This window comes from Panthera uncia, chromosome E3 (genome assembly GCF_023721935.1).
Source record: "Panthera uncia isolate 11264 chromosome E3, Puncia_PCG_1.0, whole genome shotgun sequence".
In the NCBI taxonomy this organism is placed as follows: Eukaryota; Metazoa; Chordata; class Mammalia; order Carnivora; family Felidae; genus Panthera; species Panthera uncia.
In genome coordinates, this window is record NC_064815.1 from 18,492,017 (window position 1) to 18,636,195 (window position 144,179).

At 37.9% G+C, this 144,179-nt stretch overlaps 2 protein-coding genes across 4 annotated transcripts in view; one reads left to right on the forward strand and one right to left on the reverse strand.

The window, feature by feature from the left end:
- Positions 1-16,699: 16,699 nt before the first annotated feature.
- Positions 16,700-112,652, reverse strand: SEPTIN14 (septin 14). 2 transcript variants are annotated; one of them, XM_049638735.1, is made up of 11 exons: positions 112,548-112,652; positions 110,882-110,950; positions 99,488-99,608; positions 98,469-98,664; positions 79,471-79,657; positions 76,667-76,828; positions 43,371-43,467; positions 41,698-41,866; positions 32,677-32,809; positions 23,448-23,616; positions 16,700-16,773 (listed from the first exon to the last, which is right to left on the reverse strand). In XM_049638735.1, the coding sequence occupies exons 2-11, from the start codon at positions 110,933-110,935 to the stop codon at positions 16,700-16,702; spliced, it is 1,362 nt and encodes a 453-aa protein (XP_049494692.1). In that variant the 5' UTR covers positions 110,936-110,950; positions 112,548-112,652. The 2 variants fall into 2 exon arrangements, with proteins under 2 accessions (XP_049494692.1, XP_049494691.1); XM_049638734.1 differs by lacking the exons at positions 16,700-16,773; positions 23,448-23,616 and having other exon boundaries at positions 32,553-32,809; positions 76,685-76,828.
- Positions 112,653-140,624: 27,972 nt separating this feature from the next.
- Positions 140,625-144,179, forward strand: part of ZNF713 (zinc finger protein 713) — a 71,734-nt gene continuing 68,179 nt past the window's right edge. For both annotated transcript variants that reach the window (XM_049638733.1, XM_049638731.1), the window contains exon 1: positions 140,625-140,826. The gene's annotated coding sequence lies outside the window, so the exon portion shown is untranslated. The remainder of the gene's footprint in view (positions 140,827-144,179) is intronic.

Below are 144,179 nucleotides of genomic sequence, written 5' to 3' on the forward strand. Positions count from 1 at the left end.
ACCATATGGTTCTTTTCTTTTATTAATGTGATGTATAACATTGATTGATTTGTGAATGTTGAACCAATCCTGCAGCCCAAGAATGAATCCCACTTGATCATGGTGAATAATTCTTTTTATATGCTGTTGATTTTGATTTGCTAGTATCTTATTGAGAATTTTTGCATCCATATTCATCAGGGACATTGGCCTGTAGTTCTCTTTTTTTGCTGGGTCTCTGTCTGGTTTGGGAATCAAAGTAATGCTGGCTTCATAGAATGAGTCTAGAAGTTTTCCTTCCCTTTATATTTTTTGGAAAAGCTTGAGAAGGATAGGTATTATCTCCGCTTTAAATGTCTGGTAGTGGGGCGCCTGGGTGGCTCAGTCGGTTGAGCGCCGACTTCGGCTCAGGTCACAATCTCGCGGTCCGTGGGTTCGAGCCCCGCATCGGGCCCCTGTGCTGACAGCTCAGAGCCCGGATCCTGTTTCAGATTCTGTGTCTCCCTCTCTCTGACCCTCCCCCATTCATGCTCTGTCTCTCTCTGTCTCAAAAATAAATAAACGTTTAAAAAAAATAAAAATAATAAAATAAAAAATAAATGTCTGGTAGAATTCCCCTGCGAAGCCATCTGGTCCTGGACTCTTATTTGTTGGGAGATGTTTGATAACTGATTCAATTTCTTCACTGGTTATGGGTAGGTTCAAGCTATTTCTTCATGTGAGTTTTGGAAGTGTGTGGGTGTTTAGGAATTTGTCCATTGCTTCCAGGTTGTCCAGTCTGTTGGCATGTAATTTTTCATAGTATTCCCTGATGCTTGTATTTCTGAGGGATTGGTTGTAATAATTCCATTTTCATTCATGATTATATCTATTTGGGTCATCACCCTTTTGTTTTTGAGAAGCCTGGCTAGAGGTTTATCAATTTTGTTTATTTTATCAAAAAACCAATTCTTGGTTTCATTGATCTGCTCTACAGTTTTTTTAGATTCTATATCGTATATTTCTGCTTTGATCTTTATTATTCGTCTTCTTCTGCTGGGTTTGGGGTGTCTTTGCTGTTCTGCTTCTAGTTCCTTTAGGTGGGCTGTTAGATCTTGTATTTGGGAGTTTTCTTGTTTCTTGAGATAGGCCTGGATTGCAATGTATTTTCCTCTCAGGACTGCCTTTGCTACATCCCAAAGCATTTGGATTGTTGTATTTTCATTTTTATTTGTTTCCATGTATTTTTAAATTTCTTCTCTAATTGCCGGTTTGACCCATTCATTCTTTATTATGGTGTTCTTTAACCTGCATGCTTTTGGAGTTTTCCAGACTTTTTCCTGTGGTTGATTTCAAGCTTCATAGCATTGTGGTCTGAAATTATGTATGGTATGATCTCAATTCTCGTATACTTATGAAGGGCTGTTTTGTGACCTAGTATGTGATCTATCTTGGAGAATGTTCCATGTGCACTCGAGAAGAAAGTATATTGTGTTGCTTTGGGATGCAGAGTTCTAAATATATCTGTCAAGTCCATCTGATCCAATGTATCATTCAGGGCCCTTGTTTATTGATCCTGTGTCTAGATGATTGATCCAATATTGTAAGTAGAGTATTAAAGTCCCCTGCAATTACCAGATTCTTATCAATAAGGTTGCTTATGTTTGTGATTGTTTTATATATTTGGGGGCTCCCATATTCGGCACATAGACATTTGTAATTGTTAGCACTTCCTGATGGATAATTATTATATAAAGCCTTTCTTCATCTCTTGTTACAGACTTTATTGGAAGTCTAGTTTGTCTGATATAAGTATGGCTACTCCAGCTTTCTTTAGACTTCCAGTAGCATGATAGTTCTCCATCCCCTCACTTTCAATCTCATGGTGTCCTCATGTCTAAAATAAGTCTCTTGTAGACAGCAACTTGATGGGTCTTGGGTTTTTTTTATCCATTCTGATACCCTATGTCTTTTGTTTGGTGAATTTAGTCCATTTACATTCAGTGTTATTATTGAAAGATATGGGTTTAGAGTCACTATGATGTCTGTAGGTTTCATGCTTGTAGTGATGTCTCTGGGCCTTTGTGGTCCTTGCAAAATTTCACTCACAGAATCCCCCTTAGGATATCTTGTAGGGCTGGTTTAGTGGTGATGAATTCCTTCAGTTTTTGTTTGGGAAGACCTTTATCTCTCCTTCTAGTCTAAATGACAGACTTGCTGGATAAAGGATTTTCGGCTGTATATTTTTCCTGTTCATCACATTGAAGATTTCCTACCATTCCTTTCTGGCCTGCCAAGTTTGAGTAGATAGATCACGAGTTTTATCGGTCTCCCTTTATGTTAGAGCATGTTTATCCCTAGCTGCTTTCAGAAATTTCTCTTTATTCTTTTTTTTTTTTTAATATATGAAATTTACTGTCAAATTGGTTTCCATACAACACCCAGTGCTCATCCCAAAAGGTGCCCTCCTCAATACCCATCACCCACCCTGCCCTCCCTCCCACCCTGCCCTCCCTCCCACCCCCCATCAACCCTCAGTTTGTTCTCAGTTTTTAACAGTCTCTTATGCTTTGGCTCTCTCCCACTCTAACCTCTTTTTTTTTTTTTTCTTTCCTTCCCCTCCCCCATGGGTTTCTGTTATGTTTCTCAGGATCCACATAAGAGTGAAACCATATGGTATCTGTCTTTCTCTGTATGGCTTATTTCACTTAGCATCACACTCTCCAGCTCCATCCATGTTGCTACAAAAGGCCATATTTCATTTTTTCTCATTGCCACGTAGTATTCCATTGTGTATATAAACCACAATTTCTTTATCCATTCATCAGTTGATGGACATTTAGGCTCTTTCCATAATTTGGCTATTGTTGAGAGTGCCGCTATAAACATTGGGGTACAGGTGCCCCTATGCATCAGTACTCCTGTATCCCTTGGATAAATTCCTAGCAGTGCTATTGCTGGGTCATAGGGTAGGTCTATTTTTAATTTTCTGAGGAACCTCCACACTGCTTTCCAGAGCGGCTGCACCAATTTGCATTCCCCCCAACAGTGCAAGAGGGTTCCTGTTTCTCCACATCCTCTCCAGCATCTATAGTCTCCTGATTTCTTCATTTTGGCCACTCTGACTGGCGTGAGGTGGTATCTGAGTGTGGTTTTGATTTGTATTTCCCTGATAAGGAGCGATGTTGAACATCTTTTCATGTGCCTGTTGGCCATCCGGATGTCTTCTTTAGAGAAGTGTCTATTCATGTTTTCTGCCCATTTCTTCACTGGGTTATTTGTTTTTCGGGTGTGGAGTTTGATGAGCTCTTTATAGATTTTGGATACTAGCCCTTTGTCCGATGTGTCATTTGCAAATCTTTTCCCATTCCGTTGGTTGCCTTTTAGTTTTGTTGGTTGTTTCCTTTGCTGTGCAGAAGCTTTTTATCTTCATAAGGTCCCAGTAATTCACTTTTGCTTTTAATTCCCTTGCCTTTGGGGATGTGCCGAGTAAGAGATTGCTACGGCTGAGGTCAGAGAGGTCTTTTCCTGCTTTCTCCTCTAAGGTTTTGATGGTTTCCTGTCTCACATTCAGGTCCTTTATCCATTTTGAGTTTATTTTTGTGAATGGTGTAAGAAAGTGGTCTAGTTTCAACCTTCTGCATGTTGCTGTCCAGTTCTCCCAGCACCATTTGTTAAAGAGACTGTCTTTTTTCCATTGGATGTTCTTTCCTGCTTTGTCAAAGATGAGTTGGCCATACGTTTGTGGGTCTAGTTCTGGGGTTTCTATTCTATTCCATTGGTCTATGTGTCTGTTTTTATGCCAATACCATGCTGTCTTGATGATGACAGCTTTGTAGTAGAGGCTAAAGTCTGGGATTGTGATGCCTCCTGCTTTGGTCTTCTTCTTCAAAATTACTTTGGCTATTCGGGGCCTTTTGTGGTTCCATATGAATTTTAGGATTGCTTGTTCTAGTTTCGAGAAGAATGCTGGTGCAATTTTGATTGGGATTGCATTGAATGTGTAGATAGCTTTGGGTAGTATTGACATTTTGACAATATTTATTCTTCCAATCCATGAGCAGGGAATGTCTTTCCATTTCTTTATATCTTCTTCAATTACCTGCATAAGCTTTCTATAGTTTTCAGCATACAGGTCTTTTACATCTTTGGTTAGATTTATTCCTAGGTATTTTATGCTTCTTGGTGCAATTGTGAATGGGATCAGTTTCTTCATTTGTCTTTCTGTTGCTTCATTGTTAGTGTATAAGAATGCAACTGATTTCTGCACATTGATTTTGTATCCTGCAACTTTGCTGAATTCATGTATCAGTTCTAGCAGACTTTTGGTGGAGTCTATCGGATTTTCCATGTATAATATCATGTCATCTGCAAAAAGCGAAAGCTTGACTTCATCTTTGCCAATTTTGATGCCTTTGATTTCCTTTTGTTGTCTGATTGCTGATGCTAGAACTTCCAGCACTACATTAAACAACAGCAGTGACAGTGGGCATCCCTGTCGTGTTCCTGATCTCAGGGAAAAAGCTCTCAGTTTTTCCCCGTTGAGGATGATGTTAGCTGTGGGCTTTTCATAAATGGCCTTTATGATCTTTAAGTATGTTCCTTCTATCCCGACTTTCTCAAGGGTTTTTATTAAGAAAGGGTGCTGGATTTTGTCAAAGGCCTTTTCTGCATCGATTGACAGGATCATATGGTTCTTCTCTTTTTTTTTTGTTAATGTGATATATCACGTTGATCGATTTGCGAATGTTGAACCAGCCCTGCATCCCAGGAATGAATCCCACTTGATCATGGTGAATAATTCTTTTTATATGATGTTGAATTCGATTTGCTAGTATCTTATTAAGAATTTTTGCATCCATATTCATCAGGGATATTGGCCTGTAGTTCTCTTTTTTTACTGGGTCTCTGTCTGGTTTAGGAATCAAAGTAATACTGGCTTCATAGAATGAGTCTGGAAGTTTTCCTTCCCTTTCTATTTCTTGGAATAGCTTGAGAAGGATAGGTATTATCTCTGCTTTAAATGTCTGGTAGAACTCCCCTGGGAAGCCTGGTCCTGGACTCTTATTTGTTGGGAGATTTTTGATAACCGATTCAATTTCTTCGCTGGTTATGGGTCTGTTCAAGCTTTCTATTTCCTCCTGATTGAGTTTTGGAAGAGTGTGGGTGTTTAGAAATTTGTCCATTTCTTCCAGGTTGTCCAATTTGCTGGCATATAATTTTTCATAGTATTCCCTTATAATTGTTTGTATCTCTGAGGGATTGGTTGTAATCATTCCATTTTCATTCATGATTTTATCTATTTGGGCATCTCCCTTTTCTTTTTGAGAAGTCTGGCTAGAGGTTTGTCAATTTTGTTTATTTTTTCAAAAAACCAACTCTTGGTTTCGTTGATCTGCTTTACAGTTTTTTTAGATTCTATATTGTTTATTTCTGCTCTGATCTTTATTATTTCTCTTCTTCTGCTGGGTTTAGGCTGCCTTTACTGTTCTGCTTCTATTTCCTTTAGGTGTGCTGTTAGGTTTTGTATTTGGGATTTTTCTTGTTTCTTGAGATAGGCCTGGATTGCAATGTATTTTCCTCTCAGGACTGCCTTCGCTGCATCCCAAAGCGTTTGGATTGTTGTATTTTCATTTTCGTTTGTTTCCATATATATTTTAATTTCTTCTCTAATTGCCTGGTTGACCCACTCATTCGTTAGTAGGGTGTTCTTTAACCTCCATGCTTTTGGAGGTTTTCCAGACTTTTTCCTGTGGTTGATTTCAAGCTTCATAGCATTGTGGTCTGAAAGTATGCATGGTATAATTTCAATTCTTGTAAACTTATGAAGGGCTGTTTTGTGACCCAGTATATGATCTATCTTGGAGAATGTTCCATGTGCACTCGAGAAGAAAGTATATTCTGTTGCTTTGGGATGCAGAGGTCTAAATATATCTGTCAAGTCCATCTGATCCAATGTATCATTCAGGGCCCTTGTTTCTTTATTGACTGTGTGTCTAGATGATCTATCCATTTCTGTAAGTGGGGTGTTAAAGTCCCCTGCAATGACCACATTCTTATCAATAAGGTTGCTTATGTTTATGAGTAATTGTTTTATATATCTGGGGGCTCGGGTATTTGGCGCATAGACATTTATAATAGTTAGCTCTTCCTGGTGGATAGACCCTGTGATTATTATATAATGCCCTTCTTCATCTCTTGTTACAGCCTTTAATTTAAAGTCTAGTTTGTCTGATATAAGTATGGCCACTCCAGCTTTCTTTTGGCTTCCAGGAGCATGATAAATAGTTCTCCATCCCCTCACTCTCAATCTAAAGGTGTCCTCAGATCTAAAATGAGTCTCTTGTAGACAGCAAATAGATGGGTCTTGTTTTTTTATCCATTCTGATACCCTATGTCTTTTAGTTGGCGCATTTAATCCATTTACATTCAGTGTTATTATAGAAAGGTACGGGTTTAGAGTCATTGTGATGTCTGTATGTTTTATGCTTGTAGTGATGTCTCTGGTACTTTGTCTCACAGGATCCCCCCTAGGATCTCTTGTAGGGCTGGTTTCGTGGTGACAAATTCCTTCAGTTTTTGTTTGGGAAGACCTTTATCTCTCCTTCTATTCTAAATGACAGACTTGCTGGATAAAGGATTCTCGGCTGCATATTTTTTCTGTTTAGCACACTGTAGATATCGTGCCAAGCCTTTCTGGCCTGCCAAGTTTCAAAGGAGAGATCAGTCACGAGTCTTATAGGTCTCCCTTTATATGTGAGGGCACGTTTATCCCTTGCTGCTTTCAGAATTTTCTCTTTATCCTTGTATTTTGCCAGTTTCACTATGATATGTCGTGCAGAAGATCGATTCAAGTTACGTCTGAAGGGAGTTCTCTGTGCCTCTTGGATTTCAATGTCTTTTTCCTTCCCCAGTTCAGGGAAGTTCTCAGCTATAATTTGTTCAAGTACCCCTTCAGCACCTTTCCCTCTCTCTTCCTCCTCTGGGATACCAATTATGCGTATATTATTTTTTTTTAGTGTATCACTTAGTTCTCTAATTTTCCCCTCATACTCCTGGATTTTTTTTTATCTCTCTTTCTTTCAGCTTCCTCTTTCTCCATAACTTTATCTTCTAGTTCACCTATTCTCTCCTCTGCCTCTTCAAGCCGAGCCATTGTGGTTTCCATTTTGTTTTGCATTTCGTTTAAAGCGTTTTTCAACTCCTCGTGACTGTTCCTTAGTCCCTCGATCTTTATGGCGAGAGATTCTCTGCTGTCCTGTATACTGTTTTCAAGCCCAGCGATTAATTTTATGACTATTATTCTAAATTCACTTTCTGTTATATTATTTAAATCCTTTTTGATCAGTTCATTAGCTGTTGTTATTTCCTGGAGATTCTTCTGAGGGGAATTCTTCCGTTTGGTCATTTTGGAGAGTCCCTGGCGTGGTGAGGACCTGCAGTGCACTTCCCCTGTGCTGTGGTGTATAACTGGAGTTAGTGGGCGGGGCCGCAGTCCGACCCGATGTCTGCCCCCAGCCCACTGTTGGGGCCACAGTCAGACTGGTGTGTGCCTTCTCTTCCCCTCTCCTAGGGTCGGGATTCACTGTGGGGTGGCGTGTCCCGTCTGGGCTACTTGCACACTGCCAGGCTTGTGTTGCTGGGGATCTGGCATATTAGCTGGGGTGGGTAGGCAAGGTGCACGGGGGCTGGAGGGGCAGGCTTAGCTCGCTTCTCCTTAGGTGATCCACTTCAGGAGGAGCCCTGTGGCAGCGGGAGGGAGTCAGATCCGCTGCCGGAGGTTTGGCTCCGCAGAAGCACAGAGTTGGGTGTTTGCGCGGAGCGAGCAAGTTCCCTGGCAGGAACTGGTTCCCTTTGGGATTTTGGCTGGGGGATGGGCGGGGGAGATGGCGCTGGCGCCTTTGTTCCCCGCCAAGCTGAGCTCTGCTGTCCGGGGGCTCAGCAGCTCTCCCTCCCTTTGTCCTCCAGCCTTCCCGCTTTCTGAGCAGAGCTGTTAACTTATGACCTCCCAGACGCTAAGTCGCGCTTGCTGTCGGAACACAGTCTGTCCGGCCCCTCCGCTTTTGCCAGCCAGACTCGGGGGCTCTGCTTGGCCGGCGAGCCGCCCCTCCACCCCGGCTCCCTCCCGCCAGTCCGTGGAGCGCGCACCGCCTCGCCGCCCTTCCTACCCTCTTCCGTGGGCCTCTAGTCTGCGCTTGACTCCTGAGACTCCCTTCTGCTAATCCTCTGGCGGTTTTCTGGGTTCTTTAGGCAGGTGTAGGTGGAATCTAAGTGATCGGCCGGACGTGCTGTGAGCCCCGTGTCCTCCTACGCCGCCATCTTCCAGAACCTCCTAAGAAGAATCTCTCTTTATTCTTATATTTTGTCAGTTTCACTGTGATATGTCACACAGATCGATTCAAATTACTTCTGAAAGGAGTTCTCTGTGCCTCTTGGATTTCAATGCCTGTTTCCTTCCCCAGATCGAGGAAGTTCTCAACTATAATTTGTTCTAGTACATCTTCAGCCCTTTTCTCTTTCTCTTCCTCTTCTGGAATCCCTATTATACGGATATTGTTGTGCTTGATTGCATCACTTAGTTCTCTAATTCTCCCCTCATACTCCTGGATTTTTTTTATCTCTTTTTCTCAGCTTCTTCTTTTTGCTAATTTTATCTTCGAATTCACCTATTCTCTCTTTTGCCTCTTCAATCCGAGCTGCTGTCACCTCCATTTTATTTTGCACCTCATTTATATCATTTTTTAGCTCCTCCTGACTGTTTCTTGGTCCCTTGATCTCTGTAGCAATAGATTCTCTGCTGTCCTCTATACTTTTTTCAAGCCCAGCGATTAATTTGATGACTATTATTCTAAATTCATGGTCCATTATATTGCTTAAATCATTTTTGATCAATTCGTTTGTTGTCACTACTTCCTGGAGTTTCTTTTGAGGAGAATTCTTCCATTTCATCATTTTGGATAGTCCCTGCAGTGGCACCAAACCGCAGGGCACTTCCCCCGTGCTGTCTGGAGTAACTTGTGTTGGTGGGCAGGGCCACAGTCAGACCCGATGTGTGTCCCCAGCCCACCCCTGGGGCCACAGACTGTTGTGTACCTTATCTTCCCCTCTCCCAGGGGCAGGACTCACTGTGGTGTAGTGTGGCCCCTGTCTGGGTTACTTGCACACTGCCAGCTTGTGGTGCTTCTTTGATGGGATCTGGCATATTAGCTGGGGTGGATCCGCCAGGTGCACAGGGGCGGGAGGGACAGGCTTAGCTCACTTTGCCATCGGTGGTTCCCTGTGGGAGGGGCCCTGCAGCATCAGGAGGGAGGCAGACCCGTCAGAGGAATGGAACCACAGAAGTACAGCATTGGGTGTTTGCACGGTGCAAGCAACTTCGATGTCGGGAACTGGTTCCCTTTGGGATTTCGGCTGGGGGATGGGAGAGGGGGATGGCGCTGGCCAGCACTTTTCTTCCCCACCAAGCTGAGCTCTGTCTTCCAGGGCTCAACAACTCTCTCTCCCGGTGTCCTCTTGCCCTCCCACTCTCCGAGCAGAGCCGTTGACTTTTAACATTCCAGATGTTAAGTCCCGCTGGCTGTCAGAACTCACTCCATCTAGCCCTTCCGGTTTTGCAAGTCAGACTCGGTGGCTCTGCCTTGCCAGGCAGGCTGTCCTTCCACCGCCCCAGCTCCCTCCCGCCAATCCATGTAGCACGCACTGCCTCTCTGCCCTTCCTACCCTCTTCCGTGGGCCTCTTGTCTATGCTTGGCTCCAGAGAGTCCATTGTGCTAGTCTTCTGGCAGTTTCATGGGTTATTTAGGCAGATGTCAGTGGAATCTAAGTGATCAGGAGGACGCGGTGAGCCCAGCATCCTCCTACACTGCCATCTTCCTATTCTCAGTTTTTAAGAGTCTCCTATGGTATGGCTCCCTCCTCTTTTTTTTTCCTTCCCCTCTCCCATGATCTTCTGTGAAGTTTCTCAGGATCCACATAGGAGTGAAAACATATGGTATCTTTCTCTATATGACTTATTTCACTTAGCATGACATGCTCCAGTTCCATCCACATTGCTACAAAAGGCCATATTTCATTATTTCTCATTGCCAAGTAGTATTCCATGGTGTATATAAACCACAATTTCTTATCCATTCATCAGTTGATGGATATTTAGGCTCTTTCCGTAATTTAGCTATTGTTGAAAGACATGGCATCCATTCAGGTTTGCATCTCAGTTATAACGTTTTTAATTTTGGCCTGTGTAGTTTTTAGTTCTCTTGTCTCTGCAGTAAGGGATTCTTTAGTGTCTTCTATGCTTTTTTCAAATCCAGTTAGTATCCATGTAATTCTGGTTTTAAATTCAATTGTGACGTATTACTTATATCGGTATTGATTAAATACCTGACATCACTTCTGTTCTTTATGGGTGAATTCTTCTGTCTTGTCAATTAAGAGGTAAAAAATAAAATGAAATAATAAAGAGAGCTCTATCCTAGGTGTGTTTTGTTTTGCTTGTTTAGAAAAGTTTGGTTCAAGAGAGGAGTTAGATGGCAGGAAGAAGGGTGATGCTGGGCTCTCCATCCTCATTTCTCACAGTTGTATTGCAGTCAGTTCACTTGGAACACCCAGGAAATTGATCTGCAGACTGGCAGAAGGATCTCCATTGTTGGAGGGAGACATTGTGGAAAGTTCAAGGTTCATGGAAGTGAATTGGAGAGAAAAAGAGCAATGCCACGGAAGGAAGGGAACCCTTTCTGTGGAAAGGCAAAAGGAGAGTGATAAGCAGGCATTGAAAGAATGTGGTATCGGGTTTTCACAAGAGGAAAACCTCTCTGGACCTCAGGCTGTGGAGCTAGAGGTACTGAGTACAGCAGGGATTTTTTGCAAGCAGCATGTGGAGTTCAAACACTGAGGTTTTGGAAGTGCATGACTTTCTCCAGAGTGGAACTGTGGCATGCACTCCTGTGTAGAAGGAAGGAGTTGGCCCTAGAGTGCAAATGTGTAGTGATCTCTGGAGCACAATGGGAAAGCACTCCCCTTCCTGAAATACTTTGGGCAGAGGGTATATTTCCTCTCCAAGGACAAAAGACCCTGTAGGTGCCAGAAAAGGGCTTTTCTTTGGCAGGTGATAGAGGCACTCATAGAGGGCTTATTGTTGCTTTTAGTGGTGGTACACTTTAAATTCTTCACACTGCACAGGTGTAGAACTGTTTTTCTGATACAAAGTACATCAGACACAGCATGGAGAGGCTCTACTCAAGAGGAGGAGGGCAGTCCATTTAGTTCTGGGTCCTTAAGATCTTGAGTTTTAAATCCCAGCCACACGCTGAAGAAAAAAGCACAAGAGAGCTATGACACAGAGTCAGCTGACTGCCCTCCCTACTTTGTGAGGGCTTCCAGAACAATGGAGGGTGTGAGACCCCTTATCTGGGAATGAGAGATAAGGGTGGCACCATTGTCCCCCAACACCAATATGGTAGGACTTCAGAGGGCAACACAGTGGCCCCCAGTAGAGGCAGGACCCACATACTCCAAACCTGCCCCCCCCCGTGCCTGGTAACTGCTTATTTACTGGGACAAGATTGACTCTGAGCCTCTTCCCCAGAAGACCATCACAGGTAGTGCACCCTATTCACCAAGTGTACTGAAAATAGAGTGCTTCAAGGCATCACTTGATGTTTTGGTGGAAATAGAACGAGGCGTTCTTTCTTTCTTTCTTTCTTTCTTTCTTCTTTCTTTTTCCTTCCTTCCTTCCTTTCTTTCTTCCTTCCTTTTCTTTCTTTCTTCCTTTCCTTTCTTCCTTTCTTCCTTTCTTCTTCTTCTTCCTCTTCCTCTTTGTTTTATTTTTTAATCAGGTTCATAGTTTTTTTGTTTTTTTTTTTAATTTCCTTTTCTCCCTTGTTGCTTTTTCTTTTTTTCTTTTTTCTTTTCTTTTTTTTTTTTTTTTTTTTTTGCTTCTTTCTGTTCTTTTCTTTGGAATCAGGCTTATAGTTTTTTGATTGTATGTTTGGTTTTTTATTCATTTTCCTTTTCTCTTTATTTTTGGATCAGGTTTTTTTTTCCTACTTTTTCCCCTTTTATTCAAATAAATCAAAGAACACCTAGTTAAAGTCCAAACACTCCCAACTACAAGCAAGGAGGAACTCTGCAGTGGACTAACCAGTGAGAAGGAGCAGCCAAAACACAATAGCGGATCACACACTGCATACAGCATTCAGGAAAACTTCCTAAAGTGTCAGGCCTGGACAATGTATGAAGTTTTTTAATATAGCACTGCTCTTTGGTGTAGGAAACCTAAGAAACTTTTAAAACATGTAAAAGAGGCCCCTGTGTGGCTCAGTTAAGCGTCTGACTCTTGATTTTTTCCCCAAGTTATGATCTTGCAGTCATGCAATCGAGCCTCACATTAGCCTCCCCACTGGGTATGGAGCCTCCTTCACATTGTCTCTCTCTTCCTCTGCCCCTTTCTTTTCTCACTCTTTCTCTCTCTCAATATAAATAAAATAAACATTCCAAACATACAGAAGACAGAAACCTAGCCAAAATCACAAGACAGATAATTTCTCCCCAAAAGAATGGTCAAGAATAAATCACAGCCAGATTAAGTAAGGCAACTGTTGGGATGACCACTGGGTGTTATATGTAAGTATATGTTATATGAATTAATAAATTCTACTGAAACCAATACTACACTATATGTTAATTAACCTGAATTGAAATTTTAAAAAAGGAAATTACAGCCAGGGACTTGCTCAAAACAGACATAGGCAAAATATGTGAACAAGAACTTAAAACAACAGTCATAAGACTATGAGATGAACTTGAATAAAAAGCATAGAAGACACCAGAGAAACCCTTGCTACTGAGATCAAAGACCTAAAAACTAGTCAGGCTGCGATAAAGAACGCTATAACTGAGATGTAAAATTGACTAGCAACAGTCACAAGAAGGATTTAAAAATCAGAGAAGAGAATAAATGATAAGATAAAATAATGGAAAACAAGGAAGCTGAAAAGAAAAGGGAAAGGAAACTATTGGATCATCAAAGGGGACTTAGGTAACTCAGTGATTCAATCCAGCAAAACACTATCCATATCACAGGAGTCTGAGAAGAAGAAACTACACTACAGTCCGGAACCTTTTGGGATGCAAGAAAGACAGTCCCAAGAGGAAAGTATATTATGATTCAGGCCTATCTCAAGAAGCAAGAAAGGTCCCCAATACACAATTTAACCTATACTTAAAGGATCTAGAAAAGGAACAGCAAATAAAGCACAAAGTCAGCAGAAGAAAAGGAATATTAAAGATTAGAACAGAAAGTAAGAAAGGGGATAGAAAGGGGATAGAAGTAAGAAAAGGAGATAGAAAGTTTATTGGAACAAATTATAGCTGAGAACTTCCCTAATCTGGGGAAGGAAACAGGCATTCAAGTCCAGGAGGACAGAGAACCCCCCCCCAAATCAACAAAAACAGGTGAACACCATTATATATCACAGTGAAACTTTCAAAATACAAAGATGAGAATTCTGGAAGCAGCTGGGGACAAAAGGCTCTTAACCTACAAGGGTAGACATATAAAGTTAGTAGCAGACCTGTCCACTGAAACTTGGCAGGCCAGAAGGGAGTGACAGGAAATATTCAACATGTTCAGTAGGGGAAAAAATATGCAGCCAATGGTTCTTTATCCAGCAAGGCTTTCATTCAGAATAGGAGAGATAAAGAGTTTCCCAGAAAAACAAAACCAAACAAGTTTATGACCACTAAAGCATCTTTGCAACAAATTTTAAGTGGGACTCTTTGGTTGGAGAAAAATAAAACCCAACATAACAAAGACTACAAAGAACCAGAGAACATTACCAGAAACACCAGCTCTACAATGGCACTATATTCATATCTTTCAATAATTTCTCTGAATGTAAATGGACTAAAGGCTCCATTCAGAAGATAGAGTATCAGAATGGATTACAAAACAAGACCCATCTATATGTTGCCTACAAGAGACTCACCTTAGACCCAAAGACCCCTGCAAATTGAAAGTGAGGGGATGGAGAACCATCTATCAGGCTAATGAATGTCAAAAGAAAAGATGGAGCAAACACATCATACAAGCTAGATTTTAAAACAAAGACTATAACAAGCAAAAAAGAAGGGCATTATATTATAATTAAGGAGTCTATCCACCAAGATCTAACAATTGTAAACAATTATGTCTCCAATTGGAACACCCAAATATATAAATCAATTAATAACAAACATGAGAAAACTCATTGATAATCAATGCAATAATAGTAGAGGACTTTAACACCCCACTTACAATTAACAGATCATCTAAGCAGAAAATCAACAAGGAAACAATGGCTTTGAGTGACACACTGGACTGGATGGACTTAACAGATATATTCAGAACTTTTCATCCTAAAGTAACAGAATGCACATTCTTCTGGAGTGCACATGGAACATTTTCCAGAATAGACTGCACACTTGGTCACAAATCAGCTCTCAATAGGTAGAAAAAATTTGAGATCATACCATGCATATTTTCAAATCACAATGGTATGAAGCTTGAAATCGCCACACACAAAAAATTGGAAAGCCTCAAATACATGGAGGTTAAAAACCATCCTACTAAAAATGAATGGCTCAATCAGGAAATTAAGGAATAAATAAAAAATACATGTAAGTCAATTAAAATGGAAACACTACAGTCCGGAACCATTTGGGATGCAAGAAAGACAGTCCCAAGAGGAAAGTATATTATGATTCAGGCCTATCTCAAGAAGCAAGAAAGGTCTCCAATACACAATTTAACCTATACTTAAAGGATCTAGAAAAGGAACAGCAAATAAAGCACAAAGTCAGCAGAAGAAAAGGAATATTAAAGATTAGAACAGAAATAAATGATCTAGAAACCATAAAATACATTAAGGCATATCAATAAAACCAAGAGCTGGTTCATTGAAAGAATAAACAAAATTGACAATACCCTAACAAGACTTCTCAAAAAGAAAAGAGAAAGGACACAAATAGATAAAATCACAAATGAAAGAGGCAACATCACAACCAACACCACAGAAATACAGAAACTATAAGAGAATACCATGAAAAAGTATATGCCAACATAGTAGGCAATCTGAAAGAAATGTACAAATTCCTAGACACTCACAAAATACCAAAATTGAAACAGGAAGACAATGAAAATTTGAACAGACCCATAAAGAAATTGAATCACCATACAAAAATCTTCCAGCAAACAAAATTCCTGGTCCAGATGGCTTCCCAGGGGACTTATACCAGACGTTTAAGGAAGAGTTAATACCTATTTCTCAAAATGTTCTAAAAGATACAAATGGAAATAAAACTTCCAAGCTCATTCTATGAGGCCAGAATTACCTTGATTCCAAAACCAGACGAAGACCTCACTAAAAAAAGAATTAAAAGCCAATTCCCTGATGACCCTGGATGCAAAAATTCCCAAAAGATACTAGAAAATAGAATCCAACAGTACATTAAATGAATTATTCACGATAATCAAGTGGAACTTATTCCTGGGCTGTAGGGATGGCTCAATATTCACAAATCAATCAACGTGATACACCACATCAATAAAAGAAATGATAAGAACCATATGAGTCTCTCAATAGATGCAAAAACAAATGCATTTGGCAAATTACAGTATCCATTCTTGGTTAAAAAAAAAAAACCTCAACAAAGTAGGGATAGATGGAACATCTTAACATCACAAAGGCCATATACAAAAGACCCACAGCTAATATCATCCTCAATGGGGAGAAAAACTGAGAGCCTTTCCCCTACAATCAGGAACAAGGCAAGGTTATCAACTTTCACCATTACTATTTAACATAGTACTGGAAGTCTTGGCCTCAGCATTCAGAAAACAAAAAGAAATAAAAGGCATCCAAATTGGAAAGGAAGAAGTGAAACTTTCACTATTTGCAGAGGACAGGATAATCTATGTGAAAAACCTGAAAGCCTACCCCGCAAAATTGCGTGAGCTAATAGATAAATTCAGCAAAGTCGCAGTGTAAAAAAATCAACGTGCAGAAATCTGTTGCATTTCTATACACAAATAATGAAGTGACAGAAAAAGAAATCAAGGAATAGACTCCTTACACAATTGTACCATGAATAAGATAACTAGAAATAAACCTAACTAAAGAGGTAAAAGATCTGTACTGATAACTCTAGAAGAATTATGAAAGAAATATAGATGGACACAAAGAAATGGAAAAACATTTCATGTTTATGGATTGGAAGAACAAACACTGTTAAAATGTCTATATCACCCAAAGTAATCTACACATTTAATGCAATACCTATCAAAATACCACCAGCATTTTTTGCTCTAGAACAAACAATCCTAAAATCTGTATGGAAACAAAAAATACCCCAAATAGCCAAAGCAATCCTGCAAGAGAGAAACAAAACTACAGGCATCCTGATTCTTGATATCAAACTATATTACAAAGCTGTAGTCAAGACAATACGGTACTGGTACAAAAACAGACATATAAATCCATGGAACAGAATAGAAAACCCAGAAATGGACCCACAACTAAATGCTCAACTCATCTCTGACAAAGCAGGAAAAAAGATACAGTGGGGAAAAACAGTCTCTTTAACAAATGCTGTTGGGAAAAATGACAGTTACATGCAAAAGAATGAAACTGGACCACTTTCTTACAACATACACACACAAAAATATTCAAACTGGATGAACTACCTAATGTGAGACAAGGAACCATCAAATTCCTGGAGCAGAAAACAGGCAGGAACCTCTTTCACCGCAGCCAGAACAACTCCTTACTAGACATGTCACTGAAGACAAGGGAAGCAAAAGCAAACATGAACAATTAGGACTTAAGATAAAAAGCTTCTGCACAGTGAAGGAAACAATCAACAAAACTAAAAGGCAGCCTACGGAATGGGAGAAGATATTTGCAAATGACATATCTGATAAAGGGTTAGTTTGCAAATCCATAAAGAACTTATCATCAAATTTAAGACCCAAAAAACTAAAATCCCAGTTAAAAAATGGGTAGACCACATGAATAGACACTTTTCCAAAAAAAAATCCAGATGACTAACAGACACATGAAAAGATGCTCATCATCACTCATCATCAGGGAAATACAAATCAAAACCACGAGATACCACCTCACACTTGTCAGAATGGCTAACATTAACAACACAAGAAACAACATTGTTGGTGAGGATGCAGAGAAAGGGGAACCCTCTTGCACTGTTGGTGGGAATGAAACTGGTGTAGCCACTCTGGATAACAGTATGGAGGTTTCTCAAAAAACTAAAAATAGAATTATCCTATGATCCAGAAATTGCACTATTAGGTATTTACCCAAAGCATACAAAAATACAGATTCTAGGGGTGCCTTGGTGGCTCAGTCAGTTAAGCATCCAACTTCAGCTCAGGTCATGATCTCACAGTTCATGAGTCCAAGCCCCTCTTTGGGCTCTGTGCTAACAGGTCAGAGCCTGGACCCTGCTTCGGATTCTGTGTCTCCCTCTCTCTCTGCCCTTCCCCTGCTTGCACTCATGCTCTCTCTCTCTCTCAAAATAAATAAACATTAAAAATTTTAAAATACAGATTCTAAGGGGGGCATGCACCCCAATGTTTATAGCAGCATTATCAATAATAGCCAAACTAGGGAAAGAGTCCAAATATCTATTCTGATGAATGGATTAAGATGTGGCATATTATACACTGGAATACTAACCAGCCATAAAAAAATAAATGAAATCTTGCCCTTTGCAACAACATGGATGGAGCTAGAATGTGCTATACTAAGCTCAATAAGTCAGAGAAAGAAATGCCATATGACTTCACTCATATGTGGAATTTAAGAAACAAAACGGATGAACATATGGGAAGCAGGGAGATGGGAAGAGGAGACAAGGGAAACCACAAGAGAAGGAAACAAATCACTCTATCTTTTAATAATAGAAAGCAAACTGAGGGTTGATGGAAGGAGGTGGATGGAAGATGGGCTAGAGGGTGCTGTATATGTAAGTGATGAATCCCTGAATTCTACTCCTGAAACCAATATTACACTGTATATTTACTAAAATTTCAATTAAAAATAAATATATGAACAATAAAGAGAGAATCTTGATTCAAAAAATAAGTAAAAATTGGGTGCCTGGGTGGCTCAGTCAGTTAAGTGTCCGACTTCGGTTCAGGTCATGATCTTGCAGTTCATGGGTTTGAGCCCCATGTAGGGCTCTGTCTGACACGAATCCGGGAGCTTGCTTCAGATTCTGTGTGTGTTTCTCTGCCCCTCTCCCACTTACACTCTGTCTCTCTCAAAAATAAACATTAAAAAAAATTTTAATAAGTAAAAATAATAAAATGTAAAATAAAGTAAAAAATAAATAATAAAATTTAAAATGAAAATAAATTTCTTCCTCTGTATCCAAAAAAAAAATCCCCAAGGAAAACTATACCTTGTTTCCCCTAGAACTGAAGATTTGCAGCACTCTAGAATCAGTAGAGTTGGTGCATAGGAGGGAATTTGTCCTAGTCGTCTGGGGGAGGGGCCTGCTGCTCTGATTCTCAGGTGGACTTGCCTTAGAGGAGATACACTTGCAGGGTGCTTCCAGTGGTGTTTGGTGAAAGTAGCTCTGGCTTCCACTTTGTGGCACTGTTTTGCTCACTGAACTGGATCAGTGTTGTTGGGGGTGGGGGTAGTGAATGGCTTAGCCTAGCTCTCTTGTCTCTGGAGCAGGGAGCTCTTACCTGCCACTCCTCAGGAAGCCCTCACAGATGAGCAATCATCTTTCCTGTGTCCCCAGCTTCCATCAGATCCCCACCCTCACCCTGTCTGTGTCTGAGCTGTCTGCCTTCCAGGCAGCAAGCACTCCTGTATTTTATCTCAGGCGTGGCTGTGATTCTAAACTCCAAACATCAGAGACACGTGGTGAGGACCTATGCTGATCCTCTGGGGAGGGTCTTGCTGCACTGTGGCCAGGGCAGTCTTGTCCAAAACTATGGCCACACAACCATCCTCCAGTTCAGAGTTTATGGTACATAGCAGCACAAAACTGGTGCCACGGCTGCTGTCCTCAGCCAGCATCTTTGTTATGTTATTGAACGGGGCAGCTCAATGGCATCCACAGGATCTTTTGTGCACAGAAAGGCCAAATCACCTCTGCCAAATGCACTCCAAGCAGGGGAACTTTTTCCTCCCCATGCAACCCTCAGACCATGCTGTCCACTCCTGGGTCTCTGCCCTCCTTCCCCACTCAGCACCGCTGAGCCCACTGGGTGCGACCCTCCTGATGGTGCTGACTGCAGAAACTTCAGACTCTGCACTCTACTGTTTATAAAAAACTTGTAGTATTTAAACCCTCTCCTTTTCCCGGTCAGTGGTTTGGGGGAAGTTTTTTTGTGCAATCCCCTGCATTTGTTTTCACTCTTGTTTTCACTCTTTCTCTCTTTCTCTCTTTCTCCTCTCTCCATGATGACAGGAAATTTCTTAGCTAATCCTATGTTGGTAATTATTTTGCGATATATAAATGTATCAAATCAACACATTGTACACCTTAAATTTACACAATGTTCTATGTTAACTATATCTCAACAAAGATGAAAAAATGATAGAATTTGGTGTCTATTTCCTAATATTAAAGAGGTCAACACTTTTACTGAACATTGTAGTAAAAGTCCTAGTCAACTCAGTAAGGCAAGGAAATAGAAGTAAACTGTTTTGAATCAGAGATGATATGGTCACATACCTAGTAAATCCAAATAAATCTACAAAAAAATGTACTTAAACTTATTAATAAATTTAACAAGTTTTATAAAAGTGACAAAATACAGAATCATTGCATTAAAATTATTGCACTGTATATTACTAGTAGTGATCAAATGGAAACTGAAATTTTTAAAAAGGCAATTTGCATTAACATCAAAATAGTGTAGCAAATAAAAAAAAAACAAGGAAAGCCAAATTATGCTTATAAGTCTTTAATAACTCTGACTTATGAAAACTGTGCTACATAAATTTGGAACTTCTGTTTTACATAAAAATGGATCTGAAAAAGAAAAGTAATTTTAATCATAAAATTAAAGGATATATGTGAAACACACTATTTTACAAAACTGTTATACAAAGAGCAAATGTATGCCTTATATTACTAAATTATAACTTGTTCTATACCATTAGAAAAGAAATTGTTTAAATACACAGTTTATGTAAGGTAAACCTTTATAATCTCTAAAAGAAACTATGGACTGTCACATTATTACCAGAAAGTCCATTCTAATGTGCAATAGAGTGATAGTTTTTACAAAGTTAATGTTATTATTTTTTATACATGTCTCAACTTTGCTGACTCCAGTTTTAATAACATTAGATTGTGTTGAAAGAGTAAGAAGATGAAAGTCCCTTAGCAGTATAACCCAGCATTTGAAAAGCACTAATAAGTTACATTGTCTATCTTCTGAAGATTAATGATCTAGATTAAACTATCCATACCTATAATACAGCTAAAGTATTGTTAACGTATTCATTTATCAAATAAACAGGTGCCAGCCACTGTGTAGTCAGGCAAAGCAAAAGTGAGCAAAATGCAAAAGTGAGCAAAAAAAAAAAAAAAAAGACCCTAGTCCTAGTAGAGTTTCTATCGAAAGTTCATATAGAAGATTTCTTTCCTCCCCCAAATTATAAAATCTGTAAGATGATTTAATATCATATTTAAAAATCCTATGGATGTGGGATGCCTGGGTGGCTCAGTTGTATGAGCATCCAGCTCTTGATTTTGGCTTGGGTCATGATACCAGGGTCATGGGATCAAGCCCTACATTGGGCTCAGCGCTGAATGTGGAGCCTGCTTAAGATTTTCTCTCTCCCTCTTTCCCTCTCCCCACTTGTGCACTCTCTTTTTCTCTGTTTCTAAAAAAATAATAATAAAATAAAAGTAAAATTAAAATCCTGTGGATGTACCTCCCTTTCCCCATATTTTTATTTTTTTTTTCAACGTTTTTTTTTTCTTTTTTTTGGGGGGGACAAAGAGAGACAGAGCATGAATGGGGCAGGGGCAGAGAGAGAGGGAGACACAGAATCAGAAACAGGCTCCAGGCTCCGAGCCATCAGCCCAGAGCCTGACGCGGGGCTCGAACTCACGGACCGCGAGATCGTGACCTGGCTGAAGTCGGACGCTCAACCGACTGCGCCACCCAGGCGCCCCTCCCCATATTTTTAAATAAACTTTTCAATAAGTAAATATAACCAGAGATTATTATATTCTGAAGCTAAATTATAATACCCTGATATCCTTTTAAAAAGAAAAAAGTTCTGTCTTTGAAATTATGCAATAATAAAATTACAACAGAAACAAATATTCTTTTAAGAACATGAAAAAAATATCATGCACTATGCCAGATGTTGTTGAAATAAATATATAAATGCCCTCAAAGGTAGCATTTTTATTTTTGAGAAAGAGAGAGAGAGAGCCCATGAGCAAAGGAAGGGCAGAGGAAGAGAGACAACTTTAAGACCACATAGAGCTCAACCTCAAGACCCTGAGAACATGACCTGAGCCAAAATCAAGAGTCAATTAACCAACTTAGCAACCCAGGCACCCCTCAAAAGTACATTTTAACAGAGTGAGTCATGGTGAAGGCTAGCTACACAAATATTAGAATATTCAGTCAGAAAGAAAATTTTGAATTAGCAAAAAAATCCAACTTATTTTCTAAAAGCTTGGTAACTTTAGTTTTAATATATACATAAAATCTATAAATCATCATCCAAATATTACTTATGGTGCTCCATTGTTCTCTGGCTCGACCCAACTTCTAAAACTTTTATTCTAATAGTTTTACAAGGTCTGACTTCAAAGCATAGAAGTTCTAACAAAACTCAGTCTTTTATTGTAATAACTATCAAGAAATTATTATCAGTAGAATTTAGTAAAGGAAGTGAGCATAAGATGAGATTTTTATACATATGGCTTGCCAGAAGCCAAGCTATCCAGCCAGCCTGATGGAAGGGCCCAGGCGGTGGATGGATCGGGACCGTCCCCATCCTAATCTAAATGCCTCTTAATTCTAAAATGCCTCCTGGGGGCCAAGTGGGCCTAGGGGTTGGAGTAACTTGTGCCCATAGACACACTCCTTTGTTGCCGGAGTGGGGGTTTTAAATCCATTTGTCCCTCCTTGGCTGGGAAATGTATGAGGCTATCCTTCCTTTAGGTAGAAGAATCTTTATAGGGAGTGGCAAGGGCTAAATGTAGAGCTGCACAATTTCCTTGAGGAACCTTATTTCTTTCCCAAAGGTTCTTTTCCCAGGGGCCTGTCAAGGGCAATTCCTCAACAGAAAATTCCCCAGGTACTTTATTAAGGCCAAATTACATAAAGGCGGGAGTACAAATGGATTTGAAAGCCCCACTCTGGCAACAAAGGAGTGTATCTATGGGCACAAGTTACTCCAACCCCTAGGTCCACTTGGCCCCCAGGAGGCATTCCAGATGATGATTGAACCTAGTCGGTTAAAGTACAGAATGGTTCATTATTTCCTAGGTGCATTGTCTCTCTGAGAATGTATAAGGCCTGGATTCCTAAGGCCCTTTTGGCCCCCTCCTGGCACCTCAGACCAAGGCGAACACTTTTGTTCCTCAAACCACAAATTGTTCAGTGAAACAACTAAGAGGTCATGTTTCTGTATCTGTTACACTTGAGGTGTTGAGAGATAGATGACCTTTCATGAAAACAGCAAAGCAAATGCTTTATAGATTATAGATAAACGTAGATACATAATGAAAATAATGTAAGAAATTAATCAATAAGCAAAGGGCAGGAGGGAATATTATGAGAAAATAACCATGCTATTCCTTAAAAGGTGATTACACATAGGAACATTTTAGAATTAGGTAATGCTAGAAAACATAGATGATGCACACTACAAGGAAATTGCTAACAAATATAATGCCACATTTGCCACAATAAAGCAGCCAGTTCAACACACTGCTGTTGTCTGTTTCCATTTTTATTTTTGATTTTTTTTTTTCATTTTTTTGCCAACGTTGTTCAGCCTTCAGGAACCCCTCGACCTGCTGGAGCTTGACTCCGGCAATAGCTCATGAACAAATCCCCTATATATAGTTATAGTTTTTATAGTTTTATAGTTATAGTTATATAGTTATAGTTATAGTTGTGCACTGCAGCCATAGCTATGGTATTAAAAAAACAAACAAACAAAAACAGCTAATCAACACTACTTACACTATGCTATGTATTTCTTTGATTTTTTTTTCATTTTAGCAAATATTTATTGAGTGGAAACTGTGTTAGTTTTTGTTAAAAACACTGAAGACACAAAATCTAATATGATGGCCAGGGTACCTGCTCTTGGGAAGTTCACATTCTAATTGGGGAAGAGTTAAGTGCTATAAAGATCATCTCACAGAAAGATAGACTTGAGAGCGATAGGGCTCTATAATACACAGAAGGGTAAGAGAGGGCTATTTCTTACGATCTTTCTCCTTCTTTATATTGGTGCACACCAGAGTCTGTAATGTTCCAGAAACAGCCTTCAATTTATAAAAATCCATTATTTCTTCTTCCAATTGTCTTCTCTTCTCCTCAAGTTTCATTGTCTCCTCTTGTTGGACTCGTTTAAGATGGTCAAACTTTTCCTGTAACTGTAAAACAAATGCGCAGCTGTGACTCAATGCACACTATGGTAGCACATTCCCAGGGACTTGATGGTGTTTTCTACTGGTTATTAAATATAACCTAATCATCAGAGTAGAGCATGATCTTAGTAACGGTCTCTAAATTTCATGTTTAAAGTAGAAAATCAGATATGAAATTTCTTTCTTAATTTTAATTTTAAATGTGTCCCCATTGAGCCAAATGTAATAAGATGCAAAATTATGAAAAATACTCAATTTAAAAATTTTTACTAATGTATAATTTTTTACTCTATACTTTTCCACTAATCTCTCTGAGTAAAAATTGATAGATCCATGTCCTGTAAAGATACATACATTAAATTATGAAATGGATTATAAATTTTTTGTCTATACTTTGATAAAGTCATTTCAAAAGAAAGTCTGATAATTTCCTTGTTAAGTAAGATTAGTACAATTATAGGAAGAAAAAAACCTCATTCAGTTACTTGTTATTTACTACTGAGATCTTTAATCTGTGGTATTTAAGCCAAATTAATCATAAGAAAGAGATAATACCACCTTAGTTTCCATTAGAGACAGGCCTGGGTCTTTAGTAAGACATTATTCAACATAAGGTTTGCTTGCATGCATCAGAGATGGTATGATTTTTTTGAATTTTTGCTAATCCAAAAAAATTATAAAGGACCAACTAATTTTCCATTTAACTTTTTGAAAAACAGGCTAGGGGCTTAAATTGCCACAATATTAATTAGCTGCCTTATATGGCTGTGAAGAACACAAGCATGGTATTGGTATTACCCTAAATGCCCATTAGAATCATTCAGTAAGTTTGTAAATCTCCTAATGCACAAGCTACCCACAGATCAATTGCATCACACTATCTGGAAATGAAACCTGAGCATCAGTCCTTTTAGAAAATCCCCAGGTAATTTTAGTGTGCAGCAAAGTTTGAGATCCATGGTCTTTCTTTTTTTCTTTCTTCCTCTTTCTTTCTTTCTGAGAGACAGAGAGAGAGTGAGTGGGGGAGGGACAGAGAGGGAGAAAGAGAATCTCAAGCAGGCTCCATGCTGTGAGCATGGAACCCAATGTGGAGCTTGATCTCATGAACTGTGAGATCGTGACCTGAGCCAAAATCAAGAGTCTGATGCTTAACCGACTGGGCTACCCAGGTGTCCCAAATCCATGGTGGATTTTTTAAAATTTTTGTTAATGTTTATTTATTTTTGAGAGATAGAGTAGGGGAGGGGCAGGGAGAGACGGAGACACAGAATCTGAAGGAGGTTCCAGGCTCCGAACTGTCAGCACAGCTGACATGGGGCTTGAACACATGAGCCATGACATCATGACCTGAGCTGAAGTCAGATGCTTAATCGACTGAGCCACACAGGCTCCCATAAGTAAAGATTACATTCCTTCTGCTGAAGTCAGATAGAATTACATTTTCATGCCTGAGAAGGAAATGAATACTGACACACAGTTGAAAAGACTGGGGATGTGAGAGTGTGATATCCATAAATGATGGGAAAAATCAGTGAGAAAACTCACTTAAAGAGGGGAAGGTGAGACTTGGAAGGAAGATGGCAGTGGAGTAGGAGGAACTGAGGCTCACCTTCTCCCACAAACACAACTAATTAACTATCCAATCATCCTAAATGTGCCAAAAATAAACCTGAAGACTGACAGAACAAACTCCACAATTAAAGGGAGAAAAGAGGTCACATCAAAGAAGATAGTAAGTGTGGAGATGTGATTTAGAGGAGAAATGGATATCAGGTGCTGTGAAGGGGTGGTAGCTGTTGATCATGGAAAAGGGAGAGAGCGAGGGGAGCACATGGAGGAATGCACAAGGAGAATGCTTCCTCAAAGCCATTGGCTTGGAAAATAAAATGGGTTGAACTATGTGAGTTCTTACAACTTGTGAGGCTTAGATCCTGGAGTTTTCAAGATCAGGAAGTTTGGCTCAGATAGAGCCCTGAAAGCACTGCCCTGCTCCTGGAGAGAAGACAGACAGAGAACACAGGGGCAGATGGCATGGAAACAGTGATCTGAGGAACACCTGGGGCACATAATTGGAAAGATTATTTGTCCTTCTTAGAGCTTCTCTGAGAGACAGCATTCACTAACACATCTCTCCAGGAACAAAGGAGCTGACTGGCACAACTTCCCTTCCCCATCCTTCAGCGAAAACACAGAGCCACCTGCTGGAAGCAGTGCAGCACTGACACTGGCTGCCTAACTTCCATATACCAAGCCCCATGCATTCTAGCAGGACTGCCTTCTCAGTCAAGCTTGCCTCAGTCCCAGTGTGGCAAGCCCCTCTCTCAGAACACCAGCACAAACGTCTGCCCAGACCTCATCTCCTGACCAAGGAGTACTGCAGGGCCTCACTTCTAGTGGAACTGATGTCAGGTCTCATTTCACAAGCAGACCAGAGCATATCTAGTTAAAACTCACCACATTCAGGCCTGAGACCAAACATTACCCACTGCAGGCAAGGAGAGCCTCTGCAGGTGAGTAGCCTGAAGGATAGAGCAGCCAGAAAACAACAGAGTGCACACACAGTACACACTGCAGATACTTCAGGAAGTATCAGGCCTGAGCACTACCCGACCTCTTCTTTATTAGGCCATTACTTTCAGGAGGAAGAGACATAACTGGCTTTTCTAACACAGAGAAGAAAGGAGAGATTTAGACAAAATGCCAAAACAGAGTAATTTATCCCAAATGAAAGAACAAGATAGAGCCAAATCAGAGAGCTAAGTAAAACAGATATAGGTAACATGCCTGATGGAAACTTTAAAGGAACAATCATAAGGATACTCTATTCAGAAAGGAATAGAAGACATCAATGAGACCCTTACCACAGAGATAAGAGAGTTAAAAAGAACCAATCAGAGATGAAGATTGAAATAAACACGATGGGAAACAAGCTTGATGCAATGACGAGCAGACTGAAAGAAGCAGTGGAATAATATAGTGTCCTAGAAGGGAGAATAATGGAAAATAAAGAAGCTGAAGAAAAGAAAGAATTATGCAACACAAGAATAGAATCAGGGAACTCAATGAATCCATCAAATGTAATAACATTCATTTTATGAAAGATATGAATCTCTTTCATCAGCATTGTATAGTTTCTCTTCTTATAGAAGAATAGAAACAATGGGGGTGAGGCTAGAAAATTTATGTGAGGAAATAATAGCTGAAAATTACCCTAATCTGGGGAAGGAAACAAATATCTAGATCCAAGAGGCACACAGAATTCCCATCAAAATCAACAAAAGCAACTCAATACCAAGACATATTGTAATAAAATTTGTGAAAAATAGAGACAGAAAAAACATCTTACAAGCAGAAGTCTTTACAAGGGAAGACCCATAAGGCTAGCTGGATATTTCTCAATATAAACTTGGCAAGCCAAAAAGAAGTGGCATGATATATTGAAAGTGATGAATGGGAAAAATCTGTGGCTAAGGATACTCTATCCAGAAAAGGTTTCATTTAGAATAGAGAAAGAGATAAGGAGTTTCCCAGCAAACAAAACCAAAGGAGCTCGTGACCACTAAACCAGCCCTGCAACAAATATTAAATGGAACTCTTTGAATGGAAAGGAGGGACCAAAAGTGACAAAGAAGAAAGGATCAGAAAAAATCTTCAGAAACAGTGACAAAACAAGTAATGAAATGACACTGACTACACATCTATCAATAGCTACTTTGAATGTAAGTGAACTAAGTATTCCAATCAAAAGATATAGGGTGACAGATGGATAAAAAAAAAAAAAAACACCAAGACCCATCTATGTGCTGTCTTCAAAAGACCCATTTTCAACTTAAAGACACATACAGATTGAAAGCAAGGGGATGGAGAAACATCTTTCATGCAAATGGATGTCAAAGAAAGCCAGAGTGGCAATACTTGTATCAGACAAAATAGACTTAAAACAAAGACTATAACAAGAGATGAAAGAAGGCACAATATCAAAATACAGAGGACATTTCAAATATAATATCTAACAGTTGTAAATATTTATACACCCAACATGATAGCCCCCAAATATATTAAAAATTGAAACAAACATAAAGGTACTCATTGATAATACAAGAATGGTAGGGGACTTTAACACCCCACTTTATACCATTCACCTACTGAAAGACATCTCAGTTGTTCCAAGTTTTGGCAATAATGAATACATCTCTTTAAACATCTGTGTATAGGTTTTTGTGTGGACATAAGTTTCATTTCCTCTAGGTAAATACCAAGGAGTACAATTGTTGAATTGTATTGAAAAGGGCATGACTAGTTTTTTAAGAAAACACCAAACTCTTTCAAAGTACATGAAAACATATGAAAAAACAAGAGTCCAAAACATCTGGAATGCAGCAAAAGCAGTTCCAGAGGGCTGTTTATAGCAATATAGGCCTACCTCAAGAGAAAGAAAAATCTAAGCAACCTAACCTTACACTAAAGAAACTAGAAACACAACAGCAAACTCCCAAACCAGCAGAAGGAAGGAAATAATCAAGATTATAACAAAAATAAATGATATAGAAACTAAAAACAAAACAAAACAGGTCACAGCAATGAAACTGGGAACTGGTTCTCTGAAAAAAAAAATAATAAAATTGATAACCCTCTAGCTAGAATTATCAAAAGGAAAAGAGAGAGGAAAGGACTCATATAAATAAAATCACAAATGAGACAGGAGAAATAACAACCAACACCACAGAAACACAAACAATTACAAAAGAATGTTATGAAAAATTATATGCCAACAAATAGGATAATTTGGAAGAAATGGATAAATTGCTTAACATATTAACCGCCAAAGCTGAAAGAGCAAGAAATAGGAAACTTGAACACATTGATAACCAGCAAAGAAATTGTATCAGTAATCAGAAAACTCCCAGCAAACAAAAGTCCAGGGCCAAATGGCTTCACAGGAGAATTCTAGCAAACATTTTAAAAAGAGTTAATACCTATTCTTCTCAAATTAGTCCAAAAGAGTAGAAATGGAAAGAAAACTTCCAAACTCATTCTATGAGGCCAGTGATTACCCTGATTCCAAAACCAAAGACTCCACTAAAAAAGAGATCTACAGGCCAGTATCTCTGATGGTTGCAAAATTTCTCAAAAAAATATTGTTAAATCCAATCCAACAATACATTAAAGAATAATTCATCATGACCAAGTGGGATTTTACCTGGAGTAATGGTGGCTCAATATTTGCAAGTCAATCAATGTGACACATTACATTAATAAAAGAAAAGATAACCATATGATCCTCCCAATCGATGTAGAAAAAGAATTTGACAATGTACACATTCGTTCTTGATGAAAACCCTCAAAAAATAGGGATAGAGGGTATAGACTTCAACATAATAATGGCCATATAAGAAAAATGTACAGCTAACATTATCCTTAAAGGGGAAAAACTGAGTTTTTCCCCTAAGGTCAGGAACAAGACAAGGATGTACTCTCTCCCCTTGTATTCAACATAGTACTGGAAGTCCTAGCTACAGCAATCAGACAACAAAAAGAAATAAAAAAGAATTCATATCAGCAAGGAAGAAGTCAAATTTTCATTGAATGCAGACTGCATGAAACTCTAGAAAACCCAAAAGACTCCACGAAAAAAACCTGCTAAAATGAATAAACGAATAAATGAATTTAGTAAAGTTGCAGGATACAAAATCAACATACACAAATCTATTGCACTTATACACAAACAATAAAACAGCAGAAAGAAATTAAAGAAAACAATCCCATTTATAATTGCACCCAAAATAATAAGATACCTAGGAGTAAACCTAAACAAAGAAGTAAAACAATTGTATTCTGAAAACTAATGCTGATGAAAGAAATTGAAGATAACATCAAGAAATGGATTGGAAGAACAAATGTTAAAATGTTTACACTACCCAAAGCAATCTACACATGTAATGCAATCCCTATTAAAATACCAACAGCTTTTTCATAGATAGAACTAACAATCCTAAAATTTGTATGGAACCACAAAAGACACCAAACAGCCAAAGCAATCTTGAAAAAGAAAAGCAAAGCTGGAGATACCACAATTCCAGACTTATATTATATATCTGCAGTGATCAAAATGCTTTGTTACTGGCACAAAATAGATACATATATCAAGAGAAAAGAATAGAAAACCTAGAAATAAACCCACAACCATATGCAGGAAAGAATATCCAGTGGAAAAAGATAGTCTTTTCAACAAATGGTGTTGGGAAAACAGGACAGCAACATGCAAATGAATGAAACGGAACCACTTTCTTACACCATACACATAAAACAGTTCAAAATGGATCAAGGACCTAAATGTGAGACCAAAAACCATAAAAATCCGAGAAAAGAACATAAGCATTAACCTCTTTGACATCAGCCATAACAACTTTTTTCTAGATATGTCTCCTGAAGTATTGGAAACAAAAGCAAGAATAAGCTCTCGGGACTTCATCAAGATAAAAAGCTCCTACACAGTGAAGGAAACAAACAACAAAATTCAAAGGCAACTTAAGGAATGAGAGAAGATATTTGCAAAGGACAAATCTGCTAAAGGGTTAGTATCCAAATTATATAAAGGAATTATAAAAGTCAACATCCCCCCAAAAAACAAACAATCCAGTTAAAAAATGGGCAGAAGACATGAACAGACAATTCTCCAAAGAAGGCATGCAGATGGCCAACAGACAGGTGACAAGATGTTCATCATCACTTACCATCAGGGAAGTGCAAGTAGAAACTACAATGAGACATCACCTCACACCTGTCAGAATGGCTAAAATCAACAACACAAGAAACAACAGGTGTTAGGATGTGGAGAAATAGAAATCTTCATGCACTGTGCAAAGGTTCAGCCATTCTGGAGAAAAGTATGGAGGTTCCTCAAAAAGTTAAAAATAGAACTACCCTGTGATCCAGCAATTGCACTACTGATTTTTACCTGAAGAATACAAGAACACTAATTCAAAAGGATACATACAGCAGCATTATTTACTATAGCTAATATATGGATGCAGTCCATGTGCCCATTCATTGATGAATAAATAAAGATGGGGTATATATATTGCAATGGAATATTATTCTGCCATGAAAAAGAATGAAATCTTGCCATTTGCAATGACATGGATGTAGCTAGAGACTACAACTAAGCAAAGTAAGTCAGTCAGAGAAAGCCAAATACCATATGATTTCACTCACATGTGGAATTTGTTAAACAAAACAAGTGAGCAGAGAGAAAGTTCAAGAAACAGACTCTTAATTATAGAGAGCAAACTGATAGAGACAGGAGGGTGTGGGGGGATTGGTTAAAGAGGTGATTGGGGATTGGGAGTGCACTTGTGATGAGCCCAGGGTAGCATATGGAAGTGTTGAATCACTATATTGTACACCTGAAACTAATATAACACTGTATGCTGGGGCGCCTGGGTGGCTCAGTCAGTTGAGCATCCGATTTCAGCTCAGGTCATGATCTCATGGTTTGTGAGTTCGAGGCCCACATCAGGCTCTGTGCTGACAGCTCAGAGCCTGGAGCCTACTTCAGATTCTGTGTCTCCCTCTCTCTCCGTCCCTCTCCCCGTCATGTTCTGTCTCTTTCTCTCAAAAATAAGTAAACGTTAAAAAAAATTAAAAAAATAACACTGTATGCTAACTGAAATTAAAATAACAGATTTAAGAAGATGAGAAGAAAGATGATGAAATCTCTAGTAATGTGGGAAATGTACAAACTTATCAATTTTAAGTATTTGAAAATTATAAAGTTGTAAGTTTGAATTCTAATTTATCTGCTACATGGGCTTAAAAAGTTTGCTTTACCTCTGTGAGTCTCCACTTTCCTTTTCAGTTAATCATAACTTCTGTCTACTTATCATGTTTTCAATAATTAAGCTGTTCCTTTTTTGAGGAAGTCTGGTGGGCCCATTTCCTTTCATTTTACTCTTCGTGGTTGCTTTTACTATCTCGGTCATTTTATTTCTACCAGAAATTTAATTTTTTTTCTACAAAAATTAATCTCTGTTTGTTAAGAATTTCATCACTCTGCACAACCAATTTTAAGTTATGTTTGGTTTTTCTTGAGGGAAATATAACTGAAGAATGGGAGAATAACTGATGTGCAGAGGACAAAAATGAAACAGATGTACACAGTTAAGTGCCATAACTAAGGTGAATAAAGTAGGGAAGAAATAGAGAATGTAAATGGCTGATTTGGTTTCTGATAACCTCCTACTTTGGGTTTAAGTTATCATGAGATCCAGTTATGCTTCCTGTTCTTGGCTTCCATAAGATACCCTTGAACAATTCCAAAACTTTACCTTTATACTGAAGCTAAAAGAATTTTTATTACCTATAATTCAACTGTCCATGATTGAGACATCTGTTACAGAACACCTAATCACTACATTGTTTCTATTGAGAAAGAAGTTCATGTTCAATGTACCTATTTCTGCTCAAAACTAACATATTAAGTTAAAACCACAATCATTTGAAAGGTATTTATGATTCCAAATATATTTTTTGTTAAAAAGGTATTGGTGCAAATAACCAAAACTATATAAGTTGCCTTTTTTTTCAATTTCTTGGAAACATAAAGGAATGAAATGAAAAAAAATCCAAATAATTCACCAACTAGATGTTTTCTAAATTAAGATGTGTGTTATTCAACATTTACCTGCTTATTTATAAAAGTGAAAATTTTTTTAAAATGCAGTAGTAGCATTAGAAAGTAATAACTCTTCACACATATCAATAGCTTGAATTTTTTATAAATTAAAATTTATTCATGAAAATTCATATTATAAAATAAAATAAAGGTAAATAGGTTTTACAAAATTATTTTCATTTTTTCTAAAAATACAAATTGTCTATATGTTCTAAAAAATAAAATTGTTGACTATAATTTTTAAAGGTTGTATTCAAAACCTATACTGTAAACAGTTACTTCAAAAGTAGCAAGTATCCTCCAAAATCATCAACTAAACCTTTGATATTAAAACTCCAAATTAATAATACACATTAAAATGAACACAAATTGGATTATACCAGTGTACTTGCCTCTTTTTCAGATTCTTTAAATGTTGTTTCTTTATCCTTTACTCGCTGCATAAACTTTTGTTTCAATTCTTCTTCTTCCCTCTGACATTGATCATAGAACTTTTGTCTTTTATCTTCATAGATCTCTTGAAAACTATAAAAAATATTTTATTATTGTCATATTAAAATGGTATATAAGTAAACCTGTAAAAATATATACTGTACAGTACATAAACTATATACTGTAAAATATAATGTAAAAAATTTATATCATGAGATGTAAAAAAGTGGAGTGCAATATTGAATATATGGACAGCATACCTAAAGAGTACTAGAATTTTGAAACACTTATATCAGTGATTTCTTATCAACACTTTTCATTATATCACAACTCTTCACATCTTTTGATAATAAAATTTCAGGAGACCTCTATAAAATTCTTATTTAAAATGAAGCATCATCATCATCCTCATCATCATTATCATCATCATAGCTATAATTATCAAAACAGTATGGTACTGGCACAAAAATAGACAAATAAATGGAACATAATTAAGATCCCCAAAACAAACCCAAGTTTATATGGTCAATTAATCTATGACAAAGGAGGAAAGAATACACAATGGGTAAAAGTCTCTTCAATAATTAGCACTGAAAAACTGAACAGCTAGGTGCAAAAGAATGAAAATGGACTACGTTCATATACCATACACAGAAAGAAACTCGAAATTAATTAATTACCTAAAGCGAAATCTGAAACCATAAAACTCCTAGAAGAAAACATAAGCAATAATCTCTTGGACATTGGTCAACATTTTTCTGCCAACATTTTTCTAGCTATGTCTCCTCAGGGAAAGGGAACAAAGGCAAATATAAACTATTTTGACTACACCAAAATAAAAGACTTTTGTACAGTGGAGGAAACCATCAACCAAATTAAAAGGAAACCTACTGAATGGGATAAAATATTTGCAAATAATATATCTGATATGAGGTTAGTAACAAAAATATATAAAGAACTTCCACAACTCAACACCAAAAAGAAAAAAATAAACTGATAAAAAATGGGCAGAGGATGTGAATAGACATTTTTCCAATGAAAATATACAGATGGCCAACAGACACATGAAAAAATGCTCAACATTACTATCATCAAGGAAATGCAAATCAAAACACAATGAGACATAATCTTACACCTGTCAGATGTTGGTATGATGTGGCAAAAAGGGAATCCTCATGCACTGTTGGTTGGAATGTAAATTGGTACAAGTGCTGTGGAAAAAAATATGGAGGTTCCTTAAAAAGTTAAAAATAGAAATACCATAGGTTCCAGTAATTCCACTACTGGTTATTTACCCCCCAAAATGAAAACGTTAATTCAAATATATATTATATAAATATATATAATATATTATATATAATATAAATATATATTATTTATTGTATATAATATATAATATATAATATTATATATTATATATGTTATATATTATTTATATTATATATATAATATATGTATATATATGAAATCAAATATATATTTGGATATATATTTGATTATTTGGATCTAAATAATATATATTTGGATCCATATATATTCAAATATATATATTTGAATCCTTAAGTGTGCTTCAGCATTATTTACCATAGCCAAGACATGGAGGCAACATAAGTTTCCATCAATAGATGAATGGATATGTGGGGATATGTGGGGATATGTGTAGATGAATGGGATGTGGGGTATGTCTGTGTGTATGCTGTGTGTGTGTGTAAATATTACTCAGCCTTAAAAAAGAATAAGATCTTGCTATTTGTGACAACAGGGATGGACCAAGAGGGTACTAAGCTCAGTGAAATGTCATAGAAAGAAAAATGATTTCACTTATATGTGGAATGTAAAAAACAAAGCAGATGAACAAATAAGCAAACAATAAAAGGAGGAACAGACAAATAAATACGAACAAACTGGTGCTTACCAAAGGCTAGGGGAATGGGAGATGGGAAAAATGGGTGAAAGGGAGTGAGGGGGTAGAGGCTCCTGGTTATGAAATAAGTAAGGCAAGTGGGTGAAAGGTACACCATAGGAAATAAAGTCCATGGTATCATAATGGTGTTGTGTGGTGACAGATGGTAACTACACTTGTAGTGAGTGTAGCAGAATGTAAAAGTTGTCAAGTCATTATGTGTACACCTTAAACTAATGTAATGTGTATCACTATAGTTAATTTTTAAAAATTATTTTATGAGTGACAAAAATCTTGTTTTCACATTTCTTTTTTTTTTAATTTTTTTAACGTTTATTTATTTTTGAGACAGAGAGAGACAGAGCATGAACAGGGGAGGGGCAGAGAGAGAGGGAGACACAGAATCTGAAACAGGCTCCAGGCTCCAAGCTGTCAGCACAGAGCCTGATGCAGGGCTCGAACTCATGGATCTGAGATCATGACCTGAGCCGGTCAGACACTTAACCGACCAAGCTACCCAGGCGCCCCATGGTTTTCACATCTTTCTTAGGAAGTCTATCTCTTCTCCAAAAATAAAAATTAAATATTAAGTCAGACATCTTTCAAAATATAATTCAGTTAAAATAACCAGTTCAATTTTGTTTGTCTTCAAAATACCTGAAAAAATCAGCATACCTGGATCATACCACACTCATCATTTGCAGCACAAAAACGATTCTACTTAAATATCACTAAATACACCTACTCTCAAACTATTTTCACTTGAATTCTACAACATTCCACTGTGGCTTTTCCTCTCTCTTTCATCCAACATTCAATGTCCTTTGTCATCCTTCTTAATATTCTTTGCCAGCTTTTATCAATAAAGGCCTTGCCAATATTTGGAAACCTTCTTCATGTACATCTATTTCATATAAAATACAAAAATAAAAACAATATAATGTTTTTCTTTTGGATACACATTTCAGCATATATACATATTGGATACATTGAATACTCTTTTTTGAGCATATAAATGAGCCCTTTAATTATGTTGTTCCTAACAACTCTCTCCAAGTCTGAAGATGATTAAAAAACAAAATTTGAGATTATCCATTTGGATACAACATGGCAGAGAAGTAGGGGGATCTGAAGTTCCCTCATCTCTCAAACACAGCAGTGTTGAGGCAAAGGACTTTGAACTCCAAGAGTCTGGGCGACCAAGTAACAGAGATGCCTCCAGGGACCCACTGGGACAAACTGGCAGGCCATTGGTGTGTGATTACAAACTGGGAGAGATAAAACGGGCAGCAGAGGAATGGAGGGGAAGGATCACCTTCTGTGGAGAGACAAAGGGAAGAGAAAGAGAGGGTGGGAAAGCATAGGACTGTATCTGGACAGGAGAAAAACCACAGACCAGGACTGAGAAAGATCCAATCTCTTAACTGTGGGGCTTTCTCCGGATTGGACGAGCTGCCCTGTTTGCACACCTGGGGAAGAGGAGAGCCAGTCCCAAGCTCAGTAACTAGTTCAGAGGTGCAGTCTACAGAGGGAGAAAGCAATTCCCTCCCTGGAGTGGTGTGGGAAGAAGGTATATAACCATTCAGAGGAAAAAGACTGCCTGCACCTGCCAGCCAGAGACCATATATCTGGCAGTGCAAAGAGGCACTTCCCAAAACTTAGGGTGTATAGAGTGGGAACCTTTAGACATTGGGGTTTAGGTCCCAGCCAAGATGCAGGGAGGCACAGAAATCAGTGGAACAGGACAAACCACCTTGTTTGAGCCCATGGCACAGTGAAGACAGCCTGAACAGAGTGGTTTGGGACACACTGTCCATGGAGGAGAGACTAGGGTGTCATTTTTCTCCCCATCACCAATAATGTGGGGCTTCAGGGAATGAACAGTGAGCCCAGAGTGGAAGCAGGACCCGCCTACACCAAACCATGCCCCTCTGTGCCTGGTAACTGTGTATCTACGAGAGCAGGATTGACACTGATGAACCAGACAGCCCCTCCTCCAGACCAGCGCTGTTGCATTGCCTGATTTAATTTTCAGACAATTCTTATTATATAGACATAGTCTTCCTTCCTTTTCTCCTTCTTATCTCTCCCCTTCTCGAGTCTGGTTATTCTGATTGTTGGTTTGTTTAAGCAGACATATTTAATCTATTGGCTTTATACATGTTATACACCTCCTTCTTTATTTTCCTTTCTCTCTCTCTGGATTAATCCATACAGTTTCTCTGGTCAATTTTCCTTTCTTTCTCCCCAACCCTGTCATTTCTCTCTTAGTATGGGATAAGGCCTATTCCATAAGCACTATCTCCACCATATTGTTTACTTGTAGCTGGTGTTTCTGTGGGTTTTTCTGGGGTTTTTTTGTTTGTGTGTGTTTTGTTTGTCTGTTTTCCTTTCCAGGGTTACTTCCATCAACAAATCAAAGTAAACCTGGTGAAGGGTTGAAGCATCACTATGAGAAGTAGAGAGATAAAGTAAACCAAAGTCACAACAACTGAGAGCAAGTAACACACTCCAAAAGACACCTATGGAAGGGACAGACTCTGGGCAGTGTATGACACCTCTTTAATATAGTACTTCTTGCAGGTGCAGGGCATGTAACAAACTTTTAAAACACATAAAGGAGAGAAAACCAGTCAAAATGACAATTCTCCTCAAAAGAAATTCCAGGAAGAAATGACAGCTAAAGGATTGATAAACGTTATAACTGGACAAGAATGTAGAATAATAATCATAAGATTAATCACTGGGCTTGAAAAAAAACATACAAGACAACAGAGAAGCTATTGTTGCAGAGATCAAGGAACTAAAAAATAGCCATGATGAATCTAAAAATGCCATAAATGAGGTGCAAAATAAACTAGAGGTGATGACAGTGAAGATTGAAGAGGCAGAGGGGAGAATAAGTGAAATAGAAGATAAATAATGGGAAATTATGAGGCTGAGAAAAAGAGAGTTTTAAAAATTCTGGACCACAGGGGGAGAATTAGACAACTAAGTGATTCAAAGAAGAGGAATAATATCCATATTATAGGAGTTCCAGAAGAATAAAGAGAGAAAGGGGTGGAAAGTGTACTTGAACAACCATAGTTGAGAACTTCCCCAATCTGGGGAAGAAGATAGACATTGAAATCCAGGAGGCACAGGGAACTCCCTTCAGAGATAACTTGAATTGATCTTGTGCACGACATATCATGGTGAAACTGGAGAAATACAAAGATAAAGAGAGAATTCTGAAAGCAGCCAGGGACAAAAGAGTCTTGACATACAAACAGAGACATATAAGGGTAGTAGGAGACCTATATACTGAAACTTAGCAGGCCAGAAAGGAATGGCAGGAATTCTTCAATGTGATGAACAGCAAAAATATCCAGTCAAGAATCCTTTATCCAGCAAGCCTGCCATTCAGAACAGAAGCAGAGATAAAGGTTTTCCCAGACAAACAAAGACTGAAAGGAATTCATCACCACTAACCAGCCCTAGAAGAGATCCTAAGGGGACACTGTAAGTGGAAAGTTGCAAAGACCACAAAGGACCAGAAACATCACTACAAGCATGAAACCTACAGATAACACAATGACTCTGAATCCATATCTTTCGTTAATAACACTTAATGCAAATGGACTACATGCCACAATCAAAAGACATAGGGTATCAAAATGGATTTAAAAAAAAAAAAGACCCATCTGTTTGCTGTCTACAAGAGACCCATTTGAGACCTGAGACCTTTCAGATTGAAAGTGAGGGGATGAAGAACCATGTATCATGCTCCTGGAAGTCAAAAGAAAGCTGGAGTAGCCATACTTATATCAGACAAACTACACTTTCAATTAAAGGCTGTAACAAGAGATAAATATAAATGTCTATGTACTGAATTCAGAAGCCCCCAAATATATAAAACAACTAATCACAAACATAAGCAACCTTGTTGATAAGAATGTGGTAATCGTAGGGGACTTTAATACCCCACTTACAACAATGGACAGATCATCTAGACAGAGTATCAGTAAAGAAACAATGGCCCTGAATGATACATTGGACCAGATGGACTTGACAGATATATTCAGAACTTTTCATGCAAATGCAGAATACACATTCTTCTCGAGTGCACATGGAACATTCTCCAAGATAGACCACATACTGGGTCACAAAACAGCCGTCAATAAATATAAAAGTGAGATCATACCATGCACACTTTCAGATCACAATGCTATGAAACATGAAATAAACCACAGGGAAAAGACTGGAAAACCTCCAAAAGCATGAAGGTTAAAGAACATCTTGCTAAAGAATGAATGGGCCAACCAGGCAATTAGAGAAGAAATTAAAAAATACGTGGAAACAAATGAAAATGAAAATACAACAATCCAAACGCTTTGGGATGCAACAAAGGCAGTCTTGAGGGGAAAATACATTGACATCCAGGCCTATCTCAAGAAACAAGAAATATCCCCAATACAAAATCTAACAGCACACCTAAAGGAACTAGAAGCAGAAGAGAAAAGACACCCCAAACCCAGAAGAATAAGAAGAGAAATAATAAAGATCAGAGCAGAAATAAACATTATAGAATCCAAAAAAAAAAAAATAGTAGAACAGATCAATGAAACGAAGAACTGGCATTTTGAAAAAGTAAACAACATTGATAACCCCCTAGCCAGACTTCTCAAAAGAGGAGAGAGGGGACCCAAATAGATAAAATCATAACTGAAAATGGATTTATTACAACCAATCCCTCAGAAATATAAGCAATAATTAAGGAATACTATGAAAAATTATATGCCAACAAAATGGACAACCTGGAAGAAATGGACAAATTCCTAGATACCCACACACTACCAAACTGAAACAGGAAGAAATAGAAAATTTGAACAGACCTATAACTAGTGAAGAAATTGAATCCGTTATCAAAAATATCCCCCAAAAATATGAGTCCTGGACCAGATGGCTTCCCTGGGGAATTCTAGCAGACAGTTAAAGCAGAGTTAATGCCTATCCTTCTCAAGCTGTTCCAAAAAAAAAATAGAAACAGAAGGAAAAATTCCAGACTCATTCTATGAAGCCAGCATTACTTTGATTCCTAAACCAGACAGAGACTGAGCAAAAAAAGAGAAGTACAGGCCAATATCCCTGATGAACATGGATGCAAAAATTCTCAACAAGATACCATCATATCAAATTCAACAGCATATTAAAAGAATTATTCACCATGATCAAGTGGGATTCATTCCTGGGCTGCAGGGTGGTTCAATATTCACAACACAATCAATGTGATACATCACATTATTAAAAGAAAAGATAAGAGTCATATGATCCTGTCAATCGATGCAGAAAAAGCATTTGACAAAATACAGCATCGTTTCTTAATAAAAACCCTCGAGAAAGTCAGGGTAGAAGGAACATACTTAAACATCATAAAAGCCATTTGTCAAAAGCCCATAGCTAATGTCATCCTCAGTGAGGAAAAACTGAGAGCTTTCCCCCTGAGATCAGGAACACGACAGGGATGTCCACTCTCACCGCTGTCATGTAATATAGTGTTGGAAGTCCTAGCACTGGCAATCAGACAACAAAAGGAATAAAACTCATCAAAATTGGCAAAGAAAACTCAAACTTTCACTTTTCGCAGACGACATGATACTATACATGGGAAACCTGACAGACTCCATCAAAAGTCTGCTAGAGCGGATAGATCAATTCACCACCATTCCAGGGTCCAAAATCAGCGTACAGAAATCGGCTGCATTTTTATACATCAATAATGTAACAACAGAAAGAGAAATAAAGAATATGATCCCCTTCACCTTTGCACCAAGAATCATAAAATACCTAGGAATAAACCTAACCAAAGACATAAAAGATCTGTATGCTAAAAACTATAGAAAGCTTATGAAGGAAATGTAAGAAGATACAAAGAAATGGGAAAACATTCCATGCTCATGGATTGGAAGAGTAAATATCGTTAAAATCTCAATACTACCCAAAGCAATCTACACATTCAATGCAATCCCAATCAAAATTGCACCAGCATTCTTCCCAAAGCTAGAACAAACAATCCTAAAATTTGTATGGAACCAAAAAAGACCCCAAATAGCCAAAGTAATATTGGAGAAGAAGACCAAAGCGGGAGGCATCACAATCCCAGACTTTAGCCTCTACCACAAAGCTGTAATCATCAAGACAGCATGGTATTGGCACAAAAACAGACTCCTAGACCAATAGAATCGAATAGAGACCCCAGAATTGGACCACAAATGTATGGCCAACTAATCTTTGACAAAGATTAGTGCAGCCACTCTGGAAAACAGTGTAGAGGTTCCTCAGAAAATTAAAATAGATCTACCCTATGACCCATCAATAGCACTGCTAGAAACTTACCCAAGGGATACAGGAGTGCTGATGCATAGGGGCACTAGTACCCCAATGTTTATAGCAGCACTTTTAACAATAGCCAAATTATGGAAAGAGCCTAAATGTCCATCAACTGACGAATGGATAAAGAAGATGTGATTTATATATACAATGGAATACTACTTGGCAATGAGAAAGAATGAAATCTGGCCATTTGCAGCAACGTGTACGGAACTATAAGTTATGCTAAGTGAAATAAGTCAAGCAGAGAGAGACAGATACTATATGTTTTCACTTGTATGTGAATCCTGAGAAACTTAACAGAAGACTGTGGGGAAAGGAAGGGGAAAAATAGTTATAAACAGAGATGAAGGGAGGCAAACCATAAGAGACTCTTAAATACAGAGAAGAAACTGAGGGTGGGCAAGAGGGGAAAATGGGTGATGGGCATTGAGGAAGGCGCTTGTTGGGATGAGCACTGGGTGTTGGATGTAAGCTATAGGCCACAGGAATTGACCCTAAAAACCAAGAGCACACTTTACATACTGTATGTAAACCAATTTGACAATAAATTATATTTTAAAATAAAAAAAATAAGACATTAAAAAAATTCAGTATGACCCAGAATGTGAAAAGTAGTTATTCTCATTCCCAAATGACTGCATATCATCGTTGTAGGGGATTTCTAAATCACCCATTAGCTTGTTCTGATATGCTCTTCTCTACTCACCTAAGTGGCTTGTTGTCTGGGCCCACATCAGTAAAGCCCATTTTCTCCAGTTTGCAGCACCTATAACGTTCATAGTGCTGAGTGTGAGTTTGTTCTTTCAGGTCTTCCATATTTATACAAAGAAGCATATCCCGGAGCTTGACAAAGTCACAGTGATTTTCATTTTCCACTAGGTAGAAAAATAAGGAAGTAACAACACTCATTAATTCTTGCAACCCAATCAGTATTCTAGAGTGGATATGTGCATGAAAAACATTTAAAATAACAGCTAAGAGATCGTTCTGTTAAATAGCTATAATTCTTTGAACTATGATTATATGGGACATATCTATTATAGGCAGAGTTTATTTTTGGACCAGAAAAGTTGCTTTAAGTTTATTAGTCAAAGAATAAATAAGAAACAGTGAAATAATATGTTATATTAGTGTACGGCACAGTTTTTCATTAATATTGTTAGTATTTTACAAACTGTCCCCCAAGGTATTTCACTGAGTGCTAACACAGAATATTTCACTAATGAAACACTTTATTTTAGTTAATGTAAATCCTGCTGACATGAAAACATTAAAAGTTATGCATGTTTTAGTTCTCTATTTCTATTTATACCCCATATTTATGAGACCAAATTAGTCAATATCCAAAATCAACCAATTAGTTTATATGGCCCTTTCCTGTGTTTGTCATATCCAGACTACTGGGCACAATATATACTTTATTGTGCATGATATTGTAGCCAAATTTAATATACATTAAAATATATTGTTTTTAGGGGCGCCTGGGTGGCTCGGTCGGTTAAGCAGCCGACTTTGGCTCAGGTCACGATCTCGCGGTCCGTGAGTTCGAGCCCCGCGTCGGGCTCTGGGCTGATGGCTCAGAGCCTGGAGCCTGCTTCCGATTCTGTGTCTCCCTCTCTCTCTCCCCCTCCCCCGTTCATGCTCTGTCTCTCTCTGTCTCAAAAATAAATAAAAAAAAAACGTTAAAAAAATATATATTGTTTTTAAGTGTGTTTCATAAGTTTAATTTTTAATATATCAATTAATAAAACATTTTTGAAACTAGTATAATTGGAGATAATCCAATCCCCAATAATCTGTATTACAATCATATAAACCAGAGAATAAATGACCGCCTATTAGAATATTTCAATTCATCATGATGTTAGATAGCTAATATAAGTATATAGGTATGAATTTTCCAAAGGTAAATTACATTTCTTTTTTTTTAAATAGCTTACCATCCTTTTTCTCTGGTGGTCACTTAATGCTTTACAAATTAAGTAGTCATTAATTCATGTAACGGGTTTTAAAGACTGGTATTTATACTTTAATATTGTTCAAAGTTCTTTCCTTCAAAGCACTTTCCAACATTCTGAATGTAGTAGTTTATGCAGAGAGAGATACTATGTATATGTCAGGTTGGGGTAAATGAGGAGGTTCTACCAAACCTCTAAGAATTTTTTTCTAAAGCACCACCTGGTAAACTTCTGTGAGAATGAATTATAAAGTGAGAATTCAGTTAAATGTAAAAGAATCTGTGCTCCTAATTAGTAACTCTCAATTTACTATTTAGCAGCAATTACCACTACTGACTCAAGTTAAAATATTTTAGGACTATGAGAATACACACACACACAGTCTTTCCAGAGCAAGCCTGCTCACTTTTATCACATTTACCTTGTAAAACTCCCCAAGGGTACTGACGGCCTCTGACCATTCTTTTTCCAACTTTCACTTCATCCATACTCCCTACTACAGCAAAAGGTAATTGTCCCTAGAAAGTAAGAACAACTTTCATTATGTTCCCTTATACCAATAAGGCCTACTCTGTTACCTATTTCCGTTGTGGAAATCAAAAGAAAGAATATTATGTTTATTCAAACAAGTTTATCTACCCTGCCTCAGATTTTATGACTTGCAATAAATTTGTGCAAATTAATTTCTGCAAACATTACTGTCAGGTCATGCACACAAATGAAAACTACTGAGTAGAGGCTAAAGCAAGGCATTCTGCTGTGGGGAATACAAATAAAAAATATTTTTACGAGACACAATTTTTTTCACATTGTCTTTACCCCAAAACAAAAAATGTTGAGGAAATAATATGTAAACCACTTTTTAAAATGTTTATTTATTTTTAAGAGAGAGAACAGGGTAGGGGCAGAGAGAGGGAGATAGAGGATCTGAAGTCAACTCTTTGCTGACAGCAGAAAGCCCAAGGTGGGGCTCCAACTCATTAATTGCAAGATCATGACCTGAGCCTAAGTTGGACACTTAACCAACTGAGTCACCTAGGTGCCCTATGTGTAAACCACTTTTAACTCCAATATACAAGTTAAATGGAAAATATTGATAAAAAACTGTAATAATAAATGGATATACAATTAGGGTATATTAATAAATACTACCATACATGCATCAATAAATTCTAAACATAATTAAAGGGTCTTTCTGGGAGGTGAGAATCAGAAAGAGTCTGAAAATTAATGTGCAACCAAACGGAGATTTGGGAAGATAATAAGCAAAGTGAGAAGAATAATCACAGGTAATAATGAAGTTTTCAACAGGCTGTAAAGACAGCAGAAATATTCAAGATAAATTCATGATCTGTCAGAAGTTATATAGATTGAATAGAAAGGTTGATATACAAGAAATGTCTAACATAAAAATTAGTAAGCATCAATATAAATACTTAATACCTAATAATATTTAATTTATTAATTGATTTTGATGAAAATGTATTCCCTATGAATTCCTAGAGGTACAATTAGATAGGAAAGGCCAAAATATTTAGGACAAAATCTGAAGAAAATTTAACAGAGAAGAATAAATATAAATTTTACAGACTCAGCTTTTCAATTCAGAAGTCTGTTTTAGAGTGTGAAATCTTACAATAAATGGTGTATGAAAAATACCAAAAGAGAAATGGAAGAAACATAATTTTTATTTATCAATTATTTGTTATAGATTGACCCTGTGTATCAGGCACTTCACAAAGACTATGGCATTTATACCTCACAAAAAGCCTCAATAGTCGTATCAATGATCCCATAGTGCAGATACATTAAAAACCTCAGGGAATATAGAAATTCTATAGAATTCTACAGGATTTTATTGATTTTTTAAAATAGTTTTACCTTTTTTAAAAGTTTTTATTTAAATCCCATTAGTTAACATACAGTGTAATATTAGTTTCAGGTGTACAATATAATGATTCAACACCTCCATACAGCACTTAGTGGTCATTCCCCATACCCATTCCCCTCTGGTAACCATTGGTTTGTCATCAATAGTTAAGAGTCTGTTTCGTGGCTCCTATCTTTTCCTTTGCTCATTTGTCTTGTTTCTTAAATTCTGCATATGAGTGAAATTTTATGGCATTTGTCTCTCTGACTTATTTCCCTTAGCACTATACTCTCCAGCTTCATCCATGTCATTACAAATAGCAACATTTCATTCTTTCTATGGCTGAATAATATTTAATTTTATATATGTACCATATTTCTTTATCCATTCATCTATTGATGGATACTTGGGCTGCTTCCACAATTTGGCTATTGTAAATCATGCTAAAATAAAAATAGAGGTGTATGTATCCATTTGAATTAGTGTTTCTGCACTTGGGGCGTTCATACCAGTAGTGTGATTGCTAGATCTTACGGTACTTCTATTTTCAACTTTCTAAGTGAACTTCATACTGTTTTTCTATTTTGTTTCTTAAATTCCCATATTATTTTTGCTTCCACTTACATGGTAAATGTTTTTCATACTTCCACTTTAATTTATTTTTAAATTTTTATTTTAATTTTTAATTCTTTTTTAATTAAATATAATTTATTGTCAAGTTGATTTCCATACCACACTCAGTGCTCATCCCAACAGTGCCCTCCTCAATGCCCATCACAAAATTTCCTTCTTCCCCCATCCCCCATCAACCCTGAGTTCTCAGTATTTAGAACCTCTTATGGTTGGTGTCCCTCTCTCTCTGTAACTTCCCCCCCTTCACCACCCCCCTAGTTCCCTGTCAAGTTTCTCAGCAAACATGGTGAAATCATATGGTATCTGTCTCTCTCTGCTTGACTTATTTCACTTAGCATAACTTATAGTTCCGTACACGTTGCTGCAAATGGCCAGATTTCATTCTTTTTCATTGCCAAGTAGTATTCCATTGTATATATAAATCACATCTTCTTTATCCATTCGTCAGTTGATGGACATTTAGGCTCTTTCCATAATTTGGCTATTGTTAAAAGTGCTGCTATAAACATTGGGGTACTAGTGCCCCTATGCATCAGCACTCCTGTATCCCTTGGGTAAGTTTCTAGCAGTGCTATTGATGGGTCATAGGGTAGATCTATTTTAATTTTCTGAGGAACCTCTACACTGTTTTCCAGAGTGGCTGCACTAATCTTTGTCAAAGATTAGTTGGCCATACATTTGTGGTCCAATTCTGGGGTCTCTATTCGATTCTATTGGTCTAGGAGTCTGTTTTTGTGCCAATACCATGCTGTCTTGATGATTACAGCTTTGTGGTAGAGGCTAAAGTCTGGGATTGTGATGCCTCCCGCTTTGGTCTTCTTCTCCAATATTACTTTGGCTATTTGGGGTCTTTTTTGGTTCCATACAAATTTTAGGATTGTTTGTTCTAGCTTTGGGAAGAATGCTGGTGCAATTTTGATTGGGATTGCATTGAATGTGTAGATTGCTTTGGGTAGTATTGAGATTTTAACGATATTTACTCTTCCAATCCATGAGCATGGAATGTTTTCCCATTTCTTTGTATCTTCTTACATTTCCTTCATAAGCTTTCTATAGTTTTTAGCATACAGATCTTTTATGTCTTTGGTTAGGTTTATTCCTAGGTATTTTATGATTCTTGGTGCAAAGGTGAAGGGGATCATATTCTTTATTTCTCTTTCTGTTGTTACATTATTGATGTATAAAAATGCAGCCGATTTCTGTACGCTGATTTTGGACCCTGGAATGGTGGTGAATTGATCTATCCGCTCTAGCAGACTTTTGATGGAGTCTGTCAGGTTTCCCATGTATAGTATCATGTCGTCTGCGAAAAGTGAAAGTTTGAGTTTTCTTTGCCAATTTTGATGAGTTTTATTCCTTTTGTTGTCTGATTGCCAGTGCTAGGACTTCCAACACTATATTACATGACAGCGGTGAGAGTGGACATCCCTGTCGTGTTCCTGATCTCAGGGGGAAAGCTCTCAGTTTTTCCTCACTGAGGATGACATTAGCTATGGGCTTTTGACAAATGGCTTTTATGATGTTTAAGTATGTTCCTTCTACCCTGACTTTCTCGAGGGTTTTTATTAAGAAACGATGCTGTATTTTGTCAAATGCTTTTTCTGCATCGATTGACAGGATCATATGACTCTTATCTTTTCTTTTAATAATGTGATGTATCACATTGATTGTGTTGTGAATATTGAACCACCCTGCAGCCCAGGAATGAATCCCACTTGATCATGGTGAATAATTCTTTTAATATGCTGTTGAATTTGATATGATGGTATCTTGTTGAGAATTTTTGCATCCATGTTCATCAGGGATATTGGCCTGTACTTCTCTTTTTTTGCTCAGTCTCTGTCTGGTTTAGGAATCAAAGTAATGCTGGCTTCATAGAATGAGTCTGGAATTTTTCCTTCTGTTTCTATTTTTTTTTTGGAACAGCTTGAGAAGGATAGGCATTAACTCTGCTTTAACTGTCTGCTAGAATTCCCCAGGGAAGCCATCTGGTCCAGGACTCATATTTTTGGGGGATATTTTTGATAACGGATTCAATTTCTTCACTAGTTATAGGTCTGTTCAAATTTTCTATTTCTTCCTGTTTCAGTTTGGTAGTGTGTGGGTATCTAGGAATTTGTCCATTTCTTCCAGGTTGTCCATTTTGTTGGCATATAATTTTTCATAGTATTCCTTAATTATTGCTTATATTTCTGAGGGATTGGTTGTAATAAATCCATTTTCAGTTATGATTTTATCTATTTGGGTCCCCTCTCTCCTCTTTTGAGAAGTCTGGCTAGGGGGTTATCAATGTTGTTTACTTTTTCAAAATGCCAGTTCTTCGTTTCATTGATCTGTTCTACTATTTTTTTTTTTTTGGATTCTATAATGTTTATTTCTGCTCTGATCTTTATTATTTCTCTTCTTATTCTTCTGGGTTTGGGGTGTCTTTTCTCTTCTGCTTCTAGTTCCTTTAGGTGTGCTGTTAGATTTTGTATTGGGGATATTTCTTGTTTCTTGAGATAGGCCTGGATGTCAATGTATTTTCCCCTCAAGACTGCCTTTGTTGCATCCCAAAGCGTTTGGATTGTTGTATTTTCATTTTCATTTGTTTCCACGTATTTTTTAATTTCTTCTCTAATTGCCTGGTTGGCCCATTCATTCTTTAGCAAGATGTTCTTTAACCTTCATGCTTTTGGAGGTTTTCCAGTCTTTTCCCTGTGGTTTATTTCATGTTTCATAGCATTGTGATCTGAAAGTGTGCATGGTATGATCTCACTTTTATATTTATTGACGGCTGTTTTGTGACCCAGTATGTGATCTATCTTGGAGAATGTTCCATGTGCACTCGAGAAGAATGTGTATTCTGCATTTGCATGAAAAGTTCTGAATATATCTGTCAAGTCCATCTGGTCCAATGTATCATTCAGGGCCATTGTTTCTTTACTGATACTCTGTCTAGATGATCTGTCCATTGTTGCAAGTGGGGTATTAAAGTCCCCTACGATTACCACATTCTTATCAACAAGGTTGCTTATGTTTGTGATTAGTTGTTTTATATATTTGGGGGCTTCTGAATTCAGTACATAGACATTTATATTTATCTCTTGTTACAGCCTTTAATTGAAAGTGTAGTTTGTCTGATATAAGTATGGCTACTCCAGCTTTCTTTTGACTTCCAGGAGCATGATACATGGTTCTTCATCCCCTCACTTTCAATCTGAAAGGTCTCAGGTCTCAAATGGGTCTCTTGTAGACAGCAAACAGATGGGTCTTTTTTTTTTTTTAAATCCATTTTGATACCCTATGTCTTTTGATTGTGGCATGTAGTCCATTTGCATTAAGTGTTATTAACGAAAGATATGGATTCAGAGTCATTGTGTTATCTGTAGGTTTCATGCTTGTAGTGATGTTTCTGGTCCTTTGTGGTCTTTGCAACTTTCCACTTACAGTGTCCCCTTAGGATCTCTTCTAGGGCTGGTTAGTGGTGATGAATTCCTTTCAGTCTTTGTTTGTCTGGGAAAACCTTTATCTCTGCTTCTGTTCTGAATGGCAGGCTTGCTGGATAAAGGATTCTTGACTGGATATTTTTGCTGTTCATCACATTGAAGAATTCCTGCCATTCCTTTCTGGCCTGCCAAGTTTCAGTATATAGGTCTCCTACTACCCTTATATGTCTATGTTTGTATGTCAAGACTCTTTTGTCCCTGGCTGCTTTCAGAATTTTCTCTTTATCCTTGTATTTTGCCAGTTTCACTATGATATGTCGTGCAGAGGATCAATTCAAGTTACGTCTGAAGGGAGTTCTCTGCGCCTCTTTGATTTCAATGCCTGTTTCCTTCCCCAGATCAGAGAAGTTCTCAGCTATGATCTGTTCAAGTACACCTTCAGCACCTTTCTCTCATTTTCTTCTGAAATTCCTACCATACAGGTATTTTTCCATTTCATCACATCATTTAGTTCTCTAATTCTCACCTCGTACTCCTGGATTTTTTTATCTCTCTTTTTCTCAGCTTCCTCTTTTTCCATAATTTTATCTTCTAATTCACCCATTCTCCCCTCTGCCTCTTCAATCCACGCTGTGGCCACCTCCATCTATTTTGTACCTCATTTATAGCAATTTTTAATTCATCATGATTATTTTTTAGTCCCTTGATCTCTGTAGCAATAGATTCTCTGCTGTCCTCTATGCTTTTTTCAAGCTCAGCAATTAATTTTATAACTATTATTCTAAATTCTTGTTCAGTTATATTGCTTAAGTCGGTTTTGATCAATTTGTTAGCTGCTGCTACTTCCTGGAATTTCTTTCCAGGAGAATTCTTCCATTTCATCATTTTGGCTAGTTTTCTGTCCCTTATGTGTTTTAAAAGCTTGTTGTGTTCTCTGCACCTGCGAGCACTGATACATTAAAGGGGGGGGTCATACACTCCAGGGCCTGGCACCTCAGGAAGTGTTTTTTTTGAGATTGTTACTTGCTCTCTGTTGTGACTTTGGTTATTTTATTACCCTACTCATAGTGATATTTTGGACCCTCCACCAGATGTGCTTTGATTTGTTCCTTGGTGTAACCCTGTAAAGGAAAACAGACAAACAGGAGACAAAACACACAAACACCCAAACCAATAAAGAAAAACAAAAAACTTAAAACAAAAATCCCAAAAACACCTACAAGTAAAGAACAGGGTGGAGGCTGTGCTGATGGAAGAGCACATACAAAGAGAGAAATTACAGGAGCGGTAACCAAGAAAAAATAAACATTGACTAGGCAGAGAGAAAGGCTTAATCCAGAGAGAGAGAAAGGAAAATAAGGAAGGAGGTGGGCAAAAAGAAATGAAGATAAGGTAAACCAGACAGAGACTATATGGCTTGATTATTCCAGAAAGAGAGAAAGGAATATAAAGAAGGAGGTGTAAAACATGTATCAAGAGAATGGATTAAATATGTCTGTTTAGACAGACAACCAGAGTAACCAGCCTAGAGGAGGGAAGAGATAAGGAGGAGAAATGGGGTTTGGGGGGGAGTATATATTCATATATCCAGAATTGATGTAGAATTAATCTAGACAGTGCTGCATCACTGGTTTGGGAGAACTGTGCACAGGGTCTGTCAGTTTACACAGTTACCCAGTGCGAAGGGGCATGGTTTGGTGTAGCCTGGACCCACCTCCCCTATGGGCCCTGGGACTGATTCCTGAGGCCCCACATTAGTGGTGGTGGTGGGGGAGGGGAATGGTGATACCCCAGTCTCAACAGACCTGGACCCTGTGGACTCCATTTGAGTCATCCTTACTGTGCCATGGGCACGTATGTAGTGGTCCTTCTCTCTCCTCCAACTCCCCTGACCCTGCGTTTGGCTAGGATTCAAAGTCCCACTCCATGCACTCCTGCACTGGGGAAGCCCCTCTCAGTGCGGCCTGATATGTGGTCCCAGCTGGCTTTGTCTGTATCACTGCACTTCAGAGAAGACTGCCTTCTCCTACTGTGAACTGCACTGCTGACCTCACCACCAAGCCCCAGGGGTGGCGGATGCAGGCAGATGCAGGCAGGCTTTGTCTTTTTCCACAGCACTCCAGGGAGGGGCCACTTTCTCCTACAGTGATCTACACCCTCGGCCCAGCCACTGAGCCCGGAGGTGGTGGGTGCAAGCAGGCTTTGTACTATTGTACAGCCCTCCAGGGAGGGGACCGCTTTCTCCACCTGTGGATTGTGCCCCTGACCTACCACCTAACCCACGCCTGGCTCCCTTCCTCCCCAGGTGTGTGAACAGGGATCCAGCACCAGTCTGAAGAAAGCTCCCCAGTTAGAGATAGGGTCCCTCTCAGTCCCAGTCCGAGGTCTTTCTCCTGTCCAGATATGGTCCTACACTTCCCTAGCCACTCTTTCTCTTCCCTTTGTCTCTGCAGAAGGGAATCCCTCCCGTCCGTGCCCATGTGGCCTTTCTTATTTCCCCCAGTGTGCAATCACCTGCCTATCTTTTCTCCAGTTTTCCCATTTTCTTCCTGGTAGATTCAGTCTCTTTTCCTCCCAGACTCTAGGATTCAAAGTCCTTTGACTTCAGCACCTCTTTGTTTGAGAGATGAGGGAAGTATGGATCCCCCTGCTTCTCCACCATGTTGGCCTAGTCACCTTTAATTCTTTTCCATACCTCCTCTGTTAAACTGTGTGTGTCTTTAGGTCTGAAGTGAGTCTTTTGTAATCAATATATAGATGGGTCTTGCCTTTTTAACCATTCAGTCATTCTATGTCTTTGAATCCATTTATTTTAATCCATTTATCATTAAAGTAATATTGAAAAATGTGTTTATTGCCAGTTGTTACTTGTTTTACAGTCATTTTTATGGTTCTTCTCTATTCTTTCCCTCTTCTCTTGCCCTCTTCCCTTGTGGTTTTTTTGGTTTCCTTTAGTATTATTCTTGACTTTCTTTCTTATTTTTTTTGTTTTGTATCTAATATAGGTTTGTGATTTTTATTTATTTTTAATATAAAATTTATTGTCAAATTGGTTTCCATGCAACACCCAGTGCTCATCCCAACAGGTGACCTCCTCAATACCCATCAACCACCCACCCCTCCCTCCCCCCATAAACCCTCAGTTTGTTCTCAGTTTTTAGGAGTCTCTTGTGTTTTGGCTCCCTCCCTCTTTCACCATTTTTTTTCCTTCCCCTCCCCCATGGTTTCCTGTTAAGTTTCTCAGGATCCACATAAGAGTGAAAACATATGGAATCTGTCCTTCTCTGTATGACTTATTTCACTTAGCATAACACTCTCCAGTTCCATCCACGTTGCTACAAAAGGCCATATTTCATTCTTTCTCATTGCCACGTAGTATTCCATTGTGTATATAAACCACAATTTCTTTATCCATTCATCAGTTGATAGACATTTAGCCTCTTTCCATAATTTAGCTATTGTTGAGAGTGCTGCTATAAACATTGGGGTACAAGTGCCTCTATGCATCAGCACTCCTGTATCCCTTTGGTAAATTCCTAGCAGTGCTACTGCTAGGTCATAGGGTAAGTCTATTTTAATTTTTTGAGGAACCTCTACACTGTTTTCCAGAGCGGTTGCACGAGTTTGCATTCCCACTAACAGTGCAAGAGAGTTCCCTTTTCTCCACATCCTCGCCAGCATCTAGTCCCCTGATTTGTTCATTTTAGCCACCCTGACTGGCGTCAGGGATATCTGAGTGTGGTTTTGATTTGTATTTCCCTGATGAGGAGCAACATTGAACATCTTTTCATGTGCCTGTTGACCATCTGGATGTCTTCTTTCGAGAAGTGTCTATTCATGTGTTATACCCATTTCTTCACGGGATTATTTGTTTTTCAGGTGTGGAGTTGGTGAACTGTTTATAGATTTTGGATACTAGCCCTTTGTCCAATATGTCATTTACAAATATCTTTTCCCATTCCGTTGGTTGCCTTTCAGTTTTGTTGATTGTTTCCTTGGCAGTGCAGAAGCTTTTTATCTTCATGAGGTCCCAATAGTTCATTTTTGCTTTTAATTCCTTGCCTTTGGGGATGTGTCAAGTAAGAAATTCCTGCAGCTGAGGTCAGAGAGGTTTTCCCCTGCTTTCTCCTCTAGGGTTTTGATGGTTTCCTCTCTCAAATTCAGGTCCTTTATCCATTTTGAGTTTATTTTTGTGAATGGTGTAAGAAAGTGGTCTAGTTTCATTCTTCTGCATGTCACTTTCCAGTTCTCCCAGCACCATTTGTTAGACTTTTTTTCTATTGGATATTCTTTTCTGCTTTGTCAAAGAATACTTGCCTATACATTTGTGGGTCCAATTCTGGAGTCTCTATTCGATTCCATTGGTCTATGTGTCTGTTTTTGTGCCCATACCATGCTGTCTTGATGATTACAGCTTTGTAGTAGAGACTAAAGTCTGGGATTGTGATGCTTCCCACTTTGTTCTTCTTCTTCAAAATTACTTTGGCTATTCGGGGTCTTTTGTGGTTCCATACAAATTTTAGGATTGCTTGTTCTAGCTTTAAGAAGAATGCTTGTGGGGCGCCTGGGTGGCTCAGTCAGTTAAGCGGCCGACTTCGGCTCAGGTCATGATCTCGCGGTCCGTGAGTTCGAGCCCCGCGTCGGGCTCTGTGCTGACAGCTCGGAGCCTGGAGCCTGTTTCACATTCTGTGTCTCCCTCTCTCTGACCCTCCCTTGTTCATGCTCTGTCTCTCCCTGTCTTAAAAATAAATAAAACGTTAAAAAATTAACTTTAAAAAAAAAAAGAAGAATGCTTGTGCCATTTCGATTGGGATTGCATTGAATGTGTAGATTGCTTTGGGTAGTATTGACATTTTGACAATATTTATTCTTCCAATCCATGAGCAGGGAATGTCTTTCCATTTCTTTATATCTTCTTCAATTTCCTTCATAAGCTTTCTATAGTTTTCAGCATACAGATATTTGACATCTTTGGTTAGGTTTATCCCTAGGTATTTTATGCTTCTTGGTGCAATTGTGAATGGGAGCAGTTTCTTTATTTGTCTTTCTGTTGCTTCATTAGTGTCTAAGAATGCAACTGATTTTTGTACATTGATTTTGTATCCTGCGACTTTGCTGAATTCATGTATCAGTTCTAGCAGACTTTTGGTGGAGTCTATCAGGCTTTCCATGTATATCATGTCATCTGCAAAAAGTGAAAGCTTGACTTCATCTTTGCCAATTTTGATGCCTCTGATTTCCTTTTGTTGTCTGATTGCTGATGCTAGCGCTTCCAACACTATGTTAAACAACAGCGGTGAGAGTGAACATCCCTGTCATGTTCCTGATCTCAGGGAGAAAGCTCTCAGTTTTTCCCCATTGAGGATGATGTTAGCTGTGGGCTTTTCATAAATGGCTTTTATGATGTTTAAGTATGTTCCTTCTATTGCGACTTTCTCGAGGGTTTTTATTAAGAAAGGATGCTGAATTTTGTCAAATGCTTTTTCTGCATTGATTGACAGGTTCATATGGTTTTTATCTTTTCTTTTATTAATGTGATGTATCACATTGATTGATTTGTGAATGTTGAACCATCCCTGCATCCCAGGAATGAATCCCACTTGATCATGGTGAATAATTCTTTTTATATGCTGTTGAATTTGACTTGCTAGTATCTTCTTGAAAAATTTTGCATACATATTCATCAGGGATATTGGCCTGTAATTCTCTTTTTTACTGGGTCTCTGTCTGGTTTAGGAATCAAAGTAATACTGGCTTCATAGAATGAGTCTGGAAGTTTTCCTTCCCTTTCTATTTTTTGGAATAGCTTGAGAAAGGTATTATCTGTGCCTTAAATATCTGGTAGAATTCCTCTGGGAAACCATCCGGTCCTGGACTCTTAGTTGTTGGGAGATTTTTGATAACTGATTCAATTTCTTTGCTGGTTATGAGGTCTGATCAAGCTTTCTATTTCTTCCTGTTTGAGTTTTGGAAGTGGGTGGGTGCTTAGGAATTTGTGCATTTCTTCCAGGTTGTCCAGTTTGTTGGCATGTAATTTTTCCTAGTAGTCCCTGATAATTGCTTGTATTTCTGAGGGATTGGTTCTAATAATTCCATTTTCACTCATGATTTTATCTATTTGGGTCATCTCCCTTTTCTTTTTGAGAAGCCTGGCTAGAGGTTTATCAATTCTGTTTATTTTTTCAAAAAACCAATTCTTGGTTTCATTGATCTGCTCTACAGTTTTTTTAGATTCTATATTGTTTATTTCTGCTCTGATCTTTATTATTTCTCTTCTTCTGCTGGGTTTGGGGCGTCTTTGCTGTTCTGTTTCTAGTTCCTTTAGGTGTGCTGTTAGATTTTGTATTGGGGATTTTTCTTGTTTCTTGAGATAGGCCTGGATTGCAATGCATTTTCCTCTCAGAACTGCCTTCACTGCATCCCAAAGTGTTTGTATTGTTGTATTTTCATTTGCATTTGTTTCCATATATTTTTAATTTTATTTTCTAATTTTCTAGTTAGCCCATTCATTCCTTATTAGGGTTTTCTTTAACCTCCATGCTTTTGGAAGTTTTCCAGATTTTTCTTGTGGTTGATTTCAAGCTTCATCACATTGTGGTCTGAAATTATGCATGGTATGATCTCAATTCTCTTATACTTATGAAGGGCTGTTTTGTGACCCAGTATGTCATCTATCTTGGAGATGGTTCCATGTGCACTCGAGAAGAAAGTATATTCTGTTGCTCTGGGATGCAGAGTTCTAAATATACCTGTCAAGTCGATCTGATCCAGTGTATCATTCAGGGCCTTTGTTTCTTTATTGATCCTGTGTCTAGATGATCTATCCAATGTTGTAAGTGGAGTATTAAAGTCCCCTGCAATTACCACATTCTTATCAATAAGGTTGCTTATGTTTGTGATTAATTGTTGTATATATTTGGGGCTCCCTTATTTGGCACATAGACATTTATAACTGTTAGTACTTCCTGATGGATAGACCCTGTAATTATTATATAATGCCCTTCTTCATCTCTTGTTACAGCCTTTAATTGAAAGTCTAGTTTGTGTGATATAGGTATGGCTACTCCAGCTTTCTTTTGACTTCCAGAAGCATGATAAATACTTCTCCAACCCCTCACCTTCAATCTGAAGGTGTTCTCAGGTCTAAAATGAGTCTCTTGTAGATAGAAAATAGATGTGTCTTGCTTTTTTTATCCATTTTGATACCCTATGTCTTTTGGTTGGTGCATTTAGTCCATTTAAATTCAGTGTTGTTATAGAAAGATATGGGTTTAGAGTCACTGTGATGTCTGTAGGTTTCATGCTGGTAGCAATGTCTCTGGTACTTTGTCTCACAGGATCCCCCTTAGGATCTCTTGTAGGGCTGGTGTAGTGGTAATGAATTCCTTCAGGTTTTGTTTGTTTGGGAAGACCTTTATCTCTCCTTCTATTCTAAATGACAGACTTGCTGGATAAAGGATACTTGGCTGCATTTTTTTTCTGTTCATCACATTGAAGATTTCCTGCCATTCCTTTCTGGCCTGCCAAGTTTCAGTAGAGAGATCCATCACAAGTCTTAGTGGTCTCCCTTTATATGTTAGAGCACGTTTATCCCTAGCTGCTTTCAGAATTCTCTCTTTATCCTTGTATTTTGCCAGTTTCACTATGATATGTCTCACAGAAGATCGATTCAAGTTACATCTGAAGGGAGTTCTCTGTGCCTCTTGGATTTCAATGCCTGTTTCCTTCCCCTAGTTCAGGGTAATTCTCAGCTATAATTTCTTCAAGTACACCTTCAGCACCTTTCCCTCTCTCTTCCTCCTCTGAAATCCCAATTATGTGTATATTATTCCATTTAATTATGTCACTTAGTTCTCTAAGTCTCCCCTCATCCTCCTGGATTTTTTTATCTCTCTTTTTCTCAGCTTCTTCTTTTTGCATAATTTTATCTTCTAAATCACCTATTCTCTCCTCTGCCTCTTCAATCCGAGCTGCAGTCACCTCCATTTTATCTTGCAGCTCATTTATAGCATTTTTTAGATCCTCCTGACTGTTTCTTAGTCCCTTGATCTCTGTAGTAATAGATTCTCTGCTGTCCTCTATACTGTTTTCAAGCCCAGTGATTAATTTTATGACTATTATTTTAAATTCGTTTTCTGGTATATTGCTTAAATCGTTTTTGATCAGTTCGTTAGCTGTCGCTACTTCCTGGAGTTCCTTTTGAGGAGAATTCTTCTGCTTCATCATTTTGGATAGTCCCTGGAGTGGCGGGGAACTGAAGGGTTCTTCCCTTGTGCTGTCTGGAGTAACTTGTGTTGGTGGGCGGGGCCACTGTCAGACCTGATGTCTGCCCCAGCCCACTGCTGGGGCCACAGTCAGACTGGTGTGTACTTCATATTCCCCTCTCCCAGGGGCAGGACTCACTGTGGTGGTGTGGCCTCTGTCTGGGCTACTTGCACACTGCCGGGTTTGTGGTGCTGCTTCGATGGGATCTGGCATATTAGCGGGGGTGGATCCACAAGGTGCACAGGAGCCGGAGGAGCAGGCTCAGCTCGCTTTGCCTTTGGTGGTATGCTTTGGGAGGGGCCCTGTGGCACGAGGAGGGAGGCAGACCCATTGGAGGGATGGATCCACAGAAGCACAGCATTGGGTGTTTGTGCGGTGCAAGCAAGTTCATGACGGGAACTGGTTCTCTTTGGGATTTTGGCTGGGGGATGGGCAGAGATGGCACTGGTGAGTACCTTTGTTCCCCACCAAGCTGAGCTGTCCTCTGGGGCTCAACAACTCTCCCTCCCATTGTCCTTTAGCCCTCCCACTCTCGGAGCAGAGCTGTTGACTTATAACATTGCAGATGTTAAGTCCTGCTGGCTGCCAGAACACACTCCGTCTGGCCCCTCCGCTTTTGCAAGCCAGACTCGGGGGCTCTGCCTTGCCAGGTGTGCTGACTGCCCCTCCACCGCCCTGGCTCCCTCCCGCCATTCCGTGTAGCGTGCACCGCCTCTCTGCCTTTCCTACCCTCTTTGTGGGCCTCTTGTCTACTCTTGGCTCTGGAGAATCTGTTCTGCTAGTCTTCTGGTGGTTTTCTGGGTAAATTAGGCAGATGTGGGTGGAATCTAAGCAATCAGTAGGATGCAGTGAGCCCAGCATCCTCCTACGGCACCATCTTCCCTGTGATTTTCGTTTAACTAATGTTATACAAACAATGTTTATACATATGTATATATGTATATACATAAACAAATGTTTATACATATAACATCTTAAGTATATAGAAGTTTGTTTTTTGTTTGTTTGTTGTGGGGAATAAGATTAGAAATTCCCTTGGCTTACACCAATGGGTTAACAAGGCATAAAGAATTACAAAGCCATAGGGTGCTCTCACCCAAACTTGCGTGAACAAGATAAGACCCCAGAATGAAGTAGGGTGAGGCAAAGGCCCCAGAATAAAATAGGGAGTGGCCAGAGCCCCCAGAATAAAGAAGGATGAGCAAAGTCCCCAGAATAGAGGGGGGCAAAGTTCCCCAATACAAAAGTATATGAGGTAAGCAATGTTAGGCATTCAGGGCAAAAGTGCCCCCCAATTTAGTACTATAGAAGAAAGCTGCTTTCACAGGAGGGAAGGACCAAGTTAGGTAAACAGGTAAATAGGGCTATAGACCACTGCACTGTGGGTAAAGCTGCCCAGAGCGGAGTTGATTAACAAAAGAATAGTTGCCTTGTTAATCCTGAAGTTATTTGTTCTATCTGTCTTATCCCCTAGGCTAGCTAAGATAAACAGACATGGCAGCACCTCCTGTCTGCCCTTAACAACTATTTGCCCATCTGCCTGGCGCCAGGATTTTGTTTTATATTGACCCAAACCCCAAACACTGTATATCTTCAAAACCCCATTTGCCCTCATGCCCATGAGTTAATGTTCACCAATTCATTGTCTCTTTGTGCACACCCATCACACTTGTAAGCCTTCTGATCTTAATAAATATGGGTCAATGACGCTTATTTGGGGCTCTTGTCTTTTCCTGGATATTAGCCATCTCTCACTTTTCATCCATCCCACTCTCTTGCTAGACAACAGATAACTTTAGACTTAGAGTGTACTACAATTTTCAAAAATTTTAAATGTTTTTTGAGAGATAGAGACAAAGAATGAGCAGGGGAGGGGCAGAGACAGAGGGAGACACAGAATCCGAAGTAGGTTCCAGGCTCTGAGCTGTCAGCCCAGAGCCTGACATGGGGTTTGAACCCACAAATGGTGAGATAATGACCTGAGCCAAAGTTGGACACTCAACCTACTGAGCCACGCAGTTGCCCCAGTATATAGTAGTTTATTTTAGGTTGATGACCAAGTTAAGTTTGAACTCATCTTAAAAACACTAAATTTCTATTCCCCCTCCCACATGTTATATATTTTTGATGTCATACATTACACCCTTTTATATTGTGGATTCCTTGACTCATTTTTGTACATAGGGTCCTACAGCTTTTAAGTAGAGAAGGCAGAATTGAAGTTTCAGTCTAACTACAATGTTTAATTTTCAAAATATGGCTTGATACATTAGATATTTATTATCATGAAGAATTTACACAAATAAAACTTTGTCATTCAATATTGTCATAATACCAAAATGATAGAAATACAGTATAGCATTTCTGATTCAGTCCCCACCTACCTGTTTCTGAGACTAAGCCTCTGGGAGTTGCATTTGCAAAATAAGCCTCCCTTCTACTATTCAAGCTGTATTTGTGTAATAAAATCTCTATTTTGGTTAGATGAGTTTTGGACAAAATTGAGGGCCTCATCACCCTCACCTTGGGTATAAGGAGATAGCTCAATGACTAACGAGGCAAGCAAAAGGACCTCAGGCTGCTGCCCCTCCCCACTGAGAACTCCCCACTGACAGTATGCTCACACTAAGGAAATAAATAGCCAATTTCCCCACATCCAATTTCACATCCCTTTTTCAGAAATTTTTCTTGGAGGGAGACATAAAGAAAAGGACATCTAATCTCTTCCTAAATGAGCTGATTTAATTTACAGCAACCATAGAGAAAGAAAAGCCTAAGGGCACTCAAGAAAAGTAGAGCCAAACTCTGCTTTCCTTTGTGGCATGTAAAGAGCTTGTAGGTTATCATTTCTGTCCAAACACCAAGAAAAAAGCTGAACAAAGTAAATACAAAGAGAAAGCAATAGCAGAAAAAATAGAAAACCCATGATTATGTACAAATTAAGTAACACATTCAAACAATCAATGGATGAGTGTAAAAAGAAATTACAAAAGAAATTAGAACTGCCTTCAGACAACCAAAAGAAAACACAAATTTATGGGATACATCCAAAGTACTGTTAACAGAAGACTTTAGAGCTATAAACATATTTAAAACAAAGAAACACCTCAAATCTACAATCTCATTTTACAGTTCAATGAACTAGAAAGAAGACAAACAAAACTCAAACATAGTACAATGAAGGCAACAATAAACATTAGAGCAGGGTATATGATATAAAGAATAGAATCACAATAGAAAAAAATCACGGTTCTTTTTTGAAAATATTAACAAAAATGATCAGTCTTTAGCTAAATTAATAAAGAAAAAAGAATACTCAAATAGAATCTGAAATAAAAGGAGAGACATTACAATTGATGTTACAGAAATAGCAATATTAAACACAAACCCAAGAAAAGTGGCAAAGTGATACATAAAAAGGTGCCCAAAATTACTAATCATCAGAGAAATGCATATCAAAACCTCAATGAGATATTTTATGCTCGTCAAAATCATTAGAATAAAAAAAAAAGAAATGAGAAGTGTTGATGAGGTTATGGAGAAAAGGAAATCTGATGAACCATTTGTGGGAAGGTAAATTGGTGCAGCCACTATGGAAAACAGTGTAGAGGTTCACCCCAAAATTAAAAATAAAAATACCATAGGATCTACTAACTCCACTATTGGTATTTATCCCAAATAAATGAAAACACTAATTTGAAAAGGTATGTGCACCTTTATGGCTTTTTGCAGGATTATTTACCATAGCCAAGGCATGGAAACAATCTAAGTTTTTATCCATAAATGCATGGATAAAAAAGATGTGATGTGTGCTATATATATATATATATATATACACCAAAATCCCTGATGAACGTTGATGCAAAACAATTTGAACAAAATACTATGAAATGGAATTCAACAACATATTAAAGGATCTGTCCACAGAAACCTGGCAGGCCAAAAGGGAGTGGTAGAATATATTCAACGTGATGAATGGAAAAAATATGCAGCCAAGAATTATTTATCCAGCAAAACTGTCATTCAAAATAAGAAAGATAAAGAGTTTCCCAGATAAACAAAAACTAAAGGACTTCATGACCACTAAGTAAGCCCTATAAGAAATTTTAAGGGTGACTCTTCGAGTGGAGAAAAACACAAAACAAAGCAAAAGAGACCAAAAGCAACAGACTAGAAAGGACCAGAGAATATTACCCCAAAACACCAATTCTACATGCAACACAATGGCACTAGATTCATGTCTTTTGATAATCACTCTAAATGAAAATGATTAAATGCTCCAATTAAAAGAAATAGGTATCAGAATGAATAAAAAAATAAGACCCACCTATATGCTGCCTACAAGAGACTCATTTTAGACCTAAAGACTCCTGCAACTTGGAAGTAAGGGAATGGAGAACAATCTATCATGCTAATGGATGTAACCACTAAACCAGACCTGCAAGAAATTTTAAGGGGGAATCTTAGAGAAGAGAAAAAATAAGACCAATGTAACAAAGACTATAAAGGACCAGAGAACATCATCAGAAATACCAACTCTATGGGTAACACAATGGCACTAAATTTATATCTTCCAATAATCGCTCTGAATGTAAATGGACTAAAGGCTCCAATCAAAAGACAGAGGGTATCAAAATGGATTAAAAAACAAGATCCATCTATATGCTGCCTACAAGAGCACACTTGTAGACCTACAAGAGCATACTCATTTTAGACCTAAAGACACCAGCAGATTGAAAGTGAGGAGATAAAGAAACATCTATCATGCAAATGAATGTTGAAAGAAAGCCACAGTAGCATATTTGTATCAGACAAAATAGACTTTAAAACAAAGACAGTAACAAGAGACAAACAAGAAGATATCAGAATTGGAAATATTTATGCACCCAACAAGAAAACACATAAATGTATAAAACAGTTAATAAAAAATAAAAAGAAACTAATTGATAATTATACAATTATTCCAGTTGCCTTTAACACTTAACATTAATGAATAAACTATCTAAACAGAAAACTGACAAGGAAACAATCACACACTGAAACAGACATATTTAACAGTATATTCAGAATATTCCATCTTAAAACAGAATACACAGTCTTTTCAAGTGTACACATATTCTCCAGAAGAGATCACATATTAAGCCAAAGCAAAAACCTCAACATATCAAAAAGAGCCAAGTCCTATTGTACATCTTTTTTGACCACAACTCTGTGAAACTAGAAGTCAACCACAAGAAAAATCTAGAAAAACCACAAATACATGGAGGTTAAATAATATGCCACTATAAAATAAATGAGTCAAACAGGAAATCAAAGACAAAATTAAAGAATATATGAAGAAAAATGAAAATAAGAACACAATGACCCCAAATCTTTGGGATGTGAGTAAAGCAGTTTTAAGAGAGAAGTGAATACTAATATAAGACCCACCTCAAGAAGCAAGAAAAATCTGAAATAAACAACTTAACTTTACACCTACAGGGGCCAGAAAAAGAAAAAAAAACAGCATAAGAAAATAAATAATAAAGATTAGATCAGAAATAAATGATATAAAAACTTTTAAAAAAGGAAAAAGAAAAAGAACATATCAATGAAACTAGGAGACGGTTCTTTGAAAAAGTCAACAAAATTGATAAACCTGTAGCCAGATTCATGAGAGAAAGACAGAGAGAGAGAGAGAAAGAGAAACAAAGAGAACCCAAATAAAATTACAAATGAGAGAGGAGAAATAACAACCAACACCACAGAAATAAAATTGTAAAAGAATGTTATGAAAGTGAATTGGCAAAAAAATGGACAAACTAGAAGAAATGGATAAATTCCTAGAAAATAGAACCTACAAAAAATTGAAGTAGAAAAAAATAGAATTTTTTTTGTATTAGTGTATTCTTTGTTTTGTTTTGTTTTGTTTTGTTTTTAGTTTACTTTTATTTTTTAATTTATTTTTTTAATTTACATTCAAGTTAGCATATACTGCAACAATGATTTCAGTAGATTCCTTAATGCCCCTTACCATTTAGCTATAGAAACCTTATGAAAGAAATTGAAGAAGACACAAAAAAATGGAAAAAGATTCCATGCTCCTGGATAGGAAGAACAAGTATTGTTAAAATGTCAATACTACCCAAAGCAATCTACATATTCAATGTAATCCCTATCAAAACAACACCAGCATTCTTCACAGAGCTAGAACAAACAATCCTAAAATTTGTATGGAACCAGAAAAGACCCTGAATAGCCAAAGCAATCTTGAAAAAGAAAACCAAAGCAGGAGGCATCACAATCCTGGACTTCAAGCTGTATTACAAAGCTGTAATCATCAAGACAGTATGGTACTGGTAAAAGAACAGACACTCAGACCAATGGAACAGAATAGAGAACCCAGAAATGGACCCACAAATGTATGGCCAACCAATCTTTGACAAAGCAGGAAAGAATATCCAATAGAATAAAGACAGTCTCTTCAGCAAGTGGTGTTAGGAAAACTGGACAGCGACATGCAGAAGAATGAACCTGGACCACTTTCTTACACCATATGTAAAAATAAACTCAAAATGGATGAAAGACCTCAATGTAAGACTGGAAGCCATCAAAATCCTCGAGGAGAAAGCAGGCAAAAACCTCTTTGACCTTGGCCTCAGCAACTTCTTACTCAACAAGACTCTGGAGGCAAGGGAAACAGAAGAAAAAATGAGCTATTGGGACCTCATCAAATTAAAAACTTCTGCACGGTGAAGGAAACAATCAGCAAAACTAAAAGTCAACTAGTGGGATGGGAGAAGATATTTGCAAATGACATATCAGATAAAGGGTTAGTATCCAAAAATCTATAAAGAACTTATCAAACTCAACACCCAAGAAATAGAAAATTTGAAGTGACTGATTACTAGCAAGGAAGTTGAATTAATCAAAAAACTCTCAACAAACAAAAGTCTAGGACTGGAGAGCTTCATAGGCAAATTCTACCAAAGATTTAAATAAGAGTTAATAATTAATCCTCTCAAAATATTCCCCAAAAAAGAGGAAGAAAAACTTCCAAATTCATTTTATAAAGCCAGCATTACTCATAACACCAAAACTTGTTAAAGACACCACTAAAAAAGAACTACAGGCCAATATCACTGATGAACATACAAAAATCTGCAATAAAATGCAAGCAGACCAAATTGAAAAATACATTTAAAAAATCATATACCATGACCAAGTGGAATTTATTCCTGGCATGCAAGGGAGGTTTAATACACAAATCAATCAAGGTAATACATCACATCAATATGAGAAAGTATAAAAATCATATGATCATTTCAATAGATGCAGAAAAAGAATTTGTCAAAGAGCAACATGATAAAATCTTTCAACAGGGTAGGTACAGAGGAAACATACCTCAACATAATAAAGGTCATATATGAAAAACCCACAATGAATATCATACTCAATAGGGAAATACCCAAGAGAGTTTTTCCTAAGGTCAGGAACAAGATAATGATGTCCACCCTCACCACTCCTATTCAAAATAGTACTGGAAGTCCTAGCTACAGCAATAAGACAACAAAAAGAAATAAAAGGCATAAATATCAGTAGGAAAGCAGTAAAACTTTGACTATTTGTAGATGACATGATACTGTATATAGAAACCTGCAAGACTCCACCAAAAAACTACAAGAACTGATAAATGAATTCAGTAAAGTCACAGGATATAAAATCAATATACAGAAGTCTGTTGAATTTCTATATACTAATAATGAAGCAGCAAAAAGAGAAATTAAGAAAACAATCCCATTTATAATTTCACCAAAATAATAAAATACCTAGGAAAAAAACAAAGAGGGAAAAAAACCCTATACTTTGGAAATTATAAAATATTGATGAAAGTAGTTGAAGATGACACAAAGAAATGGAAAGACAGTCAATGGTCATGGATTAGAAGAACAAATATTCTTAAAATGTCTATACTACCCAAAGCAATCTATACATTTAATGCAATCCCTGTCAAAATACCAACAACACTTTTCATGGAACAGAACTAGAACAAACAATCCTAAAATTAGTATGGAACCCCAAGATCCCAAACAACCAAAGCAATATTAAAAAAGAAAAACAAAACTGGAGGTCTCACAATTCTAGACCATTTTATTTACAACAAACCGTAGTAATCAAAATAATATGGTATTGGCACAAAAATAGACATATACATCAATGGAGCAGAATAGGAAACCCAGAAACAAACCCACAATTATATGGTCACATAATCTTTGACAAAGGAGGAAGGAATATACAATGGAAAATGATAGTCTCAGGGAGCCAAGATGGCGGAACAGCATGAAAGTTTTTTGTGTGTCTCGCGTCCATGAATACAGCCAGACCAACACAAACCATTCTGCACACCTAGAAAACTGATCTGAGGATTAACACAAAAATATGCACAACCTGAACCACAGAATTCAGCAGGTACATGGCGCCAACAGGTGAATTTGGGAAGAGAGAAGCAGCAGAGGGCAGGGAGCCACTTTTGCGTGCAGAGAGAGGACAGAAACAGGGGTGGGGGAGGGGAGAATGCGAGAAAAGCCCTCCTCCCCAAAAGCAGCTGGAGAGAAAGTTGAAATTAGGAAACAGCCACAGGAACTAAACTAAAAAGGGAGAAAGGAGAAAGAAGAAAAAAGAAAGGAGAAAGGAGAGGGTTTAAATTCCATCAAGACTGTAAACAAGGGGAATGCAAAGTCTGCAACTCCGCAGCTCGATACCTCATGGTGCTATGGTGAGAAGGGTGAATCCCCAGGAGAAGAGTGGGGTCTGGGAGGTTCTTGGGCCACACGGAGAAAAGCAGTTCCACTGCTGGGAGGACATTTGGTAGAGACTATTGAGGCCACCTGGTCCCAGCAGACCCCAGAGAACGGCCACATTCACTGGTGCTGGAACAAGGTCATTAAGGGTGAAGCCTGGCGCCAAATGTGTGTTGTGATTTTCCACAATCCCTGAAACGCTGCTGCTACACTGTCTCGTGAATTTGTCCTGGGGTGGCCTGGCACCTGGCCACAGTCTCTGGGCACCAGCAGCGGCAGGGTCCAACAAGCATTCCTGGGTGCAGCCGGCATTCAGCCATTGCTCCCTGAGAACCTCCGCAGAGGGGCAGAACAAGTCAAAGCCAAAGTCCCTCAGATGTAAGGGGCTGGGGGAAACAGCTGCATCTGAGACAAAACTCAGGAGAGAGGTACTACCTGGGGCTTGGATATGGACAGTGTAAAAGCGGGGAGTGGACAAAAGCTGAAGACAAAGGACAGTTGTGCGATTGCTGATCGGAGAGTGTGGAGTTCCGATACTAGAGACTGGGTAGCTGTGGGACACCATTTTCACTACTCCTACGCATGCGCATACACACCTACGAGCCCCACAACAATCCACCTCAGTAGGCTAGCAGCGCCATCTAGTGGAGAATGGAGCCATTACACTAAGCCCAACCCAACTGGGCCAACCTCGCTCTTCAAGAACACAAGTCTCACCACCTGCTTAATTTGTGGACTATAAAGCGCTTTATAGTCTGACTTCTAGGGGAAAACAAAGTAATTTTAGTCATATGTCCGCTGTTAGCAGGTCCATCTATTCAATTTTCTTTTTTCCTGCTTTTCATTTCTTCTCTTTTTCTTGAATACAGCAAGAAAATTTTCACTTTTATTTTCAATTTTTATTAAAAATGTTTTTCTTTAATATTTTTACTATGTGTTTTACTTTTGTGTAATTTTTTTCAAATTCTATTTTTCTTCCTTCATTTTATATTAGTCTACTTCAGGGTATTCACTTTTTCTAATTTTCAAATGATTTCCTTTTTCCTTTTTTTTCATTTCGTTTCTTTTTCTTGAATACAGAAATAGAAAAAATTCATTTGTATTTTCAATTTTTATTAAAATATTTTTCTTTAATTTTTTCTATATTCTTTACTTTTGTGTACATTTTTTCAAATTCTATTTTACTCCATTTCATTTTAGTCTACTTCAGTGTATTCATTTTTTCAAATTTTCAAATGACTTCTTTTTTTTTTCTCTTCTCCCCCTTTTTTCTCTAATCTATCAAGCCACGTTCAACATCCAGACCAAAATACACTTAGGATCTAGCATCATTTATTCAATTTTGTGTGTGTGTGTGTGTGTGTTTCTAATTTTTTAATTTTAATATTTTTTAATTTTAATTTTTTTTAATTTTAATATTTTCACCTCATTAATTCCTTTTCTCCCTTCAAAGTGACAAAACAAAGGAATTCACCCCAAAAGAAAGAGCAGAAAGAAACGACAGCCAGGGACTTAACCAGCACAGATACAAGCAAGATGTATCATGCAGAATTTAGAATCATGATAATAAAAATACTAGCTGGAGTTGAAAATAGATTAGAATCCCTTTCTGTGGAGATAAAAGAAGTAAAAACTAGTCAGGATGAAATAAAAAATGCTTCAACTGAGCTGCAATCATGGATGGATGCCCCGGCAGCAAGGATGGATGAGGCAGAACAGAGAATCAGTGATATAGAGGACAAACTTATAGAGAATAATGAAGCAGAAAAAAAGAGGGAGATTAGGGCAAAAGAGCACGATTTAAGAATTAGAGAAATCAGTGACTCATTAAAAGGGAAAAACAACAGAATCATAGGGGTCCCAGAAGAGGAAGAGAGAGAAATAGAGGTAGAAGGGTCATGTGAACAAATCATAGTGGAAAACTTTCCTAACCTGGGGAAAGACACAGACATCAAAATCCAGGAAGCACAGAGGACTCCCATTAGATTCAACAAAAACTGACCATCAACAAGGCATGTCATAGTCAAATTCACAGAATACTCAGGCAAGGAATCATAAAATCAGCAAGGGTAAAAAAGTCCTTAACCTACAAGGGAAGACAGATCAGGTTTGCAGCAGACCTATCCACAGAAACTTGGCAGGCCAGAAAAGAGTGGCAGGATATATTCAGTGTGCTGAATCAGAAAAATATGCAGCCAAAAATTCTTTATCTAGCAAGGCTGTCATTAAAAATAGAAGGAGAGATAAAAAGTTTCCCAGGTAAAAAAATTAAAGGAGTTTGTGACCACTAAACCAGCCCTGCAAGAAATTTAAGGGGGACTCTCTGAGGGGAGAAAAGATGAATAAATAAATAAATAAATAAATAAATAAATACCAAAAGCAACAAAGATTAGAAAGGACCAGAGAACACCACCAGAAACTCCAACTCTACAAGCCACATAATGGAAATAAATTCATATCTTTCAGTACTCACTCTAAACATCAATGGACTCAATGCTCCAGTCAAAAGACTGGAGTAACAGAATTGGGTAACAGAATGGATAAGAAAACAAGATCCATCAATATACTGTTTACAAGAGACCCACTTTAGACCTATAGACACCTTCAGATTGAAAGTAAGGGGATGGAGAACCATCTATCATGCTAATGGTCAACAAAAGAAAGCCCGAGTAGCCATGCTTATATCAGACAATCTAGACTTTAAAATAAAGACTGTATCAAGAGATACAGGAGGGCATTATATCATAAATAAGGGGTCTATCCACCAAGAAGGCCTATTAATTGTAAACATTTATTTGCCAAATGTGGGAGCAACCAAATACATAAATCAATTAATCACAAACATAAAGAAACTCATTGATAATAATACCATAATAGTAGGGGCTTCAACACCCCACTATCAGCAATGGACAGATCATCTAATCATAAAATCAAGAAGAAAACAATGGCTTTGAATGCCACACTGGACCAAATGGACTTAACAGATGTATTCAGAACATTTCATCCCAAAGCAGCAGAATATACATTCTTCTCCAGTGCACTTTGAACATTCTCCAGAATAGACCACATACTGGGACAAAAATCAGCCCTCAGCAAGTACAAAAAGATTGAGATCATACTGTGCATATTTCCAGACCACAATGCTATGAAACTCGAAATCAACCACAAGAAAAAATTTGGAAAGGTAACAAATACTTGGAGACTGAAGAACATCTTACTAAAGAATGAATGGGCTAACCAAGAAGTTAAAGAGGAAATTAAAAAGTATATGGAAGCCAATGAAAATGATAACACCACAACCCAAAACCTCTGGGAAGCAGCAAAGTCAGTATTAAAAGGAAAGTATATAGCACTCCAGGCCTTCCTAAACAAGGAAGAAAGATCTCAGATACACAACCTAACCTTATGACTCAAAAAACTGGAAAAAGAACAGCAAATAAAAGCCTAAACCAGCAGGAGACAGGAAACTATAAAGATTAGAGCAGAAATTAATGCTATCAAAACAAAAACAGTAGAACAGATTAATGAAACCAGAAGCCGGTTCTTTGAAAGAATTAACAAAATTGATCAACCACTAGCCAGTTTGATCAAAAACAAAAAGGAAAGGACCCAAATAAACAAAATCAAGAATGAAAGAGGAGAGTTCACAACCAAAACAACAGAAATAAAAACAATAATAAGAGAATATTATGAGCAATTATATGCCAATAAAATGGGCAATATAGAAGAAATGGACAAATTCATAGAAACATATACACTACCTAAACTGACAGAGGAAGTAGAAAATTTGAAAAGACCCATAACCAGTAAGGAAATCAAATTAGTAATCAAAATCTTCCAAAAATCAAGAGTCCAGGGCCAGATGGCTTTCCAGGGGAATTCTACCAAACATTTAAGGAAGAGTTAGCACCTATTTTCTTGAAGCTGTTCCAAAATTAGAAATGGAAGGAAAACTTCCAAAGTCATTCTATGAAGCAAGCATTACCTTGATTCCAATACCAGACAGAGACCCCACTAAAAAGGAGAACTATAGACCAATTTCCCTGATGAACATGGATGCAAAAATCCTCAACAAGAGGAGCCAACTGGATCCAAAAATACATTAAAAAAATTATTCACCATGACTAAGTGGGATTTATACCTGGGATGCAGGGATGGTTCAATATCCTCAAAACAATTAACATGATTCATCACATCAATAAATATAAGTAAAATAAAAATAAATATAAATAAAAATAATATTTATATTTATATAAATAAATAAATAAATATAAAATATATTTATATAAATAAATAAATAAATAAAAATAAAAATAAAAATAAAAATAAAAATAAAATAAAGGACAAGAACCATAGGATCCTCTCAATAGATGCATAGAAAGCATTTGACAAAATACAGCATCCTTTCTTGATAAAAACCCTCAAGAAAGTAGGACTAGAAATATCATACCTCAAGACCATTAAAGCCATATATGAGGGACCCAACGCTAATATCATCCTCAATGGGGAAAAACTGAGAGCTTTTCCCCTAAGGTCAGGAACAAGACAGGGATGTCCACTCTCACCACTGTTATTCAACACAGTATTGGAAGTCTTACCTCTGCAATCAGACAACACAAAGAAATAAAAAGCATTCAAATTGGCCAGGAGGAGGTAAAACTTTCACTCTTCGCAGATGACATGATATTCTATATGGAAAGCTCAAAAGATTCTACCAAAAAATTGCTAGAACTGATTCATGAATTCAGCAAAGTTTCAGGATATAAAATCAATGCACAGAAATCAGTTGCATTCCTATACACCACAATGAAGCGACAGAAAGAGAAATCAAGGAATCAATCCCATTTACAGTTGCACAAAAAAAACATAAAATACCTTGGAATAAATCTAACCAAAGAGGTGAAAAATCTATACACTGAAAATTATAGAAAGCTTATGAAAGAAAATGAAGAAGACAAAAAAAATGGAAAAAGATTCCATGCTCCTGGATAGCAAGAACAAATATTGTTAAAATGTCAATACTACATATTCAATGCAATCTACATATTGAGTGAAATCCCTATCAAAATAACACCAGCATTCTTCACAGAGCTAGAACAAATAATCCTAAAATTTGTATGGAACCAGAAAAGGCCCCGAATAGCCAAAGAAATCTTGAAAAAGAAAACCAGGGGCGCCTGGGTGGCTCAGTCGGTTGAGCCGCCGACTTCGGCTCAGGTCATGATCTCGCGGTCCGTGAGTTCAGGCCCCGTGTCGGGCTCTGTGCTGACAACTCAGAGCCTGGAGCCTGTTTCGGATTCTGTGTCTCCCTCTCTGTGACCCTCCCCCGTTCATGCTCTGTCTCTCTCTGTCTCAAAAATAGATAAACGCTAAAAAAAAATTAAAAAAAAAAAAGAAAAGAAAAGAAAACCAAAGCAGGAGGCATCACAATCCCGGACTTCAAGCCATACTACAAAGCTGTAATCATCAAGACAGTATGGTACTGGCACGAGAACAGACACTCAGACCAATGGGATGGAATAGAGAACCCAGATATGGACCCACAAACGTATGGCCAACTAATCTTTAACAAAGCAGGAAGGAATATCCAATGGAATAAAGACAGTCTCTTCAGCAAGTGGTGCTGGGAAAACTGGACAGCGGCATACAGAATAATGAACCTGGACCACCTTCTCACACTACACACAAAAATGAACTCAAAATGGGGCGCCTGGGTGGCGCAGTCGGTTAAGCGTCCGACTTCAGCCAGGTCACGATCTCGCGGTCCGTGAGTTCGAGCCCCGCGTCGGGCTCTGGGCTGATGGCTCGGAGCCTGGAGCCTGTTTCCGATTCTGTGTCTCCCTCTCTCTCTGCCCCTCCCCCGTTCATGCTCTGTCTCTCTCTGTCCCAAAAATAAAAAAAAAAAAAAATTAAAAAATAAAATAAAATAAAATAAACTCAAAATGGATGAAAGACCTCAATGTAAGACTGGAAGCCATCAAAATCCTTGAGGAGAAAGCAGGCAAAAACCTCTTTGACCTTGGCAATAGCAACTTCTTAGTCAATACATCTCCGGAGGCAAGGGAAACAAAAGCAAAAATGAACTACTGGGACCTCATGAAAATAAAAAGCTTCTGCACAGCGAAGGAAACAATCCGCAAAACTAAAAGGCAACTGACAGAATGGGAGAAGATATTTGCAAACAATGTATCAGCTAAAGGGTTAGTATCCCAAATCTATAAAGAACTTCTCAAATTTAACACCCAAAAAACAAATGGTCCACTGAAGAAATGGGCAAAAGACATGAATAGTCAATTCTCCAAAGAAGACATCCAGATGGCCAACCAACACATAAGAAAATGCTCCACGTCACTCATCATCAGGGAACCTGTCAGAATGGCTGACATTAACAACTCAGGCAACAACAGATTTGGCAAGGATGCAGAGAAAGAGGATCTCTTTTGCATTGTTGGTGGGAATGCAAGCTGGTGCAGCCACTCTGGAAAACAGTATGGAGGTTCCTCAAAAAACTGAAAAAAGAACGACCCAGCAATTGCACTACTAGGTATTTATCTAAGGGATACAGGTGTGCTGTTTCAAAGGAACACGTGCACCCCCATGTTTATAGCAGCACTATCAACAATAGCGAAAGTATGCAAAGAGCCTAAATGTCCATCGATAGATGAATGGATAAAGAAGATGTGATATATATATGTATACACACACACACACACACACACACACACACACACACAATGGAGTATTACTTGGCAATCAAAAAGAATGAAATCTTGCCATTTGAAACTACATGGATGGAACTGGAGGGTATTATACCAAGCAAAATTAGCAAAATATCTATGACTTCACTCATATGAGGACTTTAAGACACAGAACAGATGAACATAAGGGAAGGGAAACAAAAACAGTATAAAAACAGGGAGGGGGACAAAACATAAGAGACTCTTAAATATGGAAAACAAACAGAGGGTTACTGGAGGGGGTATGGGCTAAATGGAGGGGCACTAAGGAATCTACTCCTGAAATCATTGTTGCACTATATGCTAACTACTTTGGATGTAAATTTAAAATAAAAATTTAATTATAAATAAATAGCACACACACACAAAAAGGAACGATAGTCTCTTCAGCAACTGGTGTTTGGAAAAGTGAACAGCTATATGCAAAAGAATGATACTGGTCCACTTTCTTACACCATGCATAAAAATAAATTCAAAATGGACTAAAGATTTAAAAAAATGTTTTAAACATTTTTTTGAGAGACAGAGACTGACGGAGCACAAGCAGCGGAGGAGCAGAGAAAGAGGGAGACACAGAACCCAAAGCTGGCTCCAAGCTCCGAGCTGTCAACACAGAGCCCAACATAGGGCTCAAAATCACGGACCATGAGATTATGACCTGAGCTGAAGTCAGCCATTTAACCAACTGAGCCACCCAGGTGCCCCAAAATGGACTAAAGATTTAAACGTGAGACCTGAAACCATAAAACAAGAAGGCAGCATAGACAATAATTTCTCTGACATGGGCCATAGCAACATTTGTCTAGATATGTCCTCTGAAGCAAGGGAAATAAAAGCAAAAATAATCTAGTAGGACTACATCATAATAAAAAATTTCTGCAGGGACACCTGGATGGCTTAGTCGATTAAGCTATTGACTTTGGCTCAGGTCATGATCTTGCAGTCTGTGAGTTTGAGCCCTGCGTGGGGTTCTACCCTGACAACTCAACCCTGGAGACTGCTTCAGATTATGTGTCTCCCTCTATCTGCCCTTCCCCTGCTCGTTTTCTCTCTCTCTCTCTCTCTCTCTCTCTCTCTCTCAAAAATAAACATTAAAAACAAGTTTTTAATAAAATAAAAATTAAAAAATAAAAAGCTTCTGTACAGGAAAGAAAACAATAAAACTAAAAGCCAAGCTACAGAATTGGAGAAGATATTTGCAAATGACATATCTGCTAAAGGGTTAGTATCCAAATTATATAAAGGACTTATAAAACTCAACACCCAAGAAAACAAATAATCTAATTAAAAATGGACAGAATATATGAACAGTCATTTCTCCAAAGAGAACACCCAGATAGTCAACAGACACATGAAAAGATGCTCAACATCATTCATCAGGGAAGTGCAAATCGAAACTACAATGGTATATTATCTCACACCTGTCAGACACAAGTGTTGGCAAGAATGTGGAAAAAAAGGAATACTTGTGCACTGTTTGGTGAGAATGCAGTGATTCAACCACAGTGGAAAATGGTATGGAGGTTCCTCAAAAAGTTAATCACACATATCAGTAATCATACTACAAGGTATTTACTCAAGGAATACTAAAATACTAATTCAAAGAGATATATGCACCCCAATGTTTATAGCAGCATTGTTTACAATAGTCAAGATTTGAAAGAAGCCCAAGTGTCCATCGATTGATGAATAAAGAGCAAGTGATAGATATGTAGACAATAGATAGATGATAGGTAAATGATAGAGATATACATATACACATATATACATATATACAATGGAATATTTTCAGGCATAAAAAAGAATGAAATCTTGCCATTTGCAATAACATGGATGGAGCTAGAGAGTATAATGAGAAGTGAAATAAATCAGAGAAAGACAAATACCATATGATTTCATTAATGTGAAATTTAAGAAACAAAACAAACGAGCAAAGGGAAAAAAGAGGGAGGGAGGAAGAAACCAAGAAGGAGACTCTTAATTATAGAGAACAAACTGATGGTTACCAGAGGAGAGTTGGGTAGTGGATGGGTTAAATAGGCGATGGGGATGAAGGAGTACACTTGTCCTGATGAGCCCTGGGTGATGAATGGAGTTGTTGAATCACTATATTGTACACCTGAAGCTAATATAACATTATATGTTAAATATGCTGAAATTAAAATAAAAACTTAATAAAAATAATAATAAAATACAATAAAAATACTAAAAAAATTGTGTGAGGTAGCCAAAGCAATGACTAGATGGAAATTTATAGCCATAAATCCCTATAAAGAAAGAAGATAGATGTCAAATCCACAAATTAACCATTCATTTTAAGACACTTACAAAAGAAGAAAGAGCTAAACCTAAAGCAGACAGAAGGAAGAAAATAATACTGGTCACATTGGGAATTAATGACATAAGGAATAATAAAATATAGGAAAATCAAAGAAATTTAAAGTGGGTTCTTTGGGGAAAAAAACAACAAAATTGACCAAACTTTAGCTCTATCAACCAAGGTAAAAAAGGAGATTCAAATTATTAGAATCAGAAATGAAAGAGACACATTACTACCAACATTTCAGAAATAAAAATAATTATAAATGAATATTATGAACAACTGAACACCAACAAATTAGACAACTAAATAGAATGGAAATGTACATATTTCTCCACTGAAAGTATACAAATACCAAAAGCACAATAAAAGATGCTTAACATACATAATCATTAGGAAAATTCAAATCAAAACTACAATGAGATGCCACTTCATATCCATTAAGATTAGCTATTTAAAAAAATAGAAAATAACAAGCATTGGTTAGGATGTAGAGAAACTTGCACACTATAGTTGATAATGAAAAATAGTGCAGACACTATGAAAACAGTATGACAGTTCTTCAAAAAAAATTAAACATATAATTACCATAAAATCTAACAATTCCACTTCTTGGAATATATTCAAAGTAATTCAAAGAGTTATTTGTACATCCATTAAAGGAGAAATATAGTATAATTGTGCTTTCAGGAAGTAACTTGAGTAGTCAAATTTATAGATAGAAAGTACAATGGTGGTTTCCAGGGGCTAAAGGGAAGGGTAATGTGGAGTTACTGTTTCTTAGATACAGGGCTTCAGTTTTACAAGATGAAACGGGTTCTGTAAATAGATAATGGTGATGGGAGCACAAAAATGTGAATGTATAATACAACTCCACTGTACAGTGTAGAATATTTAAGATGGTAATTTTCATGCTATGTGTATTTTACCATAATTTTTAAACTCTTAGAAGAAGGTAAATACTTATTACCTTGGATTTTGCAAAATATTCTTAGATATGACACCAAAGATACAAGTAACAATAACACAAATAGATAAATTGGACTTCATCAAAATTAAACCTTTTGTGTTTCAAATGATAGCAAAAAGAAAATGAGGAAATGACCAAGAGCTTGGAAGAAAGTACTTGCAAGCCATATTTCTCATAAGGAACTTGTATCCAGAATATATTAAAAAACTTACAATTCAATGATAAAAAAGACAAAACCTCAATTAAAAAATGGATGTTTTTTCCATTTTCCAATCCTTGTAAAAAGGATATAAGCAAACATTTCTCGTGGGAAGATATACTAATAACCAATATGTACACGAAGAGACCAAATATTATTAAATTTATTCATATGCTAATTCCATAACAAAAAAATCTACATAGAGAGTTGATTAGTAGTTGCTTAGCATTGGTGGCGAGGTCTGACAGGTGGGAGAAGAGAAGAAGGGAAGGGAAGGGAAGGGAAGGGAAGGGAAAAGAAGGGAAAGGAAGGAAAGAGGGAGGAGAGGGGAAGGGAAGACGGGAGGGGAAGGGAAGACAAGGCAAGGTTTCCCACAATAAATTTTGGGGGGAAATGCCTTATTTAAAGTCTCTTTGTCAGATATGAGTGACAATTTATTACTAATATTGTTACTTATAAATTATATTTTTATTCCCACACAAAATAGAAATGATATTCAATAGTTAGAAGCTTACATTCATTGAGGAATTCACCTGAGCAGTAGTTTCATCATCTGTTGGGAACTGATATATCTGGATGCCATTACTAACCAATTCACTCACTATTTTACACTTGAATTTCTGTAAGTCGTTTTTAGAAATTGTATCTGCTTTGGCAATCAATGGTATAATGTTCACCTGTAAATAAAGAAGCAAATAAAATCTCACCATTGAGGATTTGTTGTTAATCTTGGAATTTTTACAGTCAAAACCTCACTCTGACAATAAATTTTTACAACTAGATAATCAGTGGCTACCATACCTTCATCACAAAATTGCTTCCCAAAATCATCAGTACTTTTGAAGATGAATCTTTTCTCAGAATTCAGGTTTAAAAGTTTCAAACTTTTTTTCTCAAACTTTCTTACACTTTCAACACATTTGGAGTTAGTAAAATGTAAGTGGTATAATGAAATAGTCTATTTAACTCATTATCGATTTGATTTCTTATTAAATTGAGTGCTAAAAGACAGAAGAGACCTTTCATCACACTATATATGAGATTTATTTTGTCCATCTACCTGTCATTCATTTGCATCACCTTCTTCATAAATTCATCTTAATCAATGTCCCATTTTCACAGATCCTTGATCTACCTACATGTCTTTGCAGATATATTTGCTTCTGTTTTCCAAAGACCATGTAAAAATAATAGACTTTTATTGTTACCATACTCTAAAGGCTGAATGTATGTATACATTTGTGTAATATCTTGCTCACAAAACTCTTCATTCATATTTTGTAAAAAGGCACTATTTCCATATTGCATATTTGAGGTTGAAATTTTACTCATAAATTTTTCTTCATAGTTCTACAACATGATCCCTCCTGTCTCCATGCATTTATATCTTAATAATTAAACTTTGCAGAAAGTAAAAATATGCAAAATTCTAAAATATGTTTTATTACTGTTAAACTAAGATATTTTATTAAATCATAGCTACATAATGTCAAGGCTTGTGATATAGTGTGAATGCATAAGAATCAGTTCTATGTATTTTGCTTTTGTTTTAGATTCTTCAAAATACATTTTAAAAAATCCTTGTACAAATCTAGGGCTTCAATATAACACTGATGTTCAAATTTTTATCTAGCTTTCAAAACTTAAATAATAGTTTCCACAGTAAAAAGCAGACAGCTACTAAGATAGATTCAAGTCTAACATAAATATCTTGGATTATACTGCTGAGAAAGCTATCCTCTAATGATAGTAAATCCTTAACACATAACAAGTGGAAATTTTCCATGTTAATTTGTTAGGTGTTCAGATTTGAGGAATGAAAGTCACTTATTGCAGAAGGGAACTGAGCAACCTAGAAGACAACAGACACATAGGCACGGTTATCCACCCCTTTATGTAATGTCCTTGCAGAAAAAAATAGCAATTTTCTATATCTGGAAATTCTTTGATGATAACAGCTACCCATAAGATTAAAAATAAAACTTTGTGCCTCAGGCTATTGAATACACTAATAATAAAGAAATTAGGTCAGCTCTTGATTTTAAGTAAAAATCTAACTTCTTCCAACAACTTGGTGACATATATGATTAGGTACAAAATTTCTTTCTAGTTTGAAGCAAAAGTCAGGCCTTCTTTGATAAAAAGAAACCAAATTTTAAAAGTTATTCTCTCTTCAACTTCATAAAGTACAGAAAAGAATCTCATGAAATAGAAGTTTCTTTCATATGTATATTTACCTTCTATTGGAAAAAATATACATGAACATATTGCATTCTGAATCCCTCTGATAGGATCACTAGCCAGGATCATAAAAACTTCATGTTTCACACAATCAATGGTGTCAAGTAAATGTTAATGGGATTGTTTTATAGTACAATAGAATAAATTCAAATTTACAAATACAGGCAAATTACCACAATCTGTATGATCTTTAATCACAAAAAAAAACCTGTAAGTTTTTTTAAAATATTTTTTAACCTGTATCTTATTTTCCTAACAGATACTTAATTAAATTTATCTGTAAAGCAAACTAAGGTTGAAATTTATCAAATGCTATTATGGGCTGAATGTATCATTCCTCCCTTAATGCATATGTTGAGTTCCTAACACCCAATATCTCAGAACAAGACTGTATTTGGAGAATCTTGAAAGAGGTGATTAAGTTAAAATAAAGCCATTAGAATAGGGGCTAATACAATGTAACTGGTATCCTTAAAAGAAGAGGAAACATAGACATACAACAAAAAGACATCAGATACTTGCACAGAGTACAGATCATGTGAAGATACAGTGGGAAGGTGATGGTCTACCACTCAATAAAAAAGATTGCAGAAGAAAGCAATGTTGGCAGCATCTTCATCATGGACTTCTACTTTCCATTACTGTGAGAAAATTAACTTCTGTTGTTTAAACTACTAAGTTTGTGGCATGTTGTAATGCTATCCCTTTTAACATTTTAAACATATTTTAAATATATTAAACATATTAAAAAATAATAAATTCTTGGGGTGCCTGGGTGGCGCAGTCGGTTAAGTGTCCGACTTCAGCCAGGTCACGATCTCGCGGTCCGTGAGTTCGAGCCCTGCGTCAGGCTCTGGGCTGATGGCTCGGAGCCTGGAGCCTGTTTCCGATTCTCTGTCTCCCTCTCTCTCTGCCCCTCCCCCATTCATGCTCTGTCTCTCTCTGTCCCAAAAATAAATAAAAAACGTTGAAAAAAATAATAATAATAATAAATTTTTGTATGCAAATACCTTCAAATTATATATTATCATAAAATAATTATCAAATCCTGACAGGTTAATAGATTTACCTAACACACCTTATTGTCAATGTTCTTCATAGTTAATAGATCAATGGACTTCAAAGAATGTCCTGTAGGTGAAATGAAGTAAAGGCACACATGTATACGGGAATCATGGTAGTCAATGAAGGAACGTTTAATTTTCAATTCTTCTTGAAGATAGGCCTCAAACTGAGCATCTACATATTCAACTATAGGTTGGTAGCTGGGGAAAAAAAGGTTATTTCAACATATTAGTATAAAAGATTAATAACATCTATAGTCTGTCTTTTCACCACTTAATAAATAGCTAATATGGGGGAGCTTGGGAAGATGACATAGTAGGAGGACCCTGAGCTCACTACATCCCATGTTTACAAATAGATATCATCTACATCCAAGTCAATAAACCAGAGAGTGATCCAAAGATTGGCAGAACAAACTCCACAACTAAATACAGAGAAGAGGCTGCATCTGAAAGGTTAGGCAGGCCAGAATGATGGAGGGAGACTTCCCACAGGAGGAAGGGAGCTGCACATGCAGAAGGGTAGATAAATAGGCCCTTGCACCAGGGAGTTCACACAGGGAAGACAAATCCCCATAAAGTTCGGCTTTAAAAACCAGAGGGGTTGAATTCTTGAGTTTGTGTAACCAGTGGAACTTGGAACCTGGACCTTTAACTGCTGGCTGGCTCAGCACTGGGCGAGCCCAGAGGGCTAGTGATAGCTGTGTCATTGCCTGTAAAGAGACAGCAGCCTGTGCATAGAAGCAACATAAAAAATGGCAATTTATACACCAGGGGCAAACAGGAGACACAGCTGTTTATATTTATTCAGAGCATGTTAGGGGACTTCACCAAAGACAAAGGAGATGGCAGGTGCCACTTGCCTTCCCCAGCCCCCAACATAAACATAGGGCCATCTGCAGGAGGCCAGGCTGCACAGACACTAGCTAAATAACTTGCTAGCAATGTGCCATGCCCACAAGTTCTCCTGAGGACACTCACACTCCAAGCCTGCTAGCCTCAGCCCTGAGCCCAGGGAAAATTTTGTCAAGCTGCATACAAGCCCTGCCCAGCTACTGGGTGCACATCCACCACGGCACACCTGACCAAGCCATGTCCAAATATCACCATATGCTGTGCCCAGTCTCACACAACTTCCCACCCTAATGCCCAGCCCCCCAATGCCCCAGCACTTTGAGGGATCCAGCATAGGACTAGTGGCACCAGGCAAATTTGCTAAAACTGCCGCCCCACCCCCAAGTTCCCCAGCAGGCAGAACCCTTAAGAGCTGCCCTGTCTCGGTCCCACTAATGCCACAGAGAATAAATACAGTCCACAATAGGCAGAGAGTCAGTGCAGATGACTGAACTGAAAGGAAGAGTTGTTCACACACAAAAGCAGGATGTAAGCAACACACAAAGGATAATTCTCCCGAAGTACCAGGTTCTGGTGCATAGGAGGCACTGCACAGCAAACCACTCCGGGACCTCTTCTTCATAAAGTCACTACTTTCAAGAGCAGAAGACATAACTGACATTCTTAACACACACAAACAGACACAGAGAGGCAGACAAAATCAGGAGACAAATAAATTTGCCCAACTGAAAGAATAGGACAAGGCAACAGCAAAATCAAAGTGGGACAGATAAAAAGAACATGCCTGATAGAGAATTTAAAGTAATGATCACGAGGATTCACTGGAATTGAGAAAAGAGTGCAATACATGAGTAAAACTCTTAACAAAGATATAAGGAACAAAGAGAAGAAATAAAGGACACAATAAACTAAATAAGAAACATGGTTAATGGAATGAACAGCAGGATGAAAGAAGCAGAGGAACAAATTAGTGACCTAGAAGATAGAGTAATGGAAAGTAACCAAGCTGAACAAAAGAGAGAAAAAGAATTATGCAAAAGGAGAATAGACTCAGGAAACTCAGTGACTCCACCAAACATAATAACATCCACAGTATAGGAATTCCAAAAGCAGAAGAGACAAAGGGAGGCAGAAAATTTATTTGAAGAAATAATAGTTGAAAGCTCCCCTAATGTGGGGAAAAAAATACACCTCTCCAGATCAAAGAGGCACAGAGAACTGTCATGAAAATCAACAAAACCAGACCAGAAGCAAAACCTATTGTAATTAAATTGGCAAAATACAATGATAAAGAACAAATTTAAAGAAGCAAGACAAAAGAAAACAGTAACTAACAAGAAAAAGTCCATAAGACTAGCAGGAAATTTTCCAGCAGAAACTTTACAAGCCAGAAGGGAGTGGCATGATACATTCAAAGTGCTGAATGGGTAAAATCCGCAGCCAAGAATGGATCATAAAAGGTGGAAAAGACAAGAAAGGGTCAGAAAAAAATCTCCAGACACAATGACAAGTAATAAAATGACACTAAATACTTATCTATCAATAATTACTTTGAAAGTAAATGGATTAAATGCTCCAATCAAGAGACATAGAGTGTGAGAGTGTATTTAAAAAAAAAAAAAGACTCATCTATATGCTGCCTACAAGAGATTCATTTTATACCTAAAGTCACCTGCAGACTGAAAATGAGGGGAGAAAGAAATATTTATCATGCAGATGGATGTCAAAAGAAAGTCAGAGTAGTAATACTTACATTGGACACACTAGATTTTAAAACATACTGTAACAAGACACAAGAAAGGGCACTATATAATCATAAAAGGTATAATCCAACAAGGAGATATAACAATTATAAATATTTATGCACCTGACATGGTAACACTCAAATATATATGTGTAATAAACATAAAGGAACTAATCAATAATAATACCAAAATCATAGCAGACTTAAACACTCCACTTACCAATGGACAGATCATGTAAACAGAAAATCAATAAGGAAACAATGGCTTTGAATGACACACTGGACCAGATGGACTTCACAGATATATTCAGAACATGCCATTTTAAAATAGCAGGATACACATTCTTGTCAAGTGAACATGGAACATTCTCCAGAATAGGTCACATATTAGGTCAGAAATCGGGCCTCAACAAATACAAAAACATTGAAATCATACATTGCATCTTTTCTGACCACAACACTATAAAATGTGAAGTCAACCCAACAAAAAAAATCTGGAAAGAGCCCAAATACATGGAGGATAAACAACATGCTACTAAATAATGAATGGATGAAACAGGAAATCAAAGAGTAAAGAAAGAAATACATGGGAACAAATGAAAATGAAAACACCATGGTCCAAAATTTTGGGATGCAGCAAAAGCAGTCCTAAGAGGAAAGTATATGGCAATATAAGGCTACCTTAAGAAGCAAGAAAAATCTCAAATAAACAACCAAACCTTACACCTAAAGGAGCTAGCCAAAGGACAACAAATGAATCCTAAAGCCAGAAGTAGGGAAATACTAAAGATTAGAACAAAAATAAATGATATACAAACTTAAAAAATTTTAAACAGATCAATGAAACCAGGAGCTGGTTCATTGAAAAATTTAATAAAATTGATAAACCCCTAGCCAGACCTATCATAAAGAAAAGAGAAAGGACCCAAATAAAATCACAAATGAAAAGGAAGAAATAACAACCAACACCACATAAATACAATAATCAGAGAATACTATGAAACATTATATGCCAACAAATTGGACAACCTGGAAGAAATGTATAAATTACTAGAAACATATAATCTACCACCACTGAAACAGGAAAGAATAGAAAATTTGAACAGACATATAACCAGCAAAGAAATTGCAACAGTAATCAGAAAACTCCCAGCAAACTAAACTTCAGGGCCAAATGGGTTCCCAGGAGAATTCTACCAAACATTTAAAGAGTTAGTACCTATTCTTCTCAAACTATTCCAAAAATATAACAGAAAGGAAAACCTCCAAACTCATTCTCTGAGGCCAACATTAGCCTGATACCAAAATCAAATAAAGACTCCACTAAAGAAGAAAACTACAAGGGAGGGGCCAAGACAGCAGAAGAGCATGGAAGGTTTTTTTTTTGTCTCTCATCTCTTAAATGCAGCCAGATCAACACTAAACCTTCTTGCACACCTAGAAAACTGATTTGAGGATTAACACAACAATATGCACAACCTGAACCATAGAACTCAGCAGGTATGTGGCGCAGAGAGGTGAACTGGGGTAGAGAAAAGCTGCAGAGAGCAGGGAGCTGTTTTTGCTTGTGGAGAGATGAAAATGGGGGCAGGAGGAGAGTATGGGCAAAGCACACCTGGAAAGTAGCTGGAGAGAAAAAGGGAGAGTGGAAACAGCCACAAGGGACTGAAAAAAAAGGGAGAAAGGAGAAAATAGAGGGTTTAAATTCCATTAAGACTCTATAAACAGGGGGAGCACAGAGTCTGAAACTCTGCAGGTCGATACCTGGTGGTGCTCTGGGGGGAAAGACAAATCCCTAGGAGCAGAAAGAGAGGTCCAAGGGGTCCTTGGGCCACACAGGGAGAGGCAGTTCCCTGCTGGGAGAACATTTGCAGCAGTGCAGCTTCCACAAAGAAAAAGGTCCCAGTGGACCCAAAGAATGGCCACATTTGCCGGTGTTGGAGCAAGGACATTAAGGGTGAAGTCTGGTGCCAGATGTGTGTTGTGATTTGCCATAATCCTTGAAACACTGTTGCTACATGATCACATGAACTTATTCTGGGGCAGGCTGGCACCTGGCCACAGTTGCTGGGCAGAGGCAGTGGCACAGGCTCATGAACATTCCTGGGGACAGACCAGCACCTGGCCATTGCTCAGCAAGACCCTCCCCCAGAGGGTCAGAGTGAGTCAAAGCTGCAGTGCCTCAGAAGTGAGGGGTTGGGAAACAGACCCATTGAGATAAAACTCAGGATGGAGGTGCCACCTGGCAGCCTGATGGCTTTGTCACAGACAGTGTAGAAGCAGGTGGTGGATGGAAGCCAGAGACAAAGGAGACGTGCTTGATTGCAGGTTGGGGAGAGCACAGAGTTCTGGTAAGAGACACTGGGTAGCTGGGTGACTCCATTTTCACCCTCTGGCATATTCACATACACACCCACAAGTGCCACAACAATCCACCCCAGTAAGCTAAGCAACGCCATCTAGTGGAGAACGGAGCCATTACATTAAGCCCTGCACAACTGGGCCAACTGCCCTCTTGAGGAACAGAAGTCTCTCCACCTGCTTAGTTTACAGACTATAAAGTGCTTCATAGTTTGTCCTCTAGGGGAAACCGGATGTAATTTCAATTGTACTTGATTCTGTTCACTGGTTCATCTATTCAATTTCTTTTTCTTTTTCTTTTCTTTCTTATTCTTGTATATAGAAAGAGACACTATTTTTATTTTCCATATTTTTAAAAAGACTTTTAATTTTTTCCTACTATATTTTTTACCTTTTTGTAAATTTTTTAAATTCTATTTTACTTCCATCATTTCACTTTATTTATTTTATTGTATCCATTTTTTCAAATTTTCAACCTATTTCCTTTTTTTGTCCTCTTTTTTCTTTTCTTTTTTTTTCCCCTTTTTTCTCTGATCTATCAAGTATTTTTCAACAAGACCAAAACATACGTAGGATCTATCATCCTTTATTTGATTTCTTTGTGTTGTTTTTAATTTTTTAATTTTAATTTTAATTTTTTTAATTTATTAATTCCTTTTTTCCTTCAAAATGATGAAAGGAAGAAATTTACCCCAAAAGAAAGAACAGGAATAAACGACAGCCAGGGACTTCATCAACACACATGCAAGCAAGATGTCTGAAACAGAGTTTAGAATCACGATAATAAAAATACTATCTGGGGTTTAAAACAGACTAGAATCCCTTTCTGTGGAAAAAAAAAGAAGTAAAATCTAGTCAGGATGAAAATAAAATTATACTGCTATAACTGAGCTGTAATCTCGAATGGACACCACAGTGGCAAGGATGGATGAAACAAAGGAGCGAATCAGCAATACAGAGGACAAACTTATGGAGAATACTGAAACAGAAAAAAAGAGGGAGACTAATGCAAATGAGAACGAAATAAGAATTAGAGATCTCAGTGACTCATTAAAAATGAATAACATCAGACTCATAAGGGCTCCAGAAGATGAAGAGAGAGAAATAGGGGTAGAAGGTTTACATGAGCAAATCATAGCAGAAAACTTTTTAACTTGGGGAAAGACATACACAAGAAAATCCAGGAAGCTCAGAGAACTCCCATTAGATTCAACAAAAACTGACCATCAACAAGGCATGTCATAGTCAAATTCACAAAATACTCAGGCAAGGAGAGAATCATGAAAGCAGCAAGGGAAAAAAAGTCCTTAACCTACAAGGGAAGACATATCAGGTTTGCAGCAGACCTATCCACAGAAACTTGGCAGGCCAGAAAGGAGTGGCAGTATATATTCGATGTGCTAAATCAGAAAAACATGCAGCCAAGAATTCTTTATCCAGCAAGGCTGTCATTCAAAATAGAAGGAGAGATAAAAATTTTCCCAGACAAACAAAAATTAGAGTTTGTGACCATTAAACCAGCCTGGCCAGAAATTTTAAGGGGGACTCTCTGAGGGGAGAAAAAAATGAAAAAAAAAATTACCAAAAGCAGCAAATACTAGAAATGACCAGAGAATACCACCAGGAACATCAACTCTACAGGCAAAATAATGGTATAAATTCATATCTTTCAGTACTCACTCTAAATGTCAATGGACTCAATGCTCCAATCAAAAGACATAGGGTAACAGAATGGATAAGAAAACAATATCCATCTATATGTTGTTTACAAGATACCCATGTTAGACCTAAAAACAGCTTCAGATTGAAAATAAGGGGATGGAGAACCATCTATCATGCTAATGGTCAACAAAAGAAATCTGGAGTGGCCATACTTATATCAGGCAATCTAGATTTTAAAACAAAGACTGTAACATGAGGGGCGCCTGGGTGGCTCAGTCGGTTAAGCGTCTGCCTTCAGCTCAGGTCACGATCTCACGGTCTGTGAGTTCGAGCCCCACGTCGGGCTCTGGGCTGATGGCTCAGAGCCTGGAGCCTGTTTCAGATTCTGTGTCTCCTTCTCTCTCTTCCCCTCCCCCATTCATGCTCTGTCTCTCTCTGTCTCAAAAATAAATAAACGTTTAAAAAAAAAGATTGTAACATGAGATGAAGAAGGGCATTATATCATAATTAATGGGTCTATCCACCAAGAAGACCTATCAATTGTAAACATTTATGCTCCAAATGTGAAAGCATCCAAATATATAAATCAATTATTCACAAACATAAAGAAACTCATTGATAATACTACCATAATCGTAGGGGACTTCACACCACACTTACAGCAATGGACAGATCATCTAAACAGAAAATCAACAAGGAAACAATGAATGACATTGTTTGGCTTTGAATGACACACTGAACCAGATGGACTTAACAGATATATACAGAACATTTCATCCTACAGCAGTGAAATACAAATTATTCTCCAGTGCACATGGAACATTCTCCAGAATAGGTCACATACTGGGAAACAAAGCAGCCCTCAACAAGTACAAAGAGATCAAGATCATACCGTGCATATATTCAGACCACAATGCTATGAAACTTGAAATCACCCACAGGAAAAAATTTGGGAAGATAGCAAATACTTGGAGACTAAAGAACATCCTACTAAAGAATGAATGGGCTAACCAAGAAGTCAAAGAGGGAATTAAAAAGTACATGGAAGCCAATGAAAATGATAACACCACAGCCTCAAACCTCTGGGATGTAGCAATGGCTGTCATAAGAGGGAAGTATATAGCAATCCAGGCCTTCCAAAAAGAAGGAAGAAAGGTCTCAGATACATAACCTAACCTTACACCAGAAGAGCTGGAAAAAGAACAGCAAATAAAACCTAAAACCAGCAGAAGACAAGAAAAAAAAGATTAGAACATAAATCAATGCTATCAAAACCAAAGAAACAAACTAAAAAAAAACAACAACAATAGAACAGATAAATAAAACCAGGAGCTGGTTCTTTGAAAGAATTAACACAACTGATAACCCCCTAGCCAGTTCAACCCCAAAAAAATGAGAAGGAAAAGACCCAAATAAATAAAATCAAGAATGAAAGAGATCACAACCAACTCTGCAGAAATACAAACAATAATAAGATAATATTATCAGCAATTATACACCAATAAAATGGGCAATCTGGAAGAAATGGACAAATTCCTACCAAAACTAAAACGGGAAGAAAGAGAAAATTTGAACAGACCCATAACCAGCAAAGAAATCAAAATAATATTCAAAAATCTCCCAACAAAGAAGAGTGCAGGACAGAATGGCTTTCCAGGGGAATTCTACCAAACATTTAAAGAAGAATTAACACCTATTCTTTTGAAGCTGTTCCAAAAAAATAGAAATGAAAGGAAATCTTCCAAACTCATTCTATGAAGCCAGAATTACATTCATTCCAAAACCAGACAGAGCCCCCATTAAAAAGGACAACTACAGACCAATTTCCCTGATGAACATGGATGCAAAAATCCTCAACAAGATACTAGCCAACCGGATCCAACAATACATTAAAAGAATTATTCACCACGACCAAGTGGGGTTTATACATGGGATGCAGGGCTGGTTCAATATCCACAAAACAATAAATATGATACATCACATCAATTTTATTTTTTTTTTATTTTTTTTTATTTTTTTTATTTTTTATTTTATTTTTTTATTTTTTTTTTCAACATTTTTTATTTATTTTTGGGACAGAGAGAGACAGAGCATGAACGGGGGAGGGGCAGAGAGAGAGGGAGACACAGAATCGGAAACAGGCTCCAGGCTCCGAGCCATCAGCCCAGAGCCTGACGCAGGGCTCGAACCCACGGACCGCGAGATCGTGACCTGGCTGAAGTCGGACGCTTAACCGACTGCGCCACCCAGGCGCCCCTATTTTTTATTTTTTAATATATGAAATTTACTGTCAAGTTGGTTTCCATACAACACCCAGTGCTCATCCCAAAAGGTGCCCTCCTCAATACCCATCACCCACCCTGCCCTCCCTCCCACCCCCCATCAACCCTCAGTTTGTTCTCAGTTTTTAACAGTCTCTTATGCTTTGGCTCTCTCCCACTCTAACCTCTTTTTTTTTTTTTTCCCTCCCCCATGGGTTTCTGTTATGTTTCTCAGGATCCACATAAGAGTGAAACCATATGGTATCTGTCTTTCTCTGTATGGCTTATTTCACTTAGCATCACACTCTCCAGTTCCATCCATGTTGCTACAAAAGGCCATATTTCATTTTTTCTCATTGCCACGTAGTATTCCATTGTGTATATAAACCACAATTTCTCTATCCATTCATCAGTTGATGGACATTTAGGCTCTTTCCATAATTTGGCTATTGTTGAGAGTGCCGCTATAAACATTGGGGTACAGGTGCCCCTATGCATCAGTACTCCTCACATCAATTTTAAAAAAAAGGACAAGAAGCACATGATCCTTTCAATATATCCAGATAAAGCATTTGACAAAATATAGCATTCTTTCTTGATAAAAAAAACCCTCAAGAAAATAGGGATAGAAGTATCATACCTCAAGATCATAAAAGCCATGTATGAAAGATCCATGGCTAATATCATCCTAATGGGGAAAAACTGACAGCTTTCCCCTAAGGTCAGGAACAAGACAGGGATGTCCACTCTTACCACTGTTATTCAACATAATATTGGAAGTCTTAGTCTCAGCAATCAGACAACACAAAGGAATTAAAGGCATCCAGATCAGCCAGGAGGAAGCCAAATTTTCACTCTTAACAGATGACATGCTACTCTATATGGAAAACCCAAAAGATTCCACCAAAAACTTCTTGAACTGATCCACGAATTCAGCAAAATTGCAGGATATAAAATCAATGCACAGAAATCGGTTGCATTCCTATACACCAACAATGAAGCAACAGAGAAATCAAGGAATCTATCCCATTAACAATTGCATCAAAACCATAAAATACCTAGGAGTAAACCTAACCAAAGAGATGAAAAATCTATGCACTGAAAACTATAGAAAGCTTATGAAAGAAATTGAAGAAGACACAAAAAAATGGAAAAAGATTCCATGCTCCTGGATAGGGAGAATAAACGTTGTTAAAATGTTGATACTACCCAAAGCAATCTACATAGTCAATGCAATATCTATCAAAATAACACCAGCATTCTTCACAGAGTTAGAGCAAACAATCCTAAAATTTGTATGGAACCAGAATAGACCCTGGATAGCCAAAGCAATCTTGAAAAATAAAACCGAAGCTGGAGGCATCACACTCCAGGACTTGAAGATGTATTACAAAGCTGTAATCGTCAAGACAGTATGGTACTGATACAAGAACAGACACTCCGATCAATGGAACAGAATACAGAACCCAGAAATGGACCCACAAACGTATGGCCAACTAATCTTTGACAAAGCAGGATAGAATATCCATTGGGATAAAGACAGTCTCTTCAGCAAGTGGTGCTGGGTAAACTGGACAGCAACATACAGAAAAATAAATCTGGACCACTTTCTTACATCCTACATAAAAATAAATTCAAAATGGATGAAAGACCTAAACGTAAGAGAGAAAGCCATCAAAATCCTCGAGGGAAAAGCAGGCAAAAACCTCTTTAACCTTGGTCACAGCAACTTCTTACTCAGCATGTCTCCAGAGGCTAGGGAAAGAAAAGGAAAACTGAACTACTGGGACCTCATCAAAATAAAAAGCTTTTGCACAGCAAAGGAAACCATCAGCAAACCTAAAATGCAACCAACAGAACGGGAGAAGATATTATCAAATGACATATCAGGTAAAGGGTTAGTATCCAAAATCTATAAAGAACTTACAAACTCAGCACTCAAAAAATTCAAATAATCCAGAGAAGAAATGGGTAAAAGACATAAATAGACACTTCTCCAAAGAAGACATCCAGATGACCAGCTAACACATGAAAAGATACTCAACATCACTCATTATCAGAGAAATACAAATCAAAACCACAATGAGATACCACCTCACACCTGTCAGAATGGCTAACATTAACAACTCAGGCAAAAACAGATGTTGGCGAGGATGCAGAGAAAGAGGATCTCTTTTGCATTGCTGGTGGGAATGCAAGCTGGTGCAGCCACTCAGGAAAACAGTATGGAGGTTCCTCAAATAGTTAAAAATAGAACTACTCTATGACCGAGCAACTGCACTACTAGGTATTTATCCAAGGGATACAGATGTGATGTTTCGAAGGGGCACATGCACCCCAATGTTTATAGCAGCACCATCGACAATAGCCAAAGTATGGAAAGAGCCCAAATGTCCATGGACGGATGAATGGATAAAGAAGATAGATAGATAGATAGATAGATACACACACACATACACACACAGACACACACACACACACACACACACACACACACACACACACAATGGAGTATTACTTGGCAATCAAAAAGAATGAAACCTTGCCATTTGCAACTACATGGATGGAATGAGAGGATATTATGCTAAGTGAAATTAGTCAGAGAAAGACAAATATCATATGACTTCCCTCATATAAGGAATTTGAGACACAAAACAGATGAACATAAGGGAAGTGAAGCAAAAATAATATAAAAACAGGAAGGGGCCAAAATAGGGGGGTTCTGGAGGGGTTGTGTGAGGGGGGGATGGGCTAAATGGGTAAGGAGCATTAAGGAATCTACTTCTGAAATTATTATTTTACTATATGCTAACTAACTTGGATGTAAATTTAAAAATTAATTAATTAATTTAAACAATAAAATAAATGTTAAAAAGTGAATAATCTACATTTACTATATATTCACCTTTCTAGTGAGATTTATTCTTTCACGTGTTTTCTTGTTGTTAGTTAACACCCTTTCTTTTCAACTTAAAAAAAATCCCATTAATACTTCCTGTAAGGCTGGTTTAGTGCTGATAAACTCCAGCTTTTCTTGCCTGGAAAACTGTTTCTCTCTCCTTCAATTCAGAATATATTCTTGGTTAGGAGTTTTTTTCAGTATTTTGAATATGTCATTCCACTTTCCTCTGACCTGCAAATTTTGTGCTGAAAAATCTATTAGTCTTATGGGGATTCTCTTTTACCCCAAAAGTTGTTTTTCTCTAGCATAATGTATAAACTTGTCAAATCACTATGTTGTGCACCTGACACTAATGTAACATTGTGTTTCAACTATGCTTCAATAAAAAAGTTGTTTTCCTTTAAAAAAAAAAAAAAGAACTACAGGGAAATATCCCTGATGAATAAGGCTACAAAAATTCTCAACAAAATATTAGCAGAAAGAATTCAACAATACATTAAAAAATCATTCACCATGATCAAGTGGGATTTATACCTGGGTTGCAAGGGTGATCCAATATTCACAAATCAAAGAATGTGATACATCACATAAATAGGACAAAGGATAAGAACCGTATGATCACTTCAATAGACAAAGAAAAACCATCTGACAAAGTACAACATCCATTCATGATAAAAACCCTCAACAAAGCAGGTTTGGAGGAAGCTTACCTCAACATAGTAAAGGCCTTATATGGAAAACCCACAGTGAATATCAAAGGCGATATTTAAAAATGGAGAGGTTATCCTCTAAGGACAGGAAAAATACAAAGATGTCCATCCCCAAACTTTTTTCAACATAGTACTAGAAGTCTTAACCATAGCAATTAGACAACAAAAAGAAATAAAAGGCATACAAATTAGGAAGAAGTAAAACTTTCAGTATTGGAAGATAACATGATGGTATATAGAAAACTCATAAGACTCCATTAAAAAACTGCACAAACTGATAAATGAATTTAGTAAAGTTGCAGAATACAAAGTCAATACATAAATCTGTTGCATTTCTAGATAGCCCCAATGAAGCTATCATTACAGAACAGAAAGAGAAACTAAGGACTCAATCCCACGTACAATTGCACCAAACACAATAAGATAGCTAGTAAGAGACCTAAACAAAGAGGTGAAAGACCTGTATTCTGAAAACTATTTAAACACTGATGAAAGAAATTGAAGATGACACCAAGAAATGGAAAGATATGTCATGCTCATGGATCAAAAGAACAAATATTGCTAAATGTCTATACTACCCAAAGCAAGTTACACATTTAACTAAATCCCTAAAAAAAATACCAACAGCATTTTTCACAGAACTAAAACAAACAATTCTAAATTTTATATGGAACCATAAAAGACCCCAAATTCCCAAAGCAATCTTGAAAAAGAAAAGCAGGGCCACTTGGGTGGCTCAGTCAGTGAAGCATCTGACTCTTGAGTTCAGATCAGGTCATGATCTCATGGTCATGGGATTGAGCCCTGCATCAGGCTGTGAGCTGACAGCACAGAGCCTACTTGGGAGTCTCTCTCTCCCTCTCTCTCTGCCCCTCACCCACTTCTGTATACGTGCTCTCTCTCTCACTCACTCACTCTCTCTCTCAAAATAAATAAATAAACATAAAAAGAGAAAGAAAAGCTGGAGGCATCACAACTCCACATTTCAAGTTATATTACAAAGCTGTAGTAATCAAAACAATATGGTACTGGTACAAATATAGATATATAGATCAATAGAACAGAATAGAAAACCCAGTAATAAACCCACATCTATATAGTCAATTAATCTTTGACAAAGCAGGAAAGAATATCTGATGGGAAAAGGACAGTCCCTTCAACAAATGGTATTGGGAAAACGGCTCAGCTACACGAAAGAGAAAGAAACTGGACCATTTTCTTACACCATACATAAAAACAAATTTAAAATGGATTAAAGACTTAAATTCGAGTCCTAAAACAATAAAAATCATAGACGTGAACACAGGAAGTAACCTCTTTGACATCAGCTGCAGCAACCTTTTTTTCAGTAAGCCCCCTGAGGCAAGGGAAACAAAATAAAAAATAAACCATTGCAACTACATGAGAATAAAAAGCTTCTGCCCACCAAAGGAAACAGACAACAAAACTAAAAGGCAACCTGTGGAATGGGAGAAGATAGTTGCAAATTACATATGTGATAAAGGGTTAGTATCCAAACTGTATAAAGAACTTATAAAATGCAACATCCAAAAAACAAATAATCTAATTTTAAAATGGGCAGAAGGGGTGGGGCACCTGGGTGGCTCAGTAGGTTAAGCGTCTGACTTCAGCTCAGGTCATGATCTCACAGTTTGTAGGTTCGAGGCTTGCATCAGGCTCTGTTCTGACAGGTCAGGGCCTGGAGCCTACTTTGGATTCTGTGTCTCCCTCTCTCTCTCTGGCCCTCACCTGCTCACACTCTGTCTCTCTCTCTCTTTCAAAACTAAATAAACATTTTTTAAAAATTAAAAATGGGAAGAAGACATAGACATTTCTTCAAAGAAGACATCCAGATGGTCAACAGACACATGAAAAGATGTTCATCATCACTTACCATCAGGGAAATGCAAATCAAAACTACAATGCGGTATCACCTCACACCTGTCAGAAAGGCTAAAATTAACAACACAAGAAACAACAGGTGTTGGCAAAGATGTAGAGTAAAAGAACACTCATGCACTGTTGGTGCAAATGCAAACTGAGGCAGCCACTCTGGAAAACAATATGAAGTTTTGTTTGTCAAAAAGTTAAAAATAGAACTAGCCTAAGATCCAGCATTTGCACTACTGGGTATTTAAGCAAAGAATACAAAAACACTAATTCAAGGAGCTATATGTACCCCTATAATTATAGCAGCATTGTTTACAATAGCCAAGATATGGAAGTAGCCCAAATGTCCATAGACTGATGGATAAAGAAGAGGCATATATATTTTATATATATTATTCATATACGCACTCATATATTTTTATGCTGAATAAAAAATATATATGTAATTCCATATAATGTATGGAATATATTATATATTTATTATATATTATATATGGAATATTATATATGATATGTGGAATATTATGTATTATATATGGAATATTATATATGGAATATTATTCAGCATAAAAATAATGAAATCTTGCCATTTTCGATAAGATAGAGGGAGCTAGGGAGTATAATGCTAAGTGAAATAAGACAGAGAAAGACAAATACCATATGATTTCACTCATATGTAGAATTTAAGAAACAAAACAAACAAAGGCAAAAAAAACTGGGTGTTGTTTGGAAGTGTGGAATCATAATATTGTACACCTCAAACTAATATAATACTGTATGTTAACTAACTAGAATTAAAATAAAAACTTAAAAACCCAACATCTACAAATTAAATTTCCTGTTTTTTGTGGACACAGCTCATAGCACCCCAAAACAATTACAAAGTAACATCAGAGATCTCTGATCATAACAATATATAATCATGAAAAATTTTTAAATATTGCAAAGTTACCAAATGTGACACAGAGACACAAAGTCATCAAATGCTCTTGGAAAAGCCAGGCTGATAGACTTGTTTTACACAGAGCTGCAATAAACTTTCAATTTGTAAAAAAAATACATAAAAAGAAATATATCTGACAAGCACAATAAGGTAAATCTAGTAAAATCAGGTATTCTTGTACAAATAAGGAGGTTAAATAAGTAATCAAAAATTTACCAACACAGAAAACTCAGGCTTCAGTATTGAATTCTAATAAACACTTAAAGAAGAATTGACACCAATACTTAAAATCTTCCAAGAGGATTAAAGGGAAAATTTCCAACTCTTTTGAAGGCCAGAATTATCCTGATATAAAAAAAAATTACAGATAAATATCCCTAATAAACACAGATGCAAAATCTTCAACAAAATACTTAGCAACGTGAATTCAACAGCAAATTAAAAGGATCATACACAATGAGTAGGTGGGATTTATCCTCAGAATGCAAGGATTATTCAATATAAGTAAGTTGATTTATAAACACCACATTGATTGAAAAAGAAAAATTACATAACTATTTCAATAGTTGCAGAACAGATACTTGATGTAATTTAACACCTTTTCATCATTTAAAAAATAGCAAAACTCTTGAAACTATGTAGAAAAGAATTTATGTTAACACAATAAAAGCTATATATGAAAAGCCCATGGCCAACCTCTAAATTGTTAACTTTATGGGCATTGAATTGTTTGTTGTATTCTTATCTTTTTAATATTTGTTTTGCATTTCGTTTAAAGCGCTTTTCAGCTCCTCGTGACTGTTCCTTAGTCCCTTGATCTCTGTGGCAAGAGATTCTCTGCTGTCCTCTATACTGTTTTCAAGCCCAGCGATTAATTTTATGACTATTATTCTAAATTCACTTTCTGTTATATTATTTAAATCCTTTATGATCAGTTCATTAGCTGTTGTTATTTCTGTTTGGTCATTTTGGATAGTCCCTGGAGTGGTGAGGACCTGCAGGGCACTTCCCCTGTGCTGTGGTGTATAACTGGAGTCGGTGGGCGGGGCCGCAGTCCGACCTGACGTCTGCCCCCAGCCCACCGCCGGGGCCACAGTCAGACCGGTGTGTGCCTTCTCTTCCCTCTCCTAGGGGCGGGATTCACCGTGGGGTGGCGTGGCCCGTCTGGGCTACTTGCACACTGCCGGGCTTGTGGTGCTGGGGATCCGGCGTATGAGCTGGGGTGGGTAGGCAAGGTGCACGGGGGCAGGAGGGGCAGGCTTAGCTCGCTTCTCCTTAGGTGATCCACTTCAGGAGGGGCCCTGTGGCAGCGGGAGGGAGTCAGACCCGCTGCCGGAGGGGCGGCTCCGCAGAAGCACAGCGTTGGGTGTTTGCGCGGAGCGAGCAAGTTCCCTGGCAGGGACTGGTTCCCTTTGGGATTTTGGCTGGGGGATGGGCGAGGGAGATGGCGCTGGCGAGTGCCTTTGTTCCCCGCCAAACTGAGCTCTGTCGCCCGGGGGCTCAGCAGCTCTCCCTCCCTTTGTCCCCCAGGCTTCCCGCTTTCCGAGCAGAGCTGTTAACTTCTGACCTCCCAGACGCTAAGTCGCGCTTGCTGTCGGAACACAGTCCGTCCGGCCCCTCCGCTTTTGCCAGCCAGACTCGGGGCTCTGCTTGGCCGGCGAGCGGCCCCTCCGCCCCGGCTCCCTGCCGCCAGTCCGTGGAGCGCGCACCGCCTCGCCGCCCTTCCTACCCTCTTCCGTGGGCCTCTCGTCGGCGCTTGGCTCCGGAGACTCCGTTCTGCTAATCCTCTGGCGGTTTTCTGGGTTCTTTAGGCAGGTGTAGGTGGAATCTAAGTGATCAGCAGGACGCGCGGTGAGCCCAGCGTCCTCCTACGCCGCCATCTTCCCTCTCTCCTCTAATATTTGTGAAATCAGTAATAATGTCTTCTTTTTTGTTCCTGATGTTGGTGATATTTGGCTTCTCATTTATTTTTCTTGCTCAGTCTAGTTAAAAGTTTTCAATTTATTGATTTTCTGACATTTTTTCTGTTTTCATCAATTTCTGCTGTAGTATGATTTTTCCTTTCTTTTTCTTGCTTTAGGGTAAATTTGTTCTTATTTGGCTAGTTTCTTAACATTGAAATTTATAATACTTGAGATTGTCGTTTTTTCTAACATAAGTATCTTATGCTATTAATTTCCCTAGGTGGCTCAGTCGGTTGAGCATCCGACTTTGGCTCAGGCCATGATCTCATGGTTCGTGGGTTCGAGCCCCACATCGGGCTCTGTGCTGACAGCTCAGAGCCTGGAGCCTGCTTCAGTTTCTGTGTCTTCCTCTCTCTGCCCTTCCCCCACTCACTCACTCTCTCTCTCTCTCTCTCTCTCAAAAAAAAACATTAAAAAATTTTTTTAAATTTCCCTCTAAGTAAAACTCCTGCGGCATTCCATAGCTTTTTTTTAATTGCAGTAAGATCGCTTAATGGATATCTACTCTCATAACAAGTTTTTGAATGTAATATAAAGTACTATTACATATACTGTTAAACCTTCTGTTGTACAGCAGATCTCATCTTGCATGATTAAAACGTTATGTCCATTGAACAAGAACTCTTAATTCCTCCTTCTCCCCAACCATTGGCAAACATTTTATACTCTTCTATGAGTTTGGTGAGGGGTTGTGATCAAGAAAGGGAAATGTCTTGGGGCACCTGGATGGCTCAGTCGGTTGAGTGTCCGACTTCAGCTCAGGTCAGGTCATGATCTCACGGTCTGTGAGTTTGAGCCCTGCATTGGGCTCTGTGCTGACAGCTCAGAGCCTGGAGCCTGCTTCAGATTCTGTGTGTCCCTCTCTCTCTGCTCCTCCCCCGCTCATGCTGTCTCTCTATCTCTCTCTGTCAAAAATAAATAAACATTAAAAAAATTTTTATAAGAAAGGGAAATGTCTAAGGCCCATGGGAATCAGACCACAATTTGAATGAAAGGTGATTACATAGGATGTTTCAGAATTATCTATTAACCTGTTCATAAATGTTTTATGCGTTTTTATATTATACATAATATAGTTTAAGGAAACTTGTTCTGTATTATTTCAAATGTATTTTAATTATTATAAAAATTCAACATAAGGTCTGAGTTATTGTAAGTTACTAAACTTACAATAGTGGCTATTTTTGGAAAAAGAAAAGGCTCTAAGTACTTACATTTGGCTAAGTGGGTTTTCATTTCATCTGGATCGTTTAAATTTTTACAGAAATAAATTTACTTATAACTTGGGTAAGTGATTTTAAAAATGAGAATATCCAACAAGTAAATATATGGGGAAAATCTATTTGAAAAATTTATAGAAATCAACCTTATATATAGGATATCTATATCGATATTGATATAGATATATAAGGATATACTCTTATATAAAGGATTCAATGGTGAGAATCAGATGGATATGTCTGCACCCTAATCTATAAAACCAGTAAATTTAATCTTATTGGGAAAAAAAGAGTGTTTGTATAAACAAGATCATCCTGGATTTTCTGGATACATCTTAGTTCAAACAACAAATGTCCTTAAAAGAGACATAAGGAGAGCAGAGAAGGCTATATAAAGGTGGAGGCAGATGGGAGTGATATAGCCAGAGGAAATGTCAGTAAAGAAGGTAAATTCCTTTAAAGAATAAAATCTTTTGTAATTAAAATAAGAAAACACTAACCTGGCTTCTTTGTTTATTTGATCACCGTATCCCACTGTTTTCACAACAGTTAATTTCAATTGAACATTACTTTCCTGAAGTTCATATGTCTGAATTTTAAGTCCAACATTTGAGTAAAAATGTGAGGATTTTTTGTCTTTCAAATTAGTATTGAATAATGTGTCGATGAGTGTTGATTTTCCAATTCCAGTTTCCCCTGTAATAAACATAGATACATTATCTAGGGGCATAAAATGGCTAAGAAGAAGTAACGCTTAACCCAAATACATCAATGACTATAATGTCCTTTAAAGTATACATGTTTAGGGGCTCCTGAATGGCTCAGTTGGTTGAGCGTCCAACGTCAGTTCAGGTCATGATCTCACAGCTCATGGGTTCAAACCCCGCATTGGGATCTATGCTGACAGCTCAGAGCCTGTAGCTGCTTCAGATTCTGTCTCCTTCTCTCTCTGCCCCTTCCCCTGCTTATGTGTGTGCACTCTCTCTCTTTCAAAAATAAATAAATATAAAAAATGCATTTAAAAAATCTTGTGAATAAAAATGAGGTATACATGTTTCTCTTGACTCTCTCAGTCATTAATATAATATAGAAAAAATATACATGAAAACATATCAGATTTTGAAGAGCACTGAAACATCCAAAGAAAATAAAAGTCTAGGGGTGCCTGGGTGGCTCAGTCAGTTAAGCGTCCAACTTTTGGTTTCAGCTCAGGTCATGATCTCATGATTCATGGACTCTAGCCCCACATTGCCCTCTGTACTGACAGTGTGGAGCCTGCTTGAGATTCTCTCTCCATCTCTCTCTGTCCCCCCCCCCACTCTGTCTCTCTCTCTCTCAAAAACAAATAAAAATTTATTTGTATAAAAAATCTAAGTAATGTGACTAACATGATGGGAACAAATACAGATAGAAGGACATGGTCTTGAATTAGCAGCACCAGTGTTACACTACTTAGGTAAGTTGAAGTAAGCATTTGAGAAAATTAAGTACTAATTCAGATGAGGAATCAGGTACTTACCCACACAGAGAATATTAAAAGAAAATCCTTGTTGAATAGATTGGTTTACCAACTGATGAGGCAAACATTCAAAACCAAAATGACCAAGCGTTGTTAAGCAACGGACACTATCTCCTCTTTGCTTAAAAACACAAAAATAAAACAATTAATTAAAATTAGTAATATCATTTGAAAAAATAATTTTAATAATAGGTTTAAGAAATTAGAATTATCATTTGATTATCATAACTCAGACAAGATTTGAATTAAGTAAATTTGTGAGCAAGTAAGTCTTGTCCAGACACGTAGTTTTTGCTTTCAATTTTAAAAATAGTAAATCTGCAGGAGGGAGAGGAAGATGGCAGCAGAGTAGGAGGACCCTAGCCTCATCTTGTCTCTTGAACACAAATAGATAACTATAAAATCATCCTAAATACTCCAGAAATCAATCTGAAGACAGACAGAACAAACTCCACAATGAAGGGAGAGAAGAGGCCACATCAAAGAAGGTATGAGGTGCAGAGAAGTGGTATAGGGGAGAAAAAGATTATGGGTGCTTCAGAAAGGAGGGAGCCAGCATCACAGAGAAGGGTGAGAAAGGAGCACAGAGGGGAACACCCAAGGAGAATATTTTACAAAAGTCATTGGTTTGGAAAACTAGAGGGGCTGAATTTCATGAGTTCTTGCAACCAATGGTGCTTAAAGCCTGGAGTTTTAAAGGTGAGCTGGCTTGTCTGGGAGAGAGCCCCAAGGGCATTTTTCTGCTCTTGGATATAAGGCAGGCAAACAACCCAGGGGCAGATCCCATGGAAACAGCACTCCAAAGAATGCCTGGGCACATAGTGGGGAAAGTATTTGCTCTTCTCTGAGCACATACCAAAGAGGCATCATTCACAGATGCCTCTGTGGGAACATAAGAGCTACCTGGCACCATTTCAGTCCCCTGCCCCTCAGCATAAACAAAGAGCCACCTGCGGAAGCAGTGCAGTGCCCACACTAACTTGCTTGCACAAAGCCCACTCCCTGCACTCTGATGGGACTGCCCTTCTCATTCAAGCTCACCTCAAGCACAATGGGGTGGACCCCTCCCTTAGAAGGCAAGCACAAACCCCTGTCCACATCATGTCTCTTGACCAGAGAATTTTATGGGCACTTAGTTCCGGTGGAAGTAGTGTCAGGTCTCATTTCATAAGCAGACCAGAACACACCTAATTAAAACTCACAACATTTAGGCCAGGGACCAAACAATGCCCACAGCAGACAAGGAGAACCTCTGCAGATGACTGGCCTGAAGGATAGAGTAGCCAAAACACAATAGCAGAGTGCATGCAGCACACATCCAGACACTTACTGAAATGACAGGCTGGGGATGTTACATGATCTCTTCTTCATAAGGCCATTATTTCAGAATAGAGACATAGCTGGCTTTTCTAACAGAGAGAAGGCAGAGACATAAACAAAATGCACAGATGGAGTGATTGATCACAAATGAAAGAACAAGATAAGGCCATGGCCAGTGAAACAGATATAAGTAACATGTCTGATGGAAAATTTAAAGCAACCATCATAAGAATACTATCAGGGCTTGAGAAAAGAATGGAAGACATCAGACACCCTTACCACAGATATAAAAGACTTAAAATGAATCAGTCAGAGATAAAGAATACAATGAACGACGTTAGAAACAGTCCTGATGCAATGAACAGTAGGGTGGAAGAAGCAGAGGAATGAATTAGTGACACAGAAGACAAAATAATGGAGAAGATGGCAGCAAAGTAGGAGGACCCTAGGCTTGTCTCATCCCTTGAACACAATTAGATAGCTATCAAATCATTCTAAATAATCCAGAAATCAACCTGAAGACTGGCAGAACAGGCTCCATAACTAAAGGGAGAGAAAGAAGCCACATCAAAGAATGTAGAAAGTGTGGAGACATGGTTTAGTGGAGAAATGGGTGCTGCAGAGAGGAAGCAGCTGTGTTCACAGGAAAAAGCAAGAGAGAGTGAGCACACAAGGGAAAGAACACACAAGGAGAACATTTCCCCTAAAGCCATTGGCAGGAAAAACAAGAGGGGTTGATTTTTTGTGAGTTCTTACAACCAGCAGGGTTTAAAGATGAGTTTTAAAGGTCCACAGGCTTTGCTAGGATTGAGCCCTGAAGGCACTGATTTATTCCTAGAGATAAGGCAGGCAAACAACTGGGGGGTGGGGGGAGGAGATGGTGAGGGGAATGGGGAAGCAGAAGGCATGGGATCAGTACTATGAAGAATGCCTGGGGCACACAGTGGGGGAGATTATTTGCTGCTCATGGAGTGCATCTCTGAGAGTCAGCATTCAGAGTTGACTCTCTGGGGACAAAGGAGCCACTGGTGCTATTTCCCTCTGCAGCCCCTCAGCATATACACAGAGCCACCTGCTGGAAATAGCACAGCACTGACACTGGCTGCCTAACTTGCTTACACCAAGTTTCACCCTCTGTGCTCTGGTGCAACTGCCCTTCTCAGTCAAACTTGTCTCAGTCCCAGTGAAGTTGGCTCCTCCCCAAGAAGACTACCACAAGCCTTTGCCCACACCGTGTCCCTAAAGCCTGGAGTTTTTTTTTTTTTTTTTTTTTAACGTTTATTTATTTTTGAGACAGAGAGAGACAGAGCATGAATGGGGGAGGGTCAGAGAGAAGAAGACACAGAATCTGAAACAGGCTCCAGGCTCTGAGCTGTCAGCACAGACCCCGATGTGGGGCTCGAACTCATGGACCGCGAAATCATGACCTGAGCCAGTCGGCCGCTTAACCGACTGAGCCACCCAGGCACCCCTAGCCTGGGGTTTTAGAAGTCAGCAGGCTTGGCTGGGAGAGATCCCAGAGGGCACTGTGCTGCTCCTGGATAAAAGGTAAGCAATAATCCAGAAGCAGAGAGTCTGGACACAGACATCTCAAAAATGCCTGGGTCAAACATGGAGAGGAGATTATTTGCTTTTCTTGGAGTGCTTCCCTGAGAGGCAGCATTCAAGGAGTCACCTCTACAGGAACAAAGGAGACAGCTTATGTCAGTTCTCTCCTTCAACCCTCATATAAACATAGACACACCTGCAGTAAGCAGGCAGTACCAAGACTGGCTGCCTAACCTGCCTGCACCAAATCCCACACCCCTACACTCTGGCACAACTGCCCTTCTCAGTCAAGCTTACCTCGGTACCAGCACAGCAGGCCCCTTCCCCAGAGGAAAGACCAGCATAAACACCTGGCCACACCATGTCTCCTGACCAGGAAGATCTGCAGGGCTTCAGTAGTATCAGGTCTCATTCAACAAACAGATAAGGCCATACCTAGTTAAAACTCCACATTCTGGCCAGGGACCCAACATTGCCCACTGCAGGCAAGGAGAGCCTGCAGACGCATGGTATGAAGAATAGAGCAAATAGCAGTGCATGCAGCACACACCAGAGACACTTCCTAAAGTGACAGGCCCTGGACATTTATGACCTCTTCTTCATAAGCTATTACTCTAGGGAGCAGGAAACATACAGGCTTGTAACACACAGAAGAAGGCAGAGACTTAGACAAAATGCCATGACAGAGGAATTCATCCCAAATGAAACAACAAGATAAGGTCACAACCAGAGATCTGAGAAAGGCAGATATAAGTAACATGTCTGATGGAGAATTTAAAGCAAAAATAATAAGTATATTCTCTGGGTTTAAAAAAAGAATAGAAGAAGAGCACCTTGGTGGCTCACTCAACTAATTGTCTGACTCTTGATTTTGGCTCAGGTCATGATCTCATGGTTCATGAGTTCAAGCTCTGCATCAGGCTCTGTGCTGACAGTATGGAGCCTGCTTAGGATTCTCTCTCTCTCTTTCTCCCTCTCTCTCTCTCTGTCTGTCTATTTCAAAAAAAAAACCTCAAAAAAATAAAAATAAAATGAATATTTTAAAAGAAAAGAAGAGAGGAGCGCCTGGGTGGCTCAGTCGGTTGAGCATCCGACTTTAGCTCAGGACATGATCTCGCGGTCTGTGGGTTCAAGCCCCACGTTGGGCTCTGTGCTGACAGCGCAGCCTGGAGCCTACTTCAGATTCTGTCTCCCTCTCTCTCTGCCCATTCCCCGCTCATGCTCTGTCTCTCTCTCTGTCAAAAATAAATAAACATTAAAAAAAATGTTTTAAAGAAAAGAAGAGATCAGTGAGACCATTACCACAGATATAAAAGAGTTCAAAAAGAATCAATCAGAGATGAATAGTGCAATAAATGAGATTGGAAACAGGCTTGATGCAATGAATAGCAGAGTGGAAGAAGCAGAGGAATGAATTAATGATAGAAGACAAAGTAAGAGAAATTAAAGAAGCTAAACAAAATAAGAAAGAATTATGCAACATGAGATAGACTTAAGGAACTCAATGACTGCATCAAAGGTAATAACATTTGTATGACAAGAGTCCCACAAGAAGAAGACAGAGAAAAGGGGGCAAAACATTTATTTGAAGAAATAGTAGTTGAAAACTTCCCTAATTTGAGGAAGGAAACAGACATCCAGATCCAGGAGGCACAGAGAACTCCCATCAAAATCAACAAAAGTGGGGCCTCTGAGTGGCTCAGTCGGTTAAGCATCCAACTTCAGCTCAGGTCATGATCTCACAGTTTGTGAGTTCAAGCCCCGCATTGAGATCTGTACTGACAGCTCAGAGCCTGGAGCCTGCTTGAGATTCTGTGTCTCCATCTCCTTTTGCCCCTCCCCCACTCACACTCTGTCTCTCTTTCTGGCTTTCAAAAATAAACAAACATTTAAAAAATTTTTTAAATCAACAAAAACAAGCCAACAGCAAGATATATTGTAATTACATTTGCAAAGTAGAGTGAAAGAAAACATCTTTAAAGCAGCAAGACTAAAGAAGTCCTTAACTTACAAGGGAAAACCCATAAGGCTAGCTGGAGATTTCTCAATAGAAACTTGACAAACCAAATGGGAGTGGCATGATATATTCAAAGTGCTGAATGGGGAAAAACTGCAGTCAAGAATATTTTCCAGCATGGCTATCATTCAGAATAGAAGGAAAAATAGAGTTTCCCAGACAGACAAAAACCAAAGGAATTACTGACCACTAAACAACCCTGAAAAAAATATTAAAGGGGATTCTTTGAGTGGAAAGACCAAAAGTGGCAAAGAAAGAAGAGACCAAAGGTGGCAAAGACAAGAAAAGATCAGGAAAAATCTCCAGAAACAATGACAAAACAAGTAATGATGTGGCACTGAATATATCTATCAGTAATTACTTTGAATATAAATGGACTTAACACTCCAATCAAAAGCCATAGGGTGTCAGAATGGATTTAAAAAAACAATACCCACTTATATGCTGCCTATGAGACTCATTTTAGACCTGAAGACACCTGCAGATTGAACGTGAGGGGATTGAGAAATATTGACATGCAATGGACATGAAAAGAAAAGTGGAGTTGTCATACTAATACACGAAAAATGGACTTCAAAAAAAAAGTCAGTAGTAAGAGACCAAAAAGGGCACTATGCTATAATAAGGGGGACAATCCAACAAGGTCTAACAATTATAAATACTTATGCACCCAACATGAAACACCAAAATATATTTTAAAAGCTAACAACAAATATAAAAGTACTCATTGATAATAATACCATAATATTAGGGGATTTTAACACCCCATTTATATCAATGGAGAGAGCATCCAAACAGAAAATCAACAAGGAAACAATGGCTTTGAATGACACACTGGACCAGATGGACTTCACAAATATATTCAGAACATGCTAATCTAAAATAACAGAATAAAGATTCTTTTTAGTCTACATGGGAGAGTCTCCTGAATAAATCACATACTAGGTCAAAAATCAGGCCTCAAGAAGGACAAAAATATTGAGATCATATCATGCATATTTTCTGACCATAACACTATCAAACTTGAAGTAAAACCATGAGAAAAAGTCTGGAAAGAGCTTGAACACATGGAGGTTAAACAACATGCAACTAAACCATGAATGGTTCGCACAGGAAATAAAAGAATAAGGAAATACATGGAAACAAATGAAAATGAAAACAGAACGGTTTAAAACCTTTTGGATGTGGCAAAGTGATCCTAATAGGGAAGTAGATAGTAATACAGGCCCACCTAAACAAGCCAGAAAAATCTCAAATAAACAATCTAGTCTTACACTTAATGGAGCTCAACAAAGAACAACAAATGAAGCCTGCAGCCAGCAGAAGGGAAATAACAAAAATTAGAGAAGAAATAAATGACATAGAAACTAAAAGACAACAAAAAACCCACAATAGAACAGATCAATGAAACCAGGAACTGGTTCTTTGAAAAAATTAATAAAATTGATAAACCCCTAGCCAGACTTACAAAATAAAAAAGACCAAGAAAAATAAAATCACAAATGAAAGAGGAGAAATAATAGCCAACACCACAGAAATACAATTATTGGACAATATTATGAAAAACTATACGCCAACAAATTGGACAAACTGGAAGAAATGGATAAATTCCTAGAAGTATATAAGCTACCAAAACTGAAACAGGTAAAAGGAAAACTTCGACAGACCAATAACCATAAGAGAAATTATATCAGTAATAAAACATCTCCCAACAAACAAAAGTCTAGGGCCAGATGACATCACAGGTGAATTCTACCAAACAATTAAAGAAGAGTTAATATCTATTCTTCTCAAACTATTCCAAAAAATAGAAGTGGCAGGAAAACCCCAAACTCATTCTCTGAAGCCAGTATTAGCCTGGTACCAAAACCAGATAAAGACTCCACTAAAAAAAGAACTACAGGACAGTATAACTGATGAATATGGGTGCAAAAATTCTCAATAAAATACTAGCAAATCGAATCCAACAGTACATTAAAAAAAATCATTCACCATGATCAAGTGGGATTTATTCCTGGCTACAAGCGTGGTTCAATATTCACAAATCAATCAACCATATATATCACACTAAGAAAAGAAAGGGTAAGAACCACATAATCTCAATGGATGCAGAAAAAGCATTTGACAAAATACAGCAACCATTCTTGATAAAAACCCTCAGCAAAGTAAAGATAGATGGAACATACCTCAACATCATAAAGGCCATATACAAAAGACTCACAGCTAATATAATCCTCAGTGAGGAAAAACTGAGAGCTTTTCCTCTATGGTCAGGAACAAGACAGGCATGTTCTCTCTCACTATTACTACTTAATATAGTACGGCAATCTTAGCCTCAGCAATCAGGCAACAAAAAGAAATAAAAGACATCCAAATCAGCAAGGAAGAAAGCAAACTTTCACTATATGCAGATGACATAATACTCCATATAGAAAACCCAAAAGATTTGACCAAAAGCGTCTAGAACACATGAATTCAATAAAGTCTCAGGATATAAAATCAACATGCAGAAATATGTTGTATTTCTATACACCAATAAGGAAGCAGCAGAAAGAGAAATTAAGGAATTGGTCCCATTTACAATTTCACCTAAAATAATAAGATATCTAGGAATAAACCTAACCCAAGAGGTGAAAGACCCGTACCCTCTAAGTTATAAAACACTGATGAAGGAAACTGAAGATGACACAAAGAAATAGAAAGACATTCTATGACCTGAATCAAAAGAACAAATATTGTTTAAATGTCCATACTACCCAAAGCAATCTACACACTTATTGCAATCCTTATCAAAATAACAATAGCATTTTTTCATTGAACCAGAAAAAAACTATCCTAAAACCTGTATGGAATGAACAAGGACTAAAAATAACCAAAGCAACCTTGAAACAGAAAAGCAAAGCTGGAGCCATCACAATTCTGGACTTCAAGTTATATTACAAAGCTGTAGTCACCAAAATACTATGATACTGGCACAAAAATATATACATAGATAAATGGAACAGAATAGAAAACCCAGAAATAAGCCCACAACTATGTGGTGAATTAATATTCAACAAAGTAGGAAAGAATATCCAATGGAAAGAAGACTGTCTCTTCAACAAATGGTGTTAGGAAAACTGTTCAGCAACATGCAAAAGAAAGGAACTGGACCACTTCTTTACACCATATACAAAAATAAATTCAAAATGGATTAAAGACTTAAATGTGAGATAGGAAAGACCTAAATGTGAGATAGAGAATAACATACGCAATAACCTCTTTGACATTAGCTATAGCAACTTCTTTCTAGATATGTCTCCTGAGGCAAGAGAAACAAAATCAAGAATAAACTATTGGGACTCAACATATAAAAAACAAATAATCCAGTTAAGAAATGGGTAGAAGACATGAATAGACATTTTTCCAAAGAAGACATCCAGATGGCTAACAGACACATGAAAAGATGCTCAACATTGCTCAACATCAGGGAAATACAAATCAAAACCACAATGAGATACCACCTCACACCTGTCATAATGGCTAAAATTAACTACTCAGGAAACAACAGATGTTGGTAAAGAATGCAGAGAAAGAGGAACCCTCTTGCACTCTTGACAGAAATCCAAATTTGTGCAGACATTTTGGAAAATGGTATGGAGGTTTAAAAATAGAACTACTCAATTATCCAGCAATTGCACTCTTGGGTCTTTACTCAAAGGATACAAAAATACTAATTCAAGGGGCGCCTGGGTGGCTTGGTCGGTTGAGTGTCTGACTTCAGCTCAGGTCATGATCTCACAGTCCGTGAGTTTGAGCCCCGCGTCGGGCTCTGTGCTGACAGCTCAGAGCCTGGAGCCTGTTTCAGATTCTGTGTCTCCCTCTCTCTCTGCCCGTCCCCTGTTCATGCTGTTTCTCTCTGTCTCAAAAATAAATAAATGTTAAAAAAAAAAAATTAAAAAAAAAAAAACTAATTCAAAAGGATACATGCACCCTGATGTTTATAGCAGAATTATCAACAATCACCAAATTATGGAAAGAGTCCTAATGCCCATTGACTACGAATGTATACAGAAGAATTGGCCATATATATGTATGTATATATATACATATACATACATATATACATACATGTATATACATATGTACATACATATATATATATATATAATGGAATATTACTCAGCAATAGCAACAATGAAATCTTTCCATTTGAAATAACATGAATGGAGCAAAAGGGTATTGTGCTAGGTGAAATAAGTCAGTCAAAGACAAACACCATATGATTTCACTCATACGTGGAATTTAAGAAACAAAACAAATGAACATAGTGGGGGAAAGAGAGGCAAATAGAAAAACAGACTCTTAACTATAGAGAACAAATTGATGGTTACCAGAGGGGAGGTGGGAAGGGTGATGTGGTAAATAAGTGATGGGGATTAAGGAAGACACTTATTGTGATGAGCACTGAGTGTTGTATGTAAGTGTTGAATCACTAAATTTTACACCTGAAACTGATATTACACTGTATGTCAACTAACTGGAATTTAAATAAAAACTTGGTGTAAAAAAAGATGTGGCATATATACACAATAGAATATTACTTGGCCATAAAAAAGAATAAGAACCTGCCATTTGCAACAACATGGATGGACCTAAAGTGTATAACGCTAACTGACATGAGTCACTTAGAGAAAGACATATATATCATATGATTTCACTTATATTTGGAATTTAACAAACAAAAAACATAAAGAAAAAAAGACACAAAAAAACAGACTCTTAAATACAAAGAAGAAACTGGTGGTTACCAGAAAACAGGAAGGTGGGAGAATGAATGAAATAGATAAAAAGGGACTAAGAGTTCATTAATTATTATGAGCGCTGAGTAATGTATTGAATTGTTTAATTATATTGTATGTCTGAAACTAATATAAAACAATATGTTAATTACACTTCAATAAAAAACAATTAAATGAGTCTACTTAAGCCTTGAATTCCAATACAGGAGAGAGATTTAAAAAAAAAAAAAAAGATAGACATCCTCACATATTGATGGTTGTAGCATAAATTGACATAATATCTTTATAGAGTGATTTGCTAATTACTATCAAATTTTAAATTGCATATACTTTCTGATCCAATAATTTCATTTCTAACAAAATACATGAAACATATACATGAAAAAGTATGTAGGAGGATACTCAATGCAGCATTATACAGAATTGTGAAGAAGAAAAAGAAGAAAAAATGAGGAGGAGGAAGAAAGAGAAACAGAAAAAAAAAAAAAAAAAAAAGCCCAGAAGTTACTTTACCACTACATAGAGGGGCTGGCTATTGAAAAAAAGTACATTTATAATAGCAAAAGTACAGAGCTATTAAAAAGAATAAGGTTGATCTGTGTGCTGATATGAAAACTTGTCCAAAGATTAGTTACTGCTGGTGAAAAACTAGGTTGAGAGGAGTGTTTTCTCTTTCTTATTGTTTGAGCATGATGAGGGAAAAAACTAAGTTGCCAATTGTAAAATGGTTAAAAAAAGTTGGAAGGTTACTTGCTAAAGGGTGTGTACGGAGCATTTCTACCTTAGCTTAAAGTGTGACTAATTGGCCTTTGGGATCCCTTCTAATTCTAAAATTTTATTATTTTAATATCATGTAAACAAAGGAATGTTCACCATGATTTAATGCAAAAGAGGGGCCAAAGATATTATGGCATGGACATAAGTCAGTGGTTTCGTTTCTGAGACATGACTTTGACAGTAGTTTAAAAAGCAGTGAAGATGAAAGGTGGATCAAGTGTGATTTTAAGCATGTGACAGAAAAACAAATATTGAATAAGCCATTCTCTTCAGAGGAGTAACAGTGAGAAGGAAAAGAGAAAAAATATGGTAGTTTGGATATGCATGTTTGGAGGAAGAGAAAATACCAAGAAGAGAGCCATTAGGTACTAAGACATAAATGAGCACTATTTAACATAGATCAATGTTCACATATATATTTGACATTCTGCTCAAAAGGAATTCTAAAACTCACTTTTCACTCATTCAGGCATACTACTCTCTTTTTTAGTGTAAATTTGTATGTGAATTATTGTAAGTTGTCCCTAGTACAGAGGCTCATCTTAAAATATAACTTGTTTCAATCTCCCACTGAGCAAAGAAATAAACAGCCACCCAACCACTTCCTAAAATAACTTCACTTAAAAGTTATTTATTATCAGCACATAAATTTCCACAAACACATGCATCAAAATAGTGCTATTCTTCCCACCTAATGGGAGGTTTGTTATTCTTTGGTGTTAAAGAAGAATACTACCAAAAAGGTCTGCAAACTCAAGAAACAGGGAACAGTTATTTAAACCAATATTGGTATTTAACTCCAATCAATGTAAAATTTAATTCATGTGCAAGCATAACAAACACGAATCTTTATGACCTATGTCTATATCATTTTACTGAATCAATATTTTGAAATTACCCAATCTTGTTAAAGTACAAAATTGGAAGTTCTATTTGAAAGATATACTCAACTGTATCTTCATCATGGGGTATTTGTGTGGACATACACAATGGTTTTTCTGCCATACCAGGCTGAAAGACCTGAAAATGAAGAAATAAAAATCTGTTAAAAATTACTTTATAAGACTATATTCCTTCAATATAATTTAGATCAAAAGAGAGTCTAATAGAGACATTATCCCGGGTTTTGGCTTTCAGTCCACACTATTGATCTGTTTTATTTTATTTTTTTTTTATTTTTTAATATATGAAATTTACTGTCAAATTGGTTTCCATACAACACCCAGTGCTCATCCCAAAAGGTGCCCTCCTCAATACCCATCACCCACCCTGCCCTCCCTCCCACCCTGCCCTCCCTCCCACCCCCCATCAACCCTCAGTTTGTTCTCAGTTTTTAACAGTCTCTTATGCTTTGGCTCTCTCCCACTCTAACCTCTTTTTTTTTTTTTTTTCCTTCCCCTCCCCCATGGGTTTCTGTTATGTTTCTCAGGATCCACATAAGAGTGAAACCATATGGTATCTGTCTTTCTCTGTATGGCTTATTTCACTTAGCATCACACTCTCCAGTTCCATCCATGTTGCTACAAAAGGCCATATTTCATTTTTTCTCATTGCCATGTAGTATTCCATTGTGTATATAAACCACAATTTCTTTATCCATTCATCAGTTGATGGACATTTAGGCTCTTTCCATAATTTGGCTATTGTTGAGAGTGCCGCTATAAACATTGGGGTACAGGTGCCCCTATGCATCAGTACTCCTGTATCCCTTGGATAAATTCCTAGCAGTGCTATTGCTGGGTCATAGGGTAGGTCTATTTTTAATTTTCTGAGGAACCTCCACACTGCTTTCCAGAGCGGCTGCACCAATTTGCATTCCCACCAACAGTGCAAGAGGGTTCCTGTTTCTCCACATCCTCTCCAGCATCTATAGTCTCCTGATTTCTTCATTTTGGCCACTCTGACTGGCGTGAGGTGATATCTGAGTGTGGTTTTGATTTGTATTTCCCTGATAAGGAGCGACGTTGAACATCTTTTCATGTGCCTGTTGGCCATCCGGATGTCTTCTTTAGAGAAGTGTCTATTCATGTTTTCTGCCCATTTCTTCACTGGGTTATTTGTTTTTCGGGTGTGGAGTTTGATGAGCTCTTTATAGATTTTGGAACTATTGATCTGTTTTAAATTGTAACTGTTTTGCTAGACAGCCTCCTATATAATATGTAATATTCAACTTAAAATGCACAGTGATACATTTAACCATAAACATGCAGAATAATCTAAAGAAAGGGTAAACTCTCTTTTGAAATCAAGAGGACAGAGAGCATTCTTCTTTAAAGCACTGAGTGTAAAATAGGTAATTTTGCTTTAAAAAGTGCTTAAAAGAACCAGGAAAGGCAAAATTACTTAACTTTACAGAGAAGCTTACCAGGGAAGGCTGGGGTGATACAGCTCAAGGAGAGTTGGAAAAGAAGAGCTTATAAAATCTAAACAAGTCCCTTAAACATTGTACTAAATTAATAAAAACTGTCACTTATGAAGCACTTATTATGCACCTAGCATTGTGCTGAGTGCTTATGTGCTTTAGCTCCTTTAGTCATCGTAATAGATAGATATAGACATATTTTTGTTGCCATATGCCAGTTGAGAAAATTCATATTCAGAAAAATGAGTAACTTACTTGCCCAAGATTTCAGCAATGCAGCAGACACAGGTCTGAACTGACTCCAAAGCTGGTGTTCTTCCTACTGTCCACAGTTATGAACCAAATATTCACTGTGCTTGCAACACTGTGGAACAAGGGAGGGGAGGTACAAAAGAGCATGTGCTGATTTCTAAGCAGAACTGTCTGAGAAGGACATGCTATCCTACTTTTGAGTAGAGCACAAAGATATGAGAATATGGGGCATGATTTAAAAGGAAATATTATATACAAATATAGCAAAAAGAAAAGTAAACAGTATCAAATAATGGCTCTCTATCATGGCTTCTTCACTTGAGAATAATAATTCCTGAGAATTATTCCACTTTCGTGTATATGTTGACTTCATTTTTTCCTTAATAGCAAATAGTATCCTCTAAAACAGATAGTGTTCTGTGTTATGGTATTGTTTACTCTGGTCTATATATGCAAGTTCTGTATTAGCAGAACTTTAATGTTGGGTATTGCAGTCATTTCTAGCCTTTAACTGAAATCAACAATAAACATCTAAACCACTAAAAAAAAAAGAATTGTTTCTTAACTTCCCCTGCCTATTCTGTCTCAGAATTTGAAGTAAGTTACTATAAATTCAAGAGTCTCAAATTTTAGTTATGCAAAGGATAAAGTTCTGGAGATCTACTCTATAGCATGGTGATTATAGTTAATAATACTGTATTGTGTACTTGAAATTTGCTAAAAGAGATCTTAATTGTTCTTATCCCCCACATACACACACACATGCAAACACACACACACAGTGTTAACTATGTGAGGTAAGAGATATGTTAACTAGCTTTATTGGGATAATCATTTCACAATGTATATGTATATCAAAACATCACATTGTACACCTTAAATATATACAATTTTTATTTTTCCGTTACATCTCAATGAAGCTATAAAAAAGAGAAAAGTATTTTCAGAAAAAGAATATCTCTAATTGCTGCCTTTTGGCAAACTTGCACAAGATGGTTTGAAAACTAGAGATACAAATTATCTTGTGTTTTAAACCAAACTAACTGCGTCTTTTTTTATGTTTATTTTTGAGAGACAGAGAGAGACAGCATGAGCGGGGGAGGGGCAGAGAGAGACGGAGACCCCGAATATGAAGCAGGCTCCAGGCTCTGAGCTGTCAGCACAGGCTTGAACTCACAGCCATGAGATCATGACCTGCAAAGTCGAACGCTTAACTGACTGAGCCACACAGGCGCCTCCAAACTAACTGTGTATTAAATAGTGGTTTACTTATGTCACATAAATCTGGAGCAAATATTCTGAAAGCATGTTCCCTGGGACTCTGGGGATCACTGACCCTCTTACAGGGAACCCATAATATGAGTATAAATATGAATAATATGAAGGTGATTTGCTTTTTCCAATGTGTTGACATTTGCACTGATGGTTCAAAAGCAATGGTGGATAAAACTGTTGCTACTTTAATCAAGGCAGTGTCACCAAACAGTCACTTGTGTTTTAGTCACTTCACACATTCACACAAAAAGAAAAAGAAGGCAAGTACCCATAAACATTTATACTGTAGACAAGTGTGATGGATGTCTTAAAGTAAAACAAGTTATGTGATTATGAGATATAATAACTCCTTTTGTCAAGGCATGTCAAATTCAGTTGCAAAACCAACTAACATCACTAGTTTTTAAGGTTTTGTTATATCTAGGACAGTTTTTTTTTTAATTTAACAAATATTTATATTTGTTGGATTGCATTGTCCTGCTGCAAGCTGGACCTGGTGAAATGCACTATACATGGAATGGAACATGTACCATTGAAAGAGGGAAGGAAAAAAGAGTTTTAGTCTGGCATATCCTACTGACAGTCTGTCTCTTTATGCCTGACAACTCTGCCTCCACTGGACAACGTGTATGGTATGTACAAACACGTTAAGTTCCTAAAACTGCCAACTTTGCTCTCCTAAATGCTATGTGGGTATGTTATGTTTACCACTGGTAATAGTTATTTGGCCACTGTCTTTTTCCCCTCCATTGGCCTGGAGTATATTATAGCACACATAAATGCCTTACTAACTTTGTCCAGCAAACTTTAAATAATAGTCAACAAAGCCTGTTCTTACTGAACACTGAAATGTCTTTATTAAAAGTGGTCCTCCAAAATAAGATGGTCTTGGGCATTATTACTGCTTTGCAAGAAGGCATCTGTGCCATTATCCAAAAAGAATGCTGTTGTTTCATACCTGGTGACTCTACTAATGTATAATCTTATTAATTGACACAAGAACACAAGTGAACAACCTGAGTGATGTGACTCCCAGTCTAGAAGACTTAATAAATCAATGGTTCATATCATGGGCATTTAGGTGGATAAATTCTGATATGGGAAATCATTGTCTTAATCTGTGTTTTCTCTTACATGAGCCTGTGCTATTGCTGTGTCATCTGCCTCTGATGCACCCAGCTGCCAAAAGAGCCACCTCCATGCTAATGAAACACGTTGCTGACTTCTCAGGGCATATGAGATTGTAATAGTTTGTCATGAAGGATGTATTATTGGGGAGGTCATGGAGAAGATGTGACTGCCAGCTCACATGTGAGATGGAGCCCAGCAACTGAAGACTATTTACCCTCAGTCCCTCTCCTTGGAATATGCATTTCACTTGCCTTCTCTGCTCCCAGAGGCTGTCCCAAAGACATACATAACCTTGAGATAATGTGGTATTGAGACCATCTGGAAGGTAAATGTGACTGAACCCAGTCAGGCCCTTTACATAAACTTTTAAGATTTGGTGGGTGGGTGCTGAGATCTCTTCATTTTGCAGTCACCCTAAACTAGCCTCATATGTAAGTTCCTTTGCTTATTAAGCCTGTCAATTACCAATCTTGAGTAGGCTGGGCAAGTCTCTCCCTGCCCACCACACATGGGGGCCAGTTTCCAATTACACCTGGGAAGTTCCAGAGGAGCTTGTAAACCAACAATGCTAAAATTACAAATTCTCATCCCTATTAATCATGTCACCTGGCTTTGTTTTAGATCATATCCTTATCAATCCTTGGCATTATACTAAGTGTTTGTTTTTAAGTGGTTTACTGTCTGTCTGTATTATTCAAGTAGGCTGGAACCTTGTCATGTTTTTTTTTAATTTAATGGAAATATATAAGTCCTCATTGCCCAAAATAGTGCCTGGTTGACATATAATTGGCATTTGCTGAATATTTTCTAAATGAAAGAGAACTGTTAACACCTGCATTTCTGAGCAGAAGTCAGTGTCTAGAATGGATCCCTTGGGCAGTGCTGTAAGATGCAAATGCCTTTCCTCTGGAAAGCCTAATCTTGAATGACATTGTGAGGGAACAGGAAAGTCTATTTCAGGCCTAGTGGCTTCTCAGACAGGCTTCTGCACAGGCACAGCATTATCTGGTTCTGGTGCCTCAGGTTAGAATTACACAGGTGGGTCTGGTTTGAAAGTCCTTGCCTGGATCCATGGATAGGTCTGTCAGGAAAACGAGGCAGCCATAGAGTCCTGAGAAAGCCTGGAGAGGGCGAAATGGTGAGGGCTGCAGGATTGTGAAAGGTAACAAGGACATCCACGGATGTAAATGTAGTACAGAAGGATCCTTAGTACTATACACATATTATTATTCTTTCCTAATATAAGTCAATTTCATGGCAAAGAATGGAAGAAACTTCTCCCCTTAAGAAAATATCAGAGAATTACAATTATGTTACATTTTTTAAAAAGATACTCTGTTTTTCACATTTGTGTTGTGTGACAATACACAGCTTTGCTTCTACTCAGGAATAGATTAAGGGAGCACACACTCTTCATGGTATTTTACCACTACAAATGCCAGAAGCTGGAGAGGCATCTATCCTAGAAGCTTCCAGAGAAACAGAGCATGGGGACTAACTAGCCTCCTAACCTTTCCATATGCTCAGAGTCAATACTAACATGCCTCCCTTACCTGTTTTCTCAGGAACCACTAAAGTTCAGGTCTTGTGGGCGCTGGATCATTAGTTCCTGATCCTCAATCCTCTCCTTGCTCTGTACATCCCTCGTCTAATTCTTTATCCTTTTTTCCTTCCCTCTCAAACCCTTCAAGGTCATGTTCCTGCAGTGTGAGGTTGAGGTCCAATGAAAACGAGGATCAAAACTACTATTAGCTATCAGCTCATACCTGTTAGAATGGCTATTACCAACAACAACAACAACAACAAACAAGAAATAACAAGTGCTGGCAAGGATGTAGAGAAAAGAGAACACTTGTGCACTGTTGGTGGAAATGTAATTTGGTGTACCAATGTAAAAAAAGAGTATAGAGTTTCTTCACAAAAGTTAAAAATAAAACCATATGAGAGAGACTTGGGGAAGATGGTGGTGGATTAAAGAGACCCTAGGTTTGCCACCATCCATGGACACAAATAGGTAACTATCAAATCATTCTCAATATCACAGAAATCAACCTGAGGACAGAGAAACTCCACAATTAAAGGGAGAGAAGAAGCCACATCAAAGAAGATAGGAATTGTGGAGACCTGGTTCAAGGGAGAAATGGATCTTGGGGCTGCAGAAGGGAGGGGGACATGGTCACAGAGTAAAGTGAGAGAGAGAGGCAGGGGGGAACACACAGGGGAAGGCACAAGGAGAGCATTTCCCCAAAGCCATTGACTTAGAAACCAAGAGGAGCTGAATTTCATGAGTTCTTATAACCAGTGGAGCTTAAAGCCTGGAGTTTTAAAGGTGAGAGGGCTTAGCTGGAATACAGCCTGAAGATAGACCTGCTCTGGAGAGAATGCAGGCAAATAACTCAGGAGCAAACAGTGTGGAAACAGCAATCAGAAAAACACTTGGGCACAGAATGGGGAGACTATTCGCTCTTCTTGGAGCATGTATCTAAGAGGTAGTGTCCATGGAGACACCTCTCGAGGAAAAAAAAAAGCTGGCTGGCTCCATTTCCCTCCCCAACCCCTCAGCATAAACACAGAGCCACCTGTTGGAAGCAGCACAGCATGGACACTGGCTGCCAAATTTGCCTACAGCAAACTCCACCCCCACCCTCCACTCTGGTGTGACTGCCTTTCTCAGTCAATCATGCCTCAGTCCCAGCACACTGGGCCTCTCCGCCAGAATACCAGCACAAACCTCTGCCCACACCACGTCTCTTGGCCATAGTGCTCTGCTTGGCCTCAGTTCTAGTGGAAGTGGTATCAGGTCTCATTTAAAGAGGACCATTTAGTTTAACTCTTAGTTTAACACTTAGTTAAAACTCACCACATATGGCCAGGGACCAAACACAGCCCTCTGCAAGGAAAGAGAACTTCTGCAGATGACCAGCCTAAAGGATTGAGTATCCAAAGCACAAGAGCAGAGCACACCCAAAACACACAAGAGACACTCCCTGAAATGCCAGGCCTGGGGTACTATATAACCTCCTCTTCATAAGGCCATTACTTTCAGAATCAGGAAACATAGTTGGCTTTCCTACCACAGAGAAGAAGGCAGAGACTTGTACAAAATACCAACATGGAGGAATTTATAAAAGGATAAGACCATGGTCAGAGATCTAAGTGAAACAGATATAAGTAACATGCCTGATGGAGAATTAAACAATCATAAGGATACTCACTGGGATTGAGAAAAGAATAGAAAACATCAGGGAGGTCTTATCACTGAGATAAAAGGATTAAAAAAGAATGAATCAGAGATGAAGAGTGCAGGCTTGATGCAATGAACAACAAGTTAAAAGAAGCAGGGGAACAAATTAGTGACAAGACACAAGAATGGAAATTAATGAAGTTGAACACAAGAGAGAAAGATTTATGCAACACAAGAATAGATTTAGGGAACTCAGTGACTCCGTCGAATGTAATAACATTCATGTTATAGGAATGCCAGAAGAAGAGAGAGAAAGGGGGCAGAAAATTTATTTGAAGAAATAATAGCTGAAAACTTCCCTAATCTGAAGAAGGAAATAGATATCCAGATCTAAAAGACACAGAGAACCCCCATCAAAATCAACAAAAGCAGGCCAACAACAAGACAAATAGTAATTAAATTTGAAAAACATAATGATCTTAAGAAAACATCTTTAGGGGCGCCTGGGTGGCTCAGTCGGTTGAGCGTCCAACTTCGGCCGAGGTCATGATCTCACATTCTGTGAGTTCCAGCCCCGCGTTGGGCTCTGTGCTGACAGCTCAGAGCCTGGAGCCTGTTTCAGATTCTGTGTCGCCCTATCTCTGACCCTCCCCTGTTCATGCTCTGTCTCTCTCTGTGTCCAAACTAAAAACATTAAAAAAATTTTAACAAAAAAAAAAAAAAAAAAGAAAGAAAACATCTTTAAAGTAGCAAAAGTCCTTAACTTACAAAGAAAAACTGATAAGGCTAGCTGGAGACTTCTCAACAGAAACTTGGCAAGTCAAAAGGGAATGACATGATATGTTCAAAGTGCTGAATGGGAAAAATTTATAGCCAAGAATACTCTATCCAACAAGGGTATCATTCAGAATAGAGGGAGACATAAAGAGTTTCCCAGGCAGACAAAAATTAAAGGTGTTTGTGACCCCTAAAACAGCCCTGCAAGAACCAAATGGCCATCAACTGATAGATGGATAAAGAAGATGTGATATGTACACACACACACACACACACACACACACACACACACACACTGGAATATTACTCAGCCATCAAAAAGAATGAAACCTTGCCATTTTCAATGACATGGATGGAGCTAGAGAGTGCATTATACTAAGTGAAATAAGTCAGTCTGAGAAAGACAAATGCCATATGAATTCACTCATTTGTGGTTTTTAAGAAACAAAACAAATGGGAGTCTGGGGTAGCTCAGTCAGTTAAGTGTCTGACTCTTGATTTCAGCTCAGGTCATGAGCTCACAGTTTGTGAGTTTGAGCCCCCAGTCAGGCTCTGTACTCTGACTCTCTCTCTCTCTGCCCTTCCCTTGCTCACTCTCTATCTCTCTCTCAAAATAGATAAAAATAAACTTTAAAATTTTTTAATGTTTTGTTTTATTTTTGAGAGAGAGAGAAAGAGTATGAGTGGGTGAGGGGCAGAGAGTGAGGGAGACACAGAACATGAAGCAGGCTCCAGGTTCCATGCTATCAGCACAGAGCCCATTGTGGGGCTTGAACCCACTAACTGTGAGATCATGACCTAAGCCAAAGTTGTGCTTAACTGACTAAGCCACCCAGGCGCCCCAATAAAAATAAACTTCGGGGGGAAAAAACGGATGAACATAGGGGAAGGGGAAAAAAAGAGGGATGCAAACCACAAGAGCCTCAACTATAGAGAACAAACCGAGGGTTGATAGAGGGGAGGTGGGTGCGGGATTTGTCAAATAGGTAATGGGTATTAAAAAGGACACTTGTGATGAGCACTGGGTATTATATGTAAATGATGAATCACTAAATTCTACTCCTAAAACCAATATTACACTATATGTTAACTAACTGGAATTTAAATAAAAACTTGATACCAAAAGATAAGACAGCCCTGCAAGAAATATTAAAGGAGACTCTAAGTGGAAAAGGGAGATGAAAAGAGACAAATACAAGAGAGGGTAAGAGAAAATCTCCAGTAACAATGACAAGACAAGCAATAAAATGGCACTAAATATCTATCTATCAATAATTAACTTGACTGTAAATGGACTAAACACTCCAGTCAAAAGATAAATGTCAGGGGTGCCTGGGTGGCTCAGTCGGTTGAGTGTCCGATTTCAGCTCAGGTCATGATCTCACAGTTTGTGAGTTCAAGCCCCGCGTCGGGCTCTGTGCTGACAGCTCGGAGCCTGGAGCCTGCTTCAGGTTCTGTGTCTCCCTCTCTCTCTGCCCCATCCCCACTCATGCTCTGTCTCTCTCCGTCTTAAAAATAATTAAAATATTTTTTAAAAAAAGAGAAATGTCAGAATGGATAAAAACAAAAACAACAAGACTCACCTACATGCTGCCTAAAATAGAATCATTTTAGACTGAAATACACCTGGAGATTGAATGTGACGAGATGGAGAAATATTTATCACACAAATAGATGTCAAAAGGGAGCCAGAGTAGTGATACTTATAGTGGACGAACTGGATTTTAAACAAAGTCTGTATCAAGAGACAAAAAGTTGGCACTATACCATAATAAAGGGGACAATCCAACAAAAGATCTAACAATTGTAAATATTTATGAACCCAACACGAAAGTACATAAATATTAACAGATATATTCAGAACATTTTGACCTAAAACAGCAGAATACACATTCTTTTCAAGTGAACATTGGACATTCTCCAGAATAGATCACATATTAGGTCATTAAACATGTCTCAACAAATATAAAAATATTGATATCATACCATGCATATTTTCTGACCATAACACTGTGAAACTAGAAGTCAACCACAAGAAAAAGAATGGAAAGACCACAAACATAGAGGTGAAACAACATGCTACTAAAAAAAGAATGATTCCATGAAGAAATCTAAGAAGAAATTTTAAAAATACATGGAAACAAATGAAAACACGATGATGCAAAATGTTGGAATGTAGCAAAAGCAGTCCTAAGAGGGGAGTAGATAGCAATACAGGTCTACCTCAAGAAGCAAGAAAAATCTCAAATACACAACCTAACCTTGTACCTAAAGGAGCTTGAAAAAGAACAATAAATAAAACCTAAAGCCAGAAGAAGGAAGGAAGTAATAAAGATTGGAGCAGAAATAAATGATATAAAAACTAAAGCCATGATAGAACAGATCAATGGAACCAGAAGTTGGTTCTTTGAAAAAAATAATAAAATTGATAAACATCTACTCAGACTTATCAAAGAGAAGAGAAAGACCCAGTCAAAAAAAATCACAAATGAACAGAAGATAAGTACCAACCAACACCATAGAAATACGAATAATTATCAGAGATTATGAAAAACTATATGTCAACAAATCGGACAACCAGGAAGAAATAAATACATTCCTAGAAACATGTAAACTACCAAAACTGAAACAGGAAGAAATAGAAAATTTTAATAGAAAAATAACCAGCAAACTAATTGAATCAGTAATCAAAAAGCTCTCCAAAAACAAAAGGCCAGGGCCAGACGTCTTCAAGATGAATTCTAAGAAATAATTAAGAAGATTTAATACCTATTCTCAAATTATTCCAAAAAAATAGAAAAAGAAAGAAAACTTCCAAATTCATTCTCTGAGACTAGCATTAGCCTGATACCAAAACCAGATAAAGAATCCACTAAAAAAGGAAACTACAGGCCAATATTCCTGATAAACATGGAAACAAAAATTCTCAATACAATGCTAACAAACCAAATCCACCAATAGATTTTTAAAAAACATTTACGAGAGGTGCCTGGGTGGTTCAGTTGGTTAAGTGTCCTACTTCGGCTCAGGTCATGATCTCACCATTCATGAGTTCAAGCCCCACGTTGGGATCTGAGCTGATGGCTCAGAGCCTGGAGCCTGCTTCAGATTCTGTGTCTCCCTCTCTATCTGCCCCTCCCCTGCTTGCTCTCTGTCTCTCTCTCTCTCTCAAAAATAATAAATATTAAAAATTTTTTTAAATGATAATAAAAATAAAAGTCATTCACCATGATCAAGTGGGATTTATTCTTGGGCTGCAAGGGTGGTTCAATATTTGCAAATCAATCAATGTGATACACCACATGAATAAAAGAAAGGATAAGAGCCATATAATCCTTTCAATAGATGCAAAAAAAAGCATTTGACAAAGTACAACATCAATTGATGATAAAACCCTCAACAAAGTAGAGGTAGAGGAGACATTCCTAAACACAGTAAAGGCTGTATACAAAAAAATCCACAGCTAGTATCCTCCTCAATGGGGAAAAAATGAGAGATTTTGCCCTACAGTCAGGAACAAGATGGGGATATCCATTTCACCACTGTTATTTAACATAGTACTGGAAGTCCTTGCCACGGCACTCAAACAAAAAGAAATAAAAGGCATGCAAATCGGCAAGAAAGAAGTTGGAACTTTCACTACTTGCAAATGACTTCATATTCTACATAGAAAACCCAAAAGACCCCACCAAAAAATTGCTAGAACTCATACACAAATTCAGTAAAGTTTCAGGATACAAAATCATGTACAGAAACCTGTTGCATTTCTAGACACCAATAATGAAGCAGCAGAAAGAGAAACCAAGGAATCGATTTACCATGTACAATTGCACCCCAAACAATAAGATACCTAGAAATAAACCTAACCAAAGAGGTGAAGGACCTATACTCTGAAAGCCATAAAGCACTGATGAAAGAAATTGAAGATGACCCCAAGAAATGGAAAGACACTCCATGTTCAAAGATAAGAAGAATAAATATTGAGAGGAGCCAAGATGGTGGAACACCATGGAAGTTTTTTGTGTGTCTCATGTCCTGAAATACAGCCAGACCAACACTAAACCATCCTACACACCTAGAAAACTGATTGGAGGATTAACACAACAATCTGCACAACCTGAACCACAGAATTCAGCAGGTACACGGCATGGAGAGGTGAACTTGGGGAGTGAAAAGCTGCTGAGGGAAGGGAACCGCTTTTGTGGGCAGAGAGAAGACAGAGACTGGGGAGGAGGGCAGAATACAGGAAAAGCACTCCTCCCCAAAAGCAGCTGGAGAGAAAGTGAAAAATTGGAAACAGCTGCAGGGACTAAACTAAAATGGGAGAAAGGAGAAAGGAGAGGGTTTAAATTCCATTAAGACTGTAAAAAAGGAGAGCACAAAGTCTGCAACTCCGCAGCTTGATACCTGGCGGTGCTCTGGTGGGAAGGGTGAATCCCCAGGAGCAGAGTGAGGTCCAGGAGGTTCCCGGGTCACACTGGGAAAAGCGGTTCCACTGCTGGAAGGACATTTGGTAGAGACTGTTGAGGCCACTTGGTCCCAGCAGACCCCAGAGAACGGCCACATTCACTGGTGCTGGAACAAGGTCTTTAAGGGTGAAGCCTGGTGCCAGCTGTGTGGTGATTTTCCACAATCCCTGAAATGCTGCTGCTACACTGTCTCATGAATTTTTTCTGGGGTGGGCTGGTACCTGGCTGCAGTCTCTGGTCACCAGCAGCAGGGTCCGGTAAGCGTTCCTGGGTGCAGCCGACATTTGGCCATTGCTCATTTGGCCATTGCTCAGTGAGACCCTTCCACAGAGGGGCGGAACAGGTCAAAACCACAGTCCTTCAGAAGTAAGGGGCTGGGTAAAACAGCCGCATCTGAGACAACTCTGGAGAGAGGTACTGCCTGGGGCTTGGTCAAGGAGAGTGAAAAGGCAAGGAGTGGATGAAAGCTAAAGATAGGGGATGGGTGGGCAATTGCTGATCAGTGAAAACACACTGGGTCGCTGGGTGGCGCCATTTTCACCACTCCCATGTATGCACATACGCACCTACGAGCCCAACAACAATCCACCCCAGGAGGCTAGCAGCGCCATCTAGTGGAGAGCAGAGCTGTTACACTGAGTCCCACCCAACTGGGCCAACTTCGCTCTTCAAGAACACAAGTCTCACTGTCGGCTTAGTTTATGGGCTATAAAGCGCTTCATATTCTGACATCTAGGGGAAAACAAAGTAATTTCAGTCCTACTTCAATCTGTTAACAGGTTCATCTATTCAATTTTCTTTCTTTTTTCTTTTTCTCTTTTACAATTTTCTTTTTCTTGAATACAGAAAGAGAAAAAATTCATTTTTATTTTCAATTTTTATTAAAAATATTTTTCTTTAATTTTTTTACTATGTGTTTTGCTTTTGTGTAAATATTTTCAAATTCTATTTTACTTCCATCATTTTATTTTAGTCTACTTCAGTGTATTCACCTTTTCAAATTTTCAAGCAATTTCCTTTTTATTTCTTTCTTTCTTTTTTTCCTCTTCCTCATTTCTTTTCTTTTTCTTGAATGCAGAAGAGAAAAACTTCATTTTTACTTTCAGTTTCTATTAAAAATATTTTTATTTTTTTTACTATATTTTTGCTTTCATGTAAATTCTCAAATTCTATTTTACTTCCATCATTTTATTTTAGTCTACTACAGTGTATTCACTTTTTCAAATTTTTAAACGATTTCCTTTTTTTCTTTATTTTTTAAATCTTTTTTCTCTTTTTCATTTCTTTTATTTTTTCTCGAATACATAAAAAGAAAAAATTCATATTTATTTTTAACTTTTATTAAAAATATTTTTGTTTAATATTTTCTACTATAATCTTTACTTTTGTGTACATTTTTTCAAGTACTATTTTACCCTAATCATCTCATTTTAGTCTACTTCAGTGTATTCATTTTTTCAAATTCTCAAATGATTTCCTTTCCCCCCCCCCCGCTTTTTTTCTCTAATCTGTCAAACCACTTTCAACACCCAGACCAAAACACACTTAGGATCTAGCAACATCTATTTGGTGTGTGTGTGTGTGTGTGTGTGTGTGTGTTTAATTTTTAATTATATTTTTTATTTTAATTTTTTTAATTTCAACTTTTCTACCTCATTAATTCCTTTTCTCCCTTCAAAATGACAAAAACGAAGGAATTCACCCCAAAGGGAAAAGCATGAGGAAACAACAGCCAGGGACTTAACCAACACAGATACAAGCAAGATGTCTGAACCAGAATTTAGAATCACAACAATAAGAATATTAGCTGGAGTCAAAAATAAATCAGAATCCCTTTCTGCAGTGAAAAAGAAGTAAAAAATAGCCAGAATGAAATTAAAAATGCTATACTGAGCTGCAATCACGGATGGATGCAGCGGCAGCAAGATAGATGAGGCAAAACAGAGAATCAGTGATATAGAGGACAAACTTGTCGAGAATAATGAAGCAGAAAAAAAGAGGGAGATTAGGGCAAAAGAGCACGATTTAAGAATTAGAGAAATCAGTGACTCATTAAAAGGGAAAAACAACAGAATCATAGGGGTCCCAGAAGAGGAAGAGAGAGAAATAGGGATAGAAGGGTTATGTGAGCAAATCATAGCAGAAAACTTTCCTAACCTGGGGAAAGACACAGACATCAAAATCCAGGAAGCACAGAGGACCCCCATTAGATTCAACAAAAACTGACCATCGACAAGGCATATCATAGTCAAATTCACAAAATGCTCAGGCAAGAAGAGAATCATGAAAGCAGCAAGGGAAAAAAGTCCCTAACATACAAGGGAAGACAGATCAGGTTTGCAGCAGACCTATCCACAGAAACTTGGCAGGCCAGAAAGGAGTGGCAGGATATATTCAGTGTGCTGAATCAGAAAAATATGCAGCCAAGAATTCTTTATCCAGCAAGACTGTCATTCAAAATAGAAGGAGAGATAAAAATTTCCCAGACAAACAAAAATTGAGTTTGTGACCACTTAACCAACCCTGCAAGAAATTTTAAGGGGGACTTCCTGAGGGGAGAAAAGATGAATATACATACATACATACATACATACATACATACCAAAAGCAACAAAGATTAGAAATGACCAGAGAACACTACCAGAAACTCCAACTCTACAAGCAACATAATGGCAATAAATTCATATCTTTCAGTACTCACTCTAAACGTCAATGGACTCAATGCTCCAGTCAAAGGACATAGCGTAACAGAATGGATAAGAAAACAAGATCCATCGATATACTGTTTACAAGAGACCCACTTTAGACCTACAGACACCTTCAGATTGAAAGTAAGGGGATGGAGAACTATGTATCATGATAATGGTCAACAAAAGAAAGCCAGAGTAGCCATGCTTATGTCAGACAATCTAGACTTTAAAATAAAGCCTGTATCAAGAGATGCGGAAGGGCATTATATCATAATTAAGGGGTCTATCCACTAAGAAGACCTATCAATTGTAACCATTCATACGTCAAATGTGGGAGCAACCAAATATATAAATCAATTAATCACAAACATAAATAAACTCATTGATAGTAATACCATAATAGTAGGGGACTTAAACACCCCACTAACAGCAACAGACAGATCATCTAAGCATAAAATCAACAAGGAAAGATGGCTTTGAATGCCACACTGGACCAGATGGACTTAACAGATATATTCAGAACATTTCATCCTAAAGCAGCAGAATATACATCCTTCTCCAGTGCACATGGAACATTCTCCAGAATAGACCACATACTGGGACAAAAATCAGCCTTCAGCAAGTACAAAAAGACTGAGATCATACTGTGCATATTTTCAGACCACAATGTTATGAAACTCAAAATCAACCACAAGAAAAAATTTGGAAAGGTAACAAATACTTGGAGACTGAAGAACATCCAACTAAAGAATGACTGGGCTAACCAAGAAGTTAAAGAGGAAATTAAAAAGTATGGGAAGCCAATGAAAATGATAACACCACAACCCAAAACCTCTGGGAAGCAGTAAAGGCGGTATTAAGAGGAAAGTATATAGCAATCCAGGCCTTCCTAAAGAAGGAAGAAAGATCTCAGATACACAACCTAACCTTATGCCTCAAAGAGCTGGAAAAAGAACTGCAAATGAAACCCAAAACCAGCAGAAGACAGGAAATAATAAAGATTAGAACAGAAATTAATGTTATTGAAGCTAAAAAACAGAACAGATCAATGAAACCAGAAGCCGGTTCTTTGAATGAATTAACAAAATTGATCAACCGCTCCCCAGTTTGATCAAAAACAAAAAGGAAAGGACTCAAATAAATAAAATCAAGAATGAAAGAGGACAGATCACAACCAACACACCAGAAATAAACATAATAAGAGAATATTATGAGCAATTATATGCCAATAAAATGGGCAATATGGAAGAAATGGACAAATTCCTAGAAACATATACACTACCAAAACTGACACAAGAAGAAGTAGAAAATTTGAACAGACCCATAACCAGTAAGGAAGTCAAATTAGTAATCAAAAATCTCCCAAAAAACAAGAATCCTGGGCCAGATGGCTTTGCAGGCGAATTCTACCAAACATTTTTTTAATGTTTTTATTTATTTTTGAGACAGAGAGAGACAGAGCATGGCCAGGGGAGGGGCAAAGAGAGACACAGAATCTGAAGTAGGATTCAGGCTCTGAGCTGTCAACACAGAGCCCACCACGGGGCTCGAACTCACAGACAGTGAGATCATGACCTGAGCTGAAGTCGGACGCTTAACCGACTGAGCCACCCAGGCGCCCCATACCAAAAATTAAAGAAGGGTTAACACCTATTCTCTTGAAGCTGTTCCAAAAGAGAGAAATGGAAGGAAAACTTCCAAACTCATTCTATAAAGCCAGCACTACCTTGATTCCAAACCCAGACAGAGACTCCACTAAAAGAACTATAGACCAATTTTCCTGATGGACACAGATGCAAAAATCCCCTACAAGATATGAGCCAACTGGATCCAACAATACATTAAAAAAATTATTCACCATGACTAAGTGGGATTTATACCTGGGATGCAGGGCTGGTTCAATATCCACAAAACAATTAACATGATTCATCACATCAATAAAAGAAAGGACAAGAACCATATGATCCTCTCAATAGATGCAGAGAAAGCATTTGACAAAATACAGCATCCTTTCTTGATAAAAACCCTCAAGAAAGTAGGAATACAAGTATCATACCTCAAGATCATAAAAGCCATACATGAACAAACCAATGCTAAAACCATCCTCAATGGAAGAAAACTGACAGCTTTCCCCCTAAGGTCAAGATCAAGAGGGGATGTCCACTCTCGCCACTGTTATTCAACACAGTATTGGAAGTCTTAGCCTCTGCGATCAGACAACACAAAGAAATAAAAGGCATCCAAATTGTCCAGAAGGAGTTCAAACTTTCACTCTTTGCAGATGACATGATATTCTATATGGAAAACCCAGATGATTCCACCAAAAAACTGCTAGAACTGATTCATGAATTTAGCAAAGTTGCAGAATATAAAATCAATGCACAGAAATCGGTTGCATTCCTATACATCAACAATAAAGCAATAGAAAGAGAAGTCAAGGAATCAATCCCATTTACAATTGAACCAAAAACCATAAAATACCTTTGGTTAGGAGAAATCTAATCAAAGAGGTGAAAAATCTATACACTGAAAACTATAGAAAGCTTATGAAAGAAATTGAAGAAGACACACAAAAAAGGAAAAAGATTCCATGCTCCTGGATAGGAAGAACAAATATTGTTAAAATGTTAATACTACATATTCAATGCAATCTACATATTCAATGCAATCCCTATCAAAATAACACCAGCATTCTTCACAGAGCTAGAACAAACAATCCTAAAACTTGTATGGAACCACAAAAGACCCTGGATAGCCAAAGCAATCTTGAAAAAGAAAACCAAAACAGGAGGCACCACAATCCTGGACTTCAAGCTGTATTACAAAGATGTAATCATCAAGACAGTATGGTACTGGCACAAGAACACTCAGATCAACGGAACAGAATAGAGAACCCAGAAATGGACCCACAAACGTATGGCCAACTAATCTTTGACAAAGCAGGAAAGAATATCCATTGGAATAAAGACAGTCTCTTCAGCAAGTGGTGCTGGGAAAACTGGACAGCGACATGCAGAAAAATGAACCTGGACCACTTTCTTACACCATACACAAAAGTAAACTAAAAATGGATGAAAGTCCTCAATGTAAGATACGAAGCCATCAAAATCCTCAAGGAGAAAGCAGGTAAAAACTCTTTGATCTTGGCCACAGCAACTTCTTACTCAAGACATCTCCAGAGGCAAGAGAAACAAAAGCAAAAATAAACTACTGGGACCTCATCAAAATAAAAAGACTCTGCACAGCGAAGGAAAGTTAGTATCCAAAATCTATAAAGAACTTATCAAACTCAACACCCAAAAAACAAATGATCCAGTGAAGAAATGGGCAAAATACATGAATAGACACTTCTCTAAAGACATCCAGATGCCCAACAAACACATGGAAAATAAGATACCACCTCACACCTGTCAGAATGGCTAACATTAACAACTCAGGCAACAACAGATGTTGGTGAGGATGCAGAGAAAGAGGATCTCTTTTGCATTGTTGGTGGGAATGCAAGTTGGTGCAGCCACTCTGGAAAACAGTATGGAGGTTCCTCAAAAAAACTAAAAATAGAACTACCCTACAACCCAGCAATTGCACCACTAGGCATTTATCCAAGGGATACAGATGTGCTGTTTCAAAGAGACACATGCACCCCCATGTTTATAGCAGCACTATCAACAATAGCCAAAATATGGAAAGAGCTCAAATGCATTGATGGATGAATGGATAAAGAAGATGTGATACACACACACACACACACACACACACACACATATATATATATATATATATATATATATATATATATACATACACACACACACACACACACACACACACACCACAATGGAGTATTACTTGGCAATCAAAAAGAATGAAATCTTACCATTTGTAACTACGTGGATGGAACTAGAGGGTATTATGCTAAATGAAATTAGTCAGCCAGAGAAAGACCAGTATCATATGACTTAATTCATATGAGGACTTTAAGATACAAAACAGATGAACATAAGGGAAGGGAAGCAAAAATAATATAAAAACAGGGAGGGGGGAAAACATAAGAGACTCTTAAATATGGAGAACAAACCGAGGGTTACTGGAGGAGTTGTAGTAGGGGGGAATGGTCTAAATGGGTAAGGGGCATTCAGGAATCTACTCCTGAAATTATTGTTGCACCATATGCTAACTAATTTGGATGTAAATTAAACAATAAATAAAGTTTTTAAAAATAACCGTATAATCCAGCAATAGCAGTACTGGAAATTTATCCATAGGATACAGGAATACTAATTCATAGGAGCACATTGTACCCTAACACTTACAGCAACGCTATCAACAATAGGCAAAATATGGAAAGAGCCCAAATGTCCATCAACTGATGAATGGATGAAGAAGATGTGGTATATGTATAAATATACAATGGAATTAAAAAAGAATGAAATCTTGCCACTTGCAACATTGTGGGTGAAACTGGATGGTATCATGCTAAGCAAAGAAGTCAGTCGGAGAATGACAGATATTATATGATTTCACTTATATGTGGAATTTGAGAAACTTAAAGGAAGACCATAGGAGAAGGGAAGGAAAACTAAGTTATGAACAAAGAGGGAGGCAAACCACAAGAGACTCTTATATAGAGAGAACAAACTCAGGAAAGATGGTGGTGGGGGAATTGGAGGGCAAGGGAAATGGGAGATGGGCATTGAGGAGGGCACTCGTTGGGATGAGTACTGGGTTTTATTAAAGGGATGAATCACAGAAATCTACTCCTGAAGCCAACACTACACTTTATTCACTATATGTAAGCTAACTTCACAATAAATTATTAAAATTTAAAAATAAATCAATCAATAAATCAAAGACTGTCACAAGAGATCAAGAAAGGCATTATATCATAATTAAGGCATCTATCAAGAAGATCTAACAATAGAAAAAAGGGGGAAAACAAGATCTAGCAACTGTAAACATTTATGCCCCAACATGGTAGAAACCCAAATATAGAAATCAATTAATCACAAAAATAAAGAAACTCATTGATAATACCATAATAGTAGGGGATTTTAACATCCCACTTACAACAATGGACAGATCATCTAAGCAGAAAATCAACAAGGAAACAATGAATGACAAACTGGACCAGATGGACTTAACAGATAAATTCAGAGTATTTTATCCCAAAGCAGCAGAATACACATTTTTGTCAAGAAGGAACATGTTACATTCTACAGATTAGATCATATATGGGTCACAAATCAATGCTCAACAAGTACAAAAAGATCAAGATCACACCGTGCATATTTTCAGACCACAACACTATGAATCTTGAAGTAACCACAAGAAAAAAGTTGGAAACACCATGAGTACTTGGAAATTAAAGAGCAACCTACTAAGTAATGAATGGGTTAACCAAAAAATTAAAGAGGAAAGTAAAAAGTACATGGAAGCCAATGAAAATGAATACACAACACGCCAAAACCTCTGGGATGTAGCAAAAGCAGTCATAAGAGGGAAGTATATAGCAATCCAGGCCTTCCTAAAGAAGGAAGAAAGGCCTCAAATACACAACCTAACCATACACCTAAAAGGGCTGGAAAAACAACAGCAACTAAAGCCCAAAAACAGCAGAAGAAGGGAAATAAGAAAAATTAGAGCAGAAATCAATGATATCAACATTAAAAAAAACCAACAGAACAGATAGAATAGAATAGAAAATGGACCCACAACTAAATAGTCAATTAATGTTTGACAAAACAGCAAAGAATATGCAATGTATAAAAGACAGTCGCTTCAACAAGTGGTGTTGGGAAAGCTGGACAGCAACATGCAGAAAAATGAAATTGGACCACTTTCTTTCTTACACCATGCACAAAGATAAATTCTAAATTCTAAATTTGAGGCAGGAAACCATCAAAATCCTAGAGGAGAACACAGGCAGTAACCTCTTTGACTGCAGCCAGAGCAACTTCTTAATACACATGTCGCCAAAGGCAAGGGAAATGAAAATAAATGTGAACTATTGGGACTTCATCAAGATAAAAGTCTTCTGCACAGTGAAGGAAACAATCACACACACACACACACACACACACACACACACACACACACAAAAGGCAGCCTACAGGATTGGAGAAGATATTTGCAAATGACATATCTGAAAAAAGGGTTAGTATCCAAAATCTATAAAGAACTTCTCAAACTCAACACTCAAGAAACAAATACTCCTGTTAAGAAATGGGCAGAAGACATGAATAGACACTTTTCCAAGAAAGACATCCAGATGATGAACAAACACATGAAAAGATGCTCAACATCATTCATCATCAGGGAAATACAAATCAAAACCACAATGAGATACTACCTCACAGCTGTAAGAATGGCTAAAAGTAACAACTCAGGAAAAACAGATGTTGATGAGGATGTGGAGAAAGGGGAACCCTCTTGTACTGCTGGTGAGAATGCATACTGGTGCAGCCACTCTGGAGAACAGTATGGAGGTTCCTTAAAAAACTAAAAATAGAACTACCCCATGATCAAGCCTCCCCTCTCCCACTTGTAAGCACGCACATGCATGTGTATTCTCTCTTTCTCAAAGTAAGTAAATAAACATTAAAAACAAAGACAGGGACACCTGGGTGGCTCAACCAGCTAAGTGTCTGCCTCTTGATTTTGGCTCAGGTCATGATCTCACAGTTTGTGAGTTTGAGACCCACATCAGACTCTGTGCTGACAGCACAGGGCCTGCTTGGGACTCTCTCTCTCTCCCTCTCTCACTGCCTCTCACTCTCTCAAAAAAATAAATGTTTAAATAAAATAGAATAAAATAAAGACAAAGACATGGGGTAACAGAATGGATTTTTTAAAAAGACACATTTATATGCTGCCTAAAACAAACTTGCTTCAGACCTAAAGACACATGCATATTGAAAGTGAGGAGATGGAGAAACATTATCATGCAATGGATATGAAAAGAAAGCTGTTCTAGCAATACTTACATCAGATAAAGTGGACTTTAAACAAAGACTGCAACAAGAGACAAAAAAGGACACTATATAATCATAACACAGACAAAACAACAAGATAAAACAATTGAAAATATTTATGTACATAAATATGGGAACAGCCAAATACATAAAATAGTTAATAACAAACATAAAGGAATTAATCAATACAATAATAGTAAGGAATTTTAATACCCCACGTACATCAATGGACAGATCATCCAAACAGAAAATCTAAAATGAAATAGCGGTTGTGAATGACAGATTCAACCATATTGATTTAACAGATACATTCAGAACATTTCACCTAAAACAGCAGAATACACATTCTTTTCAAGTACACGTGGAACATTCTCCAGAATAGATCACATATTAGGCCACAGAGCAAGTCTTAACAAATTCAAACAGATCACAGTCACCATGTATCTTTTCTCATCACAACACTATGAGACAAGAAGTCAACCACAGGACAAAATCTGAGAAGACCACAAATACATGGAGATTAAAAACATGCTATTAGGAGGCACCTGGGTACCCAAGTAAGTTAAGTGTATGATTATTGATTTAGCCTCAGCTCATGATTTCACGGTTAGTGAGATCAAGTCCCATTTTGGGCTCTGCGCTGACATCATGGAGCCTGCTTGGGATTCTCTCTCTCCCTCCCTCTTTGTCTTTCCCCACTCTCAAAATAAATAAATAACTTGAAAAAGAAAAACATGCTACTAAGCAATGAATGGGTAAACCAAGAAATCAAAATGAAAGTAAAAAAAAAATACATAGAGACAGATTAAAATGAAAATACAATGGTGCAAAATCTTTGAGTGGCAGCAAAATTTTCTCGAAGGAAAATTTATAGTAATACAGGCCTACCTCAGGAAGCATGAAAAATTTCAAATGAACAGCCTAACTTTACACCTGAGGGAGCTAGAAAAAGAACAAGGAAAACCTAAAAACAGTAGAAAGAAGGATAGAGTAGAAATAGATGATATAAATTTATTTTCAAAGAAAAACAGATTGATGAAACCAGGAGCTGGTTCTTTAAAAATAACCGAACTTATAAACCTTTTAGCTACACTGTGGTCCCAGCAGTGGGCTGGGGGCAGATATTGGGACTGAATGTGGCCCCGCCCACCAACATAAATCACTCCAGACAGCACAGGGGAAGTGCCCTGCAGTTCGGCATCACCCCAGGGACTACCCAAAATGATGAAATGGAAGCACTCTCCTCAAACGACATACCAGGAAGTAGCGACAGCTAATGAATTGATCAAAAACGATTTAAGCAATATAATGGAACAAGAATTTAGAATAATAGTCATAAAATTAATAGCTGGGCTTGAAAAAGTATAGAGGACAGCAGAGAATCTATTGCTATAGAGATCAAGGGACTAAGAAATAGTCAGGAGGAGCTAAAAATGCTATAAATGAGGTGCAAAATAAAATGGAGGCGGCCATAGCACGTATTGAAGAGGCAGAGGAGAGAATAGGTGAATTAGAAGATAAAATTATGAAAAAAGAGGAAGCTGAGAAAAAGAGAGATAAAAAATCCAGAGAATTAGAGAACTAAGTGATGCAATCAAATGGAAAAATATCCGTATAATAGGAATTCCAGAAGAGGAAGAGTGGGAGAAAGGGGCCGAAGGTGTACCTGAACAAATCATAGTTGAGAACTTCCCTGATCTGGGGAAGGAAAAAGGCATTGAAATCCAAGAGGCACAGAGAACTCCCTTCAGATGTAACTTGAATAGATCTTCTGCATGACATACCATAGTGAAACTGGCAAAATACAAGGATAAAGAGAAAATTCTGAAAGCAGCTAGGGATAAACACGCTCTAACTTACAAGGGCAAACCCATAACACTAGTGGCAGACCTATCTACTGAAACTTGCAGGCCAGAAAGGAATGGCAGGAAATCTTCAATGTGATGAAGAAAAAATATGCAGCCAAAAATCCTTTATAGGGGAAGCCTGTCATTCAGAATACAAGGAGAGATAAACATTTTCCCAAACAAACACTGAAGGAATTCATCACCACTAACCAGCCCTACAAGAGGTCCTAAGGGGGACTCTGTGAGTGCAATGTTGCAAGGACCACAAAGTACCAGAGACACCACTACAAGCATGAAACCTACAGACATCACAATGACTCTAAACCCATATCTTTCTATAATAACACAGAATGTAAATGGACTAAATACTCCAATCAAAATACATAGGGTATCAGAATGGATAAAAAAAAAACACAAGACCCATCTATTTGCTGTCTACAAGAGACTCATTTTAGACCTGAGGACACCTTCAGATTGAAAGTGAGGGGATGGAGAACTATCCATCATGCTACTGGAAGTCAAAAGAAATCTGGAGTGGCCATACTTATATCAGACAAACTAGACTTTAAATTAAAGGCTGCAACAAGAGATGAAGGAGGGAAATATATAATAATTACAGGGTCTATCCATAAGGAAGAGCTAACAATTATAAATGTCTATATGCCAAATACGGGAGCCCACAAATATATAAAACAATTCCTCACAAACATAAGCAACCTTATTGATAAGAATGTGGTAATTGCAGTGACTTTAATACTCCACTTACAACAATGGATAGATCATTTAGACACAGGATTAGTAAGGAAACAAGGATCCTGAATGATACATTGGATCAGATGGACTTGACAGATATATTTAGAACTCTGCATCCCAAAGCAACCCAATATACTTTCTTCTCGAGTGCACATGGAACATTCTCCAAGATAGATCACATACTGGGTCACAAAACAGCCCTTCATAAGTATAAGAATTGAGATCATACCATGCACACTTTCAGACCACAATGCTATGAAACTTGATATCAACCACAGGAAAAAGTCTGGAAAACCTCCAAAAGCATGGAGGTTAAAGAACACCCTACTAAAGAATGAGTGGGTCAACCAGGCAATTAGAGAAGAAATTTAAAATATATGGAAACAAATGAAAATGAAAATACAACAATCCAAAAGCTTTGGGATGCAGCAGAGGCAGTCCTGAGAGGAAAATACATTGCAATCCAGGCCTATCTCAAGAAACAAGAAAAATCCCCAATACAAAAATCTAACAGCACACCTAAAGGAACTAGAAGCAGAACAGCAAAGACACCCAAACCCAGCAGAAGAGACATAATAAAGATCAGAGCAGAAATAAACAATATAGAATCTAAAAAAACCAGTAGAACAGATCAATGAAACCACGAGTTGGTTTTTTGAAAAAATAAACAAAACTGATAAACCCCTAGCCAGGCTTCTCAAAAAGAAAAGAGAGAGGACCCAAGTAGATAAAATCACGAATGAAAATGTAATTATTACAACCAATCCCTCAGAATTACAAGCAATTATCAGGGAATACTATGAAAAATTGTATGCCAACAAAAAGACAACCTGGAAGAAATGGACGAATTCTAAACTCCCACACACTACCAAAACTCAAACGGGAAGAAATAGAAAATTTGAACAGACCCATAACTAGTAAAGAAATTGAATCAGTTATCAAAAATCTCCCAACAAATATGAGCCCTGGACCATACGGCTTTTCTGGGGAATTCTACCAGACATTTAAAGCACAGATAATACCTATCCTTCTCAAGCTGTTCCAAAAAATAGAAAGGGAAGGAAAACTTCCAGACTTATTCTATGAAGCCAGCATTACTTTCCTTCCCAAACCAGAGACCCAGAAAAAAAAGAGAACTACAGGCCAATATCCCTGATGAATATGGATGCAAAAATTCTCAACAAGATACCAGCAAATAGAACTCAACAGCATATGAAAAGAATTATTCACCATGATCAAGTGGGATTCACTCCTGGGCTGCAGGGCTGGTTCAATATTCGCAAATCAATCAATGTGACACATCACATTATTAAAAGAAAAGATAAGAACTATATGATCCTGTCTATCAATGCAGAAAAAGCATTTGACAAAATATAGCATCCTTTCTTAATAAAAACCCTCGAGAAAGTTGGGATAGAAGGAACATACTTAAACATCATAAAAAGCCATTTATGAAAGCCCACAGCTAATATCATCCTCAATGGAGAAAAACTGAGAGCATTCCCCCTGAGATCAGAAACACGACAGGGATGTCCACTCTGACCACTCTTGTTTAACATAATATTGGAAGTCCTAGCATCAGCAATCAGACAACAAAAGGAAATCAAAGACATCAAAATTGGCAAAGATGTTGTCAAACTTTCACTATTCACAGATGACATGATACTCTACATGGAAAACCCAAAGACTCCACCAAAAGTCTGCTAGAACTGATACATGAATTCACCAAAATTGCAGGGCACAAAATCAATGTACAGAAATCGGTTGCATTTTTATACACCAATAATGAAGCAACAGAAATAGAAATAAAGAAACTGATCCCATTCACAATTGCACCAAGAGTCATAAAATACCTAGGAATAAATCTAACCAAAGATGTAAAAGATCTGTATGCTGAAAACTATAGAAAGTTTATAAAGGAAATTGAAGAAGATACAAAAAAAATGGAAAAACATTCTGTGCTCTTGGATTGGAAGAATAAATATTGTTAAAATGTCAATACTACCCAAAGCTATCTACACATTCAATGCAATCCCAATCAAAATTGCATCAGCATTCTTCTCGAAACTAGAATAAGCAATCGTAAAATTTGTATGGAACCACAAAAGACCCCGAATAGCCAAAGTAATATTGGAGAAGAAGACCAAAGTGGAGGCATCACAATCCCAGACTTTAGCTTTTACTACAAAGCTGTAATCATCAAGACAGTATGGTATTGGCACAAAAACAGACACATAGACTAATGGAATAGAATAGAGACTCCAGAAGTGGACCCACAAATGTATGGCCAATTAATCTTTGACAAGGCAGGAAAGGGTATCTAGTGGGAAAAAATCAGTCTCTTTAGCAAATGGTGCTGGGAGAACTGGACAGCAATGTGCAGAAGAATGAAACTAGACCACTTTCTCACACCATTCACAAAAATAAACTCAAAATGGATGAAGGACCTGAATGTGAGACAGGAAACCATCAGAACCCTAGAGGAGAAAGCAGGAAAAAACCTCTTTGACCTCAGCCACAGCAATTTCTTACTTGACACATCTCCAAAGGCAAGGGAATTAAAAGCAAAAATGAACTATTGGGACCTCATCAAGATAAAAAGCTTCTGCACTGCAAAGGAAACAATCAACAAAACTAAACGGCAACCAATGGAACGGGGAAAGATATTTGCAAATGACCTATCGGACAAAGGGCTAGCATCCAAAATCTATAAAGAACTCACCAAATTCCACACCCAAAAAACAAATAATCCAGTGAAGAAATGGGCAGAAAACATGAATAGACACTTTTCTAAAGAAGACATCCAGATGGCCAACACACACGTGAAAAGATGCTCAATGTCACTCCTCATCAGGGAAATACAAATCAAAACCACACTCAGATACCACCTCACACCAGTCAGGGTGACTAAAATGAACAAATCAGGAGACTATAGATGCTGGCAAGGATGTGGAAAAATGGGGACCCTCTCACACTGTTGGTGGGAATGCAAACTGGTGCAGCCACTCTGGAAAACAGAGTGGAGGTTCCTCAAAAAATTAAAAATAGATCTACCCTATGACCCAGCAATAGCACTGCTAGGAATTTACCCAAGGGATACAGGAGTACTGATGCATAGGGTCACCTGTACCCCAATGTTTATAGCAGCACTTTCAACAATAGCCAAATTATGGAAAGAGCCTAAATGTCCATCACCTGATGAACAGATAAAGAAGATGTGGTTTATATATTCAATGGAATACTACGTGGCAATGAGAAAGAATGAAATCTGGCCACTTGTGGCAACGTGAATGGAACTGGAGAGTGTTATGCTAAGTGAATTAAGTCATACAGAGAAAGACAGATACCATAAGTTTTCACTCTTATGTGGATCCTGAGAAACTCAACAGAAGACCAGGGGGGAGGGGAAGGGGGGAAAAAGTTACAAAGAGGGAAGGAGGCAAACCATAAGAGACTCTTAAATACGGAGAACAAACTGAGGGTTGATGATGGGTGGAGGGGAGGGGAAAGTGGGTGATGGGCATTGAGGAGGGCACCTGTTGGGATGAGCACTGGGTGTTGTATGGAAACCGATCTTACAATTAATTATATTTAATATAAAATAAATAAATGAATAAAAATAAAAATAAAGAGAAAAAAATAGAACTACCCTATGATTTAGCAATTGCAGTATTGACCCAAATAATACAAAAACACTAATTCAAATGGAGACCTGCACCCCTATGTTTACAGCAGCATTATCTACAGTAACCAAGTTATGGAAACAGCCAAAGTATATATATACTTGTATATATGTACAATGGACTATTACTGAGATATAACAACGAAATCTTGTCATTTACAACAACATGGATGGAGCTAGTGAGAAAAATACGTCAATTCGAAGAAAGACAAATGCCATATGGTTTCACTCATATGTGATATTTAAGAAACAAAACAAACAGCACAGGGAGAAAAAAAATGACTAACCAAGAAACAGACTCTTAATTATACAGAACTGATAGTTACCAGAAAGGAGGTGGGTGTGGGATGAGTAAAATAGGTGAAGGGGACAAAAATGCAGTTATCTTGATGAGCACTGAGTAATATATAGAACTATTGAATCACTATATTGTACACCTGAAACTAATATAGCATGGTATATTAACTAGACTGGAATTAAAATTTAATTTTAAAAATCCTCCATGCAAGTGCAAAGGACGTTTCTGTATTTTACAATCCATTTAACTGTGCAGTCGAGAAGGCCTGCCACCTAACCTTCATTCAGAAGTGGTTAATCTGCCTTTTTTAGCATGCTAAAAAGCAAATATAAAAAGAGGAAAATTATGGGATTCCATAAATACCTTCCAAGCAATGAACATGCTCCGTTTAAATCATAACCTTGTGAATGTTAGTATTTGACAGTACCTATCTACTTGAAAAGTTTTCAAAGATGAAATATGTTAAATATAGAATGGCATTAAGAGATCAACCATGGCAATCAATTTTGATGATGGAGAACATTTTGAATCCCAATTAAGTTATCCCTGTTAAAAGAATTTCATTCTTCTCCTCAGTAGACCTGTATTACAAAACAGAAAATTGAATTCAATCATTAATTATATTTTGAGTCTCTCAGTACAAAAGGAGGGTGGGAGGGGTATGCCGGGACTGAGGAGTAGGAGGGCTTCCCTCGTCGCCTTGGGACTCAGCAGCTACAGCGCGGGGGAACGGGGCAGTACGATGTTTCCCATTGGCAGGGACTATGGGAGGGTCCTCGGCCTTCCCTTTTCTTCCCCCCACCTTCACTCCCACCCCTACCCCAACTTCCACCCCCGGTAAGCGAAATTTTGCGAGGCCTGGGGCGGAGGTCCGAGCCTCCTGGGTGAGCGCTGCCCGGGAGAAAGCCGACCGGGGCAGCGGGTGGGAGTTCCGAGTCCAGCATGTGGGAAGCGCTCTGCCTGGGGCGCCGCTGGCGCATGCGTATCGGGGAGCTTCAGCCAGCGCGACGCGGTCGCCATCGCGGGAAGGTTTCCGTTAAAGCGGGCCTGGAGCCGGCGGCTGGTCCAGCTCCAGGGACCCAGCCGCTGGGCGTCATTGGCTCAGGCCGTAAGGCCCTCATCACCCTGTCCCGCCTAGGTCGGGCCCGGCGGCGGTGGCGTCAGGGGGCGGAGCCGCCCCGAACGCCCTTTGTCTGTGGAGGCTGGTGAGTGCGGCGTGCCGCGGGCCCGGAGGCGGGCGAGGGGGAAGGGCGGGCGGCGGCCCAAGGGTGCCCGGGTAGCGGTCGCAGTCCGCGTTCAACTCGGAGTACTTCTGCAGCGCCGTCCTCCTCCTCGGAGACCCGCGCCCCTTCTTTGATAGAAAGGCCGCCCCATCCCAAGAGTACAAACATATTTTCCTCTGGTATCTTCTGCAGTTGTTATTTGGTGTGGGCATGGGTGGGTGTCATTTTTTGGAAAGTTTTTCCCCATCTCAAGATTATTAAAACCTTAACCTTTACTTTTTTCTAATGTTTTTAAAGGATTTTAAAAATGTATTGTTTACATTTGTACTTATATTATGTTGGATATTAATTTGTTGTCAGGTGTTGGATAGAAATGAGCCTTTTTCCCAGTTGTCCTGCCATTATCTATTGAATCATTTTCCCACTGAATTGAAATGACACTTCTATTACATTCTGCAGGCGTGTATATACTCGGAAGTGTTTCCAGACAGTTTCTTGCACTGCTCTGACAGTTTTTGCACTGTGTTTTAATGTTAAGTATGTTTTAATATGTGGCAGAGCAAACGCCCCCTAATTATGTCCTCTGACAGTAATGATCTATTTCTTTTGACGTATTTGCAATTGTGAAAAATGTAAAGGTTCAAAAATTATAATTCTCTAAGAGAAAGAATTGATCGTGGCACTTAGTGGTGCTCAACAGATAGTTATTAAACTAGGGAATGTTTGTTGAAAGTCACTGTGTTGTTGAAAATGTTTACGTTTACTTGTTGCCATCAGGATAATCTAGTTTCTTAGAAGTGCCTTCAAAGCCCTTTATGATCTTAATATTGCATAATATTTTGCCATCCACTCTTGCACATCGTGCTATAGCCATACCAAACTGTTGAAACATGACACAAAACCCTCTGGGAAAAATTCATTCATTTGATTATGTCAAAAATTTAAATTTCTGTATTCAGAAAGAACAAAGGGCTAAAAACAAGAGACATGAAAAAATGTGCAACATGTGTAAGAGACAAAGGATTAATGTCCATAATATGTAAAGAATCTCTGTAAATAGCAAAAAGAAAGAAAGAAAGAAAGAAAGAACGAAACAACAGAAGGAAAAAGGGAAAATGGTCAAAGGGTATGCACAGGCAATTTATAGAACACAGGTAACCAAAAAACAAAACAAAACAAAAATTTCTAATGCTTAACCTCATAAGTAACCCGAGAATGCAAATGAAGACAAGGATATTTTTCACAAAATAGAATGGAAAAATATAAAAATATTGATGATAAAAGGTGTGAGGGAAATGCCCAGGAGAAGGACCCAGTTGTAAAATTGAGGAAGACACTTTGAATGGCAGTGTGACAGTACCTACCAAAATGTTAAATGAGCTCACCCTGGCTCAGAAATTTCATTCTGGAATCAGTCCTGCAGAAATAGTTGCACAGGTACAAAATGTGTAAAAAAGTGTGTAAAAAGATGTTTATTTCAATATTATTTGTAATTGTGAGAAATAAGTACGCTTAAATGTTCACTAGGGATATGCTTAAATATATTATGATAGATCCATACAATGGAATACTGTGCTGCCATAAAATAGAATAAGGTAGTTTATTTTGAAGTTAACAAACAAGGAACAATTTAGTGAATAAAGACATTTAGTGAATAAAGGATGCTAGAGAACAATGGCACGTAATATAGTGTGCATCATATTAAGTATGGATGTGGTTATATATGTTCATAAATGCACAGAAAAGGATGTACACCAAATGACTGGCAATGATTTATTTTCAGAGAGGGAAATCAAATAGAGAAGAGGGATTGAAAGTCACTCACATCTTACTCAGTATATTCCCATGTTTTGAATACTTATGGTTTCATGTAGAATGTGTAAAAAAAAATTGGAACATATATTACATGTGTAAGGAAAAAACACTTGATCTTAGCCAAAAGACCGAGAAGCTATTTCTTGTGTAAGGAAAAAACAAAACAAAAGCCTCACATGAACTTAAGATCTACACAGGGGGGAAAGTGTTTTATGATGCAGAAAATTTTTAAATTAACTTTTTTTTAAAGCAGCAAAGAATAAAAGACAAATGATAATAAGAAGACTACATTTGTTATTTATGTTATACCAAGGGAGTTGCTGTTTACTGTTTGTGTTCAGGGATCCCCAAGACTACCCTTAGGTTCAATGATTTGCTAAAATGACTCACAGAACTCAACAAAACTGTTATACGTACAGTAGCATAAGTATTACAGTGAAAAGATACACATTAAAATCAGCAACAAAAAATGCGAGTCCAGAAGAGACCAGGTACAAGCTTCCAGTTGTCTTCTGTCAATAACAGTCACGCAGCTAGCATTTACATCCTCCCAGAAGTGACATGTAATAACATGTATGCAGTATTGCCAACCAGGAAATCTCCTCCAAACCTTGGCATCCAGAGTATTTATCGGAAGTTGTTCATGTAGGCATAGCTGACCACCTGTGCTGCTGACCTTCAGTCTCCAGTCTCTCCAGAAGGCAAGCTGATACCACATGGCCCAAGGATCCCACTATAAATCCTCTTTTGGCATAAACTTTCTGACCTGTCCCAAGGCCTCAGGTAAACAGAGACACTCTTAAAAGGCAGGGTGTTGCAAGGCTATAGATTATCTTTCAGGAACCAGGCCACGATCAAACCTTGCCTTAAAATGTACAGTTTGGACCACCCAGACCTGCTTAGTTCATCCTTTCCTGCACTCTGCACTTTGTAATAAAGAATTCTTACAAATTAGTGGAAAAGGCGAAATGGTAGAAAAGTGGACAAATTACACAAAAGTGTAATTTATGAAAGAAGAAACATGAAAACTAAAAATGTAAAGTCTGCCTCCCATGTTATCTAAGAATTACATTCTAAAGCAGTAATTATATACTATGTATTATATTTTAAAAGAATAATGCTGATCATTCTTGGCTAATGGTCACTCTCATATATTGTTGATTAATATGTAAAATGGTACAACCTTCCTTAATAGTATTTTGTCTTCCTTTTGATCCAGCAGTTCCACTTCTAGGAATCTATCCTAAAGAAATAATCACACAAAATTATGCCAAGACTGTATAATGTTTGCTGTAGTCTAAACAGGAAAAGAGAAATAAAGCTCCCTAAATGCCTATTAATAATTAACTTATTAAACAAGTTTTGGGTATTGCAAGCAATTGAATATACCATGACACTATTTTTTTTAAATTTTTTTCCTTTTTTATTTTATTTGTCTTTTATTTTATTATTTATTTAATTCCAGTAAACTTAACATACAGTGTTATATTAGCTTCAGGTGTACAATAAGTGATTTGACA

Excerpts from the sequence above, each read along its gene's own strand:
- SEPTIN14 (XM_049638735.1), bottom strand. The coding sequence starts at position 110,935 with ATGGCAGAAAAACCATTGTGTATGTCCACACAAATACCCCATGATGAA. Across the intron at positions 79,658-98,468 it reads CAAATAAACAAAGAAGCCAG|CTACCAACCTATAGTTGAAT; the intron begins GTTAGTGTTTTC and ends TTTTTTCCCCAG. Across the intron at positions 16,774-23,447 it reads TATAAAGAAGGAGAAAGATC|TGACATGTCTAGTAAGGAGT; the intron begins GTAAGAAATAGC and ends CCTTGTCTTCAG.